The sequence below is a fragment of the Quercus robur genome, chromosome 3 (genome assembly GCF_932294415.1).
Source record: "Quercus robur chromosome 3, dhQueRobu3.1, whole genome shotgun sequence".
Taxonomy (NCBI): domain Eukaryota; kingdom Viridiplantae; phylum Streptophyta; class Magnoliopsida; order Fagales; family Fagaceae; genus Quercus; species Quercus robur.
Window position 1 is genome coordinate 66575120 of NC_065536.1, and position 144179 is coordinate 66719298.

The 144179-nt window shown below is 33.2% G+C and overlaps 8 protein-coding genes, 2 long non-coding RNA genes and 1 pseudogene across 20 annotated transcripts in view; 4 read left to right on the forward strand and 7 right to left on the reverse strand.

The window, feature by feature from the left end:
• The window catches only part of LOC126718996 (uncharacterized), a 16292-nt gene extending 15200 nt beyond the window's left edge, over nucleotides 1-1092 (forward strand). The window contains exons 4-6 of the long non-coding RNA XR_007653160.1: nucleotides 101-150; nucleotides 808-903; nucleotides 1041-1092. This is a non-coding gene — a long non-coding RNA (uncharacterized LOC126718996). The remainder of the gene's footprint in view (nucleotides 1-100; nucleotides 151-807; nucleotides 904-1040) is intronic.
• A 19180-nt stretch (nucleotides 1093-20272) lies between these two features.
• Nucleotides 20273-30342, reverse strand: LOC126718991 (uncharacterized). Of its 2 annotated transcripts, none has more exons than XM_050421459.1 (9): nucleotides 30186-30342; nucleotides 22784-22900; nucleotides 22629-22696; nucleotides 22488-22547; nucleotides 22229-22387; nucleotides 21654-21800; nucleotides 21073-21287; nucleotides 20876-20984; nucleotides 20273-20801 (listed from the first exon to the last, which is right to left on the reverse strand). In XM_050421459.1, the coding sequence occupies exons 1-9, from the start codon at nucleotides 30301-30303 to the stop codon at nucleotides 20751-20753; spliced, it is 1044 nt and encodes a 347-aa protein (XP_050277416.1). In that variant the 5' UTR covers nucleotides 30304-30342; the 3' UTR covers nucleotides 20273-20750. The 2 variants fall into 2 exon arrangements, with proteins under 2 accessions (XP_050277416.1, XP_050277415.1); XM_050421458.1 differs by lacking the exon at nucleotides 30186-30342 and adding an exon at nucleotides 25629-25893 and having other exon boundaries at nucleotides 22784-22904.
• Nucleotides 30343-47105: 16763 nt separating this feature from the next.
• On the forward strand, nucleotides 47106-52482 carry LOC126718993 (uncharacterized). 4 transcript variants are annotated; one of them, XM_050421465.1, is made up of 10 exons: nucleotides 47108-47422; nucleotides 48264-48358; nucleotides 48437-48534; nucleotides 48712-48761; nucleotides 49126-49221; nucleotides 49317-49406; nucleotides 50659-50751; nucleotides 50886-50981; nucleotides 51895-51960; nucleotides 52066-52482. In XM_050421465.1, exons 1-10 carry the CDS (start codon nucleotides 47225-47227, stop codon nucleotides 52219-52221), a joined length of 1038 nt encoding a protein of 345 aa, XP_050277422.1. In that variant the 5' UTR covers nucleotides 47108-47224; the 3' UTR covers nucleotides 52222-52482. The 4 variants fall into 4 exon arrangements, with proteins under 4 accessions (XP_050277420.1, XP_050277422.1, XP_050277419.1 ...); XM_050421462.1 differs by lacking the exon at nucleotides 48437-48534 and having other exon boundaries at nucleotides 47109-47422; nucleotides 48716-48761; XM_050421463.1 differs by lacking the exons at nucleotides 48437-48534; nucleotides 50659-50751 and having other exon boundaries at nucleotides 47106-47422; nucleotides 48716-48761.
• A 1908-nt stretch (nucleotides 52483-54390) lies between these two features.
• Nucleotides 54391-56410, reverse strand: LOC126719972 (PLASMODESMATA CALLOSE-BINDING PROTEIN 1-like). Its single transcript, XM_050422464.1, has 5 exons — nucleotides 56399-56410; nucleotides 56144-56157; nucleotides 55944-56020; nucleotides 55804-55843; nucleotides 54391-54938 (listed from the first exon to the last, which is right to left on the reverse strand). Exons 1-5 carry the CDS (start codon nucleotides 56408-56410, stop codon nucleotides 54719-54721), a joined length of 363 nt encoding a protein of 120 aa, XP_050278421.1. The 3' UTR covers nucleotides 54391-54718.
• On the reverse strand, nucleotides 56241-61823 carry LOC126718989 (uncharacterized). 2 transcript variants are annotated; one of them, XR_007653158.1, is made up of 10 exons: nucleotides 61429-61823; nucleotides 58667-58787; nucleotides 58512-58579; nucleotides 58371-58430; nucleotides 58108-58266; nucleotides 57535-57681; nucleotides 56942-57156; nucleotides 56745-56853; nucleotides 56470-56664; nucleotides 56241-56380 (listed from the first exon to the last, which is right to left on the reverse strand). XR_007653158.1 is itself a non-coding variant. In XM_050421455.1 (9 exons), exons 1-9 carry the CDS (start codon nucleotides 61546-61548, stop codon nucleotides 56572-56574), a joined length of 1092 nt encoding a protein of 363 aa, XP_050277412.1. In that variant the 5' UTR covers nucleotides 61549-61823; the 3' UTR covers nucleotides 56241-56571. The 2 variants fall into 2 exon arrangements, 1 of the variants encoding a protein (XP_050277412.1); XM_050421455.1 differs by having other exon boundaries at nucleotides 56241-56664.
• An 18637-nt stretch (nucleotides 61824-80460) lies between these two features.
• Nucleotides 80461-86256, forward strand: LOC126718992 (uncharacterized). 2 transcript variants are annotated; one of them, XM_050421460.1, is made up of 10 exons: nucleotides 80461-80772; nucleotides 82048-82142; nucleotides 82221-82318; nucleotides 82506-82555; nucleotides 82891-82986; nucleotides 83082-83171; nucleotides 84426-84518; nucleotides 84620-84715; nucleotides 85663-85728; nucleotides 85844-86256. In XM_050421460.1, exons 1-10 carry the CDS (start codon nucleotides 80587-80589, stop codon nucleotides 85997-85999), a joined length of 1026 nt encoding a protein of 341 aa, XP_050277417.1. In that variant the 5' UTR covers nucleotides 80461-80586; the 3' UTR covers nucleotides 86000-86256. The 2 variants fall into 2 exon arrangements, with proteins under 2 accessions (XP_050277417.1, XP_050277418.1); XM_050421461.1 differs by lacking the exon at nucleotides 82221-82318 and having other exon boundaries at nucleotides 82510-82555.
• A 1608-nt stretch (nucleotides 86257-87864) lies between these two features.
• On the reverse strand, nucleotides 87865-89552 carry LOC126718994 (PLASMODESMATA CALLOSE-BINDING PROTEIN 3-like; the record flags this gene model as incomplete). Its single annotated transcript, XM_050421467.1, has 3 exons — nucleotides 87865-88404; nucleotides 89278-89317; nucleotides 89414-89552. Coding segments are annotated over 3 exons (399 nt in total), but the record flags the coding sequence as incomplete, so codon positions are not given.
• Nucleotides 89553-89655: 103 nt separating this feature from the next.
• Nucleotides 89656-99717, reverse strand: LOC126718984 (disease resistance protein RUN1-like). 4 transcript variants are annotated; one of them, XM_050421447.1, is made up of 8 exons: nucleotides 99440-99717; nucleotides 98126-98665; nucleotides 95373-96459; nucleotides 94912-95172; nucleotides 94135-94810; nucleotides 93920-94019; nucleotides 92458-93339; nucleotides 89656-89947 (listed from the first exon to the last, which is right to left on the reverse strand). In XM_050421447.1, the coding sequence occupies exons 2-6, from the start codon at nucleotides 98527-98529 to the stop codon at nucleotides 93946-93948; spliced, it is 2502 nt and encodes an 833-aa protein (XP_050277404.1). In that variant the 5' UTR covers nucleotides 98530-98665; nucleotides 99440-99717; the 3' UTR covers nucleotides 89656-89947; nucleotides 92458-93339; nucleotides 93920-93945. The 4 variants fall into 4 exon arrangements, with proteins under 4 accessions (XP_050277404.1, XP_050277403.1, XP_050277402.1 ...); XM_050421446.1 differs by having other exon boundaries at nucleotides 94130-94810; XM_050421445.1 differs by having other exon boundaries at nucleotides 93693-94019; nucleotides 94130-94810.
• A 4352-nt stretch (nucleotides 99718-104069) lies between these two features.
• On the forward strand, nucleotides 104070-106293 carry LOC126718997 (uncharacterized). Its single transcript, XR_007653161.1, has 3 exons — nucleotides 104070-104166; nucleotides 106033-106098; nucleotides 106213-106293. It is a non-coding gene; the product is annotated as an uncharacterized LOC126718997 (long non-coding RNA).
• An 878-nt stretch (nucleotides 106294-107171) lies between these two features.
• LOC126719973 (uncharacterized) lies at nucleotides 107172-111846 on the reverse strand (annotated as a pseudogene).
• A 21664-nt stretch (nucleotides 111847-133510) lies between these two features.
• LOC126718998 (PLASMODESMATA CALLOSE-BINDING PROTEIN 3) lies at nucleotides 133511-136217 on the reverse strand. Of its 2 annotated transcripts, XR_007653162.1 has the most exons (5): nucleotides 135968-136217; nucleotides 135340-135579; nucleotides 135201-135237; nucleotides 134715-134790; nucleotides 133970-134209 (listed from the first exon to the last, which is right to left on the reverse strand). XR_007653162.1 is itself a non-coding variant. In XM_050421468.1 (4 exons), exons 1-4 carry the CDS (start codon nucleotides 136017-136019, stop codon nucleotides 133900-133902), a joined length of 639 nt encoding a protein of 212 aa, XP_050277425.1. In that variant the 5' UTR covers nucleotides 136020-136193; the 3' UTR covers nucleotides 133511-133899. The 2 variants fall into 2 exon arrangements, 1 of the variants encoding a protein (XP_050277425.1); XM_050421468.1 differs by lacking the exon at nucleotides 134715-134790 and having other exon boundaries at nucleotides 133511-134209; nucleotides 135968-136193.
• Nucleotides 136218-144179: the final 7962 nt, after the last annotated feature.

Sequence of the window (144179 nt, forward strand, 5' to 3'; positions counted from 1 at the left end):
GTTTTATCTGCTTGACTGAAGCTTTGTTGTTGTTGTTGCGAGTTTACTCATTTTTTTGTTTGTTTATTTTTAATGCTTTGTTTCTTGTTTCACGTGTCAGAAAGGCTTCCACCATGTAATGTGGCATCTAAGCGTGAACACTTTTATCTGGTACTTCTTATTGGTTCATGAGTGTCTTTTATCCTTGTGTATATGAAGGAAATCTTATCACCAAATTTTGTTTTGTGATGGAAGCTATAAATATAATAGGAAGCCTAAAAAATAACTTATGACACTTTGACAGCTTATTTGCATGTCCTTTATAAGTGATATGGCTAAGTTTTTCTGTCATTGTTATGAAGCTTTGATTCAATATATTCCTTTTATTAGTCTAAATAAAATCAACTGTCAATTGCATGTTTGAGTTTTGTGGGCATATCATCACGTCATTGGCAGAAGAATCTATCTCCAGCTCAAAATTATAGCACCTTGTCTACATACATCATGTTTTATCCTTAATTGGATTTGTCTCGTTTTGACAACAGCTTTGAAAATCACACATCAAAAGGCCAATGATAGCATATGACACTTTGACTTGCATGTCCTTTATAAGTTAGTGATGTGGCTAAGTTTTGCTAGCATTGTTATGAAGCTTTGATTCAATGTATTCTTTTTATCAGTATAAATAAAATTCAGAATCCATTGCATGTTTGAGTTTTGTGGGCATATCATTGGCGGAAGAACCTTATTTCCAGTACATAATGATAGCACCTTGTTTACATACATCGTGTTTTATCCTTAAATGGACTTGTCTAATCTCAACAACAGCTTTGGAAATCACACATCAAAAGGCCAATTATATTGGTTGGAACAAGCCTTGGTGCTACTGTTGCAATTGACTTTGTGGTTAACCATCCAGAAGCCGTGAGTATATTAAATAATCGAACTTTATGATTATGCACCATAGATCCACCCTCTAACGTTCTATGAAACATCATTGTTTCTAGTTCACCTTTTTCAAGTTGAAAAGTTGGTTTTAATTGATGCAAGTGTGTATGCAGAAGGCACAGGAAATCTAGCAACTTTGCCCAGAATTGCAGCATATATAAGGCCATCAAGTCATAAAAGTCATTTCTTTTCTTTGCTCATTGCCTGAGCCTTAACTTATGTTTATATTGTTTAATTTAGAGGTTTCCTTTCAATTAGTGATGCCTTCAATCAATTTATTTATTTTTATTTGTAAGTACCCATGCACTGCTCAAACGTCATCTCTCCTCCTTATAGGAATAAGGTGGAGGTGAGATTGTGGCTTCTTCTTCTTCAAATGAATTATATTATTCCTTTCAATAAACCACCTTAACAACTTTCCCTCATTTTGCCAGTCCATCTCAACACCCTCTGTGTGAGTGCTTAGCCAGCCATGATCGTTTTGTTAGTCATTGATTATGATGCTTGTGTTTAGCTGTTAATATGGACTCACTTCTTTATAAAAAAAAGCATGTATACTTGATTCTCAAACGTCAATACGTAAGTAATGCTTCAGGCTTTTCTATGAGAGGCTTCAGAAACAGGACAAAGAATTCTCAAATAATTTTGATCAGCTATGAGTTTCGCATTATGCTATTCTTATTTATTGAACTGAAGGAAAATTACCAAAAATTGAAACTTTCTAGTTTCTGAGGTCTATCAAGTTTACAAGAGTTGATAGTGGATAATATATGCAGTGAGTTGTTACCTTCAATTCAGGGATATTTACAGGTTTTCCAACCAAATGAACAACTGTTGCCTCTTGCTTTTTGGACTTGCCTGCAAAAAAGTGAGAGAGGAGCAAGCCTTATAATTAGTTATTACAACTGTCTAATCCTTTGACAAAAAGTCTTGTTTTATTCATCGTCTAATCCTTTGATGATCTTGATTTACATGATAATTAATCTGAAAAGTAGCCGTATTTTATTGAAATATATGATGATACACAATTTTTTATATCCACCATATACATCTAATCTTAAATATTAATATAAAGTATTGCTATTTGTTATCAAAAAAAAAAAAAAAGTATTGCTTTATTTAATATTTTTATAATAATAGATGAACTATTAAGATTCTATATATTTCTTAAAAAAAAGGATTACGTAGATTATTTTTATGAAATTACATAGATATTTAAATTGTGTTTATGGACCACAAATTATAATGACAAAATGTCATTTTTGAAACTAAAAGTTAAGTTCTTAACGTTTTCACAAATTTTCCAAATGAAATTGACATTGCAACCATACAAAGTGCCTTCTTGCTGGCTGTTTGGTAATGGGAAATTTTGTTTGACGATTGATAACACAAATGCCATTTCAATTGGACAAAATTTGGTTACAATTTTACTCGATATTGATTTATTGGATAAGAATTTTGATAAATTCATCATTGGATTACATTTTTTTTTTTAATATCTTTAGTGGTTGTAAAATTTCAGAAGATCAAAGACCAATAATTATTATGTCATTAATCAAATGTATTCTTTTTTCTTCTCTCCATCGAAGGAAAATGTACAAGCAACTTCAAAGTGGACTCTCATGTACACACGTTAGTCAGCATCCTCATTTTTCTTTCGCCCAAAACTCCATTTCATGGTTAATAATTTCTTTTCAAAACATTTAATTATTGCTTCAACAAATAGATAATTAAAAATACCTGTTTTACCCCCGCACACCCTTAGTGCGGTGGTCACTCCACAAGTATAAATTCTTGTGAGGTGTGGGGGGTAAGAGCCGGAGTTCAAGCCTCCAGGAGAGAATTTCACATACATATACACTTAGATTATGGTAGAATAGAAATTCTATATATATAAAAAAAATAAAAAAATAAAAAAAATTGTTTTGCTTGCAGCATTTATGACTTAACTTCACTAATCGCTACATGAAAACATTAATTTATCCCTAACCTTTTGTACAAGGACAAATAACACGATGGAATCCTCATGTATAATGTTCTATTATAATAAAAATATAAAAAATTAAGAGTCAATATATGAAGGGAGATCTCTATGTGTTTGTTTGGATTGATTTTTTATTAATTTGTTTAATTTATTAAAAATGGGTAAGAATATTGATAGGTTAAGAATGTATTGATCCATTTGGTACATTAATCAATTAATTAGTCAAGTGAATTAAATAGATTCAATTACATGCAATAAACGTAGTAATACAAACAAATCACCAATTATACTAAATGTAACGGAAAATAAATTTGACACGGGTGATTTGTTTACAAATGGGAAAAACCACCGAGGCAAAACCCCACCGGGTGAATTTAAGGTCACCACTCCCGAGAATCCACTATTATCAAAACAAGCAGTTACAAGTAAAATGAATTCCAGTACCTAATACCAACTTCTAGTTAAACCCTTACCCCAATACCCAATTGGACTTGCAATGTAGTAACAATTTCTTCTTTCAATGCACGACTCCCAGTACATGACTAACCAATCGATGCACAGATCTAAGTACATGACTAACACACCAACTTGAGGAAGATGTTGGCTGCAAAGTTCTTCAGTTCATCCAACAATGAAAATCAAGAAGCTATTTGGTTACAAAACCCTTAGCGCGAAAACACAATAGTTTCTATAATGAATATGATGAACTGGGGCAATTGTCTCCAGTTACAATATGCATGCAACGACAATTTGCAACAACCTTTTCATCACTTTTGACGGCTCTTAAAAATAATCCTTATATATATCTAGGGTTATGAAAAAAGAAACCCTATACAAATAACTTGAATATGCGTGAAAAACAGATTTGGAAATTTAAATTTCATAATTCTCGATAGATACTGTTTCTGTCGAGCAACTGTTGAGATTCCTTATTAAACCTCGATAGATATTATTTGTCAAGCTATCTGTCGAACTTTAATGAACAACATTTCTTCACTTGTTTCTTGGACAATGATAGACCAAGAATGTATTAACATCTTATGATAAATTAACAAATTAATTAGCCAAGTTAATTAATTAATTCAATTAGCATGTAATACGCGTGGTAGCACAAACAAATCACCAATTAACTAAATACAGTGGAAATTAAATTGACATGATGATTTGTTTATGAATGGGGAAAACCTATATGGCAAAAACCCCATTAGGTGATTTTAAGGTCACAACTCTTGAGAATTCACTATTATCACAACAAGCGGTTACAAATAAAGGAATCTCAGTACCTTATACCAATTTACAGTTGAACCATTATTCCAATATCCAATTGGACTTGTTTTGTAGTGATAATCTCCCATTTTAAATGCACGGCTCCCAATACGTGACTAACAAATTCGATGCACGGATCTCAGTACGCGACTTACTCACCAACTTGAGAAAGATGTTGGCTGCAAAGTTCTTCAGTTCATCATACGATGAAGATCACGAAGCTCTTTAGTTACAAGCCCTATAGTGTACAAATATAACAGCTTCTTCAAGAGAAAGATAAACTATGACAAATTTTGTCTCCGGTCACAATTTGCATGAACACAATTTTGCTTCACACTTGCGCAACCTTTGACGGCAATAATCCTTATATATGTTTAGAGTTGTGAGAAAAGAAAACCCAAACATATACTCAAGGATTGGATGAAAATCAGAGCTGAAAATCTGTTTTAAACCTTGATAGATACTAGCTGTCGAGATAACTGTTGAGCTTTAAAATCCAGCACTTCTTCACTTGTTTCTTGGATAGACTTACATGGTTTTAACACTTATTCTTGAAACCTTGTTCCTTGAAGCATTTAACACATCCTAGATCTACCTAATTACAAGTAAAGTGCATTTTGTCAAAGGATTAGCCAATTCTAATTTGACATATGTTCTTAACATTAAATTACATATGTCCTAACAATCTCCTCCTTTGGCAATCCGTGATAAAACCACAACAAACAAATGAATATATGAGAGAAGTCATAAATCACTCAACTCATACTCACTTGTTGAATACAATAAAATCTATCCTAACAAAAAATCTTGAAAAACTTTGCAAGAAGAAAGTTTATGGCAAGAAGACTTTGACAACCTATATTTCTGAAACACTTTAAACAAAACTCATCACGGCATCTTAGTGTGAAACAGAAATAATAGATTGCATACAATATATAAGAATCATGTGCATAAAGAGAGAAAAGAAACAACACATGTAAAGATAGGTAAATAACATACATCAATATATATAAACCTCAATATAAGTACAATATATGTCAAATGGTCATAAGACCAATATACATGAGGTAAATGTAAAAGAAAGAAAAGAAAAAATACATAAAAACCTCACTACATCCCTCATAGACACTCCCCCTATCACAAAAATCTCTTATGCTAACTCTCCTCCTATGTATATAACTACTCTCATATTAAAACTACTCCCCACTTTTGTCACGAGAGACAAAGGGTTAGTACATCAAGTAAACATCTCATCATCACTGGGCAAGCTAGCATCATCACTGCTGAAGCCATCATCACCCTCATCCTCTGAAACTGGTGGAGATGGAGAAGAAGCAACAATGAAACCACCCATAACAGCCTGTCATCATGTGATACGACCAACACGGGTGTTCACCTAACACAACTCATCACTAAGTGTGTCAAGGCAAGTATCCATGCACACAAGCAGTGCCATGATGGCCTCGAGAGTCACTTCACCCGCAGAAGACGAAGGAATGGAGGTGGATGGAGCAGTAGAAGCTAGAGGAGTCACCGTCTCGATCTAAGCTGTGTCTCACTTTGTCTGACGGTAGCAGCATCTATGGCACTCATAATTGTGAAGTGAAGAGACTCAGGATAGGAAACAGAAAAATGGTGAAGGATTCGCGTGATAGTTGAAAGAAAAATGAGCTTATCACGGGTCGCTATATCCCTATAAACATTTATAAGGGATAGAATGAAGTGAGAAGGGAAAACGATAGAAATGTACTCTAAGAAGGATAACAAAATTTGAGCACGAGGCTCTGCAATAGAGTTATAGTGAGCCAAAGGAGGAAGAATGAATGTCATCACCATGTTAAGGACTCTTGGACCTTTTACAAAGCCCGAGTAAGGGGTGTTTTGATGGTCACCCCAAGATGAAGGTGTCTCACAAAAGAGAGACGAGTGTTCATCTTTGGACACAATCCTCAGACGATCACAGCCAGGGTAGTTAGGATGCACTACCCTAGGAACGTGTAGTACCTCGGATACAATATCCGGAGTAACTACTATGCGTGTACCTCGAATGCGAGAGAAGAAATAAGATACAGAAGTATCGAATCAATGCATATTGGAGTAAAACTCCTGTATGATCACGGAGGGACAAGTAATCGAGATGTCATACAGTGACTCCCAACCCTGACTGTGGATGACAGTGGGAAGGTCAGTATCGGAAAAATTCGATGGGATGACTTGGTGATCCGAATGAATGCCTCGTCGAAAAAAGTTCTCCGAAAAGTTCTTTCGAGCTTTATCATCACTGAATCATACATGAAAAGGAGCAGGGTTAGAAGAAGAAGTGGATGCCCTACAACAAAGAGGGTTCTAGGACGGAGTGGATTTACGTTTGGGTGCCATAGAGCAAACTAACGCGAGAGAGAGAGAGAGAGAGAGAGAGAGAGAGAGAGAGAGAGAGAGAATCAGAAAAGCACCAACAAAACAGTATAAAAGAATATAAATAATTGAAGGTACGTATACATGAAAATGCATGAACATGTGACATGCAAACCTGAAAACATCATGGGCTTAGCCCAATCCAAACCTATTAGCACACAACATTGCAACAAAGTAAACACACATCTAAAATGCATGAAACATTGTTATAATGCAAATATGATGCAATGCATGAACATTTAGGATCATTCACACAAAACACATCCCAAAAATTTCACAAAAACTTCATCAATTTTAAAAAACCCCAAAATTTTTCCAAAAAACCTAAAACCTAGATCTAAATGCATGAAATGCATGAAGAATGAGAGAAAGAGAGATCATACCAAGTGATTTGAGACAAGAAAAGGCCGAAAATCACGTGGGTTGGAGGTTTTGAGAGAGAAGAGGTTGTTTAGGAGGTGAAGAGACAGATTCTATTGAGAGAGATCGGGGAGAAGTGAAGAGAAAATCACGCAGATCCTTTACATAGAAAAACCATAAAGCTTGACAGATCGAGAGGTGTTGAGATTTAAAATGCATGAAAAAGCTATCGAAGAGTATCTAGGATCCGTCGAAAGGTGTCCACAGCAAAAGGATCTCGATGGATCGAGAAGCTATCAAGAATCTATCGAGCATCCAGAAAGTTTCTCAATGGATCAAGCAGCTATCGAAAAGCTATCGAGAATGCGATAAAAAGCAATTGAAAGGGCACAATAGATAGCCTAGCTGTCGAGAGGTGTTTAGCAGCTATCGAGATTACTTAAAAATAGTTTTCAAGAAGAAAAAAAACACAGATATGAATGCAATCAAGCATTCTATACAACCAAATATCCAAATAACATTTTAACCTCTCAAAAACATCTCTCAACAAGAAAAAAATATCAAGCGCATGGATCCAAAACACACACACACACACTAAATAAGTCTAACCAATTTTATATTTTAAAAACAAGTTAAGACAGTTTAGTGAGCATACATTAACACATATATTCCTTGTGATGGTCAAATCACATTGTATCTGCACATGTATCAAAAGTAGCAAAGAATATTGCGTGTTGTGTGTGAAAAATATCGCAAGATTGCATAAGTGTTTACATGATATGACAATTTGAGATATGAGAAAATCACTTTAACTCACACACAATCATAACTGTTTAATGGGGACTATCACCTTCGAGGTACATCCTGTAACTCTCACATCTCCTAAAATACATATATAAAGCATTTGATTCCTTTTACTTTTTATTTTTCTTTGTATCTTTTCTTTTAAGCAAACCATGTATGGGCACATAAGAGATAGAAAAGAAATACCCAACAATGTTAAGCATTTGACATTGCACTTTTGCTATGCTGAAGCATACAGATGTCATTTCATGATTGGTGGGCAACAGTAATGAGATGGTTATTTATGCATTTCTCTAAGGATTTTCTAGTCTTTCCCGTCTAAAAGAGTGATACAAGTGTTAAGTACAAGAGATTACTTAATCTTACTCATCACAAACATGAGCCACAAAACTCATTTGCTTAGTTGTGCATAGAGATGCTCATCTAGGCTACAAAAGATACAAAATTTTAAAAATTTTGTTTCAATGGCCATCCAAGGTACATAAGTACCAATGTACACAAACACACACTGTTTTTGTATTTTTCTGATTTTTCAATTTTTTTTTAATTTTTATGAAAAGAAAAATAAAGCAAAACTAAAAAATAAACAAACAAAAACATGTTAAATAAAACAATGCATAAAACTAAACTGACTCAAAACACGAAAGCAAAACACATAAGTAATGCAAAAACAAAAACAAGAAGGGAAGAGAGAGAAAAAGTGACAGAATCACTTGGAGCCTTTTTCTTCCACACCTTGGAAAAACCTTTCTGTTTAGCAAACCCTTGATCCGGCGGTGAGGGGGAAGAATTGAAACTGTTCAAATTCGAAAGGAACATAAGAGCTTTGAAAAGATCTCCAAGAGGAGCAAAGGAGGATGGAAACTGATTCTGGTTTCCCGACGAGATCGTGCTGTTGCTTTGTTGAGTGGCTAACCACTTATAGCAATTAGGTCGAGTATGTCCAGCTACTCTACAGTGATGACAGAAATGCTATTTTTTCTGTTTGGGCTTTTGAGTATTTCCCTTTTTAGCCTAGGGTTTTTGATCTCTTTCTTATCCTGCTTAGAGGGTGCTCCTAAGATATATTTACCCTTGTCTATGTTCTCACTAGCTAACACATTTTGCACATCATTATTTTCAGATTCAACATTAGTACTAGGAGGAATAAAAATAGTAGTACTAGCAGAAGCAATACTAGGAGAAGAGAAATCATATCTTAAACCGATTCGATTGGAAACAGATTTCTGAAAACTGAGCATCTCATCGAGTTTTGCACTTGAAGTCCTTTCCAACTGGGCTTTGACTTGGAACAGTTCTGCCTCAAGCTTCTTGGTCTTCTCAACCAAGAAATTATTCTCAAATCTCAGTGCTCCAATGGTCTGATTGGCTTCATCAAACTTTGTGGAAATTTCTTCTCGTTCAAGCTCCACTTCACTAAACTTCTTGGTGACCAACCTATACAATTTCTCATATTTTTCCGAGACCTTGTATAACTTTGCATAGGCTGTGTGGATGTCATCTTTCTTATCCATCTTTTCAAACTTAGACTCCACCAATTCCTCTTTTTCATTCACATCTTCAACAATCTCTTCAATAGGATTTACAGTAGTAGTGAAGGCATTTAGGATTCTATCATCCTCATTGTTGGAATCATTTTCAGGCTCGATGTCACTCAAGGTAGCAGCAAGTGCCTTGCTTTTCCCAATGGTCTTGAGATATGTAGGGCACTCTTGTTTCATGTGTCCGAAGCTTTGACATCCAAAACATTTTGGTTCTGAGGGAACAGTGTACTGACAGCCATCCCTAGCATCCTTCTTTCCTTTGTCCTGGTTCTTGAACTAGATGAGCTGGACTGCTTGCGGTCTTTGTCAAATCCTTTAGCATTGGTATTCTTCGTAAACTTTTTGAATTGCCGGGTGATATAGGATTTCATCTTAGAATCTTCATCGTCTGAAGACTCATCAGTGTCATTGCTCTTGGCCTTCAATGCCATGCTCTTGCTTTTGCTTGATTTCCCTATCCTTGTCAAACCCAACTCATAGGTCTGCAGATTGCCAACCAGCTCTGTCAAAGGAATTTTGTCAATATCCTTCGATTCCTCGATTGCGGTGATCTTGGCATGAAATCTTTTGGGTAGAGATCTAAGCACTTTTCTAACAATCTTGGGTTCGAGAATGGTTTCCCCAAGATTAAAAGCTAAGTTCCCTATGTCCTTGAACTTGGCATAGAACTCATCGAATGACTCATCCTCCTCCATCTTAATCTCCTCAAAACTCATAGTAAGCCTCTGAAGTTTTGAATCCTTGATAGCTTTGGTTCCTTCATAGGTTGTCTAAAGAATAGTCCATGTTTCCTTAGCAGTTTCAGTAGAGGATATCTTTTTGAATTCCTCATTCGTGACTGCACTGAATAAAGTATTCAATGCCTTACTGTTGAAGTTTGCTGCCTTGATCTTAGCATCATCCCAGTCGGCCAACGCTTTCGTAGGCTTGGTCCAGCCTATCTCCACAGCTTGTCACACATTTTCATCTAATAACTACAGAAAAGCTCTCATGCGTACTTTCTAGTATGCATAGTTAGTGCCATCAAATAAAGGAGGTATAATAAGAGACTGTCCTCTATCCATGACAAACAGGGGTCAATAGATCACACAGCAAAGATTAAAACCTAATCAGAGTGTGCTTTCTCTAATACCACTTGATAGGCCAAGAATGTATTGACCCCTTGTGATGAATTAGTAAATTAATTAGCCAAGTTAATTAATTAATTCAATTAGCATGCAATACGCGTAGTAGCACAAACAAAACACCAATTAACTAAATGTAGTGGAAATTAAATTGACACAATGATTTGTTTACGAATGGGGAAAAACCTACATGGCAAAAACCCCCACCGGGTGATTTTAAGGTCACCACTCTCGAGAATTCACTATTATCACAATAAGCAGTTACAAGTAAAGGAATCCTAGTACCTTATACCAACCTACAATTGAACCCTTACCTCAATACCTAATTGGACTTGTTCTGTAGTGACAATCTCTTCTTTTCAATGCACGGGTCCCAGTACGTGACTAACCAATTCAATGTGTGGATTCCAGTACGTGGCTTACTCACCAACTTAAAAAAGATGTTAGCTGCAAAGTTCTTTAGTTCATCACACGATAAAGATTACGAAACTCCTTGGTTACAAAACCCTATGGTATACAAACACAACAGCTTCTTTAAGAGAAAGATGAACTAGGACAAATTCTGTCTCCAGTCACAATTTGCATGAACACAACTTTGCTTCACACTTACGCAACCTTTGACAGCTCTTAAAATAATCCTTATATATGTTTAGGGTCGTGAGAAAAGAAAACCCAAACATAAACTCACGGATTGGATGAAAATCAGAGCTGGAAATCTGTTTTTCATAAACCTCAATAGATAGCTTATCTATCGAGAAGCTGTCAAGCATTAGGCTTCAGCAGCTTTTTAAACCTTGATAGATACTAGCTGTCAAGATAGCTGTCGAGTTTTAAAATTCAGCACTTCTTCACTTCTTTCTTGGATAGACTTGTATGGCTTTAACACTTATTCTTGAAACCTTGTTCTTTAAAACATTAAACACATCCTAGATCTACCTAATTAAAAGTAAAGTGCGTTGTTAAAGGATTAGCGAATTCTAATTTGACATATGTTCCTAACATTAAATCACATATGTCCTAACAAACAAATTTACATGGCTTCAATACTAGACTTAAACTCTTATTCCTTGAAGTACTAAACCCATCCTAGATTTACCCAATTACAAGTAAAGTGTGTTTTGTCAAAGGATTAGTCAATTTACAATAACATATGTTCTAACAAGTTCCACATATGTCCTAACAATCTCCCTCTTTGACAATCCGTGACAAAACCACAACAAACAAATGAAGTATGAGAGAAGTCATAAATCACTAAACTCATAATCACTTGTTGAATACAATAAAATCTAATCCTAACACAAACTCTTGAAAAATTTTGCAAGAAGAAAGTTCATGGCATGATAGATTTCGACAACCTGTCTTTCTGAAATACTTTAAACAAAACTCATCAAGACATCTTAGTGTGAAATAGAAATAAAAGATTGCATACAATAAAGAAACATGTGTATAAAGAAAGAAAAGAAATAACACATGGAGAGATAGGTGAAAAATAACATACATCATCATATATATAAAAGAGAAATAAGTACAATGTATGTTATAAAAAAATGGTCACAAAATCGTTGTACAAAAAGATAATGTAACTTCAAGGATCCTCACTACATCCCTCAAAAAAAAAAAAAAAAAAAAAAAACTCCCCCTATAAAAAATGTCCTATGCTAACTCTCCCCTTAAATACATGACTACTCTTTCCCAAAACTACTTCCCATTTTTGTCACGAATGACAAAGGATAAGTCACTAAGAAGTCATCATCTCCTTATCACTGGAAAAGCTAGCATCCTCATCCTCATCAGCATCATCGTCACTAGAACCATCATCAGCATCCTTGTCCTCAGAAGCCTCTAGAGAAGGAGAGGGAGATGGAGACGCGGTGAAGCCACCAATGCAAGCCTGTCGTTGTGTGATATGACTAACACGGGTGTTCACCTAATACAACTCAGTAGTGAGTGTATCAAGGCAAGCATCCATGTGCTTAAGCTACGCCATGACGGCCTCAAGCGTCACACCACCACTCGAAGAAGAGGGAGCAGAGGTTGATGGAATGGAAGGGGCTAGAGGAGTTGTTGTCTCGATTCATGGCTACTTCGGTCGAAGCTGGGCCTCACTCCGTCGAACAAACGCCACGTTAATGGCACCCATAACTATAAAGAGAGGAGCATCAAGGATAGAGACTAAAAAATGACGAATGATCCGCGTGATAGCCGAAGGGAAAAAGAGCTTATTACGGGTCGCCATATCTCTATAGACATCGATGAAAGAGAAAATGAAGTGAGAAGGAAAGTCTATAAAGTGGTCCTTAATGAGGGATAGCAAAAGGCAAGCACGAGGCTCAGTAATGGAGTTATAGTGAGACAATGGATGGAGAACGAATGTCATCACCATGTTTAGGAATCTCAGGCCTTTTGCAAAACCTAAGCATGAGGTGTTTTGGTGCTCACCTCATGAAGAAGGTGTCTCACAGAAAAGAGACAGAAGTTTGCCCTTGGACATAGTCCTTAAATGTGGACAAGCGGGGTAATTAGGATGCGATACCCGCAAAACGTGTAGTATCTCAGAAATAATCTCTAGAGTGACTACGATACGTGTACCTCGAATTTGCGTAACAAACTGAGGTATAGAGGTATCAAATGATCACGGTGGGACATCTCACGGATATCTCACATAGAGATTCCCATCCCCGACTGTGAATGACAGTGGGTAGAGCAGTATCAGAAAAGTCCGATAGAACCACATGGTGTTCCAAATGAATACCACGGTTGGAGAAGTTCTCCGAGAAGTCCTTACGGGCCTTCTCATCACGGAATCAGATGTGAAGAGGAGTAGGATCAGAAGAAGATGTCCCAGAACCCAGCAGAAACCCATGCCACAAAACCCACAACTCACCTAATCCACAACCCACAACCCTCACGCCACGATTGCCACAACCACACCACCACCGCGCCGCCACCATTAAGAGAGATCAACAGCAAAGGAGAAGAGAGAGAAGTATGGTAGCATTTCTGCAATTGGGAAAGAGAGAGGTTGAAAAAGTTTGTGGCATGCATGATTAAAGAGAGAGACAAATAGGGAGAGTCATATGAGAGAGAGAGAGAGAGAGAGAGAGAGAGAGAGAGAGAATAAAATATTACTTTTAAGTTTACATCCTGTGAACAGTGAGGTTGCATATATGCAACCTCACTGCTCATAGGATGTAAAAAATTTTGGGTTTACAAACTTGAATGGAGCATGGTTTTAAGGGTTTGGGAGGTAAAATAACAACTGGGTGGGTTTTTACACCCCCCCAATGCTAATGCTCTTATTATTGTTTTCTTGAATTTTTTCTGTTCCCTTCCTACCCCAACAACTTGAAAAGTTGAAATGATCAATTTCATCGTCAATTCTCTCCTTCCCCTTGAGATGATATATTTTATGGTACAAAATTAGCTTTACGAATTCAAGTGCACAGTGTTATCTAATTTACTTTTTTTTTTTTAAATTAATATTTAAGAGAGGGGGAATTTGAACCTTAAATGTCTTTGTTTGATAGTTGAAAATTCATTGATGGTACATTTGTCTTAATTCCGCACCATAGCGGGTATATGAAGACAAAGAAATAAACACCCCCATTAGCTCATAATGATCAAATTATATTTAGTCTTGTTTCTATTATTTAAATTGTGTATCTCCCTCACTTGTTGTGATTTATCATTCACTAAAAAAAGATTCACTAATCCAATAAGAATGGTTGGTTATTACATATTTTCAATTGGTACATGCAAGAAATAAGCCAATTTAATAGCTTTTTGCTTAATTTCTTGTGGAGTCAAATTGTCCTTAGTATGAGACAAAGGAATAGTGTCATGGCCTCAGATTTCCATATAAAGGACATGACGAGCATAAATATGAAATTGCACGCCACAAAAAAGAACTAATAAAGAGACTTAAAATCCAATAGAAAGACAACTTTCTAGGAACCCCCAATGACAAATTCTCTCATGAATTGCTAAGGATCCAATAAGTCTAACATTGATTCCTTCAGACGTGCCAATTGGGCAAATGCGCCCACAGTGACTAGAATATATTTCTATTATTCGAAAACTAGTAGGAATAAGTTAAGTTTCATCTTTAAGTATTACAAAACATCTTTTTTTCTTAAAAATAAAATAAGGGAATATTTTGTTAGAATGCAAGGAATATTTGACTCAAAATTCAGACACAGAAACCCTCAAAATTATGGAATTAATGAATGGAAAAACTCTCATTCACTATTTCGGCTCTTCTATAAACCATTCTTGGAGAAGGAAGAGGTATAAAATTTGTTCTATTATCAAAAAATAACACTATGTTTATTTTATATTTGTTAATTAACATTATTTTATATCATAAAATGAACTAAATCAAATCCAAAAAAAATGAAGGATCATCTTCCCCACTTTTCTTTCAATCACACTTCATCTCATGAATTAATTATTACTTTCCAAAACATTTCATTACTGTTCCAACAGATAGATAATTAAAAAGATCCTTTCCTTCTGTAAAAGGGCAATTAACATGATGGAATCTTCATGTATAATTTTCTATTATAATAAAAATATAAATAATTAAGGGAAAAGTTATGAAGGAATATCTGTTTGTGTGTGGTTGGATTGATTTTTTTTTATAAATTTCTTCATTTATTAAAAGTGAGAAACAATACAATTATATCTAGATAAATTATAGTTTAAAATATATATATATATATATATATATATTAGCAAAAAAAGATAATTAATAAGAAAACTATTTCAAACGCACGGGGTCCATAATTTTATTTATTTTTGAAATGCAGTTAAAAATCACTACTCTACAATATTCCAACCCACTTAGACCCCATACAGTACAGCCTGGACTAACATGTCAATGTAAGCTCAAAGGAGAGCTCCAACATATGATATTATAACTAATATAAAAATTTTAAGAGCATAGGAATCTCTTAGTTAAAATCCAATTGTGATATATATTAGATATATATTATTGTAGTAGAACTTAGCCTGTATATTCTGGAGGGGCTTCTTTTTTTTTTTTTTTTTTTTTTTTTTTGAGAGTGTAAAAAATAATAAATAAATAAATAAATAAATAAAAGTGCAATGATCAATGACCCGAAACAACTTCCATTTTTGGTAGGCCCAAGGGACAATTTCTTTGGGTTCAGCTCATTGAATTTGGATAATGGTGGAATAGAGACTATATGGGTCTATTCCTGTATTCTATCCTCGTACTTGTAAAGAAAAGGGGGAACTATTAAATAAAATCTTTCAAAACTTTCAAAAAATATCTAAAATCAAAATAATTTTTTTTAATACAAAATTGTATATATATTTTTTCCTCCTAACATGAATGTTGGAGTTTTCTTGGCATGTCCGTGTTTGACATGTGTGCAACACAAAAAGGTATCTTATTATTCGAATATATATATCTCTACACTCTCACATGTAGATCTCACCATATAGGGTGAGATGGAAGATTTATCTTATGCATAAAATAATTATTAGTTTGACTTGAACATAGTCAAGAATTTTGGACAATATGTATTTCTTAGCTTAGAAGAATACTTTTTTTTTTTTTTTGAGAAACGCTTAGAAGAAAACATGATGATGAAGCATCCATTCAATTATTAAACAACAAGCATGCTTCTATATACTATTATTTAAGAGGCTTCCCTTGTTTGGATTCTTACTTTTTAATAATCCAAAATATTCTCAAATTGACCTATTTAGAAAGTTTCAATAATAGGGTTAAACATGTAAAATTACTAATTCTAAAACTTCCAAATTTTAGATAAATTTAAAAATGCAATTTACCAACAAACGTTTGTTTGTTTGTTTGTTTTTTATTATTAATTTTTTTTTTAAGTTACGTACAATTTTTTTCCCTTTGTTCTCTTGAGTCTTGAATTGTTGAACATATCTACTCTCACACTCCCACCAATTTTATACTCCCCGTAACAAGCAGTTACTTCACTCTACATGTTTCTCTATCTTTATCATCTTTTCTCTTTCTTCTTCAAACTCTAAAAAATAAATTCAATCCTGCACATCTATTCCCACGTTCCCACTAATTTCAAATGAAGACAATCACTCAAAACTCAATTAAGAAAGTATGAACATACCATTTATTTTTTAATAAATTTTATTATATTGCTTTCTCTTTCCCTTTGTCTTTCTCTATGTTTCTCTTTCTCTAATTGCTTCAGTGCATTCGTAAAAGTGGAGATTGTATATTTAAATCTCTCATATCACAAATTTCTCTCATCTTAATTTGTTCATTTTTTTTTTTTTTTTTAAGTTAGCCTTATGACACTCCAGGTGATAGATTGGTGAGAGTGCAATAAAGAACAAAGCAGTGGCGATTGAATATTTGTATTGTGTTAAAGTTGATACTTGATAGCAAAATGTGTGAGAGGAGACATTATGCGCACAAATTATTAAGATGATATATAAGTGTGGACACAAATTAAGATATTCGATTAGAGTCTATATCCCCATAAATATTTTAACTTTTTATATATATTAGGTTATATGATGTCATGTTATTAAAATTTTAAATAACATAATACAAACTCACTTTTAAATTTTTAATATTTAATGTAAATATAAAATGGATTTCTTTTATTTTATTTTTTCAAACTCACCCACCATAATCAAAGAAAATTGATGATATTTGAAAGATTGAAAAGGACTCCTAGCTCTGTGGAGTGTGGACTATCTCCATATAATTTGTAAAAATGTTGAAAAATAGTTTGTGACTGTAGCATTATTTGTATGTTTAAATTCATAAGATAAAATGTAAGAAGGTAACAACCGACCAGGTTTTTTTTTTTTTTTTTTTTTGGATTTGAGATAAAATTCTACTCTAGCATAATCTATATGCATATGTGTGAAACTCTCTTTGGGAGACTTGAACCCCAACTCTTACCCCTCACATCCAACAAGAACTTATACTTGTAGAATAACCATCATTCTAAGGATACGCAATGGTACTAACCAGATTTTGTTTTTTAAAAATGGAACTCAACTAACAAGTTTTAAATTAAAAAAAAAAATTATATATATATGAATAAAATTGAATAGATCCGATGGTCAAATATTTACTTAACCTTGTCATCTTCAGAAGCAAACTTAACTCCCCTAGACTCTAGAGGTTAAGTCCAATATCAAGCAATCTCACCCACAATGAAAACAAACGAATCCCCTCAACATTATATTGTACTGCACTCACCTTCAATTAGGGACGGAGCCCCTCCCCTCAACATTAATTGTACGGCACTCAACTTCAATCAGGGATGGAGCCACCATTGTACAGGGGGGAATAGCCCCTCCAATTATTTTTTAAAAATATTATTATATATGTATGTATTAATTTTAGCAATTTTGTTCTATAAAATTACATTTTGTTTCTCTTAAACAATATCATTAATTCTTTTAAGAGTAATGCTATATTCATAAACTTTTTTACAATATATTTTTACAAACTATTTTGGAAGCAAATTTTTATTAGTTTACACATGGGCCCATCACTCACATAATTTTTTTTACTTATCAATAATCACTTATCACATCTTTATTTTATAAAAAAAGCTTGTAGTTCTAGCATTTTCCTCATTTAGTGATCATAAAAAAAATTAAATTTAAAATCTAAAACAAAATATACAAGCTCAAAAAAAAAAAAAAAAAAAAAAAAAAAAAGGTCTTAACAACAAAAATTACCAATAGTAAAACTAAAAACAATTAAGCTTAATTAACCAATTTTATCCAAAATAAACAACCTTGTCCTTTAAAAAATTCTAAACAAAAATAATTTTGTCCTTACCCAAACAAAAATAAATAAAATAAAAAAATCTCAGCAACTAAGTAGTAGTAGGGGCAAATGTTGAAATTACTGCATACAGCCAACAGTAAAACCGTCCCCCTTAACTCAAAGTTCTGCCTCTGTCCATGCCTTCAATCACATCAAATATAATTGAACCTATCTCTCATTTGTAGCCCAAGACACACCATCTTGAGGCACATCCCATCAATCGACCAAAGGATGTAGCTCTAGCCTCTAAGTATATTTAAAATCCCAATTTTAAGGAGTGATTTACATCTAAAATTTTTTTGTCACACTTTTTGCATGAAGCACAAAACTTGGGTTTAAAGTCCAGTTACGCTAAACCATCAGAATGGTGACATGTGTCTGATTTTAATCATGTGTCATCATCTCAATGGATCTAATGCACTAGACTCAAGCCAAATCTCTATATAAAAACCTATTAGTCCCCCTTGCCCGGGTATGGAACTCATCCCCCAAGAATAGAACGTTATCTTAGATATTTTTTTTTATTACCCAACAAAGGAAAATCTAATCACCAGAGTACCCTTGGCCAGCCCAGCCCTGAGTCCAGCCTAAGTTATATTGCTAAGGGGTTTTTCTTTCTTTTGTAGTAACAAGCCAAATAGGCAAAGGGGAACTTGTTCAATTAAGTGAGGCCATCTCTTTTTGTGGTTCCATTTGCTGTCTCTATTTACATAATCCCCATACAGACCACTCTTTTCTTCCTTTCTTTTTGAGAAGTAAAAAATTATAATAAAAATTCTCCAAGAATAAAATAATGAAATTATTAAATATATCAGATGTGAATTTATTAGATCTGATGATGACATTAGGAAATCCCCATATACACATTTATACTACTTTTTAAGTTCATTTTATATTTTGATAGGGTTTGGTTTACCTTAGTACTTTTTTTAATTGGAATCTTCTTTTATTTTAATGAAAAACTGCAATGTCATCCACTAACTAAATAAAATGTGGAGATTAAAATCCATTACCATTTGTCATTGTATATTTCAAAAAAAAAGAAAAAAAAAAGACATGTATCTAGTTAAAAAAGTACGAGAGGTAAGCTAAACCCATTTTTATATTAAGTGAGTATTTGGATACAAATGATTTCCCTCAACGTTTGCATCTAGCGTCTGTTAGTGGGTCCCGTGCATTGTTCACAGGACCCACAAACCTTTTTTTTAATAAAAATTTTCATTAAAAATGGGTCTCGCGGCACTATTCACACATTTAAAAATTATTTTGCTACAATGTTTTCAGTTTTTAATTTTCAGTAATAAGTGGTATCCAAACAGAACCTAGGTGACGAGTGACTACTGACTAGCATTGATTGGTGTAGAGTAAAACTCAATCAAATGCCAGAGTAGCAACGACTTTATATAGATATTCTAGCATAAAATATTTGCCATAATTCCATTACATGTGAGGTTAGTATGCTGGAGCAAGATCATTTTAGTTGTAATCATAAATAAACATTCCATCATTTCATTGGACTGTTTTCCATGCGTAGTGATCCAAAAATGTCAAGAATACAATATTGCAGCATGTTATATCAAAATCGAACCAAAATTCAACAACTCTCCTTTTGTTTTAAGGTGCAAATTTACCAAATGGTTAAACTTGTTGTAAACAAATTGTTTTAAACATTTTTACACAATCCCCAAAAGCAACTAAAAAGTCACGATGTTCATTGTAAAACAAATTGTGTACTCTTTACCAAATTCTTTATCTACCACAGGTATATTAAAATCAAACATACAATCTATTGTAAATCCAAACTCTACCCATAACAGATGTGAATAACATTCATATTCACAGAAGTGACCAAAGATATTATTAATTGAATCTGGAAGTAAAAGATTGTGCATCAACCTGTAAAATGTTTCAAGCTTTTATATACAAGGAGAGTTGCTTAAGATGGTTTGGTCATGTTCAGAGGAGCGTGACTAATGCCCCGGTAAAAAAGAGTGAGTTGATCCAAGTTGAGGGAGCCAAAAAAAAAAAAAAAAAATAAAGGAAAGCCAAAATTCATTAGTAAAAGTATTGAAAAAATAAATACAAAAGACATGTCAATCCCAAAAGTAGCAAAGAGTATGACTTTTGATAGAATAGAATGGAGGAAAAGAATACAAGTGGCCAACCCTAACAAATCTGTTGAGGATTCATAGCCAACTCTAGAATTTTGGAATTAAGGCTTTTGTTGTAGTTGTTGTATATAACTCATTGAATGAAACACTTATAAGAGCCAAAAAATTGGCAGACTTCCCGAAAATTTTGTTTAAATGAAACACCTTCCGAAAGACTCGACCAATATTTACATTCCCTTCCCAAAAAAATAAATAAATAAACTATAAAGTTGTTAAATGAAACACCTTCTGAAGGCCTCAACCAACATTTACTTTCTAAATCACCTACATATTACAACATGTTGATAAAAAAAAAAATTAAGCTGTTGATTTCTCCTCTTCAGATACATTCCTAGATAACTATTGCAGGAAGTTCCCAAGCAGCCTCTGATCCAAAAACATATTAGGTATCTGCAAGAAAGAACTATTAAGTAAAGCCTGCACACACACACACACACACACACACAAAAGAGAGAGGGAAAGACCTTTTCCCCAAAGAAAATTTTTGTATTATTAGCTATGGCCTCAACGAATTTAAGCTCAAGAAATTGCGGTGTCAACTTCAACTTGTTTGCTTCAGCTTCCTTCAGTAAACTAGAAATGTAGGGAGAGCAATATTATTAGGCATTTCTATAATACCGTATTCATATCTTTTAAACTGAAAAGTGAATGAAGCTTTCACCGGTAGAAATCTGCATCGGCCAAACTCTTTTGCTGAGCCATGTATATCTGGTTCTCAATTTCTTGCTGCTTCCTGACACTATCCTTTTCCATCAACTTCTGTTCCATAAGGATCTTGCTCACATTTGCAACCTTCTCAGCTTCACTGATAGCCATTTTCTTATTTGTCTCTGCCTCTTTCTCAACAACTCTCTGTTTCTCAATAGCAATTAAGACCTAACAAAGTAACATCAACATAAAACATAGAATGATGCACTCTATTAACTTCAAAGGCTTACTATATAATAAATTATCCAACATGTTTTTCATTGACTGGGTGTGGGTGCAAAGTGCAAACACATGCATGTACAAAGTTTGGATATAAGTGAAAAAAGCTCAAAGGACCAAGGGTAACTGGTTTAAAGGGTAAACTCAATGTTCAGCCATAATTTGAAATAATAAACATTCATTAAAAGCACATTTAATTCAGAAAGAATCTGCATATCAAGAATCATATTGTGTGTGAGTGTGTGTGTGCCTATTTGCTTTGCTTGACTAACAGAGGAAAATAAAAGAAAGTAATTCAGGAAAAAGAAACTGAACCTTAGTGCGTTCCTCTTCCATCTGTTCAAAATTGCGCCTTATGCTTTCTGGGATTTTTGGCTTTGTAACGCGAACACTAATGATTTCAATTCCTGGAGCGTAACGAGTGCAGTCACCCTGGAGAGCATCTTTCATCTTTTCATCAATCTGTGAGAGTTAAATGCTTTGTCAATATAACATGAAATAAATAAATAGAAAAGGATTTGATTACCCCTACGCTAGCACACGGTGCCATGATGTTACACAACTATATGAAGTATAGTTTTATAAGGAGCTTCTTTATAATGCTGGCAACTTAACACCAACATAGATTCCCGAAGACAAATAATCCTTGGAAGTCAACACAGCACTACTTGCTGGGATTTTCTTGAGGAGGGATCAAATTGTTCAACTTTTAAGTTAAGATTTCAATATGCTTAAACAATCTGTCAGATTAAACTACTAAAGCAGAAGAAGAAACGCACACTACTTTAAACAGCACTTGGAAAACTTCTTATACTGTAAAGCTAAATTGGAAGCTCCCAAAATATTTTCATTTATGGCTTTAAAGGGTATGTTTTCTTTAGCATCCATACTTGATCAAAAACATCAATGTAGACTTGCTGAAGAGAGTGAGAGCTGCAAAATTGATTGATTTCGTGATGAATTTTGTCATATATCCATGTATTGTCATACTGCACCCCATAGTTCAGTAGAGTGTCATGCACATAGTCCTTGTGAAGCCGGTTAACAACCTGAAAGGCATTATAATCAGTGCATATAAGCTGATCATTTCAAACCTTTGACCACTTGTAAACCATAATGTTAATAAAGAGCAACATCTCGTAGTTGTACCTCTATCTTCTCAAAGTTAATCATTACACCTCCTTTGGTACCACAAGGAATATCCCTCACCTGCAATTGTACTCACAGGATGGATTTGAGCATTAGACTGACAAGATGAAATTCCTCAATTTTCATAACATCAAATTTTACCTGATCTGTCTGAAGGGTAACTTGAACAGGCTCATAATGGGTTATAAAAGGCAGCTTCAGATGAAAACCTGAAAATTAAGTGCATGCAGAAATTTCATAAGTTCTAGGAAAGCATCTACTGAATGAAAATCATAAAGAAAGGACCATAATCAAACCTGGATTGGTAATCGTCTTTAGAAGGGCACCTCCTCTCCAGTAAACCCCAACATGGCCTTCTGGGACTTGGTGCAGAATGGAAAAACCATTCCTAATAGTTGATGATGAAGGAATCACTATCTGTAAAATTTATATTCATGTCAGATATTTTCAAACTCAAATAAAATGATATAAACATTTATTCCAGTGTCTGAAATTCAGAATAAATCTGAAATTTTAAACAAACTAGCATTTAATAAGAAAATTATATAGTCACTCCATAAAATTTTTTTTAAAAAAAAAAAAAACACTAATCTACTATTTTCTTTTTTCAGGTATGCCTCCCTGGCAGCTGCAATTACTAATAAGTAAAGGAGTGTAGCAAATCACAAAACCAGGCCAGCCTGCTAAGAACAACATGACAAGTTTTGATTGTTTTTAGTTTGGTAACTCTTTTGATCAAAAGACTAATTCAAATTGGGAACTAAATACATTCCCATATCTTCAAAGTGGTTCTTTCAAAAACATGCCCTCCAAATCAAAATTTTAAATTTTGGTGTTTTCACATGCATGCAAATTTGACATTTTCATAAGCTGCATGTTAACTAAAACTGATTTTGAATCTAGACAAACTGGATGAATAAAACAACTTCACTTGAACTACTCTCATTTTTGGCTCAGCTTGTATCAAACTAAACCAGCTTTGTGGTTTGCAAACATGCCCAAAAACAATCAGGCAACACAATTACAAATAGAGTAATTTAGAAATAACTCTACCATCCCTAGTGCATACTTGATGCCACAGTGTAAATTCCTTCTAAATTTTTTTCAAAAAATGTTAATAATTAAATGAAAATAGGCATTAGAACCACAGTTTGTAATGCAAGGTGAAATGGACAGAATAAAAGTCATCTATCTTACTCTTACTATGTTCTATTTTATACTCCACCATTCGTAATCAACCACATGTCCCTTTTTCTTCTTATAAAGTAATCCACTTTTAAAATGGGGAAAAAAAAAAAAATCAGACGTGTGACATATTGTAGCTAGTGGAGCTTAAAGTGAAGACTATGAATGGGATAAAGCGTTTTTATTTGTAATGGAACACCATTGAAGCATTTCTACTAGAAGCTATAGGCTATTATTCACTATGATGCACCTCTGTTATAATCTTTCAATGAGAATATTGATGCATTTTGAACCTGACTTGAAACAATGCAAGCCCACATAGAACAACAACTACCATCACCATAAAGGGAAACAAATACTAGAAATAATCTTGAGTCACATTTTTATACCAAAACAATTTGATGAATTATAGATCACATATTACAGTTCCTGAAATGTTATTGAAGAAATTTACAGTGCCAAGACATTGATTATAATAGCAACACAGATTTTATGAAAAATAATAAAAGATTCATTGAACTATGATTTAAACTAACAACAACAACCAACCTTAATCCCAAATTTTTGGAGTTGGCTACAGATTTTCCTCCATTCTATTCTATATGAAGTCAAACTCTCTATTATTTCTTTAATTAATAATTCATTTTTTATTATTCCTACTAATGTAATTTTGTGTCTTCTTCTACTCCCCCCCCCCCCCCCCCCTCCCCTCTCAATTTAGATCAACTCACTTTCTTACCAGTGCATTAATCGCTCTTCTTTGAACATGATCAAACCATCTCAATTGACTCTTCCTCATATTTTCATCAATAAGGGCTACCCCTATCTTTATGCAGATTTCTTCATTTCAGATCTCATCTTTTCATGTATTTCCACTTATCCATCTTAACATTCTCATTTTAGCTATGCTCATTTTATAAATATATGCTTATTAATAGACCAACATTTGGTACCATAGAACATAACTAGTAGTATAGCAATCTTATAGTTTTCTTTCTAACTTAATAGGTATTCTACAATCACACAATACTCCTCACACACATCCATATAACTATCATTTAAACTAAGATAGAAACTAATCTAGGAGGCTAAGAAGCATGGATACTGACATATATAACATGGGACACAACAACACAACAATTCTTGAAAAATTAGAACATGTAAAAATATAGTAATTAATTAATATCTCTAGGTATATTTTAGACATAGTCTATGATTAATTCTAGTTTTCACAACAAAAAACAGCTATCAAAATCTTTAAAAACATATCTAAATCAAAATAATTTTTTTAATATGAATAATTTTTTTTTCCTCCTAACACCAATGTAGGAGTTTTCTAGCCATGTCTATATTTGACATGTGTCCAAAACAAAAAGGTATCTTATGAATCGAATATGTATATATCTACACTCTCATAGCGTGTAGATCATTTTTTTCTCGTGCATAAAATAATTATTGGTCTGACATGCATACAGTCAGAGATTTTGGAGCATATATGTTTCTTCACTTAGAAGTATACATGATGAAGCATCAATTCAATTATTAAACAAGAAGCAAGCATGCTTTGATAGCAAGTCATATTTTACAACGAATCAATTAAAGCAGACTAAAAAGCACAAAGTGCTCCAGCAATTTGATTCGTTATAGATATTATATTTATTATTAAAATTCGGACGAACATTGAAATCAACCAAACACTGCTGAATGTGATTGCTGGAGAAAACGAATTGACATTGAAACAGAACCACATGCGTATTGCAGAATTAAAGAAAATGCGAAATCAATGTAGCTTTAAAATAAATGAAGATTGAAATGAGGATCATAGAATAAAACAGATAATGTGAGCGATCAGATGCTAAAGCAAACGCTATTGAAATCAGTGAGAGAATGCGATAATATTGAAGATGGCGATGAAAAACAAAGCGGCGGCAGTTTATATAGTTTGATATATAATACCATGGCGAAGATTGCGATGAAGGATAGGAAGACTGTAAGAATCGCAGAGAAACCGCCACCACCACCGCCGCCGCCGTGAGGAGGCTGTGGAGTTGCGGGTCTCGGTTGATGTGTATCCATAATGGCGGTTGGTTATCGCAGAGTGTCAGTCAGTCTGTAAGGTAAGGACTCACGCAACTTCCGTTTTTATATCTAGTGAGGAGAATGCCAGAGGAATCTGGTGCTTTCTAGCTTTTATTTTCTCGGGAAGGTTCGCGTGAGCGTGAAGTGTGAGAGGCTTTTTTTTATATTTTTTTTGGTCCTGCTGGAGGGAAATTGTTTGTGCGACCTCCACGTAGACTATGCAGTCATCGTCACCGTACTACTCGGGACCGTTAGGTTTATGATATGTTTTTGATTAAATGCACGTTACGATAATGTCATATTAAGGTATTTGGTTATTTTATTTTATTTTTTCTAACATTACCGTAATCTAAAATTATAAAATATATCGTATCACCTTAATCTCATCACATTTCTAAATAATGTAATGTTATATTCTTATATCGAGATTACATTAATGTAAAATTACAATAATGTAATATTATGGTGTAATATAATATCATGACAAACCAAACGTCCCGTTCAAGTGATAGGCTTATTAGTTAAACCTAACGCACTTGAGGTTTTAGAATTAGATTCAATACATTGCATATTATGGGTTCTTAGGATATTAAGAATGCCTCTTGGAACGACACTGAGACTCCACTTTTTTCTTTTTTATGGAAGGGACACCAATATATATATATATATATATATATATATCCGGCATAAGACATATTGTCTTCATTCTTAAACCAATGTGTGTTCGATCCCCTCATAACATGTGGGTATGTATTGGGCATAAGATATATGTACATTACTATTTATTTATTTATTTTTGAAAAAATATATTACTACCATTTAAGAGATTTTTTTAATATGAAAATTTTATTAGTTCAAAAATACCTCTATATCCCTAAGTTTAATTATATGTATATATATGGATTATTGTTAGTAATCTCTTAAATGCTTTACTCTCCTCTTTTTTTTTTTTTTTCTTTTTTTTTTTTTTTTTTTATAGAACTTTACTCTCCTTGAATCACAAAATAAACAAAACAGGAAACAAAAGTTCCTGTCCCAGCTTAAATAAAGTGAAAATGACAGCTTACTGCTTACCTGACGCACAAAGCAGAAAAAAAGAAAAAGACACAAAACAATTAAACAAACAGGAAATTACTTCCTTAACACAAGATAAAATAAAGGGAAAAACTTCCCTTACGTGACACACACCACTTTGAGTCTTGGCTGTAAGCTAGCACTTAAATTTAGCAAAATAATAATAATAATCACTGCATTTTGGGTTTTTTTTTTTTTTTTAATTTATTTATTGCATTTCAAATTATAATCCTATATTTTACATTTTTTTTTTCAATTTCTTGATATTTTTGTTTCAAGCTGTGGTTTTTTTATGAACACAAATTTTAAATACTTTGAAAAATAGATATAAAGTTGAATTTAACTTATATTTTTAAAAGCAATCAACACAGTGAGACATGTATACAACTTTACAAGTAAATTTTTATACTCCTAATATTTTCAAATTGATTTATTTTTTCAATTTATTTTAAAGTTAACTTAGATGTCTACCAATAGTTTACATTTATTATAATTTTTGTATGACATTTACGGTTGTTTATAATTGATCATTTATTTTGTTGTTAATATAAATTAATAAATTTTTTTATAATTTTTAATATTACCTTTTAATTTTGCCCACACTAAATCGAAATCCTGACTCTACCGTTGTATAGGGTTGTAATGGCTTTGACAGCATGTCCACGCGGTTTCCATGGCATAGACAACATGCATTTACACATATAATGCATAAGACAAATAAATGTCTTCATTCTTATGGTTGTGTGGTTATTCTCCTCACAATGTGTGGGAACTGTATGATTGTAAATTTTTTACACACAATAAGAGTAAGATTGCAAATATTTAATAGATGAGAATTTTTGTTTTTTTTTAATGTGTTGATATCCAGAGAACTTTCAGTAACTAATTATTTTTTGATGGTTCAATAGCAATGTTACAACGGAAGAAAACGAAGAAGTTACCTTCTTTGGAGCTTGAGAAAATATTATAGACTTATCTTCTACTTTCAAAACGATCGATAATCCTAAAAAATACTTGTAGGTATTTATGTTTAATTCATTTTTTTTAATCTTCTAATCCTTTGCTAACCTTGACTTACATGCTAGATTCTCAAAAACACTTGATCTAAATGGGAAATTAACTTTAAAAGGAACCGTATTTTATAAAAAAAAAATATATATATATATATATATATGATATAAATTGTTTTATTTGTACCATATATATATATATATATATATATATATATATATAAATTCAATAGTTGCAATAAAAGATGGAGTATTTGAATCTCGAATATCTCAATTAAAAATATCAGAAATATTATTTAGTTGAGTTACAAGACTTTTGATTTGACTATTAAAATAAGATATATATTACTTTCTTTAATTTCTTTTATAATAACAAAGTGAAATTTTAAGATTATATAGGTATGTTAAATTGTGTTTGTGGATCAAGAATTTTAAGGTTAAAATGTCATTTCTGAAAATAAAAAATTAAATTCTTAGTACGTTTTCTCAAAATTTCCAAATGATATTGACATTACAACCATACTAGCTAAATCCTTCTTGCTTCTACCAAAAAAAAAAAAAAAAGTTCCTTGCTGGCTATATTTGATAACGGGAAATTTCATTTAATTTTATGATTGATAACGCAAGTGCTATTTCCAATTTCACTGCCAAACGAAACTTTTTTTTTTTAATTACCAGATAATACTTCCAAACGAACAGTGATATTTCCTATGAAATGTATTAGTCTTATTGGAAAAAGCCAAAACTTTTTTTTTTTTTTTTTTTGGAAAAATCTTCTTGAACTTGGTATCGAACAAACAGTGATATTTCCTATGAAATGTATTAGTCTTATTGGAAAAAGCCAAAACTTTTTTTTTTTTTTTTTTGGAAAAATCTTCTTGAACTTGGTATCGAACAAACAGTGATATTTCCTATGAAATGTATTAGTCTTATTGGAAAAAGCCAAAACTTTTTTTGTTTTTGGAAAAATCTTCTTGAACTTGGTATCGAACAAATTTTTCTCCTGATTATGAAGATGAAATCATGAAAAGAATTTGGAAAGATACAAGAGACCAAGAGTACGTTTGGAATCAACTTATTTACATTATATTTTTACTAAAAAGTTTTATTTTTACTAATATTTATGTTAAATGTGTAACAAGAATTTAATGCTAATTTATTGTAAAAATGTTAAAGTTAGATTATTTGAAAAAAAAAATAACAATAATAATCCAAAACAAAAGGCAAAACACAAAAAATAAATAAGCTTGGCAAAGACACTCTAACTTGCAAGTTTGCAATTGGAAAATAAATTCCTATATAATTTTTTGAATAAATTTTAGTAACAAACTTAGTTATAGTTTAAAGCTGCAATTCTGCTTGATATCTTTTTATTAGGTATTCTATAATAGAGCATAACTAGTAGTACCATAACAATCTTATTAATTTTTTCCTAACTTAATAGGTATTCTACAATCATACAATACTTCCGACGCTCTTTCCTGTAACTATTATTCAAACTAAGATGGAAATTAATCTAAGAAGCTAAGAAGTATGGATTTTGACATAACATGGGACACAACAACACAACAATTCTTGAAAAATTAGAATGTGTGGGAATATAGTAATTAATTAATATCTCTAGGTATATTTTAGACATAGTATATGTTTAATTCTAGTTTTCAAAACAAATAACAAGTATCAAAATCTTTAAAAACATATCTAAACTAAGAATAATTTTTTAATACAAAATTGTTTTTGTTTTTATTGGCAAGTTCGTATTTGATAAGTGTCCAACACAAGAAGGTATTTTATGAATCAAATATATGTATCTACACTCTCACAGAGTGTAATAAATCCCTTTATTTTATGCATAACATAATTATTGTTTTGACACGAACACAGCTAGAGATTTTAATGTGTTTCTTTGCTCAGAAGAATACAAGATGAATAGCCAATTCAATTATTAAATAATTAAACGACAGGCATAAAGCAAGCTTTGCTAACAAGTCATATTTAACATCAAATCAAGCAAAACATAGATCCAATGAGGCCAAACTAATCAAAGCAGACTAAAAGGACAAAGTCCTCCCCAAATTTGATTCATTATAGATATATATATATATATATATATATATTATTGTTAAAAGTACGAGGAATTGAATTTTAACCAAACACTGCCGAATGTGATTACCGGAGAAAACGAATCGATAATGCAGAAAATGTGAGGGATCAGATGCTATAAATTAAATCAATGAGAAAGAATGTGATGATAATAATGAAGATGACGATGAAGAACAAAGCGGTGGCGGTGGAATATTTATACGTTGTGTTAAGAGTTGATATAGTTTGATATATAATACATACGTACGTACCATGGCAAAGATGGCGATGAAGGATAAGAAGACTGTGAGAATTGCAGAGAAACCGCTGCCGCCGCCACCTTGAGGAGGCTGTGGAGTTATAGGTCTCGGTTGATTTGAATCCATAATGGCGGCTGCTGGTTATTGGCTATTGGCCTGTGTCAGTCAAGTCTGCCGTGGAGAATGCCAAAGGAACTTGGTGCTTATTTTATAGCTTTTATTTTCGCGTGATGTATGACCAAGGAAGTTTATTTTATTTTTTTGTGAGGGAAAATGTACAGGCAACATCCACGTGGACTCATGACATGACAGAAAATCAACCATTAAGAATGTTTTTGCGTCGTCATGAATTATCTCATATTCACACGTCATACGTGTGTCTCAGTGTTGGTTTTAGAATTTACATCCAATATATTTAGAACAATATTTAATTACAAAATTAATTATAATTTTAAATTTTGACTTTATTTAATAATTTTATTAGAGGTCAATTTTGATAAATTTACCATTGAATTACATCTTATTTTTATATTCTCTAACTCGCAAAATTTTTAAAAATTAAAGATCAATAACTATGTCATTAATAAATTGTTTAAATTGTAAGTTTTTATAGTTTAATTTAAAATTATGCATAAAATATAAACTTAAAGATCATATAATAAATAACATTTGATTAATACAAAATTTAACATATGTATTAAGAGCATAAAGAACATGAAATTTAACGGTTAGATTTTTAAAATATGTAGTAATATTTATTTTATTAGGTAACGTTATAACTTTAGGTTGCAACTAATTTTGTAACTAAATTTTATCCATATATTTAATAGCGTATTAAGAATGTCTCATTGATCAAAAGTAAGGATGGTGATTGGGAGGGTTGGTTTGGGTCACAATTCTTGAAATATTAGGATACGATCGATACGTACAATACTAGGAATACAACATTTAATTAATATCTCTAGGTATTTTCTAGACTTATTTTATGTTTAATTCTAGTTTTCAAAATAAATAACAACTATAAAAAATTTTAAAAGCATGTCTAAAATCAAAAAAAAAAAAAATTAATACAAAATTATATTATTTTCCTCCTAAGACCAATGTAGGAGTTTTCTTAGCATTTCCGTGTTTGACATGTATCCAACACAACAAGGTATCTTATGAATCGAATATACGTATCTACGCTCTCATAGTATTGTAGATCCCTTTATCCTATGCATAAAATAATTATTGGTCTGACATGGACCAGAGATTTTTAGAAGTATAAATGATGAAGTATCAATTCAATTATTAAACAACAAGCATAAATCATGCTCCTTCTAAAAAAAAAAAAAACATAAAGAATGCTTCGTTAATAAGTCATATTTAACATCAAATCAAGTACCACCAACTTAAGAATATCCGGGCAAGGGCGTAGTGCACCGGTCACTTCCGGTTGAGACTTGGTTCAAGCTTAATGTAGATGGGCGACTGTCGCCACTCACAAGTCTGTTGGAATAAGAACTGTTATACGTGATTACACAAGAAGGGTGGGGGTTGCTTTGAGTAAGAAACTATATGCCCATTTAGGCCCTCTGGAGATTGAATCAAAGGCGTTAGAGGAAGGGGTAAGTTTTGCTTGGGATGCCAACATTAGAGATTTGGTGGTAGAGAGAGACTCACATATTGTTATTGACGCTTTAAGGGTCATGGCACAGCACCAGTGCAGTATTTATTGAAAATGTCATTAAGGGACACGGAGCAAGTTATTAGAGTTCAAACGCATACTTATTTCCAACATTAAAGCAATCACCTTGTACATATCTTGGCTTAATATGCCAAACACATTGACAATTATGTAACATGAATAGAGAAAAATTCTAGTATGGTTGAGTCCGTTTTGGCTTAGGATGTATTAAATTTATTTTCTTTTTAATAAAGTTATTACAGTTTTCTTATAAAAAAAAAATATAAATAATTAAAGCAGGCTAAAAAGCACAAAGTCATCCACTAATTATTGATTTATTATAGATATTATTATTATTATTATTATTAAAAGTATTGCTGAATGTCGAATCGATATTGAAACAAGATCATAATTCACACAAAATGATAATGCGCATTGCAGAAAGACAATGCCGAAATCAACGTAGTTTTAAGAACTGAAAATCAAGGCGTAGAAGATGATAAAACAGATGATATGAGGGATTAGATGCTAAAGCAAACGCTATTTAAATCAATGAGAGAGAGAATGTAATGGATTGGTGACTGGTGAGGGTACAGTGATGAACAAAGCGGTGGCGGTGGAATATTTGTTGTGTTAAGACTTAAGAGTGATAGTTTGATATATAATATCATGGCAAAGATGGCGATGAAGGATAAGAAGACTGAGAATAGTAGAGAAACCACCGCCGCCGCCTTGAGAAGGCTGTGGAGTTACGGGTCTCATTTGATTTGAATCCATGCGGTCAAGCAAATTCCATTTTCTTTTCTCTTTGGCGTACAAAATGCGATAGAATATTTTTTTGGTTTTGATAGTTTTTTTTTTGGGGTCTAAACATTTTTTTTTTTTTTGAGGTTAATAATTTAGCCTATAACATGAGAAAGGAATTTCGTTTGAGTAATACTAGGAATACAACTTTTACCATAACTTTGTTACAACTTATCTATGTGGCAAGTTGTGAGTGATGGAATTGTGAACTCACATGAACCCACTACTTTTACTTCGTCATTCACAACTTATCACATGAATAAGTTGTAGTAAAAATTGTGATCCTAGCATTTTCCATTTTGTTGAGGGAAAATGTATAAAGAACATCTATGTACAATGTTACATCACATACTTACACATCATATGCTAACATATGATTATAGCCTTAAAAAAAGAAAAAGATAAAATATTAATACTTCTAAGTTTTGAGCTAATATCAATCATGTTCAAAACTTTTCAAAACTGACCAACTTGGTCCTTAATCTCCATGAGAGAGGAGAAAAATTAGTAACGGTTTAGGGTCCAACTTGGATTTAAGGACCAAGTTAGTCTATTTTAAAAAAATTTGGACTTAGCTGGCATTGGTCTTAGGGGTGTCAACTGTATTTTACAAAAAATAATAATAATAAAATAAGAAAGAAAGATGTTGTAACAAGAAGTCTTCCTCTATGGAAAGTACAAACCTTCAATATTTTTAGCTAGGATTAGATTGTCCTAATCTGTTTGTTTAGATGGAAACCTCTTGTGAAGATAATTTTCTATGTTTTCTTGTGTTTGGTAGTATTAAAAAAATAATTCAAAGAAAAAATTCTTTTAGTCAACAAAAAATTCTATGAAAAATATTACTTATATTTTAGAGATTATTTTTCACATCAAACTAAATAAAAAAAGTTAAGAGGTAATTTGAAAACTATTGAAAAATAACTTTATCTCATTTTGAGGCCAATACCAAATATAAGAAAATGAGATAGTATTCCAAAAATATAATTTTAGAAAAAATGACTTATTCTAGAAAACATTAAAATGGAGTGTAAGTATTGGTTCATAATTATGGGATAATCTTCTATTTATCCTTTGATTACCATAATTTACATCAGAATTTTATTTGAAAATTCTAGTATTTTGTTAAAATATATGGTACTCAAAATTTATTTTATTTTTTGTGTAGGTAAAAAATTTATTTAATCTTAAACATTAATATAGGGAATTGCCTTATTAAATATTTTTTGTAATAATAAATAAACTTTTTTTTTCTTTTCTTTGCAGTGAATAATAGATAAACCTTTAAGAATAAAGATTGTATAAAACATAAATATGTTACACCGTTTATGAATCACAAATTTTAAGGGTAAAATGGCATTACTGAAAATAAAAATTAAATTCATAACTTTTTGTCAAATCTGAAAATGATTTTGATATTTCAACCATACTTCTCTCTTTTTTTTTTTGGTAAATGACATTACAAGTTACAACCATACTATGTACCTTTCTTGACAATGGGAAATTACGTGTGATGAATGATAAGGCAAGTGCTATCCCAATTTCACTGTTAAACGAACCTTTTCTTTTTGTGTGTGTGTGGATAATAATATTGCTAATATCAAACTTATTTGCCATGAAATGTATAAATTTTTAGGATAAACTACATATTTGATCCCTAACTTTTACACCATATTTCAATTTAGTCCCTAACCTTTCAATTGTGTCAATTTGATCTCTAACCTTTCAATGTCGTGTCAATTTAGTTGCTGATATTATATCTTAGATGAAAATTGCTAACATGACAAACGGCCAAAATAAAATTTAAGTTTATTGTCTCATCAACGTAAGCTAATTTTTTGTTTTGACCATTAAACACGTTATAAATTTTCATCCAAAAGATAATGGTAGGGGCTAAATTGACACGATACTAAAAGGTTAGGAACTAAATTGACACAATTGAAAGGTTAAGGATCAAATTGAAATATAGTGTATAGGATAGGGACCAATTACGTAGTTTACCATAATTTTTATTTCAAAGAGTCAAATACATTTTTTCTTGATTGCGAGGGTGATGAAAGCATTCGGAAAAAACTCAAGTCGCCCTCCTTATTCATTTCTATTCAGCAAAAAAAAAAAAAAAAAGCATTCGAGAAAATAAAGGAGAGATTAATGTTGCAAGCTGGCAATTGGGAAATAAATTCCTATGTAAGTTACTTTCCAGCAGTTTCCTATTGACTCCATTGTTCATTTCAATTCAAGGAATCATTGTAATTAAAAGACTTAGTGGGCGTTTAGATACTGTTGAAATATCCAAGCTTTGCGTACATTTGTAGTCCGTGGGACCCACAAAATTTTTTTTTTCTCGCCCAAAACTGAAAAATGAGTCTGTCAGTGGGTTCTGTGCATTGTTCACAGGACCTACAAACCTCTTTTTTTAGCAAATTTTTTATTAAAAATGGGTCTCACAGCACTATTTATACATTTAAAAATTATTTTGCTACAATGTTTTTAGTTTTCAGTAATAAGCGATATCCAAACAAACTTTTCAAGCCATTGGAGCCATTTTCAGCTATATAATCAAAGACTTTGGAATAATTGGACAGTTAGCCCTTACTTCCACCCAAAGAGTTTAAAAGAAAATGGCATATTTTATTGAAACTTCAAACTTTACGGCATTATATCTCAGCATTATATCTTTCTGTACTTTTTTTAATGCCTTTTTGTTAATTTTAAGTAAAATATAGGTTACTTCCACTTAAGGGTTTACTGTACAAATATCAAGAAAATTATATGAAACCGCTTTGAATTTTTCATAACAGCATAACAATCAATAAATTATTGAAACGTTATTTATTTATTTATTTTCTCTTTTAAAATGTGTCCATTTTAAGTTTTTAACTCATAATTGAACTCCTTCACCAAAAAAAAAAAAAAAAAACCTCATAATTGAACATGTAATATTATTTAACCTGATTTCTTAGACCACCAGTTAGCGTGAACTAATTTAGTTTCATGATTCATTTGCACATTGTAAGGACCTGATTTGAATCTCAAACCCAAAGTGTTAATGGATCTAGGCTCAATAAGCCCAATACAATAAATTTGTAAAGAGTGGGTTGGAAAACTAGGTTCTAATCAGTTGGGTAACAGTTAGGAGGGATTTAGGAGACAATTAAGTAAAAGTAGACTGGATTTGTCTAAGAAAATTTGTCCTCAGCACAGTCCGAGGAGGTCAGTTTTTATATATATATAAGATACGACTTTGATTGCTACAATGCTTTCTCTCTTAATTCTCTGGTCCTTTCTCTATGGAGGGTCTCTTATATTATATAGTTCTCTTTGAACGATCTTGGCCCTCCACTTGTTAATCATCCAAGTCACTACTCGAGTGCTTGTCCCGTCAAACACCCTCTCGGGCCTTCTGTGAGTTGGGCAACCAAGACAGCACTGTTCAGGGGTCTTCTCCACATTAATGCAGCCAGAAAGTTAGCTGTAAAGTATTTAATGCGGTGGTAGCAGCTTTCCCTTGAGATATTTCATAGCCTCCTTTTGTCCTATTCATTCTGGATACTTATCTTTTTTTCAGCAAAATTTTCATTAAAAATGGGTCCCACGGCGCCACTATTCACACATTTAAAAATTATTTTGCTGCAGTATTTTTAGTTTTTAGTAATAAGCGGTATCCAAACAGACTTTTAGAGCCATTGGAGCCATTTTCAGCTATATAATCAAAGACTTTGGAATAATTGGACAGTTAGCCCTTACTTCCACCCAAAGAGTTTAAAAGAAAATGGCATATTTTATTGAAACTTCAAATTTTATAGCATTATATCTTTCTATACTTTTTTTTAATGCCTTTTTGTTAATTTTAAGTAAAATATAGGTTACTTCCACTTAAGGGTTTGCTGTACAAATATCAAGAAAATTATATGAAACCGCTTTGAATTTTTCATGACAGCATAACAATCAATAAATTATTGAAACGTTATTTATTTATTTATTTTTCTCTTTTAAAATGTGTCCATTTTAAGTTTTTAACTCATAATTGAACTCCTTCACCAAAATAAAATAAATAAATAAATAAATAAATAAAACCTCATAATTGAACATGTAATATTATTTAGCCTGATTTCTTAGACCACCAGTTAACGTGAACTAATTTATTTTCATGATTCATTTGCACATTGTAAGGACACGATTTGGATCCCAAGCCCAAAGTGTTAATGGATCTAGGCCCAATGAGCTCAATACAATGAATTTGTAAAGAGTGGGTTGGAAAACTAGGTTCTAATCAGTTGGGTAACAGTTAGGAGGGATTTAGGAGACAATTAAGTAAAAGTAGACTGGATTTGTCTAAGGAAATTCATCCTTGGCACAATCCGAGGAGATCAGTTCTTATATATATATATATATATATATATATCACTTGAAATTGGTTACAAATACAGCTTTGATTGCTACAGTGCTTTCTCTCTCAATTCTTCAATCCCTTATCCATGGAGGGTCTCTTACATTATATAGTTCTCTTTGGACGATCTTGGCCTTCTACTTGTTGATCATCCAAGCCACTACTTGAGTGTTTGTCCCATCAAACACCCTCTCGGGCTTTGTGTGAGTTGAAACAGTCAAGTCAGCACTGTTCAAGGGTCTTCTTCACATTAATGCAACTAGGAAGTTAGCTACAGAGTATTCAATACGGTGATAATAGCTTTCCCTTGAGATATTTCATGGCCTCCTTTTGTCCTGTTCCTTCTGGATATTTATCTTTATCTATGGAATGGTCTAAAATGTTACTCTTGATGGCAAACCACATCTTCTGATCTCGACTTTGATTAGCCGAGGTGGCACTCCTCCTCGGATCCCTTCCTAGGCGATCATGTCCAGACCTTACCCCTTTGCATAGTAACCTGGATCCTTATGATAGCGTTTGTTCGTCCTCAGATTAATTAGTGTCCTCAGATTGGGCCCTGGCCCAATACATATGTAGATATGTACTCTTGGGCCTTTCACCCCCACACACATCATTATCATTGTCTTCTTGAATTCTCTCCCCTCTTCACTCTCAAGGTCCCAACAACTTGAAATGATCAATTTCATTGTCTATTCTCTCCTTTCCCTTGAGATGATATATTTTATTATACAAATTTTAAAAATATATATTAATTTGATGTTTGGAAGATGGAGCATTTGAATCTTAGATGTCTTTGTTTGATAGTTATGTAATTTAAAATTTATTCTATCATCAAAACATAACACTATATTTATTTTTAGATTTGCTAATTATCAATTTTTTTTATCATTAAATGAAGTCAATCAATTCAAAAGCAAATGAAGGATCATCTTTCCCACTTTTCTTTCGCCCACACTCCATTTCATGAATTAATTATCCCTTTTCAAAACATTTTATTATTGCTCCAACAGATATATAATTAAAAAGACCCTTTTACTTTCTTTTTTTTATTTTTTTTGAGGTAAACCCTTTTACTTTTTGTAAAAAGGAAAATAACATGATGGAATCTTCATGTACAATTTTCTATTATAATAGAAATATAAATGATTGAGGGCAAAGTTAGGAAGGGATATATGTGTGTGTGCAATAATACAATAAAAGTGTAACAAAATATGTGTTTCAATAAAAGTGTAAAAAAATCGAATTTGTAGGGATACGTTTTGCAGCCCAAGCCCCATATGTATGGGATCTTGGACCAGTGAACTTAGTACAATAAATTTGTAGAGAGTGGGTCAAAGAGCTAGGTTTTAGTGCATAAATAACGGTTGATATGGTATTCATGACAATCAAGCAGAGATGAATTGAATTTATTAAAGAAGGTTGGTTCTCGACTTCTTTCTCCAATGGGAATTCAGCAAACTGGGCTACTAGACCCACAAGAACTAGCCCCTTGGCAAGTGTACGGGGCATATACTTGATGTCAGAAAACCCTAGAACTGTGCCCTATTTAGCAATCCTCCCTGCGTAATCAGTACTTCGAAGTGTAGACCTGAGCAGAAGCTGAGTTATGACAACAACTGTGTGTTCTTGGAAATAATTGGGAAGCTTTCGTGTAGCATGCACCACCGCCAAAATGGTCTTCTCGAGGGACTCTTGCTGATAGGAGCTTGATCCTACAATGATTAACCGTTGCACTCACTAACACACAAGCCCTTCCCACAAACGGCGCCGATTGTAGGGACACGTTTTGCAACCCAAGCCCCATATGTATGGGATCTTGGACCAGTGAACTAATACAATAAATTTGTAGAGAATAGGTCAAAGAGTTAGGTTTTAGTGTATAGATAACAGTTGATATGGTGTTCATGACATTCAAGCAGAGATGATCTGAATTTATCAAAGAAGGTTGGTTCTCGGCACAATCCGAGGAGCTTTTTTCTAGTACGTGTTCCATGGTTGTGGTTCCAGGGGTCCCCCCCCCCCCCCTTTTATACCAGCTTCCATTCTGTAGATTTAGATTCATAGTGCTGATACTTGTCCCATCAGCCTCTCCCCAAAGTTGTTGGGAGTGGTTGTAAAAGTAGAAAAGTATGGCTCTATTAGGTACAAAACACTTAATGCAATAATGACAGTCTTCCCTTAGACATTTCCATTCCTTCTGTTGTCATTTTCTGTCTTAGTACTTATCCTATTCCATGGAATGACCCGGAGTGTCACTCTCAGTGGTAGGTCGTTCCCTTTGTCCTCAGCCATACCTAGCCGAAGAGGGATTTTTCCCATGGGCGAGGAGGGGTTCTTTCTTGGACTAGGCCCTTGGCCCAACGTATATTGGTATGGGCTCCTTGGTCTGTTACCCCCCACAGAATTGATTATTGCTCCAATAATACGTGTGTGTGTGTGTTTGGATTGATTTCTTTTATTTTATTAAATTCTTAATTTATTAAAAGTGAGAAACAATACAATTGTATTAAGAAGATAAATTATGGTTTTAAAATTATATATAAGTATACAAGATAATTAAAAAGAAAAACATTTCAAACTCACGGGGTCCATAATTTTAATTATTTTTTGACATGGTTAAAAATCACTGCAATCCATAATTTTAATTATTTTTGAAATGGCTAAAAATCACTACTCTACAATGCAGCCCCCCTTAGACTAACAAGCCAGTGGCAGTGTAAGCTCAAAGGAGAGCTACAACATATGATATTATAACTAATTTGACGATTATAAGAGCATAGGAATCTCTTAGTTAATATCCAATTGATATATATATATATATATATATACACACACAATTGTAGTAGAACTTAGCCTGTATATTAAAAAGGAGGGGTTTTTTATATTATTTATTTGAGAGTGTAACAACACATTCATTATATTTTTTGAAAAAAATTAAAGTGCAATGACCAATGACCAGACACAATTACTTCCATTTTTGGTAGCTCCAACTATACAACTTCATCCATTAATTTTTGGTAGGTCCAAGGGGCAATTTCTCAGCAATCCACAGAACATTGAATTTGGATAATGTTGGAACGGAGACTATATTGGGTCTATTCCTGTATTCCATCCTCATACTTGTCAAGAAAAGGGGGAACTATTACTAAATAATGGGAGCTTGACTCATTCGCCTTGCTGAGTTTGTTGTGTAAGCTTGATCTGATCATTCCATGTAAAATATCACAGTTTCCTTTGGTTTAGCCAGTAATTGACAATTAATTAAATTGAACTACATAAGTCGAATATACATACTACCATAACATTTTTAGAAGATCTTCTATTTTTTAAAATTTAATAATTTGATGTTTATAACTTTTATTTTCTTTGGGGAGGTTTGGCATGATGTATGAGGAATGAATCTCTCTCTCTCTCTCTCTCTCTCTCTCTCTCTGTGAGAGAAAATGTACAATCAAAGCAACTTCCATGTGGACTCATGATGGAAAATCAACCAATTCGAGACTTATGAGTCATCATGGATTATCTCATATACACACATCACATGCAACTATTTGGACAAGGAGTTTATTGGTCAGGCGTAACGTGTACTTGGAGGTTGTAGAATTTAAATTTAATATATCACATTATCAGTTCATAGGGTATTAACTATTAAGAATGTCTCATGGATTGAAAGAGACTGAGACTACATTTTTTTTTTTTTTGAAACAAAATATAATGGATGAGACATCAATCTCTCATATATTAATATCAGTGTGTGTGTGTAACAAATGTGTCTTCATTCTTAAACTTATGTGGTTATTTCTCTCACAACGTCTGGGGTAAGTTTTTACAAGTAAGAATGCATATATTTAATAGATAAGATAATTATTTGTTTGCTAATGTTAATATCCAAACCTCTTTTAGTACCTAATTATTTTTTGTGTTAACACAATGATACAACAGAAGAAATTGAAAAAGTTATTTCAAATGTCTTCCATGAAGGTAGAGAAAATATTATGGACTTATATTCTATTTTCAAAAATAATAGTAGTACTAAAAAAAATACTTTTTTATATTTATTTTTAATTCTTGTTTTATTTATCATCTAATCCTTTGATAATCTTGATTTACATGATATATTAATTTGAAAAGTAGCCGTATTTTATTGAATTATACGATGATGCACAATTTTTTTATATCCACCATATACATCTAATCTTAAATATTAATATAAAGTATTGCTTTATTTGTTATTAAAAAAAAAAGTATTGCTTTATTTAATATTTTTATAATAATAGATGAACTATTAAAATTCTATATATTTCTTTTAAAAAAAAGGATTACATAGATTATTTTTATGAAATTACATAGATATTTAAATTGTGTTTATGGACCACAAATTATAAGGAGAAAATGTCATTTCTGAAACTAAAAGTTAAGTTCTTAATGTTTTCTCAAAATTTCCAAATGATATTGACATTGCAACCATACTAAGTGCCTTCTTGCTGGCTGTTTGGGAAATTTTGTTTGATGATTGATAACACAAATGCCATTTCAATTGGACAAAATTTGGCTATAATTTCATTCGATATTAATTTATTGGATAAGAATTTTAATAAATTCACTGTTGGATTACATTTAAAAAAAAAAAAAAAATCCTTAGTGATTGTAAAATTTTTAAAAATCAAGACCAATAGTTATATATGTCATTAATCAAAAAAAAAAAAAAAAAAAATTCTTCTTTCTATCGGAGGAAAATGTACAGGCAACTTCAAAGTGGACTCTCATGTACACAAGTCAGTCAGCATCCTCACTTTTCTTTCACCCAAACTCCATTTCATGATTAATAATTTCTTTTCAAAACATATAATTGTTGCTTCAACAAATAGATAATTAAAAAAAAAACCTGTTTTGCTTGCTGCATTCATGACTCAACTTCACTAATCACTACATGACAACATTTATCCCCTCACCTTTTATAAAAGGACAAATAACACGACGGAATCCTCGTGTACAATGTTCTATTATAATAAAAATATAAACAATTAAGGGCCAATATATGAAGGGAGATCTCTACGTGTCTGTTTGGATTGATTTTTTTGTTAATTTGTTTAATATATTAAAAATGGGTAAGAATATAATTATAACCAAGAGAAAATGAGGTTTTAAAAAATTGTATATAAATAAATAAGAAAATAATTTTAAACAAAGTTTAGATGCAAACTTAATTGTAGCTAGTGACTACAATCCCCACTAAAAATATTAACATGGCTATATATTTTAAAAATCTAAAATTTGGATTGTATATATATTCTTAACACACATGTCAAATTTCATACCAATTAGATGTCTATTCAATCCATAAACTTATTTTTTAAGCATAAATTTAGACTACAAAAATTTGAAATTTAAACATTTATTGATAACATAATTATTAATCTTTGATCTTTTAGAAATTTTGCAACCATGACTAATATAAGAAGAAAATGTTATCTAATTATGAATTTGTCAAATTTCATATCCAATAAAAATATTTTTAGTAGAATTATAGTTATCGACTATAATCAAGTTTGTATTCAAATGTTGTCTATAAATTTTTTTAAAGAATACTTCAAACGACAAAGCACGCGATCGCACTTCCATAACCCTAGTGTAAGCTCAAAGGACAGCTGCAACATATAATATTATAATACAAACTTAGTTGTAGACTACAACCCCCACTAAAAATATTAACATGACTATATATTTTAAAAATCTAACATTTGGATTGTATATATATTCTTAAATTAAATGTTATTTACTATTCGATTAATAACTTATTTTTTAAGCATAAATTTAAACTACAAAAATTTGAAATTTAAATATTTGATTGAATTTTGATCTTCTAGAAATTTTGCAACCATAATTAATATAAGAAGAAAATGTTATCTAATTATGAATTTGTCAAAATTCATATCTAATAAAAATATATTTGGTAGAATTATAATAATTGGCTATAATTAAGTTTGCATCCAAATTTTGTCTAAATTTTTTTTTTTTTTTTAAATAATTCAAATGACAAACCACGAGATCACGATCCCAAAAGGCCAACCCTAGTGTAAGCTCAAATGATAGCTGCAACATATAATATTATATATAACTAGTTTGAAGATTTTAATAACTAGTTTGAAGATTTTAATAAGTGCATGCGATTTCCTTAGTCAAAATCCAATGGTCATACTTTACATTATCGTAGCACGTAGGACTCAGCATGCACATAAAAAGTAAGGACCCATATTTTTCTTTTCTTTTTTTTAACAGTGCAATAACCCCATATGGCTTATACCAATTTTTCCATATTTGGTAGGTCCTACGTACATTACATTGAAATTTGGATGGTTTCATCCTCATACTTGTAAAGAAAAGAGGGCACTATTCAATTAAAGTATTAATAATGGGGCCTCGACCCATTTATGATTGAGCTCACTCAGTGTGTCAGCGTGTCGTGTAAGCTTTATCGAATCATTCCATGTGTTATGAGTCATCTATGTTTGGTGATTTCTAATCAAATAGGACCCGTAAGAGCATTCGGTACCAAAAAAAAAAAAAGTCAACAACTAGTATGCTAAAGCTGAAAAAATTTGCAATACTATTACAGTTGAGATGGTACTGTAGAACATTTTAAATTCAAAAATTATTATTTTATTCTACCTACAAAAATCTGCCTCATCTCTCCACTATCTCATTTTCTCTCTCTTTAGAATATATTATTTTATTATGTAAATATATTATTTTATTGTACAGATATATTATTTTAATATATAATATAGTAAAATAAAAGTTGAAATGTTGAATGTATTGTAAAATAATATTGCATAATTGATAAAGCAATTTTTTAAGATGGTAAAATAAAATACAATGGAATTATCGGATAGAAATGCTCTAACGGTATAAAAGTCATTGTTTTCTTTTTCTTTTTTGCTGAATAGTCAGTTTTCTTTTCTTTTTCTTTTTTGGTTTAACAAGTGATTTACAGTCACAGTTATATATATATATATATATATAGATAGAAAGAGAGAGATGCGATTTTAACACAAAAACATACCACAAACTTAAATAAAATAATTCAAAAAATATTTTTAAAAACAAAGAGAAATAAATCAGTCATGTAAGATTATAAAATTTTAGATTCATATAACCAGTTGTCTCTGCAGCCCTACGTCCTTTATCACTAAACATTAAACTACTAAAATATTTCCCATTAAAAAATCAAAAAGCTTACTGTATTCGAAAAATTATATAGCAATTTACATATTGGCCAACCCCACCCAAAAAAAAAAAAAAAAAAAAAAGCAAAAAGGAATCACTTGAGATGAGAAGTGGAAAATGATGAAGAAAGGAAGAGTGCTAAATAAGTTGAAGAAAAGTAGACAACATGGGACAACAAATAGTTGTTAAAGTTATTTAGGGAAAAAAAAAAAAAAAAAGTTGTCAAGAGTCTTGATGATACCTTACAAATATAATATAAGAAGCAATTATTTTATTCCGTTTCGCTTTTTTTTTTTTTTTTTTTTTTTTTTTGGATTAAAATTCTATTAGAGGAAGGAAAATAATAGAGTTCTGCAATTACTTTAGGACTTGACTTAGATTTAGTGTCCAATTACACTAGATGCATTCAGAACACATATAACTGGACAATTAACCTGATGCTTACTCATTACTTTAATCCTATAGGTGGAAGTAGGAATAACAAATAAAGCCATAAAAAGAGACAACCTAGGTTAAACGAATAGGATCCCCTTGACCTAACTTTATAGTGTACTTCACAAAACAAAGTAAAATTCCTCAACATACCTTGGATTGGCTGAAGATGCTCTCAAATGGTAAAATAACTAAAATCAGTGGAAGTTTATGTGGGAAATCTTCAAAGTAACCTATCGGTTTTTTAGGGGGAGGACTGTGTAATTTGGCCAAAGGGAATAACTGGCTTTTTCTAAAGCAAGAGTCTTTTTTTTTTTTTTTTTTTTTTTTTATGCCTTGAATTCAATGTTTTTGCCTTTTGGTATGCCTACAGTTGTCCCTCTTGATTATATAGTCCAGGAGCCCAAACTTAGGAAAAATGGCCTAAGCCCCAACTATGGGCTTACTCAATTTGAGCCCCTCCAATTCCATTAACAAGATTCAATAGACATTTGTACAAACACATGGTAAGATAATGACTCTAAATTTAGTAAGGATGGGGTAGAAAATTTATATTTTACACATTCCAATAATGATTGCCACATTAGCATTTTACTTAAAATTTAATATATCTTACCACATATAATGCATCTTAATAAATTCCCAATTTGGCTAGATTTATATATGGGTTTTAGAATTGATTGAGTGTAATTGTACTTATTCTAAAATATATAATAAGATGATATGACATGTTGGGATTGGAGAGATAAAACATGGGTTTTACATCACATCCTTACAAAATTTAATTTCTAAGAGGAATAGGCAAGCTTTGGTTTGGCATTTTTAAATATAAACGGGATGAGTTTATAATGCAATTCCTAGAATATAATAGGGTTTTGTATGTAAAATAGTTAAAGGATTTGGGATGGAAGAACTTGATTTCTTCCAAATCTGAACCATTATCATTCCCTTAAAAAAAAAAAAAAAAAAAAAAAAAAACTTAATTATTTGGGGAAAGAAAAATAACATCTACAATAAAATTAGTTCACACAAAATTGCACAATTTCTTTCTTACTATTGCAAATTTGGTATATTTGATGGTAAATAATATCAATTTGAGATGATACCCTTATTTTTCTAGTGTAAATAAGTATTTGACCCCTTTATAAATAGTAAAGGAACAACTATACATGGTGGGCTGACTTTTGTAATCAACAAATGCCAAACAAGTATTGTAAATGGTCAAAAAAAAAAAAAAAAAAAACATTATTATTATTCTTTTGTATTTTTAGCATCTATTTGTACTACAAGGACATTTGTCTATAGGTTGTATCATCAGTAAACTCATTCATTCTCCACTCAATTGTCAATCATGTAGGAGATTCTTAGCCTATTAAATGATCTACATTATAGAAAAAAAAAAAATATATATATATATATATATATATTACCGATAATACATAAGAACATAAACATGGATGGGATGATCATTTGAGTGGCAGTGGTTGAATACTCAGATCATTAATGCTTGTGTTTTGATTGTTGTCTGCATTTACGGGTCTTTCTCAACAAGGGTTTTGGCTTAAGTATAAAAGTGATATTGTTATTGTTGAAACTTACTAATATGACAAATTGTGAATAGTATATAAAAAGATAGTGTTGCTATTAAATGAAATCCTCAACAAAACTAACATGTTAGGATTCAATTGAAGGTTCAGTGATAATGATATCTTTTGTGATGCCCTTATTAGTGATTCTAACCCCCATTTCCCCTTCCCCTAGTATGGTAGTGTTAGTGATAGATGCATGTAAAAGTAACGTTATTTAAATTACAAATTTACCATATTAACAAATTGTGAAAACTTACACCTTTGGCATTATTATTAGCATAATATCTGTGTTAACACAAAAATTACTATGAGTATGCTAACTTACATGACTTGTAACCATGGAAAGATGATACTATCTATCTGATACATATAATTGGAAAATGATACAAGTTGTGATATTTTATCTTCTCACATTTATAATGAATTCTATCGTGAATTTAATTAGTGAATTTTTTTTTTTTTTTAGAATCTAGTGAAATCTATTATGAATGTGAAATAAGAGAGCATCACGTCACTGTACTTAAAAAATACTTAATAATTACCTCATATAACCATCGGCCCACATGGGTTGGACCCCACAAACCGATTCATTGAGAAATGTGGTTACATGCATAAGATACATAATATATCATTAAACAATCAATAGGTAAAGAGATATTAAAAAAAAAACAAAAACAAAAACAAAAATCAAACTTGGACACATAGATCTTCTTAAGAGTTAAGAGGCCTCTCAGTGTTTCTGGGCCTGTTCGGCTGGCCCAATACCTCACCACATTTAGATTTTTTTTTTTTTTTTTAATTTTTTTTAGAAGCACTCCACCGCCGCATATTTTATCTATACAGATAGAGAAGAAGAGAGCAGAGTGCGTTGGAGTTGGGAGTTCGTGAAGTCGGCTGGGTAATGCTAACTTCCCTGGCGGGTGAGGAAACGAAAACATGGTGGCCCTCACAGCGAGCTTCGCAGCAGCACCATCAGCAGCAACAATTACAATGGCGATGGCGAAGAAACGCAGTGGTGGGACAGTGTGTTTCGCCGAGTTGTCGTTCCCTTCGTTTCTCCCAAAGCAAGTGGAGAATATCAAAGACACTTTCGCTCGTAAGCTCGCCACGAGGATTGACAGGCTCCCTGTACCTGTACGTAAACTCTCACTCTTCTTATTTGCCCTTAGAATTTTGTATCGTTGAAATTACTTTTTTTTGTCCACCGATAACATCCTGTAACAACCTATAACAACCAACCGTTTATTATTTGTTGCGAAAGTGTTTTGAAAACGTTGTCGACATAACATTTATCTTCAAATAAGCTAAAAGATAAGTTAGGAAAATTATCAATATTATGTGTAAATTCGTCCTTCTTCATACTACCCATTATTGGGTGCGTTCATTTGGAACATTCCAAAATAGAATAAAGAACTAACAAAATAGATGGGATGAATAGAATTAAGAGAATATTTAACTATTTAACTTTTATTTTAACATCGGCCAAGCCTTGCATTCCCCTTTTTCCCAAAACTATTCATGCATTTACTTATTTCCTAGACATTTTCTATTTATGATTGATTTTTAGGAGATTTATTGTCCATCTAATCTTAAGGTATGTTAACAACTTAACTCTAGAAGCACAGTGTATATATATATATATATATATATTCTATTAGCTATACATTATGCATTAGGTGGAATAACAATACATAATGAATAAACATCTTTTGTCTCAATCGTGGGTGTTCCATTTTATACTCCACCAATTGTAGGCTACCACTTCTCTTGGTTTTTCTTTATAAATTAATTGAAGTATAAAGTTAAAAAAATATATCTGACACATGTCATACTCTAGTTGGTAGAGTATAAAGTGGAACACTCTTAGCAGGACGGAGGATTTTTCATCATTCGTAACGTACTCCCAAGATATAATATTTCCTATTTGTGACTGCATATATCCTTTTTAATACAATGTGCCTGCCAAAAATTGCAGGTCAGCTTCTCGGATAATAGTATCATGAGTAGTTGTGTGAGGCCATTAATACAGAGCAAGACAAGTCCAGTGGTTCTTCTCCATGGTTTTGACAGGTCTTTAGCATTACTGTTTTGAGAGATGTCATTTACATAATTTGTCTTTGGAGTTCACTACTATATCTTATTATTCATCTCCTGTTTAGAATGGAGGTACACGTATCCGTTGCTTGAGGAGGCTGGTTTAGAGACTTGGGCTGTGGACATACTTGGTTGGGGTTTCTCTGATATAGGTTTGTTTTATCTGCTTGTGTGTGTGTATATATGTGTTTTTTGGCCTATTAGCAAATTAGCATTTACTTGGGCTCTAGACATGCTAGGCATATCCTTTCTCGGACTAAAGCTTTGTTGTTGTTGCGTGTTTACTCTTTTTTAAGAAAAAATGCTTTGTTTCTTGTTTCACGTGTCAGAAAGGCTTCCACCATGTAACGTGGCAGCTAAGCGTGAACACTTTTATCAGGTACTTCTTATTGGTTCATGGATGTCTTTTATTCTTGTGTATATGAAGGATATTTTTTCACCAAATTTGTATTGTGATGGAAGCTTTAAATATAATAGGAAGCCTAAAACATACATATGACACTTTGACAGCTTATTTGCATGTCCTTTATAAGTGATATGGCTAAGTTTTTCTGGCATTGTTATGAAGCTTTGAGTCAATATTTTTTTTTTATTAGTTTAAATAAAATTGACAGTCAATTGCATGTTTGAGTTTTGTGGGCATATCATTGGCAAAAGAACCTATCTCCAGTACATAATGATAGCACCTTGTTCACATACATAGTGTTTTATCCTTAAATGGACTTGTCTCATCTCAACAATAGCTTTGGAAATCACACATCAAAAGGCCAATGATATTGGTTGGACCAAGCCTCGGTGCTGCTGTTGCAATTGACTTTGTAGCTAACCATCCAGAAGCCGTGAGTATATTGAATAATTGAACTTATGATTATGAACCTCGATCAACCCTCTAACATTCTATGAAACATCATTGTTTCTAGTTCACCTTTTTCAGGTTGAAAAGCTGGTTTTAATCGATGCAAGTGTGTATGCAGAAGGCACAGGAAATCTAGCAACTTTACCCAGAATTGCAGCATATGCTGGGGTGAGTCTTTCCATAAAACTATAAGTCCAGACTACTAACAATTTTAAATTATTTCTGCTATCAAAATTTATTTAAGGCCATCACGTCATGAAAGTCATGTTTTTTTTTGCTCATTGCCTGAGCCTTAACTTATGTTAATATTGTTTTATTTAGAGGTTTCCTTTCTGTTAGTGATATCTTCAATCAATTTATTACTTTTATTGTTAAGTACACATGCACTGCTCAAATGGCATCTCTCCTCCTTATAGGAATAAGCTGGAGGTGAGATCATGGCTTCTTCTTCTTCAAATGAATTATATTATTCTTTATACAAACCACCTGAATACTTTCCCTCAAATTGCCACTATCCAACTCAACACCCTCTGCGTGAGTGCTTAGCCACCCATGATCCCTTTAGTTAATCATTGATTATGATGCTTGTGTTTAGATGTTAATATGGACTCATTTTTTCATCATATATAAAGCTTTTATACTTGATTCTCAAATGTTGATACACAGTAATGCTTCAAGATTTTCTATGAGAGGCTTCAGAAACAGGAGAACTCTCAAATAATTTTGATCAGATATAAGCTTCACATCATGCTATTTTTATTAATTTACCTGAAGGAAAATTACCAAAAATTGAAACTTTCTAGTTTCTGAGATCCATCAGGTTTACAAGAGTTGATAGTGGATAATATATGTAGTGAGTTGTTACCTTCAATTCAAGGATATTTAGAGGTTTTCCAACCAAATATACAACTGTTGCCTCTTGCTTTTTGGACTTGCCTACAAAAATGTGATAGAGGAGGAGCAAGCCTTACAATTGCCTCAGCACCTTGCATTTTGGATTTTGTATTCATGGTTCACCTCGTACAATCTGTAATTCTAACATTTTTAATTAAATGTGAAAGTGGCTCAGAATCAACCATTAAACATCAAAGATCAACTAATGTGGATGATATGTTCTGGTTTTGGTATGCTATCCTTTTATTCATCACCTAACATTATAAAAACTGTTGATTGTATTTTCTTCTTTAACAGCACCTATTATGACTAAGTACTTTGCAATAATGGATTCTAGTATGTTGCTGATACAAATGCAAAGTAGATAATATGACCATAATTGTCTTAAAAAAGAAGTTAGACGTTAAAATTTAAAAGCAAAGCAAAATAAGCCTTCTTTAGTTATGCCTAACCCTTTTTTTGGAGGGTGGGGGAGGTTGTATTATACATTAATTAACAATGACTGTGGGCACTCTTGTTGGATCAGGTTTATTTATTGAAGAGCATCCCGCTGCGCTTATATGTAAATGTTTTGGCCTTTACTGGCATCTCATTTGGTACTAGCTTAGATTGGACTAATGTGAGTGTATACTCAGAAAAAGTTCTAGTTGTTATGTCATTAGTTTTACTGTATCATAATATCTTTAAAAATATGGGGTGCTGCATTAGTGATTTTGGATCTAATGATATTTTTTTTCCTGTTATTGTATCTAGGTGGGCCGCTTGCATTGTCTATATCCTTGGTGGGAAGATGCAACTGTGGATTTTATGATTAGTGGGGGATATAATGTTAGTGCACAAATACAGCAGGTATATCCCGAATAGCGTTGCCATTTAAATCAACAAATGTTATTGTGTTGTTTTGTCCTGTATATACAAAACAGGACCCTTGTTATAAAACAAATGGAGTGGAAACAATGCTTAGAGAAGGGGAAACTTAAGTTTGCACATAACAGATATCTATGGACTATGGTGCATGTGAAGGAGAACATTTGATGTTCAAGAGCTCATAGATCCTTCATTCATTTTCAGGCATTTCATTTCTCTTATTGCATGGTCTTTTTAACTTTCTGGTGCCTCAAAAGATGGTCAATAAAGCCCTGCAGCAACTTCTAAATGATCTCCAACGTGGGAAATTTAATTGGCAGATGCAACTGCCTTGGTTTTTTATCTTGCTTGTTAATTTGTGCTGCTCTTCCCAATCTCTTTTCTGGATCCTTAGGATCTTTGAGAATTTTTTTTTAAATAACAATAATAATCATTTTTATTAGAGGAAATTTCCAACCCCCCCCCCCCCCTTCTCTCTTGCTGGTGTAAGAACATGTGGCAGGTGTCCATGCATAAGTTTGGTAGATCTAAGCATGAAATTTACTACAAGTTGCTTGTCTTCCTCACATATCATTGGAGTTGCTATTTTGAGCTCAAAGTTGTTAAATAGAATTATCCATAACAAGGTTAATTATAGTTGTACTATTTGTGTATGTGAGAGAGAGAGAGAGAGAGAGAGAGAGGATTCTGATGGAAGTGTTCGTTAAATTTTGTGTGGGAATGAATCTGCCTTTAGTTCCAGAAGAAGGTTTATTGGCATATACTAAGTTGTGTTCGTGTTTTTACCTCTTCACCCCCACCCCTCTGCCCCCTTTTAATGATAATTTCATATCTCAATTGATCGCCACAAAATTTTACTGTCTCTGAAAATGCTGTTTTCAATTTTATTTACCAGGTAAAGCAAAAGACACTTATCATATGGGGTGAGGATGACCAGATCATTAGTAACAAGCTTGCAGTGGTTAGTTTATTTTATGGAATTAAAGCATAGAATGCAACTGATAAGTAATGGAAAACATGCTCAGGATTCAGTTGGAATAACAGATTTGCTAAAAACATTATGCAGAGACTGCACTGTGAACTGCCAAATGCAACTATACGTCAAATACCAGATTGTGGTCATCTTCCTCATGTCGAAAGGCCCAACTCAGTTGCCAAATTGATTGTGGATTTTGTTCAAGAAGATTGCTATAAAGAGATTGAATGTGTTTCCCAATATTGAAGTCCACTTTCAACTAATTCAAGAGAATTTTTGTAAATGTAAAAAATCTGTCACAATTTGCATTCCATTTTTGCTTGAAGGTGACAAGCCATCTTTTATATTATTTGTTAGGCAAGAAACTTATTCGTAATAGACATAGATGCTGCCAGTCATTTTATTTGTATGCATTAAAACTGAATTAAACATATAACTTATTAACTACATCCTGCGTAGAAAAATATTATCATCAATTTCACATCCATGTGATGCTTCAAATACTCATTCTGGAGTTGCTTTGATTTTAGGGACTAGTCTTAATTTCCTATATTTGCATCCTATTGTTTCTTACCAAAATGGAATCTGCATCCTATTGTAAATTTCTTGCTTCTTTCTACAAATTGATGAGGAAGTTGGATAGAAGCACATTCCTGCATACTTCAGTATGTAAATGGTTTAGTGCTTTTCAAGACTCAAAGGACTCCCGTTATCATTGTTATGTGTATCCTGTTTTAGTAATCAAAGTTTTAGTTTCGATGAGAAATGTTAGCATAATAACCTTATCTTGTAAAGAGTTTTTTCAAAAAACTAATTTACACTTTGTGTGGAAACTTTGATTAGTAGTCTGTTTAAGCTGATCCTAAAATTGTTGGAATTGAAACTTGAAAGACACTATTATGAGCCTTTATGTACATGACACCGCAGGTTTTATATAAAAGTAGGGCCTTTCAAATTCCTGGGGCTACAACTGGCCAGGAATCATTTTCATTGGAAGGAATGGCAAAGATTGTATTAAAACATCTACCAGTGTTTGAATGTGTGTTATACTTGATGTTTTGGCAACATGTCTTGCAAGATATGCTGATGATGAAGCTTGGGACTACAACTCTTGTTGAACAAGATTTTGACATTTCACATGAACAAATAAACCAAAACACATACAAATGCTCTTCTTTTCCTTTTATGAGCAGATGAATATGAATGCAATGCTTTCTGTATGTGAAGGATTCATGCTCTACCATTAACTGACATATCATCTCACCCAGTGGTTGGCTGCCATGATTCCCTGGATTATGGGAAGTCATTTTAAGTTTAGAGGATTAATTACAAGTTTTGATACTTTAACAACACTGCCCAAATTAGAGGGGAAAATATGAATTTTACGCTTTTTAGCCAAATTAAAAAATGTTACCATTAGCCATTAAAGGTCCCACTACTCATTATCATGCAACCGAGTGAGTCTATTGTATTATCATAGATTTTTCATTTTAGAACTTGTGAGGTCACTGAGTTGTAAATCATTTGATTTGGTTGGTAGTTCACGAGTCTCTCTCAAGTTCCAACACTGTTAAGCCAAAGCATATGATCGATGGCTTTTTTTTAAAACCAGATATATATGGCCTTGCATGTCAAAAACAATTACTCCAACAAGGGTTTGACACTTGTTGGGCCCAACCATGAATTAATGAATTAATGACTCAAAAGGTTAAATCTTTTTCCGGTGATGTTAGAAGCATAATTTTTGCCACGCCTCTTTTCTCCCTCTCTTTAACTTTTACATAAAGAAAACAAATATCAAAATAAGCTGCCAAGTATCAAAATAAGCAAATTGTGACAAAAATTGTGGTCTTAACATTTTTCATCTTTTACGGACCTCCAGGTTTCCGACATAGACATGCCACGCCTCTTTTCTCCCTCTCTTGAAACTTGTGTATAAAGAAAACAAATATCAAAATAAGCTGCCAAGTATTTTGCCTTTCATCAAAAGTGCACCTAGATTGGTACAAATGAAAACGTCATGGGAGATGGGTAGTGCGTCCTGTTTTTTTACCAAAAAAATAAAAGAAATAAAAAGAAGCGTGTCCTCCTTTTTCTGTCTGATGAGTGAAATTTGTCAAAAAGATCAACAAGAAACGTGTTCAAATCACATTATTCTAGCTATATATCAATGGATCCCTCCACAATAAAGGTTCCTTTTCCTTCTCCTTGACTCTGATGGTAAACAAAATAGAATATACATGACACAATAACATTAAAGAACACTTTTGACAGAAAAGAATGCATGTGATTTGTGATTAATCTGTTGGGGACCAACAGAGGTTTTGTGGCTTTGTGTTGCTCGTAGCAACAAAAACATGCTCAAATCAAGCACCAAGATAAAGAAAACAATGATTTTTAGTTGGCTAAAAGTAATTAACTAATATAAGTAGGTGGGGTAGTGAAATTCCATTAAATTGAAAAAATACTGCCTCTCTCTAGATATACAAAAAGGAAAAATCTAAAAAGAAGAGATCAGGTTCTTCTACCCTAATAGCAGTCATATCACTACTCAAAAAGGAATCAAATTCATCAGCAACAGCCCAGCTCTGTTTTTTTTAGCATAGGAGGAAGACAACAGAAAAAATAAAATAAAAAAAATTCCTTAGTGAGAATTGCCTCTAGATGATTCCAAATTACAAGCCTAGGCTCTATCACGGTCACATCTTGTCCACACATCTTTTTTGAACTAGGTGTAGTATTATCAGGCCCACAGCAACACTGACCAAAGGGTCAGGCCCAGAGAAAAGAACAGGATAGTGCCTCTAGTGATGAGAGGTAGAGTAGCACTTGAGTCATTGATGCCAGTATTCCCACTTCCTGTGGAGCTGATTCCTGAGCCGAATACTAAAGGAGTCGTGGTGCCTGTGGTTGGAGTTGTAGGTGTTGTGGTTGGAGTTGTAGTTGTGGTTGTTACTGTTTGGCTGAACCAAGAAAAACAACAACGTATATTAACCTCAAAACCATACTCAATTGTGATCAGATTTAAAATAATTAAAAAACAAACAAACCATTCATACTACCAAAACACAAGCAATTTGTCCTGCAAGCTTAAGCCCTTAGGAAAGTATGAAATTTAATTATCTAACTATTATTTTGACACTTTTCGTTGCAATTGGGCCTTAACTTCTCCTTAATAAGTGAAACACAACATGGGGAAGTTAAGAAAATATGTATGATACTCAATCATCTAACAATTATATATGACACTCAAAATATTCTATCATTTAGCATATATCATGCAGAAAATAGAAGTGAAGCTAAGATCTGGGGAGGAAGAGGACAAAAGAAATTGTGAAATATCTACATCATGAAAGCTCACCAGCTGTAATTAAGAAGCAGGCTCAGGATTGTAATGATAACAATGTGAAGATATGAAGCTGTGCTAGATCACTTTTCTGAATCACTGTCCAGAAATCATTTAATCCACCTTGAAAAAGTTAGTCTAATAGTAGCTAAATATCACAGAACAAAGAGCAGGGAAGTAGGCTTTTCACAAGCAGAATTCATCAGTATGAAAAATCTATAACCAAAAGAAATAAAAATGATCTTTGCGCACTTATCCAAAAAAAAAAAAAAAACAAAGCTCTTTGGGCATGGGAATTAAGTCCCTACATAAACAAACACAAAATTTTCCACAAATTTTAAACCAGATTCACTCCACAGAAGTGAGAGTTTTTCATTTGAAAATAATAACTGAAAATTTTTCCTTTCATGAAAAAATAAACCAAAATGTACACTCAAAATGACAAAGATTTATTATTTGAAGTAAGAACTAAGAAAATATACCTGGGGCTTGCTGGATAAACACAACTAGTAGAAGCTACTGCTATAAATCAATCATCCAAAAAAGAAAAATTTGAAATTAGTAAAATATTTAGTTCACAAAAACTGCTGGTGAATGAGTGTCCAAGCCCAAAGAGACTTACTAGGGGCAGTTTGACCGACAGTGGCAGTGCCTGAGAAATCACAGCTTCCTTCAGTCTGACCCGTTTTTTGGAAATAGCTGTTCACAACATAGTCACAGTAAATTTGATGCAGAACAACCAGAACAATTGAACCGTAAAATTTAAAAAAAAAAAAAAAAAAAAAAAAAAAAAAAAAAAGAAGGAAAACAAGGGGAGATTACCTTGGAGTTAGCACCTAGGTCTGGCTTGGAGTCAACACCAAACGAGGAAAACCAGTAAAGTCAGCACCTACAAATGTTTGGAGTCAACACCAAAACAAAGAAAGAAAAAAGGCTACTTTTTTTTCATTCATCCAAATTTTCAACTATCTCCATAAGGATTACAATAACTTGCAGGCAAAACTAAACCCCAATTCTAATTGGTGCAAGAAACCTTAATTGCTTTATTACAAAAATAACCTTCTGAAAGCCTCAAACCAACATTTCCATTCCCTTCCCAAAAAAAAAAAAAAAAAAAAAAAAAACTATAAAGCTGTTAAATGAAACACCTTCTGAAAGCCTCAACCAACATTTACTTTCTATATCACCTAGGTATTACAATATGTTGATAGAGACGACAGATCAAAAAAAGAAATGAAGGATTAAAAAAATTAAGCTATTGATTTCTCCTCTTCAGACACATCCCTAGATAACTGTTGCAGGAAGTTACCAAGCAGCCTCTGATCCAAAAACATATTAGGTATCTGCAAGAAAGAACTATTATTAGCTATGGCCACACACCCACCCACACACACACACATACACACAAGAGAGAGGGACAGACCTTTTCCCCAAAAAAAATTTTTGTATTATCAGCTATGGCCTCGATGAATTTAAGCTCAAGAAATTGCGGTGTCAGCTTCAACTTGTTTGCTTCAGCTTCCTTCAGTAAACTAGAAATGTAGATAGAGCAATATTATTAGTCATTTCTATAATACCATATTCATATCTTTTAAACTAAAAAGTGTATGAAGCTTTCACCGGTAGAAATCTGCATCGGCCAAACTTTTTTGCCGAGCCATGTATATCTGGTTCTCAATTTCTTGCTGCTTCCTGACACTATCCTTTTCCATCAACTTCTGTTCCATAAGGATCTTGCTCACATTTGCAACCTTTTCAGCTTCACTGATAGCCATTTTCTTATTTGTCTCTGCCTCTTTCTCAACCACTCTCTGTTTCTCAATAGCAATTAAGACCTAACAAAGTAACATCAACATAAAACATAGAATGATGCACTCTATTAACTTCAAAGGCTTACTATATAATAAATTATCCAATATGTTTTTCATTGACTGGGTGTGGGTGCAAACACATGCATGTACAAAGTTTAGATATAAGTGAAAAAAGCTCAAAGGACCAAGGCTAATTTGAAAGGGTAAACTCAATGTTCAGCCATAATTTGAAATAATAAACATACATTAAAAGCACATTTAATTTAGAAAGAATCTGCATATCAAGAATCATATTGTGTGCAAGTGTGTGTGTGTCTATTTACTTTGCTTTGCTTTACTAACAGAGGAAAATAAAAGAAATTAAAAGGACATTCTCTCATTTTCAAGAAAAAGAAACTGAACCTTAGTGCGTTCCTCTTCCATCTGTTCAAAATTGCGTCTTATGCTTTCTGGGATTTTTGGCTTCGTAACGCGAACACTAATGATTTCAATACCTGGAGCATAACGTGTGCAGTCACCCTGGAGAGCATCTTTCATCTTTTCATCAATCTGTGAGAGTTAAATGCTTTGTCAATATAACATGAAATAAATAAATAGAAAAGGATTTGATTACCCCTACGCTAACACATGGTGCCATGATGTTACACAACTATATGAAGTATAGTTATAAGGAGCTTCGTAATGATGCTGGCAACTTAACATTAACATAGATTCCCGAAGATAAATAATCCTTGGAAGTCAACACAGCACTAATTGCTGGGATTTTCTTGAGGAGGGATCAAATTGTTCAACTTTTAAGTTAAGATTTCAATATGCTTAAACAATCTGTCAAATTAAACTACTAAAGCAGAAGAAGAAATGCACACTACTTTAAACAGCACTTGGAAGACTTATTATACTGTAAAGCTAAATTGGAAGCTCCCAAAATATTTTCATTTATGGCTTTAAAGGGTATGTTTTCTTTAGCATCCATACTTGATCAAAAACATCAATGTAGACTTGCTGAAGAGAGTGAGAGCTGCAAAACTGATTGATCTCGTGATGAATTTTGTCATATATCCATGTATTGTCATACTTCACCCCATAGTTCAGCAGAGTGTCATGCACATAGTCCTTGTGAAGCCGGTTAACAACCTGAAAAGGCATTATAATCAGTGCATAGAAGCTGAGCATTTCAAACTTTAGACCACTTGTAAACCATAATGTTGATAAAGAGCAACATCTACTAGTAGCTGTACCTCTATCTTCTCAAAGTTGATCATGACACCTCCTTTTGTACCACAAGGAATATCCCTCACCTGAAATTATACTCACAGGAAAGATTTGAGCATTAGACTGACAAGATGAAATTCCTCAATTTTCATAGCATCGAATTTTACTTGATCTGTCTGAAGGGTTACTTGAACAGGCTCATAATGGGTTATAAAAGGCAGCTTCAGATGAAAACCTGAAAATTAAGTGCATGCAAAAATTTCAAAAGTTCTAGGAAAGCAACTACTGAATGAAAATCATAAAGAAAGGACCATAGTCAAACCTGGATCTGTAATCATCTTTAGAAGGGCGCCTCCTCTCCAGTAAACCCCAACATAGCCTTCTGGGACTTGGTGCAAAATGGAAAAACCATTTCTAAAAGTTGATGATGAAGGAATCACTATCTGTAAAATTTATATTCATGTCAGATATTTTCAAATTCAAATAAAATGATATGAACACTTATTCCAGTGATTGAGATTCAAAATAAATCTAAAATTTTAAACAAACTAGCATTTAATAAGAAAACCATATAGTCACTCCATAAAAAAAAATATATTAATCCACTATTTTCTTTTTTCAGGTATGCCTCCCTGGCAGCTGCAATTACTAATAAGTAAAGGAGTGTAGCAAATCACAAAACCAGGCCAGCCTGCCAAGAACAACATGACAAGTTTTGATTGTTTTTAGTTTGGTAACACTTTTGATGAAAAGACTAATTCAAAGTGGGAACTAAATACATTCCCATATCTTCAAAGTGGTTCTTTCAAAAACATGCCCTCCAAATCAAAATTTTAAATTTTGGTGTTTTCACATGCATGCAAATTTGACATTTTCATAAGCTGTATGTTAACTAAAACTGGTTTTGAATCTAGACAAACTGGATGAATAAAACAACTTCACTAGAACTACTCTCCTTTTTGGTTCAGCTTGTATCAAACTAAACCAGCTTTGTGGTTTGCAAACATCCCCAAAAACATTCAGGCAACACAATTACAAATAGAGTAATTTAGAAATAACTCTATATCCCTAGTGCATACTCAATGCCACAATGTAAATTCCTTTTAAATTTTTTTCAAAAAAATGTTAATAATTAAAGGACAATAGGCATTAGAACCACAGTTTGTAATGCAAGGTGAAACGGACAGAATAAAAGTCCTCTATCTTACTCTTACTATGTTCTATTTTATACTCCACCATTCCTAATCAACCACATGTCCCTTTTTCTTTTTATAAAGTAATCCACTTTTAAAATGGGGAAAAAAAAAAAAAAAAATCTGATGTGTGACATATTGCAGTTAGTGGAGCATAAAGTGGAAGACTATGATTGGGATAGAGCATTTTTATGTGTAATGAAACACCGTTGAAGCATTTCTACTAGAAGCTATAGGCTATTATTCACTATGATGCACCTCTGTAGTAATCTTTCAATGAAAATATTGATGCATGTTGAACCTGACTTGCAACAATGCAAGCCCACACAGAACAACTACTACCATCACCATAAAGGGCAACAAATACTAGAAATAATCTTGAGTCACTTTTTTATACCAAAACAGTTTGATGAGTTATAAATCACATATTACAAATCCTGAAATGTTATTTAAGAAATTTACAATGCCAAGACATTGATTATAAATAGCAATAGCGACACAGATTTTATGAAAAATGATAAAAGATTCATTGAACTATGATTTAAACTAACAACAACAACCAGCCTTAATCCCAAATTTTTGGGGTTGGCTACAGATTTTCCTCCATTCTATTCTATATGAATTCATACTCTCTGTTATTTCCTTAATTAATAATTCATTTTTTTTATTATTTCTACTAATGTTATTTTGGGTCTCCTTCTACTTTTATTTTTGTTCCCTCAACTTAGATCAACTCACTTTCTTACCGGAGCATTGATTGCTCTTCTCCAGATATGATCATACCATCTCAAACGGCTCTTCCTCATATTTCATCAATAGGGGCTACCCCTATCTTTAAGCAAATTTCCTCATTTTAAATCCTATCTCTCCAATTATTTTCACTTATCTATCTTAACATTCTCACTTCAGCTACACTTATTTTATGATGTTGCTTATTAACAGACCAACATTCGATACCACAGAGCTTAACTAGTAGTATAGTGATCTTATAAATTTTTTCCTAACTTAATAGGTATTCTACAATCACACAATACTCCCAGTGCACTTCCCTATAATTATTATTTAAACTAAGATGGAAATTAATCTAAGAAGCTAAGAACATATCAAAATCTTTAAAAACATATCTAAAATCAATTTTTTTTTTTCCTCCTAACACCAATGTAGGAGTTTTCTTGCCATGTCCGTATTTGACATGCGTCCAAAACAAAAAGATATCTTATGAATTGAATATATGTATCTACACTCTCACAGCATGTACATCCCTTTTTATCTTATGCATAAAATAATTATTGGTCTGAAATGGATACAGTCAGAGATTTTGGAGCATATATGTTTCTTCACTTAGAAGTATACATGATGAAGCATCAACTCAATTATTACACAACAAGCAAGCATGCTTTGCTAGCAAGTCATATTTTAAAACGAATCAATTAAAGCAGGTTAAAAAGCACAAAGTGCTCCAGCAATTTGATTCATTATAAATATTATATTTATTATTAAAATTCGGACGAACATTGAAATTAACCAAACACTGCCTAATGTGATTACTGGAGAAAACGAATCGACATTGAAACAGAACCACAAATCACACAAAACGATAATGCGTATTGCAGAATTAAAGAAAATGCGGTAATCAATGTAGCTTTAGAATCTGGAAATCAAGGCGCGGAAGATAAATGAAGACTGAAATAAGGATCATAGAGAAGTAAATCTCAAACACATAATAAAACAGATAATATGAGCGATCAGATGCTAAAGCAACCGCTATTGAAATCAATGAGAGAATGCGATAATATTGAAGATGGCGATGAAGAACAAATTAAGCGGCGGCGGTGGAATATTGATATATTGTGTTAAGAGTTGATATTTATAGTTTGATATATAATAATACCATGGCGAAGATTGCGATGAAGGATAGGAAGACTGTGAGAATCGCAGAAAAACCGCCGCCGCCGCCGCCGCCGCCGTGAGGAGACTGTGGAGTTACGGGTCTCGGTTGATGTGTATCCATAATGCACAGTGTCAGTCAGTCAGTATGAAAGGCCTCACACAACTTTCGTTTTTCTATATACCGAGGAGAGTGCCAGAGGGGTTTGGTGCTTCGTAGCTTCAGGGAGGTTCGCGTGATATGTGAGGAAGGCATATCTTCTTTCTCATGTGTATCCATAATGGCGGTTGGTTACTTGTGATTGGCTATCGCGGTGTCTTGTCAATCAGTATGAAAGGCCTCACGCAACTCCCGTTTTTCTATCTATGGGCCAAAGGAATTTGGCGCTTTTGTAAAAGCTTCGGGGAGGTTCGCGTGATGTGTCAGGTAGGCATATCTTCTTTCTTATGTTAGAGGGAAGTTGTTACTTCGAGGCAACGGACTTGTGAGTGACACGATGCTTACCTATACGGCACCATACGGGTGATGCGCTTATTAGTTAGAGTATCTCCAAGAGGTTCAGCAAATTTTGGTGCTGCTGGAGAATAAATAGTGATATTTAACTTTTATATACTCACTTTTTTAAATATACTTTTAACAAATTTTTTATCTCATTCTCTATCTTATTTAAATATTATTTCTTCATTTATTTTTTATTCATTCTTTATCATCATTTATTTTTCCTATGTTTATTCCCAACAATTATATTTTTTAATGAAAAATGTTATATTTACAACATTTTTTACAATACTTTCACAACAAAATTTATGTGGAAAGTTGTTACTAATTCTAATTTGAACTTACCACTGAAATTATTTTTTTTTCTCGCCAATATTAACTAATAACAATTTGTTACTTAAAATTTATTGTGAAAATATTGTAGTAAAATTTCTCAATTAGGACTTTTTATTCTTTATATTATTTTTTTATTCTTTCATTTCATTCTCCTCTACACACATGTCCTCTATCCCCCTTCTTTTATTTCTTTTTCTCCTTTTCTCCTCCAAAACCTTCTAGCAACATCTCATTTGCTCCTCTGTTCTTCAAAAAAAAAAAAAAATTTGCTCTTCTCATTGGAGAAAAGAGAGAGACAAAGAGAGAGAGAGAGGAGAAAGACTGGGAGAGATCGGCTTGGCCTCCACCGCATGCATCTCCACTGCCAGGCTGGGTCAGATCGGCTTTTTTTTTTTTTTTTTTTTTTTTTTTTTCCATACTTGCTTGTTCTAATTCAAATTTATTTTAAGAATTGGATTTTGTTTTGTGGTTTGTGGTTTGTGTTTTGTGTTTAGATTAGTTCTTTTGCTCATGAACAGGTCTCTCTCTTTTCTCTTTTTTCTTTTATTTTTTCTGATTTCATTTGGTTTATGAGGAAAAAAAAAAAAAAAAAGCAACGGCAACAGAGAGAATGAGAGAAAAAAAGAAATCCGGATGAAAGAGAAATAATTGATAAAATAAGGAGTTGGTATAATATTTTAATGCAAGAAATTCAATTGCTAATGTACAGTAGCTCATTAGATCTGATGAGCTACTGTTCATTAGCAAAAAAAAATTTCCGGATATAGCTAAGTTGTTGGAGCATATAGAGCATGAACAGTATAAAATATTCTCTATATTTTGGCTATGCATTGACTGTTGGAGATGCTCTTAGTCGGTTAGACCTAACGTGCACTCGGAGGTTTTAGAATTTAGATTCAATATATTGCACATAGATAGGGATGGCAATTTTTCCCTACCCCGCTTAACTCGTTTCGCCCCGCGCTGGTTTTCCTCGCCCCGCAAAGGCGGTGGGACGAGGATGGGACAAGATTTTAGCCCCGCACCACGGGACGGGGTGGGGATGGGTTTAGACTTTTTAGACCCACCTCGTCCCGCCCGCCCCGCATTACTAAGGTTTATAATTGTAAATTTTTCATACTATAAAACCCTACTATTTAAACAAACATATTAATATTAGCATATTTTATTCTACCCAATGTGATTCTCTGCCTTTATTTTGTTATGTGTTATACTATGAGATTTTTTTTTTTTTTTTTAATGATTGTCTTGTTAAATACTTGGATATATTATTCAATTTTTTCTAAAAATTGATTTGATTTGATGGGATAAATTTAGTTGTAATTTTGAATATATTTTTATTAATGAAATAGGTTTCATTAAAAAAATTGTATAAGTTGTAGGGCAAATTAACAAAATGTAGAGTTTTACGAGGTGAGGCAGGGCTTCGTGGGGCCCCAAGGGGCAGGGATGAGGTGAGAAAGTATTCCCCGTCATGCGGGGTGGGACGGGGATGGGGTAAGACAAAATCATGCGGGACGGGGGCGAAGACCCCATCCTTCGGCCCTGTCCCGCCCCATTGCCATCCCTACACATAGAGATGGTAATTTTGCCCGCACTTCGCTTGACCTGTCCCTCTCTACTCCATTTTATACACGTTTTTCCATCCTATAAAGTTGGTGGGGTAGAGTGAGTTTAAAAATTCTAAACTCATTTCCGCTCCATCTCACATTGATAAGTTTTATAATTATAAATTTTTCATATTCTAAAACTTTACTATTTAAACAAACATATTAATATTAACTTTATTCTACCAAACATGACTCTTTATCTCTATTTTGTTATGTGTTATACAATGATGTTTTTGTTTTTGTTATGATATTGTCTTGTTAAACATTTGGATAATATTATTAAATTTTTGCTAAAAATTATTTTGATTTAATAAAATAAATTTAGTTGTAATTTCAAGTATATTTTTATTAATGAAATATGTTTTATTAAAAAAAATTGTAATTGTTGTGGGGCAAAATAACAAGAAGTAAAATTTTATAGAGTGGGGTGGGTCAGGGTTTTGCGAAGCCCCAAGGGGTGGAGATAGGGCAATAAAATTTTTCACATCATGCAGGATGGGGTAAAAATAAGGCAAGACAAAACTCTGTGGGATGAGGGCAAAGACCTCATCCTTTTGCCCTGCCCTGCTCAACTGCCATCCCTAATTGCACATTATTGGTTCATAGGGTATTAAGAATGTCTCTTGGATTAAAAAACGTTAAGGGTACGTTTGGTAACTGTTTTTTTTTCTTATTTTCTATTTTCAAAAACAATCTTCTATTTTTGACACTAAAAAACTTGTTTGACAACTCAAAATGGGCAAAAAACAAAAAATGTTTTCAAAACTCAATTTGTGAAGGAAACTGAAAACATGCAAAAGGCTATTTTCAGTTTCTAATTTCAAAAGTCAATGAAAACATGCATTTAATTTAATGAATTTGTCTCATTTAATGACTTAACATTAAATTTCAAATCCTAGTAACAACATATTTTAGTATTTTCTATTTTTTTTCTTCAAAAAACCATCCTTTTAATTTCAACTAACCATACATGTTTTTTATTTCAAAAATACAAGAAAATTTTTTTTTATTTATATTCCCAAAAATAAGTTTTTGAAAATAGAAAACAAAAACTGTTACCAAACATAACCTAAGACTCCACTTTTGTTTTCTTTTTCTTTTTTATGGAAGGGACACCAATTTCTTTGATATATATCTATATATGGAAAAAATTGCCAAACAGACTATTTGTGGGAAAAAATTAGGCGTGTGGCACGTGTTCAAAGTTATTTAGTAAGTTAGACTGTTTTTGAAAGTCGAGTTTGGCAAACTCGACTTTGGGCTGAAAAACGAACACTATAGTGGCATTTTTTTAGTGGCTATAGCAGTGTTTATAGAAAACACCACTATAGGGAACCTATAGTGGCGTTTATGACAAACGCCACTAAAAAAAAACGCCACTATTGTGTCTGTATTCTAGCCCAAAGTCGAGTTTGCCAAACTCGACTTTCAAAAGCAGTCTAACTAACTAAATAAGTTTGAACGCGTGCTGTCCGACTAAAATTTTTCAGAATTTTCACTTTTTGGCAAATTTTGCCATCTATATATATATACACTACTTTTTTTTCTTTGAAAAGTTATATACTATTATTTAAGAAACTTCTCTTAAGATGAAGATTTTGTTGGTTCAAAAAAACCTCTACACCCCTGACTCCTTCTAAAACATCTCATATGTGTTATTGTTAGTAATCTCTTAAATGCTAAGCAGAAAATAAACAAAACAGGAAACAAAAGTTCCTGTCCCAGCTTAAATAAAGGGAAAATGACAAAGCAACGCTTACCTGACGCACAAAAAAAAAAAATAATAAAAAAATGAAGGACGCAAAACAAACAGGAAATTACTTCCACTCTGACTTGTCTTGCCTGTAAGCTAGCACTTAAATTTAGAAATAATAATAATAATAATAATCACTGCATTTTGGGTTTTTTTAAATAAATTTTTTATTGCACTTAAATTGATAGTCCTATATTTTACACTTAAAAAAAAAAAAAAATTCTTGACATTTTAGTTTCAAAATGTGGTTTTTTATTATGAACACAAATTTTAAATACTTTGAAAAATAGATATAAAGTTGAATTTAACTTATATTTTTAAAAGCAATCAAGCCAGCGAGACATATATACAACTTTACAACTAAATTTTTATACTCTTAATATTTTCAAATTGATATATTTTTTCAATTTATTTTAGAGTTAACTTAGATGTCTAACAGTAGTTTACGTTTATATTAGTTTTTGTATGACATTTACAGTTGTTTACAATTGTTCATATATTTTGTAGTTAATATAAATTAATAATTTTTTGCTATTATTATGAATATTATCTTTTAATATTGCCTCCTCTAGACCGAAATCCTGACTTTGCCATTGTATGGGGCTATCATGGCTTTGTAGTATGCCCACGGGGGCCTTCCGTGGCATTGGCAACACGCATATACATATACAATGCATACCAGAATTACATGTCTTCATTCTTATAGTTGTGTGGTTATTCTCCTCACAATGTGTGGGAACTGTATGATTGTAGATTTTTACATACTATAAGAGTAAGATTGCAAATATTTAATACATGATAAATTTATTTTTTGTTAATGTTGAAATCCAAAGAACTTTCAGTAGCTAATTATTTTTTTGATAGTTCAATAGCAATGTTACAACGGAAGAAAACGAATAAGTTACCTTCTTCTAGCGAGGTTGAGAAAATATCAAGGACTTATAATCTTCTACTTTCAAAAAGCTAATCCTATAAAAATACTTGTAGGTATTTATGTTTAATTCATTTTTTTAATCTTCAAATCCTTTGACAACCTTGACTTATTCTCAAAAACACTTGATCTAAATGAGAAATTAACTTCAAAAGGAACCGTATTTTATAAAAAAAAAAATATGATACAAATTGTTTTATATGTACCATATCTATATAATTTTAACTTTTAAAATTAATATATATATATATATATATATTTATATATATATATATATTATAAATTAGTTATTACAACAAGAGATGGAGTATTTAAATTTTGAATGTTTCCGTTAGAAATATCAGAAGTACTATCTAGTTGAGTTACAAAACTTTTGATTTGACTATTTTAAATGAAATATTATTTTCTTTAATTTTTTTATAATAACAAGTGAAATGTTAAGATTATATAGGTATGTTACATTGTGTTTATGGATCAAGAATTCAAGGTAATTAAAATGTCATTTCTGAAAATAAAAAATTAAATTCTTAGCACGTTCTCAAAATTTCCAAATGATCACATTACAACCATACTAAATCTTTCTTGCTTCCTATTAAAAAAAAATAATAATAATAAAAAATAAAAAGTTCCTTGCTGGCTAGTATTTGATAACGGGAATTTCGTTTAATTTTATGATTGATAACGCAAGAGCTATTTCCAATTTCACTGCCAAACGAAACTCTTTTTTTTTTGGGTACCCGATTGTACTTCCAAACGAGCTTACAGTATTTGCTATGAAATGTATTAGTCTTAATTATTGGCAAGAGCCAAACTTTTTTTTTTTTTTTGGAAAAATCTTCCTGAACTTGGTATGGAACCAAATTTTTTCCTGATCGTGAAGATGAAATCATGAAAAGAATTTGGAGAGATACAGGAGACCAAGAGTATGTTTAGAAACAACTTATTTACATAATATTTACTAAAAAATTTAATTTTTAGTAATATTTATGTTAAATGTGTAACAAAAATTTGAAGCTAATTTATTGTAAAAATGTTAAGGTTAGATTATTTGAAAAAAATAACAATATTAATCCAAAACAAAAGGCAAAAGGAAAAAAAAAAAAGGCTTGGCAAAGGCACTCTAATTTAAACTCCATTTCATGATTAATAATTTCTTTTCAAAACATTTAATTATTGCTTCAACAAATAGATAATTAAAAATACATGTTTTGCTTGCTGCATTCATGACTCAACTTCACTAATCATCGTTGTAAAAATAGCATGGAGTGAATAAGAAATTGATGTTTTTTATGTTCACTTGAAGATGATATTAAAAGTGGTAAAAATCCTAAGTCCCACATAGGAAAGGAAAGAGATAATATATGAGTTTATATGCTCATGAGTTGGACATTGGATTGGACTTTTGACATATGTGGACTAGGCCTACTTGTCCAAATAATAAAATTTTATTATTTTAATTTTTGAGTCAGTTAGTCTGTGCACAGCAGTAATTACTGATTACTGAAACAGAGTATATGGTCAATAACGTATAATTTTTCATAGTCTCTCATTTATAAAAACCACTTTTTTAGAAAACTCTCCCGTTGAGAATATTTTTTGTGCATTTCATTTTGTGTCAAAGAGAGAGAAAGAGACATTGATTAGTTCATAGAGCAAGACCTTGTGTGCTTTGTTTTCGTGCTGTAGATCATTTTATCCTAGGAGGCAGACGTCTATGAGTCTCAAAGCACCATAGTAATTGTGTGAGGTGCGAAATCTACTCTAAGGAGATTGTGTCAAACACAAGACTTGATCTGAATCATTTATCCTTCATACATTTGGTATGTGAGTTTTTAATTATTTGCAGATTTCTTCATATATATATATATATATATATATATAGTATCTATTTATTGTTTTTTGTCTGTCACATTTATTTGTGTTATTACTTATTCTTAGATCTATGTATTATTTCTTTTGTTTTATCATAAAAATAAATTGTTGAAATATATCTAACAATCTTAAAGCAGAGTTTATATATTTTAATTTATTTTTGTGATTTACGGTGAAAGGGGTTTTTGAGTTTGTTGAAAAAAAGGCTAAATCGGCAATTGTTTGTATTCCTGCGCAAGAAACAAGACTGAAACTAACACACAGGGAGTAGGAACTTGGGTTTAATATCACATAACTCACAACATACAAAAATTGATCACTCTTAAATGTTATGTGAAGACTTTAAACCCATTGAGAGACACACACTTGGACAATGTGGGACAAACCCACTTGATTACTTTTTTGAGAAAGACAGTACTGAAACAAACACACAGGCGGTTTGTGTTTATCTTATCGTGAATATCTATCTTCTTTGTTTTTCTATAATGTTATTCATACAAAAATTGATCACTCTTAAATGTTATGTGAAGACTTTAAACCCATTGAGAGACACACACTTGGACAATATGGGACAAACCCACTTGATTACTTTTTTGAGAAAGACACAGTACTGAAACAAACACACAGGCGGTTTGTGTTTATCTTATCGTGAATATCTATCTTCTTTGTTTTTCTATAATGTTATTCATACAAAAATTGATCACTCTTAAATGTTATGTGAAGGCTTTAAACCCATTGAGAGACACACACTTGGACAATATGGGACAAACCCACTTGATTACTTTTTTGAGAAAGACACAGTACTGAAACAAACACACAGGCGGTTTGTGTTTATCTTATCGTGAATATCTATCTCCTTTGTTTTTCTATAAAGTTATTGGTCTTTGTCTTCCATGACGTTTTGGTGTCGGTTTGACCGTTGTTATTGTTTGTAGATTTTTGTTTCTGTGGGTTGACTGTAGATATTTGTATTAGCTTCATTGGTTTAGTGTTTTTGATATTATTATAAGCATTGGATAAAGTTGATTTCATGCTTGACAGTGTTGGTGGTTTTGATTGTATTATATAATATTCAGTCTTTTTGTCTTATTAGCTTGGCTGGGTATTATTTAGACTATGTTGCTAGTGTGTTCGTAATCGTATTGTGCAACTTATAAATCTGATTGTTTTAATTTGTGTGCCTTCGTTATTTCTGGGCATTTAATGTTTTGTGAAAGCAATATTATACAATATATGTAATCATTATATTGTATGCCTAACGTTATTTTTATGCTTCAAAGAACCAGATTTGATTTATTTAAGTTTCAATCTGGTATATGTTCTTCTTTTGGAGTTTAGCCGATTGAATTATAATTATTTAACAATTATAGTTGCTTTTGGTTGATTGTAATATTACAAACCTGATTCGTTCTACTGTGTAAGATTTATTTACTATGTTTGCAATGGCCGGCAAGAGGAAGCATTGGAGTTTGGGCAGATTGTAATTTAGTTAATGTCTGACCATTGATTTCTGTGCAAGATTGTAATAGCACTAGTTCATGGCATGTAATCTATCTGAGTAAAGTAATACATATATTGATATGAGATAGGTTCAAATTATACCTGGTGTAACTCTTTAGAGTTACACATTTTTTAAACCATTAGATTTAAGTAAATTCAACGGTAAAAAAAAATTCTCATTAATACTAATATCCTAATTGATCTCATTTATTATCCCTTATTTAATACATTTCATATCTATCTCTAAACCCAAAAAAAAAAGTCTACGTCTCTCTCTCCTTCCTAAACACGTTTTTCTCTGCTCTCTCTTTCTCCTCCATTGCTTTTCTCCAACTCAATTCCATTACCTTTCTCCTAATTCCAATCTCACCACCATGCTCATTGCCTCATCAACGTGAACACTCCAGATCTTGTCTCATGATCATGAAGGTTGTTTTTCAACAAGAACCCACTACAAACAAGTATTAGTTGCTTTAAAGAGAATTACTATTAATTAAAAATTTATAAAAAATATTGTTCCCCACGTCTGTAAAGACCTGTGAACAACCACATTGACACTTTCTCACTTATTTTTTAAATTTTTAATTAAATTTTTTTTTAATTAATGAATTGGCTATCAAGTATAGGATAATATTAGTAGTAGAATATAAATAGTTGAAGCACTAAGCAAAAGCCATATCTGTTTCAATTTGCTTAACCAAACAAAACCCACGAGCTTCATTCAGTTCTGATCAGAAAAAGAAAAAACTCTTTCTTTTTCTTTTCTTTTTTTTGAAAAAAAACCTTTTTCTTTTTCAGTTCATCTTCAAGAGGTTTTTTCTCTTGCTTTTCTTTCTTTTAATAAATTTTTATACTTTCTGTTTATTAATCAATTAATCGAGCCTTCTAATAAACACAAAGGCCCTGAAACTATTTTTCATCTTTTTTTTTTTTTTTTTTTTTTTTTTTTTTTTTATATATATATATAATATAATATAATTCTATTTTGATTATTTTTAAATTTATGTTAATAATTTTTTTTTCCTTCTGGAGGTATTTGATTTTGAGAGAGCTTGTTGTATTCTATGTTTTTGATTCTTCAAAATAATTTTTTTGCGCTATTATATATTTTGGTTTATAATTAAATAAAAAAAATTTGGGTCTTTGTTGTTTATATGCCAGATACTTTAAAATATATAGATTTTAATTTTCGTTCAAACTTTTGTGGGTATACGATATTGACAAAGGTAGTTCAATTTGAAATTAATTTTTATTAATAATGAATTTGTGTACTACTTTTTAGGTTTTATGTATTGTTTTATTTTTATTTTTTTTTAAAGACAAGGTTTTGATTAAATTCATGTTCTTGTTGTCATTGGTCTTATTATTCATGATTGTTTATATCTGCAAGAAACTTGGAATACATATTATGCTGTGTCGAGTATAGTTTTGGGTTTGATCAATGCAGTGTTATTATGGCTCTCAATTAGTTGTCTGAGGAATAATTTTCCGTTTAATGAGTTGAGTAAAGAAACCAATGCTTCTTTGTAGTGGGTTCTTGTTGAAAAACAACCTTCATGATCATGAGATAAGATCTGGAGTGTTCATGTTGATGAGGCAAGGAGCATGGTGGTGAGATTGGAATTAAGAGAAAGGCAATGGAATTGAGTTGGAGAAAGGCAATGGAGGAGAAAGAAAGAGTAGAGAAAAACGTAATTATGGAGGAGAGAGAGATGTAGGCTTTTTTTTTGGGTTTAGAGATAAGTATGGAATGTATTAAATAAAATATAATAAATGAGATCAATTAAAATATTAACATTAATGATGATTTTTTTTTACCGTTGGATCTACTTAAATCCAATGGTTTAAAAATGGTGTAACTCTAAATGAGTTACACCAGGTGTAACTTGAACCCATCTCTATTGATATATATGGTAATATGGTATTTATTTGATATCAAGGATAGATGTAAATGGCAATTAAACATGTCATTAATGCTAGGAACATGTCCTCGGCTTTATATGTGCAATGGTGTATGGGCTAAATGAATAAAGGAAATTTGAATTTCAATGGAGGCAAATTTTTTTGAATCCATTTAAATGCATTCAATTTTGGGCATGATTACCATTTTTTAGTTTTTGGTTAGGCTTTACTTATTCATGAAGTGATCCTCTATTTGATAATTAAAATAGCATTATGAGAGCTATTATTAATAATTTCAAATGTGTGGGTATAAGCCCAAGATTGAGACCAATTGCACACTTATGGGGCTATAATTATGGGGTTTCACTCTGAGTTAGAGAGTGTACAGTTCACCCCTTGGCCAGAGGTGTTATTTATTTATAAAATTTAAGGCACAATTATTTGTATTGGTATGGAGGACACATGATTATTGTATTTAAACACATATAGTCTTATTTTATTACATACATGTGTGTATATATATATATATTTTGGCATGTGTGAACTTGATTGAATATTAATGTGTTTAATCCCAATATATGTTTTGTAATATTTCTTTGAATGAAATATATGTTACATGCCTTAGTTGACATAATTGAGTTGTCAAAAATTTGGAATGCACAAGAGTCTATTATGAGTGCTTATTAAGTAAGCAAGGATGAGACATTAGAGATGTCCATTCATTATAAGAATGAAGTTGAGAAATAATTCAATGAATGCAATAAGTTCTTGATTACCATAGAACTTGTGGGGGGAAGCTATTATTCCACTTTATTTTTTCATTGAAATGCCTTAAAAGAAAACCACTAAGACACCTTGTGAATTATGGAAAGAGTGATAGCCTTTCTATAAATTTTTTAAATGTGGGGGTGTTTGATGAAGGTGGTGATTCCTATTCTTAAAGGATAAAGAACCATTGATTGTGTTTTCATTGGTAATGGTCATAACAGTAATGCATAGTGCTTCTCTAAATTATGAATCTATTATTCTTATTTGCATGAAAATTAATTAGAATATATTTCAAGTGTTAAATTTTCTTAAAAGAAAGTTTGAGTCTATGTTTAGTATCTCTCATGATCAAGAGTTGATAGAAGAGAGGTTGAGCCTAAGCACAATCAAAGGACAAACGTCATGTTCGTTTGGTCCAAATTTTCTAATTTAAATGTTAGAAGATGAACTTAAAGTTTCAAGGAAGCGATATTTTGAGGTGCCTTCTTGGAAAAGAGATTGTCAATAGTGCATTAAATCAATCTTAGAAATCTATGCATAGTAGTTGGTAGATCTACCACTTGGGAATTTGAGAGTTGATGGAATTATTGACTATTACAATGCGAGACTTGTTTTAGAAGGCTACAAATAAAAGGAAGATGTGAGTTTTCTTAATACACAATAAACCAAAGGGGTTTATGGTTCTTGTACAAGGAAACAAAGTGCTTAAACTTGTTAAATTTTTGTATAGATTGAAGCAAGTTCCAATCCAATGACATGAGAAATTTGACAAAGAGATGATATCAAATGAGTTTAGAATTAATGCAACTAGTGTGTGATGTGAAATATATCACAAGAGGCTATGTTGTTGTGGGATATGCTTATGTAAGTGTTGTAGATGTGATAGAAGAAATAAAAATTTCTAATACATCTAATGGACTTGTCTTGTCTCAATCACATAAAAAATGTGACAACAGTCTAGTGAGAACACCTTATGCAAAGAGCATATGCATTTTTGGGAAGTCAATAAATCTAAGTAGACATGCATTGTTGAATACTTGTGCCTCCTATTTGTATAAATTGGCAGGGTATAGAGTTACGGTAGTTCTCAACATATTTGTTGGAGACATAATACCATGAGGCAGTTTCTCTCAAATGGAAGTGATTCTAAATTATAAAACGGATCCATAATCAATTGTTTGAGTGGAAAGCAAGTAAACTGCTCATCGAGGGGAATGGGGTTAAAGCCTATGACCTAAAGTTTTCATAACGGTAACCCCACCTAGTTGACTGGAGATCCCAAGATCTAGGTTTTCAAAGGGACAAAAAAATTGTGGAGACTAATTTTTATCACTATGGAGATTACATCTCCCACCCATTCCTATGATGAAATAGTGATGCTTGTAAGCGATGTTCAGGGTAAACTTTGCTGTTAATGATTCTTATATCTTGAAAATTCAAGTGGGGTATAGCAGGATATTCTTAATAAGAGTCACCTATATGAGTGTGAAGTGGGCCACTTCCATGAGAATTTTAAGGCTGAATTCTCTAAAGCACTTCATGAATTTACTAGGATATGTTCAAGGCCAAAATGAACACAACTATAAGAACGAAAATGAGCTATGTGAATTCTATTGTCTTGGTATACACAAACGTTTGAACAGTTCAAGACATCATGTTTACTGGTTAGCTAGGATATTCGATTGTCTTTCACAAAGGAAAATTCAAAGCCATAAGCTACTTCTCCCGATACAGTAACTTTTCTTCTACTCTCTCTGTGTCTGCATCATCATTTGCATTGTGATTATCAATTTCTATTCATGTGAGGTATTGTTGGAAAAATAGCTTGGAGTGAATAAGAAATTGATGTTTTCTATGTTCACTTGAAAATGATATTAAAAGTGGTAAAAATCCTGAGTCCCACATAGGAAATGAAAGAAATAATATATGAGTTTATCTGCTCATGAGTTGGATATTAGGTTGGGCTTTTGGCATATGTGGACTGGGCCTATTTGTCAAAATAATAATATTTTATTATTTTAATTTTTGAGTCAGTTAGTCTGTACACAGCAGTAATTACTAAAATAAAGTGTCTGGTCAATAACGTATAATTTTTCATAGTCCCTCATTCATAAAAACTATTTTTTTTAGAAAACTCTCCCAGTGAGAATATTTTTTGTGCATTTCATTTTGTGTCAAAGAGAGAGAAAGAGAAATTAAGTAGTTTGCAAAGCACGACCTTGTATGCTTCGTTTTCATGCTGTTGATCATTTTATCCTAGGAGGCAGACGTCCATGAGTCTCAAAGCATCACAATGATTGTGTGAGGGGCGAAATCTGCTTTAAGGAGATTGTGTCAAACACAAAACTTGATCTAAATCATTCATCTTTCATGCATTTGGTCTGTGAGTTTTAAATTATTTGTAGATTTCTTCATATATATATATATATATATATATACACACACAATATCTATTTATTGTTTTTTGTCTATCACATTTATTTGTGTTATTGCTTATTCTTAGATCTGTGTATTGTTCCTTTTACTTTATTACAAAAGTAAATTGTTGAAATATATCCAATAATCACTACATGACAACATTTATCCCCTAACCTTTTGTACAAGGACAAATAACACGATGGAATCCTCGTTTATAATGTTCTATTATAATAAAATTATAAACAATTAAGGGCCAATATATGAAGGGATTGTCTATATATTCTTAACACACATGTCAAATTTATGCCAATTAGATGTTATTTACTATTTCATCCATAAACTTATCTTTTAAGCATAAATTTAGACTACAAAAATTTGAAATTTAAACATTTATTGATAACATTATGTTATCAATCTTTGATCTTTTAGAAATTTTGCAACCATGATTAATATAAGAAAAAAATGTTATCTAATTATGAATTTGTCAAAATTCATATTCAATAAAAATAATTTAGTAGAATTATAGTTATTAGCTATAATCAAGTTTGTATATAAACTTTGTCTATAAATTTTTTTAAAGAATAATTCAAATGAAAAAGCACGCAATCACGCTCCCATAACCCTAATGTAAGCTCAAAGGACAGCTGCAACATATAATATTATAATACAAACTTAGTTGTAGACTACAATCCCCACTAAAAATATTAACATGACTATATATTTTAAAAATCTAACATTTTGATTGTATAATATTCTTAACATACATGTCAAATTTCATGTCAATTAAATGCTATTTACTATTTTTTAAGCATAAATTTGAACTACAAAAATTTGAAATTTAAACATTTGATTGATAATATAGTTATTGACTTTTGATCTTCTAGAAATTTTGCAACCATAATTAATATAAGAATAAAATGTTGTCTAATTATGAATTTGTCAAAATTGATATCCAATAAAAATATTTTTGGTAGAATTATAGTCATTGCTTATAATTAAGTTTACATCCAAACTTAGTCTATAAATTTTTTTAAAGAATAATTCAAACGACAAACTATGCAATCACAATCCCAAAAGGCCATAACCATAGTGTAAGCTCAAAGGACAGCTACAACCACTGGCGGAGCCAGGGGAAGGTCAGAGGGGGCAAGTGCAACACCCCCCCCCCCCCCCCTCTCCCCCAGACCTCCCCAAAAAACTCCTGTATAATATACCTATAAAGCAACTTGCCTCTGACAAAATTTTTCTATCTCAACTTTGCCCTTAGCATAAATAAGAAGATTTCTCTGCTTCTAAAAGAAAGCAATCTAATGTCTTCTATAAGAACATAACACATTTTCATCTTTTTCCAATGAAAACAAAGTTTAATGGCCCCACATAAGACTAAAAGTATTGTCATTTTGACAAGTTTCCAAACTACTAACAGTAAATAATGAATTTACACAATTTTTTTCATAAGAAATTTTATAATTGTCAGAGCAATACTATATAGTATATACAATATTTCTCACAATAAATTTTACAATTGTTGAATATTCAATTTTCATTTAGATCCACCACTTATGCTACTTTATTGTCTACCAGTTATATAATTCCCAGTGTCAACCTCTTGGTGGGTTCTACATAATCATTATTATTATTTTTTTAAATGGCCTACTTATATTCATATATACCACTAAAACCATAGCCTCCACTCTTTTTCTTATTTTTTTAGTTTTTAATTTTTTTTCAATTTTGTTTTTGCTATAATCCAAATTTTAACTGCTTAAGAGAATAGAGAAAAAATGTTGAATTCAACGTTATTTTTTAATAGCATTCAAGGCAGTAAGGATACAAACTTACTAGTACATTGTTATGCTCTTAATACTTTTACAATAATTTATTTTAAGAAATAAAATTGATAGTTTAAACTCTATTTATTTAGATTAATCTCCAAATTACATTAATATATATTTGTGTATTTAGTTTGCTATTAATTAATATCAATTAATTTTTTTATAAAATTAATTTTGCTTTCAACATTGCCCTCCCTAATTGAATTCCTGGCTCCGCCACTAGTTACAACATATAATATTATTATAACTAATTTGAAAATTTTAATCTGTGCATGCGATTCTCTTAGTCAAAATCCAATGGTCATATTATACATTATCGTAGCACGTAGGACTCAGCAAGTACTTAAAAAGTAAGGACCCATTTTTCTTTTCTTTTATTAACAGTGCAATGACCCCGTATGGTTATACCAATTCTTCCATATTAATTTGATAGGTCCGAGGTACAATTTCTTTTGGGATTCAGCCTATACATTACATTGAAATTTGGATAGTTCCATCCTCATACTTGTAAAGAAAAGGAGGAACTATTCAGTTAAATTATTAATAATGGGGCCATGACCTATTCATGATTCGGCTCCCCTAGTTTATCGTGTAAGCTTTATCCATTCATTCCATGTGTTGTGTCATGTGTTTGGTGATTTCGAATCAAATAGGCCCGGATACAAGTCATTGTTTTCTTTTTCTTTCTTGCTGAATAGTGATAGTTTTCTTTTCTTTCTTGTTTTTTTGGTTTAACAAGTGATTTACAGTCATGATTTATATATATAGAGAGAGCGAGAGATGCAATTTTAACACAAAAATATACCACAAACTTGAATAAAAAAATTCATAAAATATTTTAAAAAACAAAGAGAAATAAATAAGTCATGTAAGATTATAAAATTTTAAATTCATATATTTTGATTAAGAAAAAAAAAATTCAACCTAGCTGTCTCTGCATACCCCCCCCGGTGGGGGGAAAAAAGGAAGAAGAAAAAAGCAAAAACGAATCATTTGAGATGAGAAGTGGAAAATGATTAAGAAAGGAAGAGTACTTAATAAGTTGAAGAGAAAGTAGACAACATGGAACAAACAAATAGCTGTTAAAGTTATTTAGGAAGTTGTTAAGAGTCTTGATCATCACCTTACAAATAAAAGAAGCAATTATTTTATTCCGTTTAGCTTTTTTTTTTTTTTTTTTTTTTTTCTTTGGCTAAAATTCTATTAGAGGAAGCAAAATAATAGAGCTTTACAATTACTTTAGGACTTGACTTAGGTTCAGTATCCAATTGCACTGAATCCATTCAAAACATGTATAACTGGACAATGAACCCGATATGCTTACTCATTACTTTAGTCCTATAGGTGGAAGTAGGAATAACAAATAAAGCCACAAAAAGAGAGCCTGGGTTAAACGAATAGGATCCCCTTAACCTAACTTTATAGTGTACTTTTCAAAACAAAGTAAAATTCCTCAACGTACCTTGGGTTGGCCGAAGATGCTCTCAAATGGTAAAATGACTAAAATCAGTGAAAGCTCATGTGGGAAATCTTCAAAGTAACCCATCGGTTTTTTAGGGGGAGGACTATGTAATTTGGCCAAAGGGAATAACTGGCTTTTTCTAAAGCAAGAGTCTTTTTTTTTTCTTTTTTTTTTTTCTTTTATCTTCTTCTTCATTTTTATTTTTTATTATTTATTTATTTTATTTTATTTTATGCTTGAATTCAAGGTTTTTGGTATGCCTACAGTTGTCCCTCTTGATTATATAGTCCAAGAGCCCAAACTTAGGAAAAATGGCCTAAGCCCCAACTATGGACTTACTCAATCTGAGCCCCTCCAATTCCATTAACAAGATTCAATAGACATTTGAACAATTTAGTAAGGACGTGGTGGAAAATTTATATTTTACACCATCCAATAATGATTGTCACATTAGCATTTTACCTAAAATTCAATACATCCTACTACACTTAACAACATCTCAATAAATTCCTAATTTGATTGAATTTATATATGAGTATTAGAATTGATTGAGTGTAATTGTACTTATTTTTAAATATGTAATAAGATGATGTGATATCATGTCCTTATAGAATTTAATTTCTAAGAGGAATAGGCAAGCTTTGGTTTGGCATTTTTAAATATAAATGGGATGAGTTTATGATGCAATTCCTAGAATTTAATAGGGTTTTGTATGTAAAATAGTTAAAGGATTTGGGATGGAAGAACTTGATTTCTTCCCAAATCTGACCCATTATCATTCCCTTAAAAAAAAAAAAAAAAAACTCAATTATTTGAGGGGAAAAAAAATAACATCTACAACAAAATCAATTCACACAAAATTGCACAATTTCTTTCTTACTATTGCAAATTTGGTATATTTGATGGTAAATAATATCAATTCGAGATGATACCCTTATTTTCTAGTGTAAATAAGTATTTGACTCCTTTATAAACAGTAAAGGAACAACTGTACATGGTGGGCTGACTCTTGTAATCAACAAGTGTCAAACAAGTATTGTAAATAGTAAAAAAAAAATTATTATTATTATTCTTTTGTATTTTTAGCATCAATTGTACTACAAGGACATTTGTCTATAGGTTGTATCATCAAGAAACTCATTCATTTTCCACTCAATTGTCTATCATATGGGAGATTCTTAGCCTATTAAATGATCTACATTATAGAAAAAAAAAAAAATACCGATAATACATAAGAACATAAACCTGGATGGGATGACCATTTGAGTGGCAGTGGTTGAAAACTCAGATCAGTAATGCTTGTGTTTTGATTGTTGGCTGCATTTACGGGTCTATCTCAACAAGGATTTTGGCTTAAGTATAAAAGTGATATTGTTATTGTTGCAACTTACTAATATCACAAATTGCGAATAGTATATAAAAAGAAGGTATTGCTATTAAATGAAATCCTCAACAAAAATAACATGTTAGGATTCAAATGAAAGTTTAGTGATAATGACATCTTTTGTGATGCCTTTGTTAGTGATTCAAACCCCAACTTCCTTCTCCCCTAGTATAGTAGTGTTAGTGATAGATGCATGTAAAAGTAACGTTATTTCGATTACAACTTTACCATATTAATAAGTTATGAAAAAACTTACACCTTTAGCATTATTATTAGCATAATATCTGAGTTATCACACAAATTACTATGAGTATGCTAACTTACACGACTACTAACCATGGAAAGATGGTACTATCTATCTAATACATATAATTAGAAAATGATACAAGTTGTGGTACTTTATCCTCTCACATTTATAATGGATTTTACCATGAATTTAATTAATGGAATCTATCATAAATGTGAGAGAAGAGAACATCACGTGACCATACTTAAAAAATACTTAATAATTACCTCATATAACCATTGTTCCACATGGGATGGACCCCACAAGCCGATTCATTGAGAAATGTGGTTACATGCATAAGATACATAATATATCATTAAACAATCAATAGGTAAGGAGATATTAAAAAAAAAACAAAAACAAAAACAAAAAACAAACTTGGACACATATAGATTTTCTTAAGAGGCCTCTCAGTGTTTCTGGGCTTGTTCGGCTGGCCCAATACCTCACTACATTTAGATTTTTTTTTTCTCATTTTTTAGAAGCACTCCACCACCGCATATTTTATCTACAGATAGAGAAGAAGAGAGCAGAGTGCGTTGGAGTTGGAGTTCGTGAAGCCGGCTGGGTAATGCTAACTTCCCAGGCGGGTGAGCAAACGAAAACATGGTGGCCCTCACAGCGAGCTTCGCAGCAGCAACAATTACAATGGCGATGGCGAAGAAACGCAGTAGTGGGGCAGTGTGTTACGCTGAGTTGTCGTTCCCTTCGTTTCTCCCAAAACAAGTGGAGAATATCAAAGACACTTTCGCTCGTAAGCTCGCCACGAGGATTGACAGACTTCCTGTACCTGTACGTAAACTCTCTCACTCTTTCTTATTTGCCCTTAGAATTTTGTAGCGTTGTTTAATATTTTAGTGCCTGTGTAAAACAATGCTAAAGTATGATACTATATATTACTACCTAGAACATTATTTTATACTATGTGCATATGTGTGCGTGTGTTTGATTCATTTTGTCCATTTCATGGTTTAAGGTTTTTAAATTAAAGAGAGACCTAACATGCATTGCACTTTAAATAAAAGTTGAAACTGGACAAGTGCTTTGGGGCATAAAAAAAAAAATGGAATAGGAGTAGAGTTTTTCAAAATTGCTTTTCTTAACTTAAATTAAAATAAGGGTAGTCAAAAAGAGATACTATTAATCTTTCAAATAAGATTTCTCAAACACTTTCGCAACAAATTATAGGTATAGGTAGTAAGTTGTTTGTAGTTCTAATTTAAATCTATTACTGAAGTTACTTTTTTGCTCACTAATAACAGCTTGCAACAACCTGCCGCTTATTATTTGTTGTAAAAGTGTTTTGAAAACATTGTAGACATGACATTTCTCTTCAAATAAGCTTAAAAGATAAGTTGGGAAAATTATCAATATTATGTGTAAATTCGTCCTTCAAAGAAGATCATACTACCCATTATTGGGTGTGTCCATTTGGGACATTCCAAAATAGAATAGAGAACTAACAATATAGATATGATGAATAGAATTAAGAGAATATTTAACTATTTAACTATTATTTTAACATCGGCCAAGCCTTGCATTCCCCTTTTTCCCAAAACTATTCATGCATTTACTTATTTCCTAGACATTTTCTACTTATTATTGATTTTTAGGACACTTATTGTCCATCTAATCTTAAGGTCGGTTAACAACTTAACTCTAGAAGTACAGTAGTTATATATATATATATATATATATATATATTCTATTAGCTATTAGCTATACATTATGCATTAGGTGGAATAACAATACATAATGAATAAACATTCTTTGTCCCAACGTGGGTGTTCCATTTTATACTCCACCAATCGCAGCCCGCCACTTCTCCTGGTTTTTCTTTATAAATTAATTGAAGTATAAGGTTAAAAAAATTATATCTGACACATGTCATACTATAGTTGGTAGAGTATAAAGTGGAACACTCTTAGCGGGATAGAGGATTTTTCTTCAATCGTAACATACTTCCTGTAGTTTCTACTTGAGCCTACTTGACTCCCAAGATATAATATTTCCTATTTGTGACTGCATATATCCTTTTTAATACAATGTGCCTGCCAAAAATTGCAGGTCAGCTTCTCGGATAATAGTATCATGAGTAGTTGTGTGAGGCCATTAATACAGAGCAAGACAAGTCCAGTGGTTCTTCTCCATGGTTTTGACAGGTCTTTAGCATTACTGTTTTGAAAGATGTCATTTGCTTAATTTGTCTATGGAGTTCACCACTAGATCTTATTATTCAGCTCCTGTTTAGAATGGAGGTACACGTATCCGTTGCTTGAGGAGGCTGGTTTAGAGACTTGGGCTGTGGACATACTTGGTTGGGGTTTCTCTGATTTAGGTTTGTTTTATCTGCTCGTGTGTGTGTGTATTAGTGTATATATGGGTTTTTTGGCCTATTAGCAAAATAGCATTTACTTGGACTCTAGACATACTAGGCATATCCTTTCTTGGACTAAAGCTTTGTTGTTGTTGCGTGTTTACTCTTTTTTAAGAAAAAATGCTTTGTTTCTTGTTTCATGTGTCAGAAAGGCTTCCACCATGTAATGTGGCATCTAAGCGTGAACACTTTTATCAGGTACTTCTTATTGGTTCATGGATGTCTTCTATTCTTGTGTATATGAAGGAAATCTTATCACCAAATTTGTATTGTGATGGAAGCTTTAAATATAATAGGAAGCCTAAAACATACATATGACACTTTGACAGCTTATTTGCGTGTCCTTTATAAGTGATATGGCTAAGTTTTTCTGGCATTGTTATGAAGCTTTGACAGTCAATTACATGATTGCGTTTTATGGGCATATCATCATGTCATTGGCAGAAGAACCTATTTCCAGTACATAATGATAGCACCTTGTTCACATACATCTTGTTTTATCCTTAAATGGACTTGTCTCATCTCAACAACAGCTTTGGAAATCACACATCAAAAGGCCAATGATATTGGTTGGACCAAGCCTTGGTGCTGCTGTTGCAATTGACTTTGTAGCTAACCATCCAGAAGCCGTGAGTATATTGAATAATTGAACTTATGATTATGAACCTCAATCCACCCTCTAACGTTCTATGAAACATCATTGTTTCTAGTTCACCTTTTTCAGGTTGAAAAGCTGGTTTTAATTGATGCAAGTGTGTATGCAGAAGGCACAGGAAATCTAGCAACTTTACCCAGAATTGCAGCATATGCTGGGGTGAGTCTTTCCATAAATCTATTAGTCCAGACAACTAACAATTTTAAATTATTTCTGCTATCAAAATTTATTTAAGGCCATCACGTCATAAAAGTCATGTTTTTTTTGCTTATTGCCTGAGCCTTAACTTATGTTAATATTGTTTTATTTAGAGGTTTCCTTTCTGTTAGTGATGTCTTCAGTCAATTTATTTATTTTTATTGTTAAGTACACATGCATTGCTCAAATGGCATCTCTCCTCCTTATAGGAATAAGCTGGAGGTGAGATCATGGCTTCTTCAAATGAATTATATTATTCTTTATACAAACCACCTGACTACTTTCCCTCATATTGCCACTATCCAACTCAATACCCTCTGCATGAGTGCTTAGCCACCCATGATCCCTTTCGTTAATCATTGATTATGATGCTTTTGTTTAGATGTTAATATGGACTAATTTTTTATCATATATAAAGCTTGTATACTTGATTCTCAAATGTCGATACATAGTAATGCTTCAGGCTTTTCTATGAGAGGCTTACAGGACAACGAATTCTCAAATAATTTTGATCAGATATAAGCTTCGCATCATGCTATTCTTATTAATTTACCTGAAGGGAAATTACGAAAAATTGAAACTTTCTATTTCTGAGGTCCATCAGGTTTACAAGAGCTGATAGTGGATAATATATGTAGTGAGTTGTTACCTTCAACTCAGGGATATTTAGAGGTTTTCCAACCAAATATACAACTGTTGCCTCTTGCTTTTTGGACTTGCCTGCAAAAATGTGATAGAGGAGGAGCAAGCCTTATAATTGCCTCAGCACCTTGCATTTTGGATTTTTTATTCATGGTTCATGTCGTACAATCTATAATTCTAACATTTTTAATTACATGTGAAAGTGGCTCAGAATTAACCATTAAACATCAAAGATCAACTAATGCGGATGATATGTTCTGGTTTGTATGCTATCCTTTTATTCATCGCCTAACATTATAAAAACTGTTGATTGTATTTTCTTCTTTAACAGCACGTATTATGACTAAGTACTTTGCAATAATGGATTCTAGTATTTTGCTGATACAAATGCAAAGTAGATAATATGACCATAATTGTCTTAAAAAAGAAGAAGTTAGATGTTAAAATTTAAAAGCAAAGCAAAACAAGCTTTCTTTAGTTATGCCTAAACCTTTTTTTTTTTGTGGGGGGGGGGTGGGGGAGTTTGTATCATACATTAATTAACAATGACTGTGGGCACTCTTTTTGGATCAGGTCTATTTATTGAAGAGCATCCTGCTGCGCTTATATGTAAATGTTTTGGCCTTTACTGGCATCTCATTTGGTACCAGCTTAGATTGGGCTAATGTGAGTGTATACTCAGAAAAAGTTCTAGTTGTTATAAAAATAAGAGTGGTGCATTGGTGATCTTGGATCTAATGATATTTTTTTCCTGTTATCTTATCTAGGTGGGCCGCTTGCATTGTCTTTATCCTTGGTGGGAAGATGCAACTGTGGATTTTATGATTAGTGGGGGTTATAATGTTAGTGCACAGATACAACAGGTATATTCCAAATTGCGTTGCCATTTAAATCAACAAATTTTATTGTGTTGTTTTGTCCTGTATATACAAAAGAGGACCCTTGTTATAAAACAAATGGAGTGGGAACAACGCTTAGAGAAGGGAAAACTTAAGTTTGTATAAAACAGATATCTCTGGACTATGGTGCATGTGAAGGAGAACATTTGATGGTTCATGGAAAAGGACATTGTGTTCAAGAGCTCATAGATCCTTCATTCACTTTCAGGCATTTCATTTCTCTTATTGCATGATCTTTTTAACCTTCTGGTGCCTCAAAAGATGGTCAATAAAGCCCCACAGCAACTTCTGAATGATCTCCAACATGGGAAATTTAATTGGCAGATGCAACTGCCCTGGTTTTTTTATCTTGCTCGTTAATTTGTGCTGCTCTTCCCAATCTCTTTTCTGGATCCTTAAGATCTTTGAGAATTTTTTTTTTTTAAATAACAATAAGAATCATTTTTATTAGAGGAAATTTCCAACCCCCCCCCCCCCCCCCCCCCCCCCCTCCTCTCTCTCTTTTGCTGGTGTAAGAGCATGTGGCAGGTGTCCATGCATAAGTTTGGTAGATCTAAGCATGAAATTTACTACAAGTTGCTTGTCTTCCTCACATATCATTGGAGTTGCTATTTTGAGCTCTAAGTTGTTAAATAGAATTATCCATAACAAGATTATTTATAGTTGTACTATTTGTGTATGAGAGAGAGAGAGAGAGAGGATTCTGATGGGAGTGTTCGTTAAATTTTGTGTGGGAATGAATCTGCCTTTAGTTCCAGAAGAAGGTTTATTGGCATACACTAAGCTGTGTTCGTGTTTTTACCTCTTCACCCCCACCCCTCTGCCCCCTTTTAATGACAATTTCATATCTCAATCGAACACCACAAAATTTTACCGTCTCTGAAAGTGCTGTTTTCAATTTTATTTACCAGGTAAAGCAGAAGACACTTATCATATGGGGTGTGGATGACCAGATCATTAGTAACAAGCTTGCAGTGGTTAGTTTATTTTATGGATATAAAGCATAGAATTCAACTGATAAGTAATGGAAAACATGCTCAGGATTCAGTTGGAATAACAGATTTTTGCTTAATTCTTTGATGCATTATGCAGAGACTGCACTGTGAACTGCCAAATGCAACTATACGTCAAATACCAGATTGTGGTCATCTTCCTCACGTCGAAAGGCCCAACTCAGTTGCCAAATTGATTGTGGATTTTGTTCAAGAAGATTGCTATAAAGAGATTGAATGTGTTTCCCAATATTGAAGTCCACTTTCAACTAGTTCAAGAGAATTTTTGTAAATGTAAAAATCTGTCACAATTTGCATTCCATTTGGCTTGAAGGTGACAAGCCATCTTTATATTATTTATTAGGCAAGAAACTTATTCGTAATAGACATAGATGCTGCAAATCATTTTATTTGTATGCTTTAAACTCAATTAAACATATAACTTATTAACTACGTCCTGCGTAGAAAACTATTATTATCAATTTCACATCCATGTGATGCTTCAATTACCCATTCCAGAGTTGCTTTGATTTTAGGGACTAATCTTAATTTCCTATATTTGCATCCTATTGTTTTCTTACCAAAATGGAATCTGCATCCTATTGTAAATTTCTTGCTTCTTTCTACAAATTGACGAGGAAGTTGGATAGAAGCACAATCCTGCATACTTCAGTATGTAAATGGTTTAGTGTTTTTCAAGACTCAAAGGACTCCTGTTATCATTATTATGTGTATCCTGTTTTAGTAATCAAAGTTTTAGTTTCAATGAGAAATATTAGCACAATAACCTTATCTTGTAAAGAGTTTTTCCAAAAACTAATTTACACTTTATTTATGTGGCAACTTTGATTAGTAGTCTGTTTAAGCTGACCCTAAAATTGTTGGAATTGAAACTTGAAAGACACTATTATGAGCCTTTATGTATATGACACTGCAGGTTATATATAAAAGTAGGGCCTTTCAAATTCCTGGGGCTACAACTGGCCAGGAATCATTTTAATCGGAAGGAATGGCAAAGATCGTATTAAAACATCTTCCAGTGTTTGAATGTGTGATATACTTGATGTTTTGGCAACATGTCTTGCAAGATATGCTGATGATGAAGCTTGGGACTGCAACTCTTGTTAAACAAGATTTTCACATTTCACATGAACAATTAGACCAAAACACATACATCTGCTCTTCTTTTCCTTTTATGAGCAGATGAATATGAATGCAATGCTTTCTGTATGTGAAGGATTCATGCTCTACCATTAACTTGCGTATCATCTCACCCAGTCGTTGGCTGCCATGATTCCCTGGATGATGGGAAGTCATTTTAAGTTTAGAGGATTAATTACAGGTTTTGATACTTTGGCAACACTGCCCAAATTAGAGGGGAAAATATGTATTTAGGCTTTTTAGCGAAATTAAAAAATGTTATCATTAGCCAATAAAGGTCCCACTACTCATTATCATGCATCCGAATCTATTATATTATCACAGATTTTTCATTTTAGAACTTGTGAGGTCACTGAGTTGTAAATCATTTGATTTGGTTGGTAGTTCACGAGTCTCTCTCAAGTTCCAACACTGTGAAGCCAAAGCATATGAACGATTATTATGGCCATGCACGTCAAACTCAATTATTCTGACAAGGGTTTGACACTTGTTGGGCCCAACCATGTATTAATGGCACAGAAGGTGAAATCTCTTTCAAGTGAAGTTAGGAGCGTAACTTTTGCCATAACTTGTTCACGTGACAAGTTACGAGTAATGGAGTTGTAGATCCATCACTTTTACACCACTTTTACACCGTTACTCACAACTTGCTACATGAACAAGTTGTGACAAAAATTGCAATCCTAGCATTTTTTATCTTTTTTTGACCTCCAAGTTAAACAATTCTGACATAGACATGCCACGCCTCTTTTCTCCCTGGCTTAGCTTTTATATAAAGAAAACAAATATCAAAATAGGCTGCCAGGTATTTTGCCTTTCATCAAAAGTGCACCTAGATTGGTACAAATGTAAACATCATGGGAGATGGGTAGTGCTTCCTTTTTTTTACCCAAAAAAAAAAAAAGTGTGTCCTTTTCCTGTCTGATGAGTCAAATTTGTCAAAAAGATCAACAAGAAACGTGTTCAAATCATATTATTCTAGCTATATCAATGGATCCCTCCACAATAAAGGTTTCCTTTTTCCTTCCCCTTCACTCTAATGGTAAACAAAACACATGACACAATAACATTAAAGAATACATTTGACAGAAAAGAATGCATGTGACTTGTGATTAGTCTGTTGAGGACCAATAGCGGTTTTGTGGCTTTGTGTTTGCTTGTAGCAACAAAAACATGCTCAAATCAAGCACCAAGACAAAGAAATCATTGCCAAAGAACCATAAATCAACCCCACTAGTCAATACCTCCCCTCTTTTTTTGAACTAGGTGTAGTATTATTATCAGGCCCACAGCAACACTAACCAAAGGGTCAGGCCCAGAGAAAAGAACAGGTTAGTGCCTCTAGTGATGAGAGGTAGAGTAGCACTTGAGTCATTGATGCCAGTAGAGCCACTTCCTGTGGGGCTGATTCCTGAGCCGAATACTAAAGGAGTTGTGGTGCTTGTGGTTGGAGTTGAAGGTGTTGTGGTTGGAGTTGTAGTTGTGGTTGTTACTGTTTGACTGAACCAAGAAAAACAACAATGTATATTAACCTCAAAACCATACTTAATTGTGATCAGATTTAAAATAATTAAAAAAAAAAAAAAAAACAAACAAACCATTCATACTACCAAAACACAAGCAATTTGTCCTGCAAGCTTAAGCCCTTAGGAAAGTATAAAATTTAAATATCTAACTATTATTCTGACACTTTTTGCTGTGACTGAGCCTTAACTTCCCCTTTAATAAGTGAAACGCAACATGGGGAAGTTAAGAAAATATGTATGACACTCATTTAATCATCTAACAATTATAAGACACTCAAAATATTCTATCATTTAGCATATATCATGCAGAAAATAGAAGTGAAGCTAAGATCTGGGGAGGAAGAGGACAAAAGAAATTGTGAAATATCTACATCATGAAAGCTCACCAGCTGTAATTGAGAAGCAGGCTCAGGATTGTAATGATAACAATGTGAAGATATGAAGTTGTGCTAGATCACTTTTCTGAATCACTGTCCAGAAATTATTTAATCCACCTTGAAAAAGTTAGTCTAATACTAGCTAAATATCACAGAACAAAGAGCAGGGAAGTAAGCTTTTCACAAGCAGAATTCATCAGCAAGAATCTATAACCAAAAGAAATAAAAATGATCTTTGCGCACTGATCCAAAAAAAAAAAAAAAAAGCTCTTTGGGCATGGGAAAAAAGTCCCTACATAAACAAACACAAAATTTTCCACAAATTTTAAACCAGATTCAGTCCACAGAAGTGAGAGTTTTTCATTTGAAAATAACATCTGAAAATTTTTCCTTTCATGAGAAATTAAACCAAAATGTACACTCAAAATGACAAAGATTTATTATTTGAAGTAAGAACTAAGAAACCATACCTGGGGCTTGCTGGATAAACACAACTAGCAGAAGCTACTGCTATAAATCAATCATCCAAAAAAAAATTGAAATTAGTAAAATATTTAGTTCACAAAAACTGCTGGTGGATGAGTGTCCAAGCCCAAAGAGACTTACTAGGGGCAGTTTGACCAACAGTGGCAGTGCCTGAGAAATCACAGCTTCCTTGAGTCTGACCTTTTTTTTGGAAATAGCTGTTCACAACATAGTCACAGTAAATTTGATGCAGAACAACCGGAACAATTGAACAGTAAAATTAAAAAATAGGAAAATACATGGATATTACCTTGGAGTCAACACCAAACAAGGAAAACCACTAGAGTTAGCACCTAGAGATGTCTGGAGTCAACACCAAAACAAAGAAAGGAAAAGGCTACTTTTTTCATTCATCTAAATTTTCAACTATATTACAATAATTTGCAGGTAAAACTAAACCCTAATTCTAATTGGCACAAGAAACCTTAATTGCCTTATTACAAAAATAACCTTGCTTTCAAATATTAAGATACTAATAGCCTAATAAACTGCTAGGATGTAAAATATAAAAATACAACTGACTTGCAAACATAAATAATACTAAATAAAAATAAAAGTCTTCTTGAGTGTTTTGCATCATAGCTCCACCCTCAAGCGTAATCCAGTATGTAGCACCTATAGGAGAAAAATGGAAATTATTATTATTTAAAAAAAAAAAAAAAGATCAGTTAGTTCACACAAATCCCTCCCACCCCACCTAAAGAAGAGAGAATAGGCAAATAGTTTGCACAGGAAGTTGAGAAAATCAAAGGGAAAGGGCACCATATAGTATATACTCTCCTGCACTATGTTGGCCATATGCAAAGAAAATGTTTTTTTTTTTTTTTTTTTTTTTTTTTTGGGGATAATTACAAAGAAAAAGTTTTGTCGTTTAAATCCTTGTCAGATGGAGTAGGAGAAAACAGCAGAACTCCACACTTTCTTGAGAAAACCATGTACCCATTTCACTTTAGCAGGAAAGATAAAAGAGAAAATGGCAAACATGATGTGAACCAATCCCCAAAAAACCATGAGTCGTGAGGACCCTCTAAACCTTTAAATATGAGGTTTGTGAAAATAGAGGACTCAAAAAATCCAGGAGCTTATTTGAATGGCCATAAGGGCTAAGAATGGCACGAGATACACTAGAACAGCCATGATTGATTGAAGATTGTGTTTGAAATTTATGAGAAAGTAACTATCACTTATGAGAGTTGGTTGAGATTGAAACCAAGATTTTGAAATTTATGAGAAAGTAACTATCACTTATGAGAGTTGGTTGACATTGAAACCAAGATTCGTAAGTGGGTTTGTGATAGAGAGAAAGAGTTGATTTTGAGGGCAGTGGAGATTTGCTAGACTATAGTAGGTGTGAAGTGCCTGTATCTGGTATGCTTTAGGAGGCCTTTAATGTTTTTTTACATCATGTATTAAACTGTTTATTAAATACTTTGTAGTTTCTACTATAAGATTATAGATATATTTTTGTTAAGAATGAGGAGAGTGTTATGGTGAACTGAGCAAGCTGGAGCTTTTTTCATGTATTACTAGAATACCAAGCTCCCAATGTTTTGCAACAATGCTCAAATCATGGTACATCTAACTAGAATGGTAACTCTGGCAAGAGAACAAGAAATTAGCAAAAGGAAGATAAAAATTTATGTCTTCCAAAGGACTATATTAAAGGGAAGATGCAATTTCACATGTTCCCGCTAAACACCATTTCAACTGATGTGTCAGGGGCAGTATAAATTTAAGCATAGTATGATCTAGGTTGACCATTACCCCCAACACCGCCACCCCTAGCCCGCCCGGCAGAATTGAAAAATTATCTTAAGGTGTAGACAGATAATAATTCTTATAGCTAAATGTAATGATGATGATGTTTCTGCAGCCTTCCTGCTAGAGTAGAATACATCAAACCTTATCACGAGAACTCAAGGGAATCTATTTTATTTGAACCTGAGTACTTTCAAGAGGGTAACAATACTAAGGCCAAGTGAAGTATAGACAATTCGAATGACAATTCTAGACCTTTGCATGTGATGAATTTGCAGAACTACCGCCAAGTGCTAACAAACCGATAGGCCAAAATTCTGATACACATATAATGCCAAAAGTAAAACACACCACCACCAATGAGATAATAAGGAAAATGAATTTTTTTTTTTTTTTGACAAGCTGTAGTATCCAGACCTCTTCAACTATCTGACAATTCTCTCGGGTGTATGCAATTCTCCGTCCCACACACACCAAATTATTACAATGAGGAATCCCTTGGAGGTGGCCCCAAAATGCTAGCAAAGGGAAAATGAATTCAAGTGCACCAAGTTGTGCGTTTAACTTATGAGAGAGGAAGAGAAAAGCAGTATAAGCTTCTAACTGCTTGTTTACATTATTTTTGTGCAAAAAATTGAAAGTATTTTGCATCCACCTGTATTTTTCAAAGATGATACCAACATAGCCACATAAAATTGTAGCTAAGAACTCATTTTCCACCTTGTAATTACGTGGAAGAGGATACTGTGTGATCAAAAGGACATTATCTTCTTTTTAACTATGCAACTTGGACTTAAATCAGTAATCTCTTGAGTGTGACCCATTAGATGTTGATCTTCGCCTGTTTAAAAAAATTATATGCAACTTTTTTTTTGCTAAATTAAATTGTTGGGGAGATAACACCTTTGGAGAGACTCTAATAGAGATTAATAAAACATACAAGGACACCACTCAACCCAAAAGCTTAAGCCTATAGGTTTGGCTTAGCATCCCATTTGGGACTTCGCTACTTAGCTAACCACACCACACACATGAATATTCCAACACATATGCCACTTGATAAATACATTATATGCAACACATTCAGCGATAATCAAAGGTATACAACATAATACTTTTTCCAGAACAGTTTTAAAAACTTCTTACCATTAAAAGATTTTGAATTTAGCAGCAAATCAAATGACTGATTTCCTTCTTTAATTTTAATTTTTCTGTACATTAATGTCCTTTCAAATTGATTGGTACCCAATCATATAAAAGAGCGAGGTAATTTAGAGAGAGAGAGAGAGAGAGAAGGATGTGACAAAGACACTGAAAGATGTAAATGAAACAATAGAACTAAAGGAAGAAGACATATCTTGGCGTACCTTGGCATATTTCTTTGAAGTACAATCAGGAGGTCTTCATTTTCTTCCACGGTGATGGATTGAAATCAGCATCTTCGTTTACAAAGGCTGGGCTATTGAAGACAAACGCATATCTGTCATGGTTCCTTGATATTCATTCACGGTTGCCTAGGATGGTGTTGGTTGGATAACATTGGTGTTGCATTTCTGGTCCATCAATAAGCATATCTACACTCATAATTTTGGTGTTCCCTTGTAATCTCAAGTAATCTCACATAAGAGTCATACTCTTTGTTTAGACGATGGGCTAAGCTGGTTAATGCTGATATATATGTCCAAGTGCGAACCGCTTCCACTTGCGCATCACAAGATCTTGCCTTGTTGATCTCACATAAGAGCCGTACTCTTTGTTAAGACGATGGGCTAGCTGGTTTATTCCGATATATATGTACAAGTCTGAACCACAACCACTTCCACTCGCGCATCACAAGGTCTTCCCTTGTTGATCTCACATAATAGCCGTACTCTTTGTTAAGACGATGGGCTAGCTGGTTTATGCTGGCTTTAGTGTTTGAAACCATAGCTTCCTCTCATGCCTCCCAGAGGACTTTCATCACCACTACTACATACGAAATGAATTCATCTATGGTGACTCTTTTTGCTAGTAACTCACTTGGGGGATCAATTATACGTTCAATGAATTCCATAACAGATTGAGCTTGGATCATTTCAACTCTAAAACCCCATTGACCACCATACCACAGTCCTTTGGCAAAGGGACAGCTTTGAAATAGATGTAAAACAGAATCTTCTGCTACTTCACAAAGAGGGCAATAAGCATCTTGGGTTTTAGAGCTTTCGACCAGCTTCTGCTTATTAAAGGGGAGGACCCCTGCAGCCACTCTACATAAAAACATTTATAATCATGCATCCAAAGACACTTCTACTAGTCTTTCCAGAATGCTTATGCGGGCCCTGGAATTCTGATAACATTCACATGCTACATGGACTCCACACCTTTCTATTGTAACTTTTACTAGTTTAGAATCATAATTTGAAATTTTACATTGAAGTTTAATATGATGAAATCCTTTTTTTTTTTTAAATACTGACCAACATCGACCCTCGTCAAAGTAAAACCACATAAATGATGATGGATCCAAAATTTTTTTCCGACACATGAGCCTTTCTTTACAGCCATTGACGAAAGCGTACATAGAACAAGTAAAATTCTTAAATCTTTTTGGCTTATTAACCTTGATTTCCACTTTTAAAGCAACACACAGAGCAAATGCTGAAGATTTGAGGCCATTATAAATAGAGAATGATATGGAACTTCCAACACTTTGATGGTTGAACCACTCTGGAATCCTAGTTCCTGGAAGTAAAAGTTCATATGAATCTCTCCAATCTAGTGGAAATTTAGATGCAAGGTCTGTTTCAAATTCAGATGCAACGTCCATTTCAAATTCAGATGTAGAACCTATTTTAGATGTATCATAGTCCATTTCAGATAAAGAGTCCTGATTCGATGGTCCCATTACACATGCTAGATTTTGGGGAAGCCCTACCATGTCTCCAAACTGCTTGCAATTAGAGAAAAAAAAAAAATTGCAGATTAGCAAAACTAGTTATATATTTGGGAAAGTTAACCAAAATTGTTTCTTTTAATATAACTTTAAGAGAGAGACACCTGACTTAATAATCTTCTTCTTGATTGTGAATCCAAAGAATAGCAGTTTCTTGCGTCTACATATTTGATACTTGGTGGAAGCCTTGGAATTTCTTGAAGCTTACAGCAGCCTTGAATGTTGAGGTAACCTAATTGAGGAAATCTGCTTCCAATTTCAGGGAGGGTAGTAGCGTTGCTGTTACAGAAATATAATTTGGCTAATTTGGGGAGGCAACCAGGAGTGTCCAAAGCCTTTGGAAAATTTTCCCAATTAGACATATGAAGAAACCGAAGATGTTGTAATTTAGAAAAGCTACTTGGAAGATCTGTATAGTTTTTAGAACTTATGTGTAATGATGAAAGGCTAGTGAGATCTCCTATGGATGAAGGCAGTACTAATATCTCCGTTCCTTGCTGAATTTCAAGGAAGTTCTCAAGACTTTCACAGCCAAAGAGACGAAACCGTCTAAGAGATTTCAATTGAAGGCTTCTTGGAATAATTTTAAGATTTTTGCAACCGTTGAGGTTCCATAACTCAAGCTTTTCAAGAAGTCCAACAGACTGATGAACCTCAACTAAATTTTCACATCTCGACATATCCAATTCCTTTATGTTTGGGGCGATCACTGATAAATCAGGTAATATTCTAATGTTTTTACAGTCCCGGAAACTCATATATTTCAAACTTTTGAACCGATACCTCTGTAGAAGAAGAAGAAAAAATTGAAATCTATTAAGCTTCAACAAACATTAAAATACAGCTTAACGAAACAATAATATTTTATATATGCAAATGATCATACCTCGAAATGCTCATCCAATTGAATGTGACTTCCATGCATTCTGAGTGCAACAAGATTTTGAAGGAAAAAATTGGATGGAAAGGAAGTTAATGAAAATCCATACCACTCAAACAACCTTAACTCATGGGAAAGAAATTCAAGGTCTTCAGAAATTCCATTACGAATTTTCAGATATATGAGATTTTTCATCTTTTTAAAATCTAATTGCATGTTTCTTTCCTCTGGCAAGTCCACCGCTATACCTCGAATTGCATTCCATCCCTAATTGGACAAATCATTCAGTAAAAAACATTATGTAAAAGAAACAGCCAAAAATATAACAGGTTGTTAAATTTTAAATAAAAGCCACACTAATATATGATATTTTCTTAAACATTAAAAAAAATATAAAAGAAAAAGAAATAAAATTCACTATGTCCGCTAGTTGAAAAAAAGGGAAAAGATAAACCAAAAGAACTTACCTTATTTACTTGAGGAGCACCCTTGTAACACAATAGCCTGCTTTGTTCTAATTTTTGTCCCATTTGCTGAATCAAGTCATGCATCCATAGTTTGCCATCTCTCCTAACAGCTATGAGACACTTATCAATAAGTCTTTTAATATCATGATGTGGTTCATTGCAATAGATACTGGTTAGTATATCTACAACAAAATCCTTCTTTTCTCCTTTAAGGAAACATGCAATATCAAGGAAAATCTCTTGTTGAGGTTGTTCCAATCCATCATAGCTTATTTTGAGTATTTCTTGTATATCTCCATTAGGATATCTTTTATATTTTTCTAATGCACTTTTCCATTCATCATTAGTTTTTCCATACAACTCTGCACCAATGATTTTTAGAGCTAATGGAAGACCTTTGGCATAATGTATAAATTGGTTGACAAGTTCCAAAGAATCTTCATCAGGTCTATTTCTTCCAAAGGCATGTTGACAAAAGAGTTCACGAGATTCGTGAACATTTAATGCCTTAACCTTGTAGTACCTTACACAACAATATTTTTGAAGAGTATCTAGCAAGTGTTTATCTCTTGTTGTTATAATAATTCTACTTCCAGAAGCAAACCGATCAAAATTTTCAAAAAAAAATTCTATCTTTTCTAGTTTTTCCACATCATCAAGAACTACAAGAATCCTTTTATGATACAGCCTCTCAATTGTCATATTGTTTTCTCTAGATGTACTCCCAACCATCAAATTTCGATACCCTAAGATCTCATTACAAAGTGTCTCTTGCAGTTGGATTACAACATCATTTCTTTTTGATTTTTCTCTAACATTCTCTAGAAAGCTGCTTCCATCAAAACGATGACGAATTGTGTCAAATATAGCTTTTGCAATTGTTGTCTTACCCACTCCAGGAAGGCCATAGATCCCTAAGGTACAGGAAAAATTTGACTGAAGATCTAAACACCGATATATGACGTCACTTATGCGAGAATTTATTCCAACTAGATATTTTGTAGCAGAAATTTTCGTGCAATCTAATTTAACACTTAAGATCTCTTCAGAGATATCTTGGATAATTTTGAATTCAGAGGGGCCGTAGCTGCCAATCACATAGCATTAAATATACGTAACGAGTTAGACAAGAAAAAAGAAATACATTATACGCGAAAAAGGACTAAATTCTTTACAGGTATGTGATCAAAATAGAAATATTTATTATTATTTTTTTTTTGAGAAAAAAGAAATATCTTTATTATATGTTCTTCCGTTCCTAACTTTGTATCATTGATCTTTGTAGCATTACCGCTATGTGATCAACATAGAATACTTTCATAATTTGGCGATAAATATATATATATATATATATATATATATATATAAAGAACTACTCCCTCCGTCCCACTTTGTTTGTCCTCTATTCCATTTTGGGATGTCCCAAAATATTGTCAAGTTTTTAAAAATAAAAGTTATTAATTTACTAATGTTCCTATTATACCCCTATTTTATTAATAATTCAAATTTTTGATAAATTTATTTAAGGGTAGTTTTGGAAACTTATACATTTTTAAAAGGTAAACAAGATAATAAATGATGTTCCCTTAAAAAATTTGACTTTTCAAACAAGTCAAACAAAATGGGACGGAGGGAGTATGAATAAACAATTAATGCTAATTGTTTTTGGGTCCTGTTAGCAGATGTCCATTGGGCATTTGTTAATAGAGGTAAAAGCGGCTCCACATTGGGTTTAGGCTCTAGGGTGGTCACAGAACAACACCCTGACCTGAAAAATAATTATTATTATTATATATAATTTTTTAAAAAAATTATGATTGTTTTATCTTTAAAAAAAATTTGTGACCTCCCTAAATTCATTTAGGCCCAACATAATTAAAGTTTGGACAAAATTTCGCAACAAACTTGTTTGTAGACTAAGCCTACAACTCCACTCAATATATTTTTTATTGGATGTGAATTTTGACAAATCCACCTTTGAATTACATTTTCTTTTTATATCCTCCATATTTGCAAAATTTCAAGAAAATCAAAGATCAATAACTATGTCATAATCAAATGTTTAAATTTTGAGTTTTGCAATCTAAAATTATACATAAAAAATAAATTTATGGATTGAATAGTAAATAATATCCAATTGGCATGAAATTTGATATATATTTTTTTAAAGAATATAAAGAATATACAATTTAACAGTTAGATTTTCAAAATATGTAACCATGTTAATTATTTTAGTGATAGCTGTAACCTTAGACTACAACTAAGTTTGTAACAAAACTTTTTTCATAAATTTAATCGTCTTAGCAATATATTAGGTCCTTACAAACAAAAAGAAAAGGCCAAGAAAAATTTTATTTAACTAGAATTTTGAAAGAGATGTAACTTGAAGCATTGATAATAAGATTATTATGTAACGACTTCAAAATAAAAAAATTCGTAGAAAGAAATTGTAAGATTTTATGTATTTAGTTTTTTTTTTTTTTTTTGAAAAATATGTTAGATTTTGTATAATTTAAGTTTCTTAATGACAATCCTGAAAAAATTCTTACAATCGCCACTGATTTATGGAAAGTTTTTATACTAATTTTATGGGAAATATAAAAAATTATCAAAAAAATTAATTAATTTTTTTTTTCCATAAAAAATTTCTAAAAATATTCCCTAACTTTTCTCATTATTCTTAATACTAAATTTGGTGGTGATACCAAACAATTAAAAATCATAAAAGTCAAAGAGTAGTCATTAATACATACTTGCCCTTGTAGTGATGACCAGTAAAGTTGCTCGCCCTAGTTAGAGCCTTCCTCCATTTTTGCACCTTCTTCATATTATCCTCAATTTTTTTTTCATGTTCTTTTAAATGTTTTCCAAATTTTCCCTTTTGATGGCGTACTTCTGCTGGATCTACCTTATAAAAAATTGGTATCACTTTAACCATTTGGCCATTTTCCTTACACTCAATAATCTTGACAAGTTCATCCAAGCACCAGGTGGAAGATGTATAGTTTTCAGAGAATACAATTATCGAAACCATTGAACTTCCAATCGCTTTGATAAGTTCAGCAGAAATTTCTTCTCCCCTTGGAATCCTATCATCCATGAAGGTCTTAATCGTCCTCATTTCCAAAATGCCTTTCAAAGTGCTCGTGAATCCCATGCGAGTATCTTCACCTCTAAAACTCAAGAACGCATCATATTCATATGCCTTGTTTTTTTTTTTTTTGATAAGTATATTCGTATGCCTTGTTTTGAATAACCATCCTTAGAATAGCCATTGTGACGGTCCAAAAGATCTAAACAGAAGAGGAGAAAGAAAGATGTGTTAAACCAGGCATAGGAAAGTGAATAAGAATTAAAAATAAAATATTTTTTTGATACAATACAATTATTCCATACGATTCCCTATACAACAACAATAACAAACAAACATCAGCTAGTGCAGCCCAACATAATTTGAAGTCTATGGCGAAAAATTCATGTGGGTCTTTATATATGTAAATATTAATTAAATAAAATTATTTAATACAAATCAAATCATTGTTAATTTGATATATTAAATACATAATTTGATGAGTAATACCAAGTTAACTAATGTTAATTTCACATAGAAAATTGAATATCATTGATAAATCATAAATTTTAATAAAAAGAAATAAAAATACACTGATTAAAAAAGACACTATATTTTAGATATATAACTATGCATAGTTAAATAGAGTGGTAGAGTTTTCTCAAAAAAAAAAAAAAAAAGAGTAGAGTTGTAGAATATTATTTGGTATGTGGCTAGGATATTGGCTTATGAAACTTAAAATCTCAAACTAGCGGAGGATATTAATCTAATCGGTGATTTAACTGAAAAGTCTAATTTTTATTCATAGGACCCTTATCATATTTCTCTCAAGTTTTGTTCTCAAACTTTTTTTTATTAAAAAAAAAAAAAAAAAATCAGCGTGAAGACGAAGGAATCAACTATACCAAACCTCACAAAAGATTTCAAACTCTCCTATAAATTAGAACATAGATCTAGAAATAAAAATGAGGAAGAGAGAAAGGGCTCGAACCACAACCTGACAACGGCGGCGCGTCTACCAAGCCACTATCACTAACGGCTCTCCGGAAAGCTGGTTTCAGCCGAAGCAAAGCTCCTCACCAAAAAAGAAAGAAAAAGAAACCACTGTAAATGGAGGTTCAGCGCTACGATGGCGAACTGGTGGGGAGACTTGTGATTTTCAAACGGAAATTGCTTGGCTGTTTCTCGTGAGGAAGAGAAGGGAAGTAGTGTAATTTCCTATGTCTTGGAGGCTTGGAGCTCCTTGGAGAGAGTGTTTACTTTTTTGGTGGGAGATGACTGTGTTTACTTCGTGTCCTAGTAATATAATATTTTATCTTCGAGAGTGGGTTTAACTTTTTGGCGGGAGATGACTGTGTCTGTGTTTACTTTATGTACTTTAGTGCTATACTTTCTTTCGGAGACTCCCTTTTTTTTTTTTTTTTTTTTTTATAATTAATTAATTTATTTATTTATTTATGATGACTGATGAGCGTGTTTACTTTTTCGGTGGGAGCTATGGGTGGGTTTACTTTATCTTTATGTACTAGTGCTATACTTTCTCTCGGAGACTCTCCCTTTCCTATTTTATTTTATTTTTTTTTTTTTTCACATTGGGATTTTTTTTTTTTTAAATATTCATTTTTACACTCTAAAATAAAAACTGTTTATTTATTTTACAAACTTACTTAACCATACATCCAATATTTCATTTCTTAATTTTACATACAACCTAATCAAATAATATAGACAACACAATCAAATAATATAAAAAAGAAATATTAACGGATGCCCTTAGAACAATGATTAATAATCAATTTAAATAAAATTTTTATATAAAAAAAAATAATTAATATTTTGATTGCTTTTTTTCATTTCTAATAAAAAGTAATGTCAAAACTTTTTAAAAATAAATTGTTAACCATTGCCCTAAAGGTACTCGTTAGCATGACTCATACTGGTTTCTCTCTCTCTCTTCCCTTCCATCTCTCTTCTAACCAGCAACTCTCTCTCTATGCTATCCACCAAAATCACCCACAACCCCTACCAAAAACAACTAAACCACCACTACAAACCTGGCAAACCACCAACACCCACCACCATTCACCCAACAAACCCAAAATCAACCCAACAAACTCATACCAAACCACCACCACCATAGCACTATTGTTGATTAAAACTTACCACCACCATTGATCAAAACCCATCACCACCGTCGATCTACCACCTCCCCAATCATAGATTCAACCACTGAGGTCTTAAAGAGATGGACTAGAGAGAGAAAGGGGGGGAGGGAGACGAAATAGAGAGAGAGAGATGGGGGACTATGATTTAAATTATAATAACATGAAATTTTTATTTTTAATTATTAATTATTAATTATTTTATATTATTTTAATAATCTACCACATTTTTTTAATAATAAATGTACAATATTACTATGATTTAAACTCAATTATCAAAATATTTAAGAAATTTATAAGGATTTCCACTATGTGTTTTAAATTTTTTTATAATTTATTGTAATATTTGGTTTTTTGATAAAAACTTGGTTTACTCCGATTATTCAAGAATCGGTGTTGGTTTGATGATTCTATAAACTAGGGTTTTGTTTATGATGGCCAATAGTGTTTAGCATCTTTTTGGGTGAGTGGGAAAAGGTTTTCTAAGCCTAATAAATTCGTTGATTGAGTGTAGCTTTTCAAAATTAAGAATGCATACTAGTAGTTGCAATCTCGTTTCTCTGTAGCACTCTCAAAATACTACCACTAATGGTGATAAAAGCATTTTTTATGGAAAAAAAAAAGCAATAAATTAAAAAAATTGTGAATAGGGGTGTGCAGCCAACTCACCAATCCATCAAAACCAACCTAATCCAACCAAACTAGTTAGGTCAATTTTTAGGGATTGATGAGTTAGGTTGGGTTGTCGAAATCATTTTTGCTACTGATTGGGTTGAGTTTGGGTGAGATTCATAAATTCACTTAACCCAACCTGACCCACCTATATCTGATAAATATTTAAAACATATATTATATGCTTTTGTTAATTACTCTTTTACCCCTCTTCATAATACTATAAAACAAAAACTCTTAATCCATTTTCTTATTTCAACTCTTAATCTCTTACTCCCCTCTCTCCCTACTTAGAATTTATGTATGGTTGCACTACTACTTAGAATTATCAAAAGATGGCATGAGGTAGCAAACAATTGAAATTCTGTTATTCTATGCTTTGAATTTTTGGAAGATGATAGGGCACTTGTAATATTGGCTGTTGCTATTGTTCTAATGCTCAATTAATAATAAAATATATATATATATATATATATATATAAAACCTATCCAACCCTTGGGTCCAACCCGACTCATGTGGGTTGGATTCGATTGGGTTAGACCCCTGTGATGGTATGAGTTCAGTTGAGTTTTTTTACAACTCAATCATAGTAGGTTGATTTGAAAAAACCCTAATATAACCAGACACATGCACATCCCTCGTGGTTCAATCAGAGGTCTTCATTTTCATTGTTATCCCATCTCGTAATTATCCCCAAAAGTGATAAGATGATGATTAATATCATATTCTTTTCAAAGTACTTTTTTTTTTCTTTTTCTTTTCTAATAACTCCATATGATAGGTAGAGTGATGTTGGTTTTTACTTTTTACAAATGTGATGGGTTGGGTTGGGAAATTCTCAATCCGAGAATTGGATTGAAAAAAATCACCCAATCCAATCCATGCACACCCTACCGACAAGGAAATACACAAAAATTTTCCTCAATTATTTGATCTCTTACTTTTCACACAATTGCTCTCTTTTTTTAAGTGTCAAATAGTGGTGGCATGATACAGTAACAGGGACACACGGGTGTGTGTGTATATATATATATATATATATATATATATATATATATATTTTTGTTCCTTTTTCTTTTTTGAAGTGGTAGGTAAGCATAAGTTGGGGTACCATATTCAAAATTAATGTTAGTGTTAACTATCTTTCATTTGGCTCCTAACTAAAGGAACATTGCCTGAGCCTTAACTTATGTTAATATTGTTGTATTTAGAGATTTCCTTTCTGTCAATGATGTGTTCAATCAATTTATTTATTTTTATTGGTAAGAACATAGGCAGTAGGCACTGCTCAAAGGGCATCCCTCCTCCATGTAGGAATTGTGAATGCACATGCTGCTGATGGTAAGGTTGATGACACAGTTGGTGATAAGGCTGCTGGTAAACGACCTGTAGTATAGGTAAAATAGGAGGTAAACTACAGGTAGCATAGTGTAGTTGAGGAAGGGAGTAGTCTGCTACTGTTTATGTACACGTGTCAGAGTTTGGGAGCAATTGATTGAGAGTTAGTTAGGTTAATTCCACTCTTTACGGATCTGGTTACCATTATATATGTTGGGGCTTGTATCTGATTCAAGTAATGAATAATAACAGAATTTTCTTTCATCAAATCTCTCTCTCTCTCTCGTTCTTCTCTGTTTTTCCTTTATTTCTCTCTTCTTGCATTGCATTACTTTTCAGGAATAAGGTGGAGGCAAGAACATGGTTTCTTCAAATGAATTGTACTATTCCCTTATAAAACCACCTGAACAACTTTCCATCATATTGCCACTGTCCAACGTTGGGTGTTAAGTTAACTCAGCACCCTCTGCTTTAGTCATTGATTATGATGCTTGTGTTTAGCTGTTAATATGGACCCATTTCTTCTCTAATCTCTATACATAAGTAATGCTTCAGGCTTTTCTATGTGAGGCTTCTGAAAGAGGACATCGAATTCTCAAAAAATTTTGATCATATATAAGTTTTGCATCAGGTTAACAGGAGTTAATAGCGGATAATATGTGTAGTGAGTTGTTACCTTCAATTCGGGGATATTTATAGGTTTTCCAGCCAAATGTACAACTGTTTGCCTCTAGCCTTTTGGACTAGCCTGCAAAAATGTGAGAGAGGAGTAAGCCTTATAATTTCCTTAGCACCTTGCATTTTTATTCATGGTTCACCTTGTAAGTCGTACAATCTGTTATCTAACATTTTAATTACATGTGAAAAAGTGGCTTAGAAATAACCATTAAATATCAATACTTCAAAGCTCAATAATGCAGATGATGTGTTCTTGTTTCTGTATGCTAAAAATTCATCACCTAAACAAAGAACATCATAAATACTACGGATTGTGTTCTCTTCTTGTCTGTTGATGCCGATACAGAGACTTTATGTTAACATCTTTAACAGCATTTGTTATGACACAAATGCAAAGAGAATTTCATAACACATCTTTCTTGTAGTAGTCTGTTTCCCAACTTTTGTGATGAATAAAGTAGATGATATCACCATAATTGTCATTAGAAAAATAAGAGTAAGATGTTAAATTTCAAAAGTAAATTTATTGAATGACTGGGTACTCCTTTTGGATCAGGTATATCTATTGAAGAGCATTCCTCTGCACTTATATGTAAATGTTTTGGCCTTCACTGGCATCTCATTTAGTACCAGCTTAGATTGGACTCCCAGAAAAAAGTGCTAGTTAGCCTAGTTTTTAAATCATTAGTCTTACTGTGACATAATATCCAAAAAATTATGGGATGATGTAGTGATGAACTTAGATCTAATGATTTCCTTTTCTTGTTATCTTTCCTGGGGGGCCGCTTGCATTGTCTATATCCTTGGTGGGCAGACGCAACTGTGGATTTTATGATTAGTGGGGGTTATAATGTTAGTACACAGATACAACAGGTACATGCCAAATTGTTTTACCGTTTAAATCAACAAATGTTATAGTGTCCTATTGTCCTGTATATACAAAAGAGGATCTCTTGTTATAAAACAAATGAAATGAGAACAATGCTCATAGAAGGAGAAACTATAGACTATGGTGCATGTGAAGGAGAACATTTGATGTGTTCAAGGAAAAGGACATTGTGTTCAAGAACTCATAGATCCTTAATTCATTTTCAGGCATTTCATTTCTCTTATTGCATGATCATTTTAACTTTCTGGTGCCTCAAAAGATGGTCAATATAGCCCTGCAGCAAATGAGGGAAATCAACATTATAACAACTGTTGATTGTGTTTTCTTCTTTAACAGCACCTATTATGACCAAGTACTTTGCAATAATGGATTCTAGTATGTTGCTGATACAAATGCAAAGTAGATAATATGACCATAATTGTCTTGAAAAAGAAGAATTTAGATGTTAAAATTTAAAAGCAAAGCAAAACAAGCCTTCTTTTGTTATGCATAACGGGGGGGGGGGGGGGGGGGGGGGGGGGGGGGGGTGTGGAGGTGGAGGAAGTTGTGCTATACATTAATTAACAATGACCACAGACACTCTTTTTGGATCAGGTTTATTTATTGAAGAGCATCCCGCTGCGCTTATATGTAAATGTTTTGCCTTCACTGGCATCTCATTTGGTACCAGCTTAGATTAGACTAATGTGAGTGTATACTCAGAAAAAAGGTTTTAGATTTTACGTCATCGGTCTTACTGTATCATAATATCTTATTAAATATGGGGATCTTGGATCTAATGATATTTTTTTCCTGTTATCTTATCTAGGTGGGCCGCTTGCATTGTCTATATCCTTGGTGGGAAGATGCAACTGTGGATTTTATGATTAGTGGGGGTTATAATGTTAGTGCACAGGTACAGCAGGTATATTCACAATTGTGTTTCCATTTAAATCAACAAATGTTATTGTGTTGTTTTTTCCTGTATATACAAAAGAGGAACCTTGTTATAAAACAAATGGAGTGGAAACAACACTTAGAGAAGGGGAAACTTAAGTTTGCATTTAACAGATATCTATATGGAGCATGTGAAGGAGAACATTTGATGGTTCATGGAAAAGGACATTGTGTCCAAGAGTTCATAGATCCTTCATTCATTTTCAGGCATTTCATTTCTCTTCTTGCTTGATCTTTTTAACTTTCTGGTGCCCCAAAAGATGGTCAATAAAGCCCTGCAGCAACTTCTGAATGATCTCCAACATGAGAAATTTAATTGGCAGATGCAACTGCCTTGGTTTTTTTATCTTGCTCGTTAATTTGTGCTGCTCTTCCCAATCTCTTTTCTAGATCCTTAAGATCTTGGAGAAACTTTTTTTAAATAACAATAATAATAATTTTTATTAGAGGAAATTTCCACCCCCCCCCCCCCCCCCCCCCCCCTCTCCCCTCTCTCTTGCTGGTGTAAGAAAATGTGGTAGGTGTCCATGCATAAGTTTGGTAGATCTAAGCATGAAATTTACCACAGGTTGCTTGTCTTCCTCACATATCATTGGAGTTGCTATTTTGAGCTCAAAGTTGTTAAATAGAATTATCCATAAACAAGATTAATTACAGTTGTACTATTTGTGTATGTAAGAGAGAGAGAGAGAGAGAGAGAGGATTCTGATGGGAGTGTTCCTTAAATTTTGTGTGGGAATGAATCTGCCTTTGGTTCCAGAAGAAGGTTTATTGGCATATACTAAATTGTGTTTGTGTTTTTACCTCTTCACCCCCCACCCCTCTGCCCCCTTCTAATGACAATTTCATATTTCAATCGAATGCCACAAAATTTTACCGTCTCTGAAAATGCTGTTTTCAATTTTATTTGCCAGGTAAAGCAGAAGACACTTATCATATGGGGTGAGGATGACCAGATCATTAGTAACAAGCTTGCAGTGGTTAGTTTATTTTATGTGTATAAAGCATAGAATGCAACTGATAGGTAATGGAAAACATGCTCAGGATTCAGTTGGAATAATAGATTTGCTTAATTCTTTGATGCCATTATGCAGAGACTGCACTGTGAACTGCCAAATGCAACTATACGTCAAATACCAGATTGTGGTCATCTTCCTCGTGTCGAAAGGCCCAACTAGGTTGCCAAATTGACTGTGGATTTTGTTCAAGAAGATTGCTATAAAGAGATTGAATGTGTTTCCCAATACTGAAGTCCACTTTCCACTAGTTCAAGGGAATTTTTGTAAATGTAAAATCTGTCACAATTTGCATTCCATTTTTGCTCGAAGGTGACAAGCCGCATCTTTTATATTATTTGTTAGGCAAGAAACTTATTCGTAATAGACATAGATGCTGCCAGTCATTTTATTTGTATGCATTAAAACTGAATTAAACATATAACTTATTAACTACGTCCTGCATAGAAAACTATTATTATCAATTTCACATCCATGTAATGCTTCAATTACCCATTCCGGAGTTGCTTTGATTTAAGGGACTTGTCTTAATTTCCTATATTTACATCCTATTGTTTTCTTACCAAAATGGAATCTGCATCCTATTTTAAATTTCTTGCTTCTTTCTACAAATTGATGAGGAAGTTGGATAGAAGCACAATCCTGCATACTTCAGTATGTAAATGGTTTAGTGCTTTTCAAGACTCAAAGGACTCCCGCTATCATTGTTATGTGTATCCTGTTTTAGTTTCGATGAGAAATATTAGCACAATAATGACCTTATCTTGTAAATAGTTTTTCCAAAAACTTACACTTTATTTATGTGGCAACTTTGATTAGTATTCTGTTTAAGCTGACCCTAAAATTGTTGGAATTGAAACTTGAAAGACACTATTATGAGCCTTTATGTATATGACACTGTAGGTTATATATAAAAGTAGGGCCTTGCAAATTCCTGGGGCTACAACTGGCCAGGAATCATTTGCGTAGTTTTCAGAACTTATGCTTAATTATAAAATGCCAGCGAGATCTCCTATGGATGAAGGTAGTTTTTTTTTTTTTTTTTTGATAATGTCCAATAAGTTTATTAAATAGCACTGTGACAAAATATATAATGACATACATGAAAATCAAGCATCAGCAGTATCTGCAGGCTTCGTTGCACCGAAGGGATCACGATTAGGACCGACATCCTGCCCTATATGACGCTGCACCAATCTCTGCAAATCAGCCATAACCTTGTGCTCACGCTTGGCCTTCTCTTCATAATTAAACATAGCCAACGCCCTCTTATCCTCGGCACTATAAACTTGGTTTTCCTTCCTAATACGAATAGCATTCATCCTCTGGTGCCTGCTACCACTCATCACATAACCAAGACCCTCGAACTTCTGAATCTCATCTGCGGACAAACCCACTTCTCCTCTCCTTGGAATACGCTTCCCTTGCTGCACATAACTGATATGCCCTTCGGCTCAGGCGAGGGCATTGGCCCAACAACTGGTTCGGTATCCAATGCCGGCTTCTTCTGTGCCTTGAAAATCTCCTTAAAAGTTCAATGCCTCCGCAATGCTTTCAGCTTTCATCTCCTCATCGTCTATAGACATTGCTGCCACAGTAACCATACTCTTTTCAACTTCGGAACCCTCCGAATTTGAAACGTCAATGTCCTTCTCTGTCTCCGAGAGATCCTACTACTATACTCCCTTTTCTTCTACTGCTTCTTTTGCTACTCTTTTGGCGGCTCCGATTCCTACTACTTGCCTTCGATTTCTTTCTTTGTTTTCTCTCTTCTTCCTCTTCTTCATCCGATTCACTCTCGCTGTCGCTCTCATCAGATTTGTATTTTCTACTCTTGGAAATCGAATTCTTCATCTTCCTCTTCCTCTTTGACTGACTTTCCGATTTTCCTTTCCGACTACTCACCTTCGCCTTCTCTTTCGAGCTTGAATCGCTCTTTACGCCGCCGATTAACTCGTCTTCTCCACCGTACTTGTCAGAGATCTCGTCGCCTTTCTCGTTCTCGCCCTCGCTCTCGTTATCGTTCCTAGGCGGACTCGGCTTGCAATTCCAAATACAACGAGTGAGCGATCTTCTCATCTTCTGCCTCTTGAGCCTCCGGTACTCCTCAGGGTTCAGCCTCTTCAACTCCTCATCGGACTCGGACTCGGACCGGTTTCCGTTACGGGAATCGCGTCCAAATCGCTTGGGCAAAGAGTCTTGGGCTTTGCTGGAGCTGCTGCGTTGTTGATTGTGGTTGTGGTTGTGGTGGCGGCGGTCGTGGGCGTCGTAATTAGGGCTCCGACGGTGGTGGCGTTTGTTGTAGTCGAAGGAGTTGTCGGAATCTGGCGTGTAACGGCCATTATCGCGGTCAGAACGGTGTCGTTTATCAGGGATTTCGATCGTTGACTTTGGCCTCGAAGGTAGTGCTAATATCTCCTTTCCTTGCTGAATATCAAGTTCGTTATCATTAACACTTTCACAGCCATAGAGAAGAAGCTGTTTAAGAGATTCCAACAGACTGACGAACCTCAACTAAATTTTCACATCCCGACATATCCAATTCCTTTATGTTTGGGGCGATCACAGATAAGTCAGGTATGTTTTTACAGTCTCGGAAACTCATATATTTCAAACTTTTGAACCGGTACCTCTGTAGAAGAAAAGAAAAAATTGAAATCTATTAATCTTCAACAAACGGTAAAATACAGCTTAACGAAACAATAATAATTTATATATGCAATTGCAAATGATCATACCTCGAAATGCTCATCCAATTGAATGTGACTTCCTTGCATTCTGAGTGCAACAAGTTTTTGAAGGAAAAAATTGGATAGAAAGGAAGTCAAACAACCTTAACTCATGGACAAGAAATTTAAGGTCTTCACAAATTCCACTACGAATTTTCAGATATATGAGATTTTTCATCTTTTCAAAATCTAATTGCATGTTTTCTTCCTCTGGCAGGTCCACCGCTATACTCGAATTGCAATCACTCTCTAATTGGACAAATCATTTAGTAAAAAACATTATGCAAAAGAAACAGCCAAAAATATAATAGGTTGTTAAATTTTAAATAAAAGCCACTGAGACCTCGTTTGGGAGGAGGGAATGGAATAGAATGGAAATGAATGAAAAGAATCATTTTAGAATATTCTTTCATTCTCTTGTTTGAGAATTTTAATGAAGAGAATGGAAATCTTATTCTCTTGTTTGGGAGTTTAAGTGGGAGAGAATGAAATGGGTAGGAGGGAACACTCATTCCTCTCTATTCCCTTAAAACCTCAAATTTTCATTCCCCCAAAATTGAGAGGAATGTGAGGAAATTGAATTAGATTTAATGATATTTTTACTAAAACTTCCAAAATACCTTTATATATTCAACTCTTTATTTTAAAATATGGGTCTAATAGTAATATTGTCATAAAATGATTCCATTCTATTCCCTCCATGTTGCTTCCAAACAAGATTAATTATACTCCATTCATTTTCATTCTTTTCCATTCCTTTATTTTAAAATATCCAATCAAGGTTACTTAATTCCATTCAATTCCATTCATTTCCCTTATTTAAATACATTACATTCCATTTCATTCCTTTCCATTCCTTTATGATCATTTCATTCCATTCCCTTATGAACTCCCAAATGGAGCCTAATAACAATCACCTCAGTTAATGTATTTTACATATCCATTTTTACACTAAAAACCTACTTTTTCTATTTTACACATCTATTTTTACAAAACATCCACATCTCATCTATTCTGTTACCTCTTTTATTTAAATAATCAATTTTCTCAAAATTTTTATTATATCTCTCAACTACCCCCTTTACTAACGCGCTCTCTCTCTCTCTCTCTCTCTCTCTCTCTCTCTCTCTCTCTATCCATTTTTTCTTATTTGTTGCTTTCTCTCTATACCCATCTCTCTACCCATCTCTATACCCATTTCTGAACATAGATCAACTCTCCCTCTTGATCTAATCCACACTATCTCGGTCACAAGCATTGATCTACAGCTCTGATTAGGCAAAGACTCGATCAAGCATCGATCCACAAGCATCGATCTCCCTAGCTCCGATCCACAAGCATCGATCAAATCCGACCAAATTAGATCTGACCAAGATCTCCCTAGCTTCGATCCACAAGCATCGTCCAGATCTCCCTAGCTCCGATCCACAAGCATCGATCAGATCTGAGATCTCCCTAGCTCTGATCAGGCTCCGATTAGGCAAAACCCATACCCATGAGCTCCGATCGTTCTAGTCAAGCACCGATCTGTCTCTTTGTTGTTTGTCCGTATGGGTTTGTTTGTGTATCTGTGTGTGTGTGTGTGTGTGTGTTTTTTTTTTTTTTTGAGCAAGTGTATCTCTGTGTTGATTTGTCTATGTGGATGTGTTTGTGCGTGGGTGTGTTTGTATGCATCTGAGGAAAAAGAAGAAGATGAGGAGAGGAGAAGTTACTGAGTTTGTTGAGCACAGAGAAGAGAGAGAAAAAAAGGAGCGAACGTGAAATTAATAAAATAATAAATGGACGAGTTACAGTAACCATGTATATTTACACGGTTACTGTAGCTTGTGTAGAGATATACACATTTTTATACATTTTTAGAAGTACTTATGTGAAACATTTTTAAGGCAAAATGTGTAAAAGTTGTATCTTTTTTTATTTTACATGATTTTACATCCACTGATGTGGATGCTCTAATATAGTGATATTTTCTTAAACATTAAAAATACAAAATAAAAGAAAAAGAATGAAAATTCACTATGTCAGCTAGGTGAAAAAAGGGAAAAATTAAACCAAAAGAACTTACCTTATTTACAATAAGTGCTTGAGGATCATCCTTGTAACACAATAGCCTGCTTCGTTCTAATTTTTGTCCCATTTGCTGAATCAAGCCATGCATCCATAGTTTGCCATCTTTACCAACGACTATGAGACACTTATCAATAAGTCTTTTAATATCATAATGTGGTTCATAGCAATAGATACTGGTTAGTATATCTACAACAAAATCCTTCCCTTCTCCTATAAGGAAACATGCAATATCAAGAAAAATATCTTGTTGAGGTTGTTCCAATCCATCATAGCTTATTTTGAGTATTTCTTGTATATCTCTATTAGGAAATCTTTTATATTTTTCTAATGCACTTTTCCATTCATCATTCGTTTTTCCATACAAATCTACACCAATGATTTTTAGAGCTAATGGAAGACCTTTGGCATAATGTATAAATTGGTTGACAAGTTCCAAAGAATCTTCATTAGATCTATTTCTTCCAAAGGCATGTTCACAAAAGAGTTCACGAGATTCATGTACATTTAATTCCTCAACCTTGTAGTACCTTACACAACAATATTTTTGAAGAGTATCTAGCAAGTGTTTGTCTCTTGTTGTTATAATAATTCTGCTTCCAGAAGCAAACCGATCATAGTTTTCAAAAAGAAAAATCTATCTTTTCTAGTTTTTCCACATCATCAAGAACTACAAGAATCCTTTTATTATATAGCCTTTCAATTGTCATATTGTTTTCTCTAGATGTACTCCCAACCATCAAATTTCGATACCCTAAGATCTCATTACAAAGTGTCTCTTGAAGTTGGATTACAGCATCATTTCTTTTTAATTTTTCTCTAACATTCTCCATACAGCAGCTTCCATCAAAATGATGACGAATTGTGTCAAATATAGCTTTCGCAATTGTTGTCTTACCCATTCCAGGAAGGCCATAGATCCCTACGATACAGAAAAAATCTGACTGAAGATCTAAACACCGATATATGATGTCACTTACATGAGAATCTATTCCAACTAGATATTTTGTAGCAGAAATTTTCGTGCAATCTAATTTAACACTTAAGATCTCTTCAGAGCTATCTTGGATAATTTTGAATTTAGAGGGGCCGCAGCTGCCAATCACATAGCATTAAATATACGTAACGAGTCAAACAAGAAAAAAGAAATAGATTATACGTGAACAAGGACTAAATTCCTTACAGGTATGTGATCAAAATAGAATACTTTCATAATTTGGCAATAAAAAAAGATATATATATATATATATATATATAAAGAACTATGAATAAACAATTAATGCTAATTGTTTTTGGATCCTTTAGTAGATACCGTTTGGGCATTTGTTAATAGACTATTTTAAGAGCGGCTCCACATTGGGTTCAGGGTGGTCATAGGACCACATTGGGTTCAGGGTGGTCATAGGACCACTCTGACCTGAAAAATAATTATTATTATATATAATTTTTTTTTAAATTATGATTATTTTATCCTTAAAAAAAATTTGTAACCATCCTAAATTCATTTAGGGCCAACATAATTAAAGTTTGAACAAAATTTTGCAACAAATTTGTTTATAGACTAAGGCTACAACCTCACTCAATATATTTTTTATTGGAGGTAAATTTTGACAAATCTACATTTGAATTATATTTTCTTCTTATATCCTTCAAATTTGCAAATTTTCAAGAAAATCAAAGATCAATAACTATGTCATAATCAAATGTTTAAATTTTGAGTTTTTGTAGTCTAAAATTATACATAAAAAATAAATTTATGAATCAAATAGTAAATAACATCTAATTTTTTTTATGAAATTTGATATATATTTTTTAAATAATATATAATTCAACGATTAGAATTTTAAAATACATAACCATGTTAATTATTTTAGTGACAGTTGTAGCCTTAGACTACAACTTAGTTTGTAACCAAACTTTTTCAATAAATTTAGTCGTCTTAACAATATATTAGGTCCTTACAAACAAAAAGAAAAGGCCAAGAAAAATTTTATTTAACTAAAATTTTAAAAGGGATATAACTTGAAGCATTAATAATGAGATTATTATGCAACGACTTCAAAATAAGAAAATTCGTAGAAGGAAATTGTAAAATTTTATGTATTTGCTTTTTTTTTTTTTTGGAAAATATATTAAGTTCTCTTTTTGTTAGATTTTATATAATTTAAGTTTCTTAATGACAACCTTGAAAAAATTCTTGCAGCCGTCACTAATTTTAAGGACAATTTTTATACTATTTTTATGAGAAATATAAAAATCTGTCAAAAATTTTATTTATTTTTTCTTTTCCATAAAATGTTTCTAAAAATATTTCCAAACTTTTCTCATTATTCTTAATACTAAATTTGGTGGTGATACCAAACAATTAAAAATCATAAAAGTCAAAGAGTAGTCATTAATACATACTCGCCCTTGTAGTGATGACCAGTAAAGTTGCTCGCCTTAGTTAAAGCCTTCCTCCATTTTTGCACCTTCTTCATATTATCCTCAATTTTCTTTTCATGTTCTTCTAAATGTTCTCCATACTTTCCCTTTTGATGGCGTACTTCCGTTGGATTTACCTTATAAAAAATTGGTATCACCTTAACTATTTGGCCATTCTTCTTACACTTAATAATCTTGATAAGTTCATCCACGCACCAGGTAGAAGATGCATAGTTTTCAAAAAATACAATTATTGAAATCATTGAACTTCTAATGGCTTTGATAAGTTCAGCAGAAATTTTTTCTCCCCTAGGAATCCCATCATCCATGAAGGTCTTAACTATCCTCATTTCCCAAATGCCTTTCAAAGTGCTTGTGAAACCCAGACAAAGCAAAGTGAATGAAAAATTAAAAATAGGAGATGTGGACCACTGCGCACTCTTTGCACGATGGTCATTCTACAAGTATAAGTGTTTATGAGGTGTGAGGGCAAGGACTGGGATTCAAGTCTTTAGGAAGGATCTTTACATACAAATACACTTAGATTAGGTTAGAGTAGAATTTTTATTTTGTATAAAAATAAAATATAATAATAAGAGATGTGTTAGTCCATATGACTCCCTATACAATAACAATAACAAACAAAGCATTCGTAGGGGCAGCCTAACATAATTTATGGCCTAAGGCAAAAAATTCATGTGGGCCTTTTATATGTAAATATTAATTAAATAAATTTATTTAATACTAATTGTGGGGTCCAATAATTGATGGGCCAGGCCCACTTGCTGATGGAGAGTTCAAAGGCCTAAGCCGAAAAAGGTCATGGCCCGAGCTCAAGAATAATAAGGCCCAATTGGCCTGGAGAAGCAGCCGAGGACAGTGCAGTCCTCGGCTGACCCAAAGATCCACCAAGAAGAGGGGCAAAATGGTAAAGGGACATGCTTGAAGGGAAATCTAAAATATCTAGGAAAGGCTGCCTTTACCATCTTCCCCATGCATATCTCTGCGCCTAACAGAGCCTTATCCTTTAACTTTATTAACCACTCCCAACAACTTTGGGTTTGGATTGACAGGACAAGTATCAGTCTTGGAAATGTCGACCCTACACGTGGACGAAGGAAAGTGAATGCAGACTAGTATAAAAGAAAAAATAAGTAATCTAGGAGTGGGGGGGAAGGCTGGCCAAAAGAAGAAGCGCTTCCAGTCCACCTCCTGGAGAAAGACTCCAAGGGTGAAGGCACTTAAATCACATATGAACACCACAAAAACCCACCGCTGGGTAACCGAGGCCTAGCCTTTCGAACCCACTCTCTACAAATGATATTGTATGGGCCCATTCATGCGCGAACCCAACCTTACCGCGGTTCGTTGCGGGACGTGACCCTACAATTGGCGCCGTCTGTGGGGATGGCTTGCGCGTTGGTTTAGACGGCGGTGGAGTTAAGCTTTTGTCGAGCGGAGGTCTATGAGGATGCCTTTATGACCGGCGACACATTGTTGTTATTCCAACATCAGTTCCCACTAGGGGCTACGCCTCGCAATGTCAGTGGCATGGACAAGTCTAGGGGCTCCAAACATCAGGCTAGCTTCCCCCACCTTGTTCGAGGAGCTAACTTTCGGAAAATAAATAAATAAAAGAAAATACAAGTTTTGGACAGAACCAAGGCCTTGTATGGTCCTCGGACCCAAGCCTCTGGGGAAACCAACTACTTACAAAGACAATACAAGTTTTGGACAGAACCAAGACCTTGTATGGTCCTCGGACCCAAGCCTCTGGGGAAACCAACTACTTACAAAGAAAAATACAAGTTTTGGACAGAACCAAGGCCTTGTATGGTCCTCGGACCCAAGCCTCTGAGGAAACCAACTACTTACAAAGACAATACAAGTTTTGGACAGAACCAAGGCCTTGTATGGTCCTCGGACCCAAGCCTCTGGGGAAACCAACTACTTACAAAGAAAAATACAAGTTTTGGACAGAACCAAGGCCTTGTATGGTCCTCGGACCCAAGCCTCTGGGGAAACCAACTACTTACAAAGACAATACAAGTTTTGAACAGAACCAAGGCCTTGTATGGTCCTCGGACCCAAGCCTCTGGGGAAACCAACTACTTACAAAGAAAAATACAAGTTTTGGACAGAACCAAGGCCTTGTATGGTCCTTGGACCCAAGCCTCTGGGGAAACCAACTACTTACAAAGACAATACAAGTTTTGGACAGAACCAAGGCCTTGTATGGTCCTCGGACCCAAGCCTCTGGGGAAACCAACTACTTACAAAGAAAAATACAAGTTTTGGACAGAACCAAGGCCTTGTATGGTCCTCGGACCCAAGCCTCTGGGGAAACCAACTACTTACAAAGACAATACAAGTTTTGGACAGAACCAAGGTCTTGTATGGTCCTCGGACCCAAGCCTCTGGGGAAACCAACTACTTACAAAGACAATACAAGTTTTGGATAGAACCAAGGCCTTGTATGGTCCTCGGACCCAAGCCTCTGGGGAAACCAACTACTTACAAAGAAAAATACAAGTTTTGGACAGAACCAAGGCCTTGTATGGTCCTCGGACCCAAGCCTCTGGGGAAACCAACTACTTACAAAGACAATACAAGTTTTGGACAGAACCAAGGCCTTGTATGGTCCTCAGACCCAAGCCTCTGGGGAAACCAACTACTTACAAAGACAATACAAGTTTTGGACAGAACCAAGGCCTTGTATGGTCCTCGGACCCAAGCCTCTGGGGAAACCAACTACTTACAAAGAAAAATACAAGTTTTGGACAGAACCAAGGCCTTGTATGGTCCTCGGACCCAAGCCTCTGGGTTAACCAACTACTTACAAAGACAATACAAGTTTTGGACAGAACCAAGGCCTTGTATGGTCCTCGGACCCAAGCCTCTGGGGAAACCAACTACTTACAAAGAAAAATACAAGTTTTGGACAGAACCAAGGCCTTGTATGGTCCTCGGACCCAAGCCTCTGGGGAAACCAACTACTTACAAAGACAACACAAGTTTTGGACAGAACCAAGACCTTGTATGGTCCTCGGACCCAAGCCTCTGGGGAAACCAACTACTTACCAAAGACAATACAAGTTTTGGATAGAACCAAGGCCTTGTATGGTCCTCGGACCTAAGCCTCTGGGAAAACCAACTGCTTAAAAGGAAAAACTACGTTACATGGATTCTCTAGTTTGCCCTCGGATCCTCAACACTAAAGGGACCAGTACGGAATGGAGTAACGTGTTTCCAAAAGCATAATCGAAGTCATGCAATGCTCGGTCACTCCCTCGGATGAATTATTTAGAATTTGTCGTTCTCAGACAGTATTCTCGCACTTATTACAGAACGTTCAACCGTTATCTCGGTTAGTTTCCTAAGTTTAACTTACTATGAGTTATTATTATTATGCCTGATAGTGTCGGTAAATTAGAATTAGTTGGATTGTGTTTCAAGAGTTCTTGCTTTGAATGCCGCCGAGGAGAAACACACACATGGAGCACACCCATTCACAAAGTAGTGTTGTCAAAGGAACAGTATTCAAAACAAGTAAAGAAATTTCCATTTTTTTTACTAAAACAAAGAAATAGTACAGCGTACAATGAAAAGCTGGAATCAGTTTGTGTCAAAGCTCACTACATAACCAAAAAGAAAGGAAGATACAAGAGAATAAGATAAAGCCGAGGAAGTAGATCAGAGGAGAGGTTGGCTACAGCTCCAAGACCTTGTTCTTTCTCAATGCTTTCACATGCCCACAACTCAAACAGCAAAAGAGACCCAACTTGAGCCTGACACCGCTGAAGGAAAGGTGCAGGGAGTTGGAAGTTGAGGGGCTTTCTCTAAATATTTGCCCGCCATAAGGCAGAGGCGCTGACGGCGGAGAATCTTTCTTCTGACACACCAAAACTCTGGCATGAACAGAACCTGCTTCGGATTTTGACTAAAAGAGGGAGAGACACCCTCTCCCCTCGGTCGAAATGGGGTATTTTCTTGAACTTATGCTTCCTGTGCCCGTACCTCGCTATTTTGAGTCTCAGAAGGACACGACGATTCCGTGGCGGAGAGAGTTCCTTCTCCCCAACCCTCGTCTCAAACATGTTATGCTAAGGGAGGACAGCACTGAGTATAGGAGCTGTGATTTGGGAGAAAGCTGAAGGAGTTGTGTGTAGGGAAAGCAACTATGTCTCCCATTTATTTAAGGGAATAAGGTGGTGACAGTTAATTCATGCAGCATCCCAAGGGACGCTACAGACAAAATAGTTCTGGCTCAACTTCCAACGTCAACTGCAACCACAAGATTAAAGAAGTCTCGTAAAGGCGCACCTCGAACACTGGGACGCCAAAAAATACCGCGTGACCAAAGGCTACAGAAATATCTCTTAACTTGTGGGCCTAGTGAGTTCGCGGCCCAGGCCCGTTCTGCATGAGGACCCAGGAACTATGGCCCACGCCAAGAAATAGCCATTGCCGAGAACAACCCCTACTCGGCGCTTCGTGAAATACCTGAGGAAGGGGAGAATCTGAACTCAAAAAAGTTTTGGACAGAACCTAGGACTTGCATGGTCCTCGGACTCAAGCCTATGGGGAAACCAAGTACGCAAAAGAAAAGAAAAACATAAGTTTTGGACAGAACCTAGGACTTGCATGGTCCTCGGACTCAAGCCTATGGGGAAACCAAGTACTCGAAAAGTTTTGGATAGAACCAAGGCATTGCATGGTCCTCGGACTCAAGCCTCTGAGGAAACCAAATACTAGAAAAAGAACCTAGGCCTTGCATGGTTCTCGGACTCAAGCCTATTGGAACGTCAACTACTCGGACGGGAAAGTCCTCGGCTCAAATACTATAAGTTGTTAAGGCTAGTGTGTTAAGATGGCAAAATGACCCCCTATTCAATAGCCTAAGGAAACTGTTCATTTTGCGGACGACATGTCCTCGGATAGTTACTTCCTACACCGCATCAAGTAATCAGTTCTAATCTCGGCATTGTTTTGGGGTAAGTATCGTTATTCACAGACAAGCATTGCTGTGTCCAATAATTTCGTTAAAGTTATGGTGACATCTTTTTATTAGCAAGTATTGTGGCCTTAGTTGTCATTGATTCAAATGCTATATTATCGTGCCGAGCAGTGCTTGCAAATTTATAAAACATAGAAACAGAACATGCGAAGTAGAATAACAATAACTTTTATTAATATGAAAAATTATTACAACGTACAAAGAAGGGCTTAAACAAGCCTATACAAAAGATGAACTGCCAAAGCAACAATAGCATCCGCAATACAGATAAGTAAACAGTCAGGTGTCTTTTAAACTCGCCTTCAAAGTCTCTCCAATCTCTGCCTCAGTACTGCTCATATCAGGAGAAGAACCTTTTTTAGAAAAAGATGAAGGAGAAGGAAGAAGAATTGGAACACATGGAAGCACTTTAGCAAGCTCTTGTCATCAAGGAGCGCAAAGGAAGAAGAGGATGGAGGAGATGAATGAGGAAGATGGAGGACATGAGCAGAAGATGGAGGAGATGAATGAGGAAGATGGAGGACATGAGTAAAAGAAGGAGGAGAAGAAGAGGGAAGAGATGAAAAGAAAGAAAAAGGAGCAAAAGAGGGAGAAGGAAAAGCACCAGGATGGATCTGGTGATGGAAAGAAGAAGAAAGAGAGGCAGAAGGAGGCGCCAGTGAACGAAGAGAGGAAGAAGCAGGGGCACTTAGTCCCTGCCCCAGTCCTGACTCCTAACACACTGGTGCCATGTTAGATATGCTCATGACAGAGCGGATGGTGGTGATAATGGATGTCTTTGACTCGGTCACACTGAAAGTGAGATGTGACGAGTCCCTGCTTCGGATTTTGGCTAAAAGGAAGGGGAGACAAATCTTGAGTCTCCGCCATCCTTGCCCTCACTAAGCCATCTCGAGCTTTATTAGGACATGGTGTTTTTGGGAATGAAGTGGTTTATTCATGGCTGACTACTGTGGTGAACTTTCTATCGAATAAGGTATAACCAGAGGGAAGAAGTGGACTCTGGGAGGAATCTGAGGGACTCAGGTATGAAAAAGTAAGCTTTTGTCTTTTCTCTTTATATAGGGGACGAGGAAAAGGGTACATAATACGTTCAGATCTCCAAGGAAATCTACAAACATGAATGCGTCCGTTTCATTCCCCCACGCCATCAAAAACCGTTGAATCTGGGAGGCCTCGTAAAGGGAAGACATTAAAGACGCGCTTCAGATAACCAAACGGCATAAACGCATCGTGCGCAAATCAAGGGGAACGTCTTGTAGGCCGGTACATTCCCTGGGCAGGTGAAGAGTCGCCAGCACCAGTCAAGGGATGAATTAAATGAGCCATAATAAAGGCTCGGTATTACCAAAACCCCCCTCTCCAACCATGATGTCGGACAGCAGGGTTTTGAGGGGCTATTGTGGGGTCCAATAATTGATGGGCCAGGCCCACTTGCTGATGGAGAGTTCAAAGGCCTAAGCCGAAAAAGGTCATGGCCCGAGCTCAAGAATAATAAGGCCCAATTGGCCCAGAGAAGCAGCCGAGAACAGTGCAGTCCTCGGCTGACCCAAAGATCCACCAAGAAGAGGGGCAAAACGGTAAAGGGACATGCTTGAAGGGAAATCTAAAATATATAGGAAAGGCTGCCTTTACCATCTTCCCCATGCATATCTCTGCGCCTAATAGAGCCTTATCCTTTAACTTTATTAACCACTCCCAACAACTTTGGGTTTGGATTGATAGGACAAGTATCAGTCTTGGAAATGTCGACCTTACACGTGGACAAAGGAAAGTGAATGCAGACTAGTATAAAAGAAAAAATAAGTAATCTAGGAGTGGGGGGGAAGGCTGGCCAAAAGAAGAAGCGCTTCCAGTCCACCTCCTGGAGAAAGACTCCAAGGGTGAAGGCACTTAAATCACATATGAACACCACAAAAACCCACCGCTGGGTAACCGAGGCCTAGCCTTTCGAACCCACTCTCTACAAATGATATTGTATGGGCCCATTCATGCGCGAACCCAACCTTACCGCGATTCGTTGCGGGACGTGACCCTACACTAATCATTAATTAAATCAATCAAGGTTATTTTGATAAATTAAATGCATAATTTAATGAATGAATAATACCAATTTAACTAATGTTAATTTTATATAGAGAATTGAATATCATAGCTTCTTCCAAAAAAAAAAAAAAATTGAATACCATTGAAGAACCATAAATTTTAATGATAAAAAAACTAAAGATATATATTAGATATATAACAATGCATAGTTTTTATTTTTTGATAAATATAATAGGCATAGTTAAGTGAAGTAGTAGGAAACTTTATATTTTTAGAAATATATTAATTTTAAAACATATTATATACACTAAGGAATAGCAATTACATCCATTTTAAATAGGAATAGTTATTCTTCAATTTAAAGAATAGTTATGCCAATATAATAACTGATCTATGTAATAAAGATGCAACTAAATGACCGAATTGCTATTACACATGAATAACTATTCCATTACAGAAGCTATTACAGCATATCAAACGTATTCTAAAGTCACAAACAATTAGGGGGAGATTAATCTATAATTGGTGATTTAATTGAAAAGTTTAGGTCCCGTTTAGTAGAGCATTTTAGCAACATGTTTTCAGTTTTTAAATAATATTACATGCATTTTCACACTTTTTCATCCACATGTATTTCAAAAAAATACAAACAACATTACTTAAACTCCTCTACCAAACAAGTCTTAATTTTTATCTATAAGACCCTTATCATATTTCTCTCAAGTCTCATTCTCAAACTTTTTTTTATTTAAAAAAAAAAAACATGCAATAAAATAAAGAATAATAATTATGTCATTAATAAATTGTTTAAATTACAAATTTTTGTATTTTAAAGTTATGCATAAAATATAAGCTTATAGATCATATAGTAAATAATATCTGATTAACATAAAATTTGACATGTGTATTAAGTACATAAAGAACATGCAATTCAACAGTTAGATTTTCAAAATATGTAGTAATAATTATTTTATTAAGTCAATTTGTAGCCTTAAGTTACAACCAATTTGGTATCTAAATTTTATCTTTTATTTATTTTAGCAACTTATTTAACTATACACTTAACATCTCATTTTTTAATTTTCCAATCAAATAATATAAAAAACTAGTTTCTCTCTCCTTCCTTCCATCTCTCTTCTACCCAACAACTCTCTCTCAATGCTACCCACCAAAATCACCCACAATCCCTACCAAAAACAACTAAACCACCACTACAAACCTAGAAAACCACTAAGACCCACCACCATTCACCCAGCAAACCCAAAAACAACCCAACAAACTCATACCAAACCACCACCAACATAGCACTGTCGTTGATTAAAACTTCCCACCACGGTTGATCAAAACTCATCACCATTGCTGATCTACCACCTCCCCAACCACGAATTCAACCACTGAGGTCTTAAAGAGATGGACTAGAGAGAGAGAGGGCAAGGAGGGAGACAAATAGAGAGAGAGAGTTGGGGGGACTATGATTTAAATTAGAATAACAGGAAATTTTAATTTTTAATTATTTATTTTATTAGTCTACCACATTTTTTTAATAATAAATGTACAATATTACTATGATTTAAACTCAATTATCAAAATATTTAAGAAATTTATAAGGATTTCCGCTATATGTTTTAAATTTTTTATAAGTTATTATAATATTTGGTTTTTTGATAGAAACTTGGTTTACTCCAATTGTTCAAGAATTGGTGTTGGTTTGATGATTCTATAAACTAGGGTTTTGTTTATGATGGCCAATAGTGTTTAGCATCCTTTTGGGTTAGTGGGAAAAGGTTTTCTAAGCCTAATAAATTCGTTGATTGAGTGTAGCTTTTCAAAATTAAGAATGCATACTGGTAGTTGCAATCTTATTTCTTTCTAGCACTCTTAAAATAACACCACCGACGGTGATAAAAGCATTTTTTATGAAAAAAAACAATGATTTAAAAAAAATTGTGAATAGGGTTATGCAAGCAACTCATCAATCCATCAAAACCAACCCAATCCAACCAAATTGGTTAGGTCAATTTTTAGGGATTTATGGGTCAGGTTGGGTTGTCAAAATGTTTTTTTGCTATTGATTGGGTCGAGTTTGGGTGAGATTCATAAATTCACCTACCCCAACTTGACCCACCTATATCTAATATATATTTAAAGAGAAAACATTAGGTCAGGCTGTAGCGTAAAACACTGGTTTTACGCCATCCAATAGCCCTTCGCCATGTCACCCATCACTTAAATCTCCTGAAGGAAGAGAAATAGAACGATTTCAAAAAAAAAAAAAAATCACATTGTTTTCCTCTACTTTACCGCATCTTGTCCTCTACTTCATCTCTGCTTACTCCTTGTGAGATTGTGGGTGTGGGTGTGGGTGTGGGTGAGGAGCACACTTACCAACAAGAAAACAACCTTATGAATAAAAATAATCCCTCTGATTTTGGAGTTCAAGAAGCTTCTTTCAGAGAAAATGTTTTGGACTTTGAAGCTAGAGAGAGGTGGGTCTTTCTTCTTCTTCTTCTTTTCTCTTTTTATTTAAATCTACATTGTTTGTGCTAAGGAAACCAGCGAAAAATTTGTCAAATTGGATTATTGAATCATAGGTTTTTTTTTTTCCTTATATTATAAAATTGGGTTTAATCACAGGGGAGGGAATTTCTAGATTATGTTCATTTTATGTTTAAGTTTGAAGACAGAGAGAGATGGGGTTTTCTTCTTCTTTTTTTTTTTTTTTTTTTTTTGTTTTTTGTTTTTTTGGTTAATCTGATACCTATTCTTTGTTTTTGGTCTTTTATTTTTTATTTTTTATTATTAAATGTCCATTATCTTTTAAGAAAATGAGGGAAAATGTAGGAAAATTGATTTTGAAACATGGGGTTTTTTGTGTTTTTATTTTAATTTCATTGGGGTTAAGAGAAAGGGAGGAGGGACTTTTTGTGTTTAGTTTGTTTTCCTGGGTTTGGAAGTAAATAGTTTGAGCTTTTTTCTTATCTTTTCTTTTTGAAATTTTGAAATTCTTCTTCTTGAAGTGTTTTATATAGGGTTTTTAAAGCATAATAGAAGATGGGCTTTTAAATGTTTTGGTTTGAGAAGAAGGGGATTGATAGTTGTTGATACCCATTTTCGCGACACATTTCGTATAAGTCCGATTCAAATAAGCCCAACTTCCTTGTGGGCTCAATTCATGTATTATATTATATTTTATTCTTTTAAGCATGACCCAAGCCATGCGACTTATTGGGGAAATTGAGGAAGTGTGGTTTGGATGGTATGGGTTGGTTCCTTTTGGACCTTTTGCATGAGCCCAGCCCATACATGCTACCAAGTGGGCAAGGGACATTGGTAGCACCTCAGGCTCATAGAGGAGGTCTTGTATCCAAAATTTCCACTCCAAAATAGCTTTTATGCTCTGTGTGACTGTGGCCCAAAGTTTCTGCCCAAACCATTTTTTTCCTTTAAACATAGTTTGCTCCCATTGGCCAACTCCATCTGCTAACCCTCACTTAGGTGACCCTCCCAATAGTCTGAAATTTCTGACCAAAGGCAACCAATTAAAGAAAACCCACTTTATTTCCAAAATCATGCTAAAAGCATTCCAAACTTTTCCCTAAACAAAAGCAACCCAAGCTAAAACACCAAAATAGTATCATAGGGGATAAAAACCTCTTCCTCTACTCAAAAACTAGTCACTTAGAGTACCCCAAGTTCAATACAAAAGGCCACAATCAGATTCAAAATGGGGGAGCCACGTTCTACCTAAAGAGCTGAAATTTCAGAGCAAAAACCCAATTAGCGAGCCAACAATCTCACAATTCCGAAGCTTGGGGGTGGAAATATGGGTACAGGGGAACCTTCCCTCTCTTCCTCACGACCTCCCTCAATTTCCTCTTCTGTGTGACTGTGGGTCGAAGTTTCAGACCTGTTAAACCACGTTTTCCCTATAGACTTGAAACTTCAGAGCAAAAACCCACTGAGCCAAAAGACATTCTCACAATTCTGAACCTTAGAGGTAGAAATATGAGTGCAGGGGAACCTTCCCTCTCTTCCTCATGACCTTCCCCAATTTCTTCTTCTGTGTGACTGTGGGTCGAAGTTTCAAACTTGTTATTTTTATGCTTTTTTCTATACTTTCATTATTAGCATTTTGATTTTCTCTTGTCAAAGCACCATTAGCCTTTTGTTCATTATACATTTGGAATTTTGGGCTTGATTCTCCACAAATAAACACTTCTAAAGAATCCAAGGGGAGATTTGGGTCATTCTCGCATTTTCGGCCCTTGTCGCAAAACGTCCCCGACAATAGTTAATTGCTGCAACAATTGTACAATCTTTTCATATTGGGGGAGAAGACAGAAGATAGCAATATTTGAATTTTCTTCTTTCTTTAATTCCCTAGGTTTCTTGGCAACCAAACATACTTTAGAGTGTTTCGTGGTCACAACAGAGGACATGACACGGTGAAGCACAGGGAAATGGCAAGAACTTTTTTTTTTTTTTTTTTTTTTTGGGGAATCATTTTTTTTCTCTTTCTTTGTTAGGGATTTAAGTGATGAGTGATGTGGCGAAGGGCTATTGGATGGCATAAAACCAGTGTTTTACGCCACATCCTAAGCTAATGTTCTCTCATATTTAAAACATATATTACATGCTTTCGTTAATTACTCTTTTACCCCTCTTCATAATACTATAAAACAAAAACTCTTAACCCATTTTCTCATTTCAACTCTCAATCTCTCACTTCACTCTCTCCTAACTTAGAATTTATATATGGTGGTGCTACTACTTAGAATTTTCAAAAGATGGCATGAGGCAGCAAACAATTGAAATACTGTTATTCTATTTTGTTTCTCAACTAAGTTGGGATAAAACTATTCAATATCTTACTATTTAAAAATCATTTGGTTTGATAATTTGTTTATGGTGCTATGCTTTGAATTTTTGGAAGATGGTAGGGCACTTGTAATATTGCTACTTGCTATTGTTCTAATGCTCAATTAATAAATAAATTAATAAATAAAAAACCTATCCAGCCCTTGGGTCCAACCCTACTCGTGGGTTGGTTTGAAAAAAACCCCAATCCAACTAGAGATTGTGGTTCAATAAGAGTTCTTCATTTTCAATGTTATCTCATCTCATAATTATCCAAAAAAGTGAGAAGATGATGATTAATATCATAAATATCATATTGTTTGTCAAAGTACTTTTTCCCCCCTTTTTCTTTTAAATAAATCCATATGAATCGACGTGGCAAAACGGGCGGGTCGGGTTGGGTCAGATTGAGTTCGGGTCGGGTCAATCGGGTTTGCGGGTCAAACAGGTCGCTTATCAAAACGGGTCATTTTTAAACGGGTCAATCGGGTCACGGGTTGAGTTGGGTCACAAGTCGGGTCGAGTTGACCCATATTTTTCAAACTTTTTTTTTTTTTTGAAATAGATGCAATTTGTTAATTATTTATGAGTTCCTTAATTGTGATTAGATTCTCACTGATGATATTGTTACCAATTACCACTAAACACTTTACTTGATACCCAAATTTGGTGCAACTCTTGTTTCAGCTTTCTAGAAACTAATCTTGGTATAATCTTCGATCTATTTAAAGTAGGAAGAGAAAATGAAGATGGCAAGTAAAGAATGACAAACTATAATGGAGTACATAACATATTAAGTAAAAAAGAATAAGTAAATATTTTATTAAAATTACACCTCAATCTCAATCTACTCAACGTTGGTAGATGTGGCAAAACGGGCGGGTCAAGTCGGGTCGGGTCAAAACGGGTCATTTTTAAACGAGTCAATCAGCTTACGAGACAAATGAGTTGCGGGTCAAACGGGTTTGACTCGTTTTGCCATGTCTATATTATAGGTTGAGTCATGTTGGTTTTTATGTTACTGTTTAGCTGTTAATATGGACCCATTTCTTCTCTATACATTAGTAATGCTTCAGGCTTGAGAGGCTTCTGAAAGAGGACAAAGAATTCTCAAATAATTTTAATCACATATAAGTTTTGAAAGTAGAGTCACTGAAACTGATCTTGAGAAGAAGCAACAGGATAGTTCCAAAGCTCCAACGGTCACTTTAGTTGAAAAGAGAGCAGAGCTTAAAACGGTGGCGTTTTATTAAAAAGAGATGCTACGTCTACAACATTTTTACAATATTTTTACAACAAATCATGGGTGGTTAGTTGTTATTGGTTCAAATTTAAAACTAACACTAAGATTACTTTTTTGTCCCAACAAAAACAACCAGTAACAACTTGCCACTTAGGATTTGTTGTAAAAATGTTGTAGAAATGTTGTAGACATAGCATTTCTCTTTATTAAATGAGAAACGGCACCGTTTTTATGTTGACACACGCACGTCGGTTTGATCAGAAGCTCTTCCTTCTTCTATTCTAGCCTTACTCTGTTTCACTCAAAGCTTCCAGAGTCCAGATATTTTTGGTTGTAGATATTTTGTTATAATGTACAGCTGTATTTTCTGTTAGGAAGTTGTTAAGAGTTTGTTAGATAGAACCTTCTAGAGTAGTTACCATCTGTTATGTATAAATAGTGGCTACAGGTTACGTACTATTATTGAGCAAGCTTAATAGAAGTTTTTCTTTGGTTCTTCGTTTCCATTCTCTCTGTTTCATTGTTGATCCACCATTGATAAACCTTCAAGCTTGCTTTCTTTCAAGTTTTGCATCATGCTATTCTTATTTATTGACCTGAAGGAAAATTTACTTCAACCAAAAATTGGAACTTCCTAGTTTCTGAGGTCCATCAGGTTTACAAGAGTTGATAGTGGATAATATAGGTAATGAGTTGTTACCTTCGGTTCGGGGATATTTATAGGTTTTCTTTTCCAACCAAAATGTACAACTGTTTGCCTCTTGCCTTTTGGACTAGCCTGCAAAAATGTGAGAGAGGAGGAGTAAGCCTTATAATTTCCTCAGCAGCTTGCATTTGCATTTGTATTCATGGCTCACCTCATATGTCGTACAATCGATCTGTAATCTAACATTTTAATTACTTGTGAAAGTGGCTTAGAATTAACCATCAAATATCAATACTTCATAGATCAACTTATGCAGATGATATGTTCGTGTTTCTGTATGCTAAGAATTCATCACCTGAACAAAGAACATGATAAATACTACCGCTTTTGTTTCTCTTCTTGTCTGTTGATGCTGATACGGAGACTTTGTGGTAACATTTTCAACAGCATCTATACCCATGGATAGGACACGGATGCAAAGAGAATTTCATAACACCTCTTTCTTGTAGTAGACTGTTTCCCATCTTTTGTGATGAATAAAGTAGATAATATCACCATAATTGTCATTAGACAAATAAGAGTAAGATGTTAAATTCTAGAGGCGAATTTATTGAATGACTGGACACTCCTTTTGGATCAGGTATATTTATTGAAGAGCATTCCACTGCGCTTAAATCATTAGTCTTACTGTATCATAATAACCAAAAAAATATGGGATATTGCAGTGGTGAACTTGGATCTAATGGTTTCTTTTCCTTGTTATCTTATCTAGGGGGGCCGCTTGCATTGTCTATATCCTTGGTGGGCAGATGGAACTGTGGATTTTATGATTAGTGGGGGTTATAATGTTAATACACAGATACAACAGGCACATGCCAAATTGTTTTGCCGTTTAAATCAACAAATGTTATAGTGCCCTTTTGTCCTGTATATACAAAAGAGGAACCCTTGTTATAAAACAAATGGAATGAGAACAATGCTTAGAGAAGGAGAAACTAAAGTTTGCATGTAACAGATATCTATATACTATGGTGTATGTGAAGGGGAACGTTTGATGTGTTCATGGAAAAGGACATTGTGTTCAAGAACTCATAGATCCTTAATTCATTTTCAGGCATTTCATTTCTCTTATTGCATGATCATTTTAACTTTCTGGTGCCTCAAAAGATGGTCAATATAGCCCTGCAGCAACTTCTGAAGATCTCCAACAAGGGAAATTTAATTGGTGATGCAACTGCCTTGGTTTTCTTGTATAATGTTTATTAATTTTGTGCTGCTCTCCCAATCTCTTTCCTGGATCCCTAAGTTCCTTGAGATTTTTTTTTTTTTTTTTATAATTATCATTATTAATTTATTATAAATGATACATGGTTGGAGGAATGTTTGCCAATTATGAGAGTATTGGTGAACCTTTAGTGACTTTATCCCTAAGTTCCAGATGAACGCTTATTGCCATATACTCAGTTATATTCTTGTTTTTACCTCTTCCCCTCCCCCCCTAAATGACAATTTCATATCTCAATTCAAAAGTTTTACCGTCTCTGAAAATGCTATTGTCAATTTTGTGTACCAGGTAAAGCAGAAGACACTTATCATATGGGGTGAGGATGACCAGATCATTAGTAACAAGCTTGCAATGGTTAGTAAATTTTATGGATATGAAGCCTAAAATGCAACAGATAAGTAATGGAAAACATGCTTAGGATTCAGGATTTTTGTTTTGTTTTGTTTTGTTTTGGGGGAGGGGGATTTGAATCTATTTGACCTTGTATTCAATATTCCACATTATGCAGAGACTGCACTGTGAACTACCAAATGCAATCATATGTGAAATACCAGATTGTGGTCATCTTCCTCATGTCGAAAGGCCAAACTAAGTTGCTAAATTGATTGTGGATTTTGTTCAAGAATATTTCTGTAAAGAGATTGAATGTGTTTCCCAATATTGAAGTCCACTTTCCATCTGTGCTTAAATGATGTCAAGCTGGTTCACCACATTCATTGTATGGTAAGGTAAATTTTTGTAAATGTAAAAACTATACAATTTGCATTCCATTTTGCTTGAAGGTGGCAGGTCATCTTTTATATTACTGGTTAGGGCAGAAATTTATATTTATATATATCTAAAAGCTGAAGCGTAGTATTTATTGTTACTACACTCTTGTTGAGCCACATCAGCGGCCACATCATCCACTTATTTTTTACCTCTTATTTTCTCTTTCTAAACTTTTATTCTCCTTATTCTAAAAAAAAAAAAAAAAATCTTCTTCTCCCTATTAATCCACATTTACTATTACACTTTCTTCAGTCTTTCCCCTCCCTCTTTATCTTTCCACTACTCTCTAGTTTACCTTTTTCTCTTATCACTACTTTCTATTTTAGTGTTACACTTCCTTCACCATTTTCATTTTCTTATATTTGACTCTTCTTCTCCCCATTTGATTTTGTATAAATTCGATATCATTTCTCCCATTCAATCCATACTTTCCCCACAAGAAAACTATGAGTACTCTCTCTCTCTCTCTCTCTCTCTCTCATGGATTTTTGTTCTTTCTTAAAATTATGATTGAGGTCGATGGTTTTTTTTTATGGTTTTCTTTTTTAATATGTGTTTTGGTATTGTGTTTTCTAAATTTCCCATTACAAAGTCTTCTCTCTCCCTTTGCTTTGGTTGAATTTTGATTTGGGTTCATACTTAGTTTTTTTGGAAATAGGAATTTGAGTTTATGTCAACAATCTACATGACTATGAATTTGAATATGCCTACCAATTTTTTGATTAATAAATTATGATAAAGTCTATCTTTTATTCCTTTTGTTTCATTTTAATTTTGTGATGAATTTTTATTATTATGATAATCTCATTATTTCTTAAGAGATTAGAAATTTGAAACTTATAAAATTTAGTTATATCAAATATAATACACTACAACAGAAGTTAAAAAAAATATAGTTCACCTTAAAAAAATATTAATTAAACATACAAAATGTAATAGTATGATATATTTGTACTTTGTAGAGAAAAAAAGATTAAAAAAAAATTGTAGAAATAATTTTTTTTTTTTTTTTAAATAAGTAATACTTGAAGAAATTATTATTTTTTATATATTACACCGCATTACATAATGTAGGGATAAGAGCCCAAAATCTTATATTGGGCCTTGGGCTTTGTTTGAGGACGTTGAACGGTCCGAGGAGGGACAAATAGTTATGAAGGGTTCTGATTTAAAGTTTCACAAGTAAGGAACGAATGGAAGGTGGCCCGAGGAGGAACTCGTTCTCGGATATGATGAATGCAACTCAAGTATGTATTCCAGCAATTAGAGTGACCCTCCAAGAAACTCCAATGATAGGGACGTGCCTCATGAACATACGAGAATGAAGGAAACCCAAAAATATCTAAAGGAAAGCTGCTACCACCACATTAAATGTATTGCACCTACTTTTCTGGTAGCATTTATGTGGAGAAGACCTCTGAACAATGCTACCTTAACTACCATAACTAACAGAAAGTCAAAGAGGGTGTTTAATGGGACATGTACTCAAGTAATGACTCAAATAATTAACAAGTGTAGGATCAAGATGGTCCAAAGGGAGCTATATATAATGTGAGAGACCCTCCATGAGAGGAGAGGGGAAAGATAGAGAGAGAACACTGTAGCAATCTAAATTATTCTTGTACTCAATTGTGACAAATTTATATAAGGGTGACCTCCTCGGATAGTGAAGTTATTCAGCTTTATTTTCTTTGTTCTTGCTTGATCACCTTCCAAATTCATACTAGTCGTTGTCAAATTCATTAGGACTTAGTTCTTTGACCCACTCTTTACAAATTTATTGTATTAGGTTCATTGGGCCAAGATCCCATACATTTTGGACTTGGGCTGCAAATCATATCCCTACACATAATATTTATATATTTTTATACATTGCATGGGTTTGCAGCTAGTTTATTCGTAATAGATATAGATGCTACCAGTCATTTTATATGTATGCCATTGAAACTCAAATATACATATAACTTACTAACAATACTAACAATTAATGTCCTGTGTAGAAAACCGTTTTAGTAAATTTCACATCCACGTGATGCTTCAATGCCCCGTTCAGGAATTGCTAGTCTTTAGTTTCCTATATCTGTACGCTATGGTAAATTTATAGCTTCTTTCTACAAATTGATGAGGAAGTTGGATAGAAGCACAATCTTGCATACTTCAGGATGTAAATTGCCATTTCCTATTTACCAGGAGAGCAGTCTAGACTCATCCATGGAACAAGTTCATGGAAAATGGTTTAGCACTTTTCAAAATTCAGACTCCGTTATCATATGTATATCCTGTTTTAGTACCGAAGGTTTTCATTTCAATTAGAATTATTAGTGCCACTAAAATTAATTACCAATTTTCTCAAAAGTTTAAACTATTAGAAAATTATAGATTTAATTGTTTAACTATATATTTGTAACACTTCTCACGTATGGGCTCAAACTCCCTTTTTAATAGGTGAGACCCGATACTTGGGATTTTAAATGGGAGATAGAGTGGATGAGACAGGGATTGAACTCCCTACTTTGATACCATGTTAAAATTATTGATTTTCCCAAAAATTTAACTTGTTACAAAATGATAGATTTAATCATTTAACTATATACTTATAGTTAACCTTATCTTGTAAAGTTTTCCCAAAAACTAATTTACACTATATACTATAGTGGTTGACTTTGACTAGTTGTTGAAGCCAACCCATAAATTTTTGGACCAAGTTTAGTTGCTGTTGGAAATGAAAGACACTTATTAGCCCTTTATGATTATGATAATGCATGCTATTTATATAAGTAGGGCCTTTCGAATTCCTGGGGCTACAACTGGCCAGGAATCATTTTCATTGGAAGGAATCCCAAAAGATTGTATCAAAACATCTACTAGTATTTGAATGTGTGATATACTTGATGTTTAAGCAAAATTACTAGCAAGATATGCTGATGCTGAAGCTTGGGACCACAACTCTTGTTAAACAAGATCTTCACATGAAGAAATAGACCAAAACACATATAAATGCTCTTCTTTTCCTTTTATGAGCAGATGATTATGAATGCAATGCTTTCTGTATGTTAAGGATTCATGCTCTACCGCTAACTTACATATCATCTCACCCAGTGTTTAGCTGTCACGGTTCCCTGGATGTTGGGAATTTTCCTACTGTTTGGGGGAAGAAGAAAGAACAAAAAATACAAAAGATACAGTATATTTTATTTCCTTTATTTTTAGTATCATAATTTTGATAGTTATTTAAAAAAAAGAAAAAAAATGGATTATAACTTTTATTGAACAAAACTTAGGTACAATATTTAAATATTCCTTAGATTCCCCTCTTAAGATTCAGCCATGTGACTACTTAATTAAAAAATACATTTCCATCCTCCACATGATAGAATCTTAAAAGAAAAACTTAGGAAATACTGTACCTAAGTTTTGTTCATTTTTATTTAGATACCAAAATGATAAGAACCCCAAAGTTCAAAAGATTAATTATAAAGTTTGAAACTTAGGAGATCAAAATGACAATAACATGAAATTTTAAAGAGTGTTAATTACAAGTTTTGAAACTTTGACAAAACTGCCCCAGATTAAAGGGGAAAGTATGTATTAATTTTAGGTCCCACTGCACATTATTATGCAACCGAATCTATTATATTATCACATAGAATAATTTTAGAACTTGTGAGTTGTAACCACTTGATTTGGTTGGTAGGTCACCAGTCTCTCTCAAGTTCCAACACCGTTTAGCCAAAGCATATGCACGATTGCTATTTTTTTTTTTTTTTTTTTTAACCAGATATATATTTGCTTTTTTTAAAACCAGATATATACGTGGCCATGCACGTCAAACTCAATTATTCTAAGACATGGGTTGGTTTGACACTTTGTTGGTCCCAGCCATGAATTAATGGCTCAGAAGATTAAAACTTTTTCTACCGTGCACAACTTTAACTTTAACAACAACCTCTTCTCTTCTCTTTCTCTCATAACTTTACATATTGAAAATAGGCTGCCAAGTGTTTGTCTTTCATCAAAAGTGCACCTAAATTGGTTCAAATGTAAACGTCATAGTAGATGGGGGGTGGCAATGGCATGTTCTCTTTTTTCTGTCCAATGATGAGTCAAATTTGTCAAAAAGATCAGCAAGAAACGTGTTCAAATCACATTATTCTAGCTATAATACACTGGATCCATTCACAATAAAGGTTCCTTTTTCCTTCTCCTTGATTCGGATTGTAAACAAAATACATGACGCGTTAAACATTAAAAAACCATAAGAAATTCTTGACAAAGAACCATAACACCAACATGAACAAAGATTTTTAATAGGCTAAAAAGTAATTAACTAATATAAGTAGATAGGGTAGTAAAGTTCCATTAAATTTAAAAAAAATATTGCCTCTCTCTAGATATACACATAGGAAAAATCTAAAAAGAAGAGATCAGGTTCCTCTACCCCAATACCAGTCATATCACCACTCAAAAAGGAATCAAATTCTCCAGCAGCAGCCCAGCATTTTTTTTACATAGGAGACAACAGAAAAAAAAAAGAGATAATAAAAAAATACCTTAGTGGTAATTGCCTCTAGATGATTCCAAATTACAAGCCTAGGCTCTATCATGGTGACATCTTGTCCACACATCAACCCCACTAGTCAATACCTCCCCTCTTTTTTTGAACTAGGTGTAGTATTATTTTCAGGCCCACAGCAACACTAACCAGAGGGTCAGGCCCAGAGAGAAGAACAGGCTAGTGCATCTAGTGATGAGAGGTACAGGAGCACTTGAATCATTGATACCAGTAGTGGTGGTTCCTGAGGGGCTGATTCCTGTGCCAAATACTGAAGAAGGAGTTGTGCCTGTAGGTGTGGTTGTGGTTGGAGTTGTAGTTGATGGTGTGGTTGTGCTTGGAGTTGTGCCTGTAGGTGTAGTGCTTGGAGTTGTGCCTGTAGGTGTAGTGCTTGGAGTCGTGCCTGTAGGTGTAGTGCTTGGTGTTGTTCCTGTTTGGCTGAACAAAGCAAAACATCATCATATTAATATTAACCTCAAAACCATGCTTCATTATGACAAAATTAAAAAGGAAAAAAAAAAGACTATTCATAATAAAAAGCTGAACAGAGCCAAAAAAACATCATATATATTAACCTCAAAACCATGCTTCATTATGATAAAATTAAAAAGGAGAAAAAGACTAATTCATATTTCATACTACTAAAATACTACTAAAAGTTTAAGCCATTAAGAAAGCATGAACTTTAATTATCTAATTATTATTCTAACACATTTGGTTATGTTTGGGCCTCTGTCCCCCTTTAATATGTGAGTCACAAGGCCCAAAAACTGACACAATTAGAAAATAATACATTTTAATCATTTAATAATTACTCTATCAAAATAAAAATATATGATAAGAACATGCAGAAAACAGAAGTGAAGCTGAGATCTGAGGAGAAAGAGGACAACAAAAAAATTGACAAATGAACTTGTGAAATATCAACATCATGACAGCTCACCAGCTCTTATTAAGAAGCAGGCTCAGGATTGTAAAGATATGAAGCTGTGAGGCACTAGATCTACTTTTCTGAATCACTGTCAAGAAAATTATTTTATTCACCTTCAATAAGTTAGTCTAATACTAGGCTGCAATTGCTAATCCAAGCAAAACCCAGTTCAGAAATACCATTTATTAGATGTCAATAATTGCAGGATTGGTAAAGTTAGGAAAGTAGACTTTTCACAAGCAGAATTAATCAGTATGAAGAATCTATAACCAAAATAAATAAATAAAAAATCTTCTTTGGGCATGGAAAAGAAGTCCCTAAATAAACAAAGTTCTCCACATAAAAAAGGAAGCTTTAAACCAGATTCACTCCACAGAAGTCAGAAATATTTTGAAGATAACAACTGAAAATTTTTCCTTTCATGTGAAAATGAACCAAAACATTCACTCAGAATGACATAAAGATTCAAGATTTGAAGTAAGAACTAAGAAACCATACCTGGATGATGGATAAACACAAGTAGTAGAAGATCCAGCTGTAAATCAATCATCCAAGGAAGATGAAAAATGAAATCAGTAAAAAAATTTAGTAAACAAAAATTGCAGGTGGATGAGTGTCCAAGCCCAAAGGTACTTACTTGGGGCAGTTTGTGTGACAGTGGCAGTGCCTGAGAAATCACAGCTCCCTTGAGCCTGACTCTTTTTTTGGTAATAGCTATTCACAGCATAGTCACAATGATTCTTTACAGTGTTAGGGCTGTAACAGGCACCATTTTGAACGATAGGAGTACAGTCAGCTCCAGCTCCACAAGCATAATCCAGTGACTTCTGAAGGGCTTGGTCACTGAGCCCATCTTTGCATACACAATATGCAGCACCTATAGGAGAAAAAATGAAAATTATTTAAAGCAAAAACCAAAAATAGATCAGTTAGTTCACACAAATCTCCTTCCCCACACCCCAAAAAAAAAAAAAAAAAAGTACGAGAAACTAGGAAAATCAAAGGGAAAAGGCACCATACACTGTCTCCAGCAATATCTCGGCCATATATGCAAAGAAAAAGTTTTTTCATTTTAAATCCTTATCAGATGGAGTAAGAGAAAACAACAAAATTAAACTCCACACTCACTTGAGAAAATCTATTTACCCATTTCACTTTAGCAGGAAAAGGCAAAAGAGAAAATCATGGCAAAAACAAGATTTAACCATTTAAATCTAAGGTTTTGGGGAAAGAAAAGAAAGACTCAAAAAAATCCAGGAGCTTACTTGAATAGCCAGTAAGGGCTAAGAAAAGCACCAGATACACTAGAACAGCCATGATTAATTGAAGATTGTAGTTGAAATTATATGAGAAAATTAACTATCTTTTATGTGAGTTGGGTGAGCTTGAAAGCAAGATGGCTAAAGTGGGTTTGAGAGAGAGTTGATGTTGAGAGCTGTGGAGATTTCTAGACTATAGTGGAGGTGTGAAGTGTCTGTATCTGGTACATGCTTTTAAGAGGCCCTTTATGTTTTTTACAATCATGTATTAAACTGTTAATTTAATACTTTTTAGTTTGTACCATAAAGATTAATATATATATTTATGTTAAGAATGGAGAAGAGTGATATGGGGAACTGAGCAAGCTGGAGCTTTTGTCATGTATTTGACTGTTGGTGTTGATGTATTACATTCTAACGGTCATAAACTCATGTGGGTGATCAAAGCTTAACCCAACCTGGTTTTGGTTGGTACTCTGTGGTAAGGGGGCCCTACAATTGAAGGTTCTTGCAGATCTTTTCTCTTCTGTGCTGTCGCTTTGAGCTGCTGGCATCACCAAATTTGTCCTTCTTTTTGTGCTTTTTTTGGGGCATCAATTGAAAATTTTGGTGCTTTGGAATGATTCTCTCTCTTTTTTTCTTATTTTTTGAGAATTAAGGAATGATTCTCTTTATATTTGTAAACTGATTGGTAAGCTTATAGACTATAGTTACCATCATGTCTTAAGCCTAAAAAAGAAATGAAAAATAAGCTCTTCCCTTGAATCCATGCACTTCTTTTTATATGTAATAAGCTTTTTCCTTTTTTTTTTTTTTTTTTTTTTGGGGAGGGGGGGGAGGGTTATTTAGGTTAGAGCTTTCAAATCAAAACTCATGGATTTCATGAAATCTTAAAAACTACTAAATCAACCCTTTATAATTATATTTATAATAAGATTTGAATTTATGTTATTCAATTATGAATTGCGACAAATATTTTTTATTATTGAATTAAAATGATATTGAATTTCCTTTTAATATAGCGTTTAATCCAGCTACTAACTACTTTAATTTAAGTTGGGCAGTGTTTTATATTAAGTTAGGTAACTCTGTAGGAAGAAAAGCACACTTTGCCATAACTTAAATATTAATTAATTTGCGATTAGAAAAAAAAAAAAAAAAAGTCATTTATATATGCGGTCACCACTAGTACTTGGTGAACAACAGTCTGATTACCACTTGATACATGTATAAATTATGTTAATGAAAAACAATCTAATTACCACTTGATATATAAATAATTATTAAAAAGTATATGACAAAGTGTGTCTTTTTGTTAAGGCAATGTTGTATATTGTTGGATTCTTTCTTTTCTCATTTTATTCTCTAATAATGAACTGTCCGACCCTATCTTAGCTTGCATGAACTTTTAGACAATTCGGCCAACATATATAAAACCTTTAGAGCAGGTCAAAAACCTCACACACGAATTTCATTCCCAAGAGAGAGCTTTATACTTTCAGAATGTTATAGAAACAAATTATATCTTTTTTAAAAATAAAAAATAATCATATATTTTTCCAAATAAATTAAGACAACTGTTATGAATCTCGACACACCAATACCATTAAAGAATTTATGCATTCAATTATAAAGATCTTTAGAGTATTCTTCTTCAAAGTAGATATTACTCCGTCATTCTCAATTAGCTTAATTGATAAAAAAAATTTTGTTGTTGAATAAAAAGTCATTGTGGTTTGAATCTTGTTTATACTAAAAATTAATTAGTGTTTTAGTTTAATGATAAAAATCAATCATCATAGAACAGACGCTATAGGTTGAAATTTTTTATTATATCTATAATAATAATTTAAAAAAAAAAATAGAGATCTACTCCTGTATATAATTCAAAACTATCCAAATTTGCTCTTATAAATTTGAATATCATTAGCTTCATCACAGTATGGTGCTATTTCTCTTCCTGGAAAAAGAAAAAGGAAAAAAGAGTATGAAATTGACTCATCATAATAGGAATTTTATAGGACAATGGAATCAAGAGTGCTTATATCTTTGTAATAACAACATACCAAAATCTTATAAATGTAAATAGTATGATTACAAACAACAAAGGGGTCAAGACACTTCAGGGTTTTATCTACTCATCTCGATGTAGATGTTTAGCACATTAATAATATTCAACTTTTCAAAACATATTCTGTCGCCATTTTCAATATTTATTAATCATGTTGATGTGATCTTGTTGTTCTAAAGAACAAAAGTCTATGGAATGGTATGAATTCACACACTCATTCGCATCATGTTTCACAGCTTATCAAGCTAGCAAATTGTGATTGGTGTGTAAAAATTTTGTATCAATTAATTCATGTGAAAGTGATGAGGAAAAAAAATGGAAAAAAGGTGTGTTTTGCATGTAAGTATAGAACTATAAAATAGATCTTTCAAGAAAGGTAGCCAACCGACGTAGCCAACCGACACAGCCGAAGACATTATATTACGTTATAAAATTGATTTGTTAATTGATTTGTGGTCGGCCTTCCGTTCTTGAGTAGTTTTAGACAATTTGGCCTTTTAGAAACATACTCAAACTCAAACCCACGTAGACATGTACTGGTCCAAGGCACCCTACTCTGCCACTAGGCCAAGCAGTGCAACGCAAGTCAGCATATACCCACAAGTAAAATAGGTATTGATATTAGAATATGCATAAAAAATTTGACAAAAAACTTTAGGCACAATTCATGTGACAGCTTGTCAGTGATAAATAAAAAAAATGATATCAATAATGAGTTTTAATAAGAATCAATAAAATCTTACTAACTCAATTATTGTGAATTTTTGTGTATGTAGCATTGCTCTAACTAGAGATGACTCTCTCTCTTTTCTTTCTTTTTTTTTTTTTTTGAGTTTCGACTCTCTCTCTCTCTCTCTCTCTCTCTCTCTCTCTCTATATATTCATGGGGTTATTTACAAGTTTGGATACAAACTCAAGTATGTCCCTCCTTGCATTTATGTATGTGACAACCGGTTGTTATGATCATGATTTAAGGTTGTCGATTAGTAGGGAAAAGAGGGATTAGTAAGGAAAAGAGGGTATATTATAGTTCTTTATTCTATGATTCTATCAAGAACCAAATTCACTTCTTTATAGTGATATCTATGATGATGGTGATGATGATTGATGAACCCCACACCACCCTTTGAGCCTTTACCAATTTGTAACAATGAGCAAACATTTGACATTGATAACAAAATAATGTTAATATTGACGAGTGATCAAGATATCGAAGGAGAGAAAAGTAAAAGACGGATACTGGATTTTAACGTAATTCAGCTTAATGACTTTTGTACATAAGATAAAGTTTTTAAAAGGCTATATCTTTGTTATTGAAATTGTGTTTTACAATAAACCAAATATAGAGTTTATATATTAGAGAAGCCTAGGCTAACCTTAAAGTTAAGTCTTTTGGACCATGACATCTCTAATATATAACATAAATTCCTACTTAAACCATTAACAATATACATCCTATGAGATTTAGAGAAATTTTAGAGACTTATCTCTTTTAGAAAATAACACTCCTCTCCTAAAGGTTCGTGATCCATTATCCATATATAGCACAAATAGTAACTGAAAATTTTTCCCCTTTAATTTCTTTCTCTCTTTTTTCTTTCAGAATCAAATGCTTATTCAAAGTAAACTTTAGGTAATGATTAAGTAAGAGTCTTTAAGGGCATAGTGCTATTTTTGAAAATAAAATCCAAGTTTTTAAAATTTTCCCAAATGTCAAGATTAGTCATGTAATACCCATTGAATTAAACAGAACATCACCTCCAAAAAAAAGAAAAAAAAAAGTTGAAGTCCAATTATCTCTAATTCAATGGGTATTAGTCATCTCTAACACGTAACATAAAGTCCTACTTAAACCATGAACAATATACACATTCTTTGCGATTTGGATGAAATGTTAGAGACTTATCTCTGTTTTAGAAAATGACACTCTTCTCCTAAAGGTTTGTGATCCATATGTATATATAGCACAATTAGTAACTGAAAAATTTTCCCCTTTCTTTCTCTCTTTTTTATTTTTTATTTTATTTTTATAAATTTCAGAATCAAATGCTTATTCAAAGTAAACTTTAGGTAATGATTAAATAACAGTCTTTAAGGGCATAGTGCTATTTTTGAAAATCAAAGCTAAGTTTTTAACATTTTCTCAAATGTTAAGATTTGTCATGTAATACCCAGTGAATTAAACAGGTCAAGTCCAATTATCTCTAATAATAAGTTCATAATCAACTAGTCCACACTCCACACAGGAACTGGTTATCAATATGAGGAGGATAAGTTTTCCTTTTTTATTTTGTGGGCCATAAAAAACAAACAAGTTTGGTGGAAACCAAAAGGAAAAACACTACGAACCATTCTTTGAAATTCTGTGGTTGCTTTTGGATCACTTTATGTATTGATCATTCTCTTAAGTGTTTGATTGGGGTTTTGAAATTCCTTACCAGCCGAAAAAAGAGAATAATTGGACCACGATCACATAGACATTTATAGGTAGATGCCCTCCTCACCTCTCTTATCTTCATGAACGTGTGTTTTCATACTTATAAAAGTTATGAAGAATCAAAATTTTCCCTTTACCTCAAAAATTCATAACATTCTGTCCAAACATAACAAAAGGGATTCTTAAAAAGAGAGAATTTTGCTTTTGGGGAGTGTGGCCAAAGAGGTTTGTTGGGACTTGGGATCAGCCTATTCAATGAATTTTCTAGCTTATTCAAACTTTCTTGCTACATAATTTAGTGTTGGCCGGTGGGTTCAATATGTTATGAAAATCTAGGCAAAAATAAAAGTGTAAATAATATCATTTTGAAAGACATCCAAACTAAAACACGTGCCTCATCATCTAATAATGTGTGGATTAATCTTGCAAGAAAGGGTTTGATTATTGTGCACAATTTGTCTTGAATTCTTTGCTTTTGTACAAAGATCTTTGGTCCTACCATACAGCGAATGCCACCTGTTATAGGTGATCTAAATTATGAATTTAAATATAATAGGACTAATTGGTTTGTTTCACATACAATACATGTGAGCTTAATTCAATCCTCTAGGAAAATACAATGCCTATACTTGATGGGAAATATTGCCTGTTTTTTAGACAAATATCAATTAATCGTTTATCAATTATTCCAACACTTCAAATGGTGAATTCAAATAATTTAACTATTGGTTTAGCAAAAAATAAAATAAAAATAAACCATTGTTCTACTTCTAAAATCTCCTATTGATACTTAACATGAGAGACATACTCTAATTTTATTGATAAATTATCAGTAAATCCAAAAATTGAAGCTATTTAAAAAATGATGAATTTAATCATGAGAGACATGCTCTAATCCAATTGATACTTGTTTAACCCATTTGAGATTAATAAAAATTGCCAAGGTAAGAACCCACTTGAGATTAATAAAAAAATGCTAAGTTAGGAATCATTGTGGGATGGAATGCCTTCTTTGATGAGTTAGTAAGTTGGTTCAAAATAATAAGTATTTTGAACCCATTTTTCTTTTTCTTTTTTTGCGATAAGAAGGGTTTGACTTGCGTCCAATGCACTGAAGCGTTGAATATTACATTGACACGACATATATCTAAATATAATCATATATTGCTCTAGTGTGTTATTTAGTGTTAAACATGACATAACTACTTTATGTGTCCAAAAATGATAAGTGTCACTCGTGTGTTATTAGTGCACTAAACTGGAACTTTGTCCATCTAATATAGGCAGATTTGCATTGAGGTTTTGACTTTGCATTTCGAGCCTTGACACGCCTAAGTTACTATTCAACCATAAAGATTGGGTATTAGCCCAAATGGCTAGAAAGCTGTTTCACTAATATGTAGGTAGTTTGGTATTTAAATTCAAAACCTGATTGAGGCCTTGCCATTAGCCTATGTTCAGAATTAGCAAATCAAGATCCTCGTAGCCAGCCTTGTAGAATTGACTCTTCCGACAGAATTATATCACTGAACAAAGAAATAAAATGTGAGTTAGTCACAAGTTGCACCAAATGAGCCCAGCCTGAAACATCACAGGCTTATGAAGCTTAGCAAGTTCTTAGGCCTCGGTGCTTGGAGCTCTCTGAAATTTATCAATGTCTCCAGAACTGTCCATTCAAAACTTAGGACCAATCAAACTATCCAAAGAAATAATAAGGAGACAGAATCTCTATTTGTTTTTTGAAATTTAAATAGGAAAAATACTGTTTAATTTTGACGAAATCGTTAAAGATCAGTTTTATTTCTTTATTATTTATTATCTTTTATTTAAAAGGATATACCATGTAAGTCAAGTATATCTTTAAGACCATTTATCAGTTTACATAAATAGTAGAATGTAAAGTAAACATTGTAGGCAAAATAATTTTTTTAAAGTGGCAAAGCAAATAAATATTTGCCACTTTTAGAGGAAACTTACTATCCTTTTAGTGAGGGTGGTGATCTAGTGGTTATTGGGTTTAATCACAATTGGCTTGGGAGTGGAGGTATTACGCTCGAATCTCACAATAGAAAGCATTTAAAATATTGCACTCTCTCGGTTCAATGCTAAATGCCTCTAGTGTTCTCATGAGGTTGTGATTACAATTATAAAGCACCGATTCTTCTACTTGAAGGCTTAAACCCAACGGGTAAGATGCTATTATGAAGAAGAAAAAAAACTATTCTGCTCACCTCCGCAATTTATGGCCACATTAAATCCAAGAGATTATAAATGGAAAGAGGCCCAATTCTATTGCCCAAAAAAAAAAAAAAAAAAAAAAGGGCCTCATTGGGCCGATTTATGAGCAGTCCAATGGACATTCCTACTAAAGAGCATCAAGCCATTAACAATGCAATGCTAGCCAAGATAGATGGTCATTTGGATTGGCTAAGTGCACCCAACTCGACTACCACACATCCAATCTTGGGACATCATCCATGTTTAGTTCTACTATGCTTTGTTTTTATATCCCAAGCAGCCCAGTAGACTCAAAAAACCGAATTACGTCAACCTTGCCAAGGTCCTCTTTGAAGGGGTTGGGGTCGACTCTGTTAGTGGGATATGGGATAGGGGCACGAGCAGATTGCGAATTCCGGTTAGAGGGAGAATTAATGGTGATTGGACTGAAGGAACTATATGTGTGTGTATAGACACACACAAAGGAGGAGACGGAAACGAAGAAATGTGGTAGGTTGAGGGTGATGGCATGGCATATTCCAAACAAATGAAAAGTTTGCAAAGGTTAGATATTTGAAAAGTTTTTTTTTTTTTTTTTTTTTTTTTTTTTGGAGAGATGATTACATTTTTTTGCTAACCCTATAGTTCGAGCTCTTTCCTCCCTAGACTCCAAGCACTTTGTGCATGGGGAGGTATCAATTCAATTATAAAGCCTTTGACATATTTGAAAAGTTTTATGCTGAAAATTTGGACAGTAATGCCTAATTCAAATCCAAAATTTGAATTTGATTTTACACAAACAGGGCTAACAGACATTAAATTGGATAGGTAGTATTGGGTTTAGGTGGCACAAAAGCTTATGTAAACACATTTTAATGATGTGTTCATTTCTTATTGGCTGGGACTATACAAGGTCAACTTATTGGTTGAGACTATAAGGTCAGCTCCCGAATTACCTCTAAGTATTTCCCTTGATATATAACCCAGCATTTACATTCACCATTGATCATTCATTTGAGGGAAATTTATTGATGAAATCCTAACCTAATCTGATATTTGCTACTGAAATTAAAATCACCCTATTTAACACGTGTCAAAAATACTTCTGGAAAGAAACAAAGAAAGCCAACACAAATCAAACAATAATCCTCAAAATTATGAGAAATCAAACTTAACTAGTAACCACCGTAATCAACCATTAATTATTGAATTCAAATAACCTAAACCATGCATGCATGTAGCAAAGTCAAAGAAGAGTATATGGCATAATTATATAGGATGATTGAGAAATTGGATTCAATTTCCTTTTAGTTTGAATAGTATGAACAGTGAAATTATAAGTTATAGTAGTCAATTTTGAATACTATATAATTATGTATTCACTTTCAATTTCCTTTGAAAGTGCCAAAAGAAACGCAACAAGTCATAATTATAAGTTATGTACTTTTTAATTTGATTGTTCATACTCTCGCTTCTCTGAGTAGTAGACATAT

Coding starts and splice junctions, on each gene's coding strand:
- LOC126718991 (XM_050421458.1), bottom strand. CDS start 25,748: ATGGATACACATCAACCGAGACCCGCAACTCCACAGCCTCCTCACGGC. Junction 22,697..22,783: donor AAAGACGATTACCAATCCAG/GTTTGATTATGG, acceptor CTTAATTTTCAG/GTTTTCATCTGAAGCTGCCT. Junction 22,548..22,628: donor TTACCCTTCAGACAGATCAG/GTAAAATTTGAT, acceptor GTACAATTGCAG/GTGAGGGATATTCCTTGTGG.
- LOC126718993 (XM_050421465.1), top strand. CDS start 47,225: ATGGTGGCCCTCACAGCGAGCTTCGCAGCAGCACCATCAGCAGCAACA. Junction 48,359..48,436: donor CTTCTCCATGGTTTTGACAG/GTCTTTAGCATT, acceptor CTTATTATTCAT/CTCCTGTTTAGAATGGAGGT. Junction 50,982..51,894: donor TTAGTGCACAAATACAGCAG/GTATATCCCGAA, acceptor TTTATTTACCAG/GTAAAGCAAAAGACACTTAT.
- LOC126719972 (XM_050422464.1), bottom strand. Junction 55,844..55,943: donor TGTCGGTCAAACTGCCCCTA/GTAAGTCTCTTT, acceptor ATTGATTTATAG/CAGTAGCTTCTACTAGTTGT. Junction 54,939..55,803: donor GTTTATCCAGCAAGCCCCAG/GTATATTTTCTT, acceptor TTCTTGGTTCAG/CCAAACAGTAACAACCACAA.
- LOC126718989 (XM_050421455.1), bottom strand. CDS start 61,548: ATGGATACACATCAACCGAGACCCGTAACTCCACAGTCTCCTCACGGC. Junction 58,431..58,511: donor TAACCCTTCAGACAGATCAA/GTAAAATTCGAT, acceptor GTATAATTTCAG/GTGAGGGATATTCCTTGTGG. Junction 58,267..58,370: donor TCAACTTTGAGAAGATAGAG/GTACAGCTACTA, acceptor ATGCCTTTTCAG/GTTGTTAACCGGCTTCACAA.
- LOC126718992 (XM_050421460.1), top strand. CDS start 80,587: ATGGTGGCCCTCACAGCGAGCTTCGCAGCAGCAACAATTACAATGGCG. Junction 80,773..82,047: donor TTGACAGACTTCCTGTACCT/GTACGTAAACTC, acceptor CAAAAATTGCAG/GTCAGCTTCTCGGATAATAG. Junction 83,172..84,425: donor GAATTGCAGCATATGCTGGG/GTGAGTCTTTCC, acceptor TTTTTGGATCAG/GTCTATTTATTGAAGAGCAT.
- LOC126718984 (XM_050421443.1), bottom strand. CDS start 98,529: ATGGGATTCACGAGCACTTTGAAAGGCATTTTGGAAATGAGGACGATT. Junction 94,811..94,911: donor AATTGGATGAGCATTTCGAG/GTATGATCATTT, acceptor CTTCTTCTACAG/AGGTATCGGTTCAAAAGTTT. Junction 94,020..94,129: donor GAAGAAGATTATTAAGTCAG/GTGTCTCTCTCT, acceptor AATTGCAAGCAG/TTTGGAGACATGGTAGGGCT.
- LOC126718998 (XM_050421468.1), bottom strand. CDS start 136,019: ATGGCTGTTCTAGTGTATCTGGTGCTTTTCTTAGCCCTTACTGGCTAT. Junction 135,238..135,339: donor TGTCACACAAACTGCCCCAA/GTAAGTACCTTT, acceptor ATTGATTTACAG/CTGGATCTTCTACTACTTGT. Junction 134,210..135,200: donor TGTGTTTATCCATCATCCAG/GTATGGTTTCTT, acceptor TGCTTTGTTCAG/CCAAACAGGAACAACACCAA.